The 144179-nt window shown below is 35.5% G+C and overlaps 2 protein-coding genes across 7 annotated transcripts; both read right to left on the reverse strand.

Annotated features, from left to right (window-relative positions):
- Positions 1 to 234: 234 nt before the first annotated feature.
- Positions 235 to 38813, reverse strand: LOC118277557 (uncharacterized). The gene is made up of 5 exons (XM_050698777.1): positions 35534 to 38813; positions 35180 to 35356; positions 3773 to 3847; positions 3318 to 3427; positions 235 to 520 (listed from the first exon to the last, which is right to left on the reverse strand). The coding sequence occupies exons 1-5, from the start codon at positions 38811 to 38813 to the stop codon at positions 281 to 283; spliced, it is 3882 nt and encodes a 1293-aa protein (XP_050554734.1). The 3' UTR covers positions 235 to 280.
- A 21927-nt stretch (positions 38814 to 60740) lies between these two features.
- LOC118275842 (uncharacterized) lies at positions 60741 to 118800 on the reverse strand. 6 transcript variants are annotated; one of them, XM_035593940.2, is made up of 20 exons: positions 100655 to 100803; positions 99691 to 99877; positions 99117 to 99491; positions 98866 to 99006; positions 93937 to 94274; positions 93576 to 93734; positions 91195 to 91378; positions 88766 to 88912; positions 87423 to 87538; positions 83648 to 83822; positions 74573 to 74701; positions 72054 to 72199; positions 71062 to 71284; positions 69767 to 70038; positions 68983 to 69164; positions 68033 to 68218; positions 66080 to 66239; positions 65476 to 65600; positions 64934 to 65106; positions 60741 to 63976 (listed from the first exon to the last, which is right to left on the reverse strand). In XM_035593940.2, exons 5-20 carry the CDS (start codon positions 94025 to 94027, stop codon positions 63796 to 63798), a joined length of 2649 nt encoding a protein of 882 aa, XP_035449833.1. In that variant the 5' UTR covers positions 94028 to 94274; positions 98866 to 99006; positions 99117 to 99491; positions 99691 to 99877; positions 100655 to 100803; the 3' UTR covers positions 60741 to 63795. The 6 variants fall into 6 exon arrangements, with proteins under 6 accessions (XP_035449833.1, XP_035449841.1, XP_035449850.1 ...); XM_035593948.2 differs by having other exon boundaries at positions 99092 to 99491; XM_035593957.2 differs by lacking the exon at positions 99691 to 99877 and having other exon boundaries at positions 100655 to 100806.
- Positions 118801 to 144179: the final 25379 nt, after the last annotated feature.

The raw sequence follows: 144179 nt of genomic DNA on the forward strand, positions 1-144179 counted from the left end.
AGGCTTTGGTTACAACGACTAATAAACTAGTTGGCTAGGACATAATTATATTTAATACGTATATAATATGAAGGTATGTATTGGGAAATTAAATTGATACACTGAGATTTAAAACATAATTTTAGAAAAAAATAAAATAATATTTAAATACAAAAGATAGCAGGACTGGGCGTTAATTAAATTAGAGAAAACAAATAAAAAAACAATTCATATTATATTACATATTCTCATTTATTTCTTCATTGTTCATCGTAAGTAGGTACATGAATTAATGTCTTTCTTATACTTTTGTTTTGTAGAAATATATAAACCAATCTATACCTTCTTGCATTTCCAGGGGCATGAACCATTCATAGTAATGATAGTAAAATACGGTACCCCTTATATAGAATGTTAGTCTACCATAGCATAATGTAAAGTGGTACGAGTTATACCTAACCAAATCGGCGTAAGGAGCCTTTGCTTTTATACGTATGCAGTCTGGTAGCTTGGGAGTCTTTTCGGTGTAATTCATAAACCCCTGAAATAAAGAGTCAAGGTAAGTAACCATTAGCCATTACACAGACTTTAAGTTTTTGGTATCGGTCGTTGAACCATTTAAGTGCAATTCAATTTAATCAAATGCCTATAAAAAAACCGACAGTGGATTTTCAGTGTAGTCCAGCGTAGAGCAGTCGGCTATTTAAAAAAAAAAACGTGATGCAGTCATAACCTTATAGGTGGAGAGATTGTGGAGTGATGATTCATAGTACACCGAGGCCAATAACAATGACCTGCCAGGCATCAACCCTGCACGTCATCAGCCCTTAAATGTTTTAATAACTATGTAAAATAAATAAGACAAAAAATCTTACTTCTGTAAGCTTAAAAATTTAATATAATTTAGTTTATAGGCAATTGACAGGCAATTTGAATAAGCAGAAGTATCTGCCAGGTGAATCGAAAGGTTCATAGTTTAGGAAGTCAAATAAACTTTCTCCTGTAAAGATGAAATTTAAGTACAAGTGTGTTTGAGTAAGTCATTTAGAAGAAATATATGCAATGACTCGGAACCGCCTGGGTTCTGAGTAGCATAAGACCTTGCCAGGCGAGGGGAAAGATGCTAAGAGCGTGCGATGCAAGAGGCGTAATGTTAATGCATATAGTGTGAGTAAGACGGTTTTGTAGTGCTACGAACTACTACGCTTCATATGTTTAATTAATTTGGGAGTTTGAAATGAAAATGGCTACAAGACTTCTTTTTATCGCGGTTGCATCACGTGACAAACGGGTCTACCTTTTACACCATAATAAAATTTTATTTTGCATAACGCATGGCATACACTTCATTTCGCAGAAAATCTTTTGGCATACACTCATTTATAATACATTAAAAACGGATAATTTTGTGAGTCAGAATCATCTTTAAGATGCTAAGATTGTGCGAAGCAAGAGGCGTAACGTCAATACATATTGTGTGAATGACATTAAATAAAAAAAAAAATTATAGATCTAATTTTTTTTATTAATTGTTATGTTTTTTAACGTTAATTCATCGTCATCCAAGTCTTCATAACTACTTTCATAATTATCCGACCCATTGATATCGTTTTCCTCCACTGAAAAGAAAACAATATTTTAATTAATTAATAATTTCATTGAGATTTAATATCGCGCTCATTTACGTAGGACTGTATATTAAATCTTATAAAAATCAAATAGCTGTGTGTCACCTGAAATATAATCTTCAGTTTCAGTTGACTGTGATTCGGCAGTATCAGCATTAGGGAACTAATGAAATGAAACGATTGAAACGAACGAAATGAACTACAATAAATAGGTTAATATTTGAAATTACAAATATTTCTAAGTTATTTTGTTATCTAATATTATATAAAATTCTCGTGTCACAGTTTTCGTTTCCATACTCGTCCGAAACGGGTTGACCGATTTTGATGAAATTTTTTGTGCTTAAATATCCGGTATCTATGAGAATCGGCCAACATCTATTTTTCATTCCCCTAAATGTTAGGGGTAATACAACCCTAATTTTTTTAATTTTCCGCGGACGAAGTCGCGGGCAGAAGCTAGTTGCATATTTCATAAAATCATGATTAAATACACATATTAATCGAGAAAAATATAAATAATATTAAATAATTAAAATTTATGTCGATAACCATAGATTATAAATAATTAACCTTTATTATTATATTATTTAAATAACTACCTTTTTTGTTTAGACCTATTATACGATTAAGATAAAAAGTGTTAAGATTGGCGGTAACAGTTTTATATTGTAGAATTGTAGAATAATAATGACAACTAAATTTATCCGTATTATCATGTGTTATGATGATACGGGATAAGTAAGTTTAAAAATAATAATTAGGTATGACTACGATATTGAGAACTCGAAGAGATGATTTTGTCTTAGAAATAATTTTCTAATTAGGTATCATTATCAATAAAATATACTGATACATATTAACAAGGTACATCATTTGAGTTATTAGTAGATTGATTTCCGTGTTTATGGTGATTCCTTCAGCATTCTACGTGTTTGCCACGGGATGTAACCGAGATAAAAAGAAGTCTTGTAGCCATTTTCATTTCAAACTCCCAAATTAATTAAATATATGAAGCATAGTAGTTCGTAGCACTACAAAACCGTCTTACTCACACTATATGCATTAACATTACGCCTCTTGCATCGCATGCTCTTAGCATCTTTCCCCTCGCCTGTCAAGGTCTTATGCTACTCAGAACCGCCTGTCATTGCACACATTTCTTCTAAATGACTTACTCAAACACATACCTAAATTTCAACTTTACAGGAGAAAGTTTATTTTACTCCTTAAACTATGCACCTTTCGATTCACCTGGCAGATTTTGCTTATTCAAATCGCCTGTCAATTTTTTTCCATAATTATCAATAAATAAACTAAATTACCTATATCAAATTTTTAAGCTTACAAAAGTAAGTTCTTTTTTCTTATTTATTTAACATTTTAAAACATTAAAGGGCTGATGACGAGCAGTGTTGATGCCTGCCAGGTCATTGTTATTGGCCTTGGTGTACTATGAATCATCACTTCACTTACAGGAAGACCGTTAGTCGGGGAGTTCAGTAGCTCTTGGACTATTAAGAATCTTTGGGTTCGGTTTCCACTTATTGAGTTTTTCGTTACATAATTATTTATGCAAGGAAATATTTCGGGATTTATACATTTCGGAAGCTATCTTTTAATGAGTATTGATGTATTGAAAATTAAAAAAAAAATTGAAATCCATCTTTCTTCTTTTAATTGTGATTTGACAACGAGTGTGATATATACCTGAACCATCATTTTTCCCTTAAGGTCTTTATATGTGAAATGATCTACCCATAGAACCTCTTTGTTCAATGGCGCACATTTTCCCAAAAAGTATTCGCTGTGTGTAGTCTCTGAAAATTGTATTAGGACAGCTTTAGATAATGGGGATAACGGATTTTTGTTTGAAACTGAAATACATATTGTATTTACAAGATTTCAAGATTTTATAAGTAAAATTTATTATTCGTTACTATCTCACAAGGTGGACCTAGTTAGTTGTGTGAACGCAAATATTTCGTCTCTTAGCCTTACTGTCCACATTGACGAATGCATGCAATCGTCAAATACGATAGGCGGATCTAATATTGCCCTTCATGCACAATTTTAATTGTTTCTAAGCAAGATGCAAATATTGTCATTTGAAGGCCGCCTATTGTTTGTGACGAATGCATGCATTCTTCACGGAGAAAAATTACCTTTCATGGAATTAAGCTTTGTAAACACGACGCTGTGGAGCGTTGAATATGATTTATAACTGGATATTTGTAGCACTGTAATAGAAAATGTAAATTAATTTTAATGCGTGAAAGACGTATGTAATTTTATTTAAGTCCTACGTTTCATCTAAATTATTAGAGCCAATTTCAATCAATATCTACATTATTATCTATTTAATAGAGTATAGATAAATAAAAAATAACCGTAAAAAATTTGATAAAGACCCAACTAAGAATAATGAAACCAATTTAAAGAAAAAGTTGTTATAAACGCCAAATATGTTAAATGGAAATACTAGGTACGTTAATCATTTGCTAGTAAATATAAAAATATAAATAAATACTTAACTAATAATGTTGTGAACACTAAAACAATAACAAACTTCATTTTAAAACACTGTTTTTCACTACTATTTGGCTAAAGAGGTGACAATTGACTCAAATTCAATGCAAGTGCCTCGCTTTATATATGTACTGATATTTGTTTACAAACAAAAATTTAGAATGAATAATATGGTATCACCAAACAACATATTTGTTTTTTCCTGAAGGTCGCTCATTTCAATAAACTGACATTTTTTATTGTTGTTAATGTTGTACTCTGTAAACAAATTATAGACTGGATTATTCATATTTAGAAGAAGTGCATTCCTAATATATGAAAAGACATAACACCCGTGGTTTGTGAGTTAAGGTACCGTTACACATGCTAATTTGAAGCACAAAATCACGCTTCAATTGAGCACTGGTCAAAATACTGTGCTCATTTTGGCTACGCTTGCGAATCGGCAGACGTTTTATTTTTCAAGATTTTTACGCCTTTTAGCATGCTAGTTTAGAGCATATGTAATAGTATCTTTAAGGCATCAGTAAGTTATATCAACTTTATTGATCTGTACTAAGTATTTTATCAAACCCGGAATCGATTGCTTTGTTTATAGGTAAGTTAAAGCGGCTAGAATACAGGAACCTTGTTAAGAACACATTGTCTAATGTAATCAACAATTTTAAGACTCAATGGATTGAAAAACGTCTTTCGTACTAAGAATAGAATTCCCATGTGCACGGGGAAATATCTGGTAACGAAGTTTCAGGGAAAGCATTTTTCCATTCCTTAGATAATCCCTTTACTTAGCCTTTATGATAGCTATTTGTGGAAATTATTGGAGTGTTATACTTATCCCGAGTTGAGACCACAGGGAATATAAATAAATCTGTAATTCCAATCTGATACGGTATGCCATAAATAATTTTGTATGAAGTTATTCTGTAGGTTTATTACAATAAAGGGAACATAAAACAGGCACTGATTGGTGGATTGCCCCCTGAGGGTTGTATTATATACCAATTGCTTTTCAGTATGAACACGTAGGTAAATGGTATCCTAAGGGATTGGTAAAGAAATATGTTTTTTAGTGATCGATGATAGTAATTTCTATGTATTTACTATGTTTTTTTAAATAAAATGTTGACTCGCATTAAGATTTTCAACTGTGTCGTGGGTGCTTTTACAAACATACAATTTCACAAACACATGACACCCAGACCCGAAGCCACAATCTGTGGATCACACACAGTTGTTCCGTGCGGGAATGGATCTCGCGACACGTTGCACAGCAGTCAGATGCCCAGCCACCGCGCCAACTGTGCAGTCACTATTGTGGAGAGGTATTTATTTATTTATGGAGAACTTACAGCTAATAAAAAACAGATGAAAATAGCAATGAACACAGGTAGGTATCATTCAGCCAAGCGAAAAATCTTTATTCACAATGTTTGATTCACACGTTAAGCTAAGTCGAACTGCCAAAAATATAATATTATATTTCCAGACTTTTGTTGCTAATGTTCCAGACTTAATTACGAAAATTATAATTATATCTAATCTAGAATCAAGAACAAGATTTCATGTCAAGTACCTAGTCATATAATACTTACTCAACCATTAAATTAATAACGCTTTCTTGCTGCCGTACATATTGTAATTGTTTGAAATCTAAATTTTTGCTGAATAACTTTTTTATGGAATAAGGGCAAATGAGCATACGGGTCACCTGATGGTAAGCGATCAGCGCCGCTCATAGACACCCGCAACACCAGAGGAGACACAGGTGCGTTGCCAGTAATACACTGTTTTCTTGAAGGTTTGAAAGTCGTATCGGTTCAAGAATTCTTCGCCATCAAACGTTACAGTTTGGCGAATCTAGATTTAAGGCCACAATTTTTGTAAAAACTTTGAATAAAATTATTAAAAAAAAAAAAGAATACCGCCGCACAGATCATTCTATAGTTAATGAGTCCCAAAAATTCTTACTGCATGCTCTATTACCTGTTCTACATCTCGTTAAAATAAAACATAATCATTTGCAATTTATTGATCGTATGTAATCCAGATTCATTCTCAAACCAGCGAACCATGCATCAGCGAGCTCTGCGGGCGACAGTTTCAAAATAACTTTTGTAGACAAACAATGTAATTCACTTTCAAAGAATTTATCGTTTAGCGTTGTGGAAAGCGGTTAATAAATAGTTTTAGGTACTATCTACCTATTGACTAAAGTACTAGATAGTGCTGCGTAAGAGACTGGTATTTACAATAGGAATTTTCGATTTCGAAGTTTTTGGTGTCAGTAATCGCACTCGGTATTTGGCGATAAATTCTAATACTATGTGGATTACAATATGAGTGGGGTATTTCTGAGTTATAACGTATGACTTTTTTAAGGGGGTTAAATCCAATGACTTCTCCGGCCTTGAGTGAGGTGAGAGGAAGTCTCTTACTGACTAAAAACCACCACGTTCCTACCCCTGTTCATCGAGCAGGAGCCCCGGTAAACCCGCTAGGTAGTCCGCAGCTTCGGATCAGGTATCAGCCCTAAAAGGCTCTATATGTGGTAGTCTAATGGCTCCTTGAGACGCGCATGGGACGCGACGCGGCGGTATGTTGAATACTACGTTAATAAATGCATTGAAAATATAACCAAGACGGACTTAAGATGTTAAAGCTTGCATTAAAAGTGTTACTAAAACTTTTTGAAAAACTCCAACAGTATCTGAAGACCTATCCCAAACAGTTATGAGTAGTACCATAACTCCCGTATAGTTCCACCTTTCTGATCGAATCCCCTGATTCATTCCTCCATGGTTCAAATCAAATCTTTAATCCGACGCAGCGCTGCAGTATCGTATTGCTTTGACTAGTGTCGATATACGACGATTTTTTACTTTTGTTAGTGTTCGTTCGTTTCGCTCAAAGTTCGGTGGACGAGGCGAACTAAATTGTCATTCTATCCCAATGGGTGTATCGTGTATAACAAAGGCGAGCTGCACACTCTTAAATGTGACCCAGTATTTCTAGTGAGGATTGCAGTCGGTTGAAAGGGATTGTAGATCTTATCTTTTTCACACCAAGTATATTTAATGTGATTCGTACAGATCAGTACGGTAATCTAAATGAAAGAACTGGATCATCTGTCTACATAATGCCATTCTATCACGTGAGTTTTGAATTTTGCACGCCAATATCAACCTTCGCAGCAATAACAAATATGTAACAATTTAAAGGACAAATTAGACAACAACTACACGACGACGAGGGGTTGAAATCCAATAAAGTAAGTAGTGTTATGTGGCAACGGTCGGAGTTAACAATTTTATTTTTATAGATGAACGACCCGGGATATTACAGACGCTTCTAATTTCCGCCGGGCCCCGCTCCACGGAGTTATTACCTGCGTACTCTGCACTGAATATTTTCCTCCGGCTTACCTTTAAGTCTTGTTATAAAAAACGGATATCATTTTACTACCTCTAGTATTAAGGACAACGACAGCAAGGGATTGAAAGTTTTCTTTTTTGTACATTGAAGAGGTCTAGATTAAGGTTGTGTGGATTGATGTTTGAGAAATATACTTTTGGTACCGAGTGGAAAGAATATTGAGAAACATAGTATGTAGGTATGAATATTTATAGGAAATGGCATGTAGACACTTTCCATCTTCCTGTGTTAAATATTAAAAGTTTGTTAATTAATTATATTATAGGCTGTAATATCCGCGTCATATTTTAATAAACGATATTGCTTAATATAAAACGCCGAAGTTCACGTTCATACACGCGTGAGGTAATTCGAAAACGACACGAACACGATCACGTGACGCGAGCGCTACGTTGTTGGGCGCTAAAAATTAAAAATTCACCATCTCCCCGAACCAAAATAAAAAACAATATGTTTCGGATAAATTAAATATGAATATTGCAAAAGTAAAAATAGCAAAAAATTGCGGCTTTCAGTTACTTCGTTACGCGATGGAAATATTCAATGGGACGGGACTTCGCTTCGTTCGGATTATGGAAGTGATTTAAAAAGAATCAATCAGGACTTTTTAAAATTGCTATGAATTCGCAATTAGCTTTGTTGAGCTGCATTTTAGAGTTTGTTACGCATTTTCACTTTGAGCGCGAAGCACTGTAAATTGTTGGGAAAGTTTCTCAATCGGTTTTTATCTGGTTCGATGTTGCTTCTTAGCTGTCCTAGAATATTGTACAAGAAGAACAAAACACTTTCTTTGTACTACACGTAATTTTTTATCTTTTTATCCTCTATATTATGGGTGTGTTTGCGAACACACACTACACACATCGCTCATAGACTAGTAGCAATGTTTTATCTGGATTATAAGTTCTAAACAGGTAGATTTTAGGCTTTGACATACCTATAAATTGAAAATTATTGTAAGGTAAATATAATTTTTGCTCGACTGACATCATAAACTGATTTTGATGGTGACTGGGCTACTGGCTGCGAGCAACGTATAACAGATTGGATTCCCGCTCGGAGCAACACTTTGTGTGATTCACAAATTGTTGTTTCAGGTCTGGATGTTGTGTATGTGAAATAGTATGTTTGTAAACATACCCACGACACAGGACAAATACGTCGTGTAACTTTTAAGAGGAAGATTCGCGAGCTTTTACTAAAGAGGTTGGCTGATTCATCACACTGACTATTCTCTGTATGTAGTATGTGTTATGTATGAGTATGTTTATGTATGTATCTATATATGTATGTGTTTATGTGTGCGTATCGTATTATATTATATCACTATTATAAATATATATTGGTGTATATATATATGGTGGTGTACTGGTATGTATTATTGTGTATATGTCCGAAATACATCTTATTTTTCCCATTTTAGATATCTATCATGTTCCTTGCACCCGCCTGGTATGTTCTCTTCACCACCCAAGGGTCAGACAGGTAGAAAATGCCAACGGCATTATGTCCACCCATGTACATGTGCATAAAGCTTTTTAAATAAATAAATAAATATAAATGCGTAAGTTGGTGAGTTTATGTGTTTGTGTATTTGTGTGTATGTTTGTTACTCAATTATGTCAAAACGGCTAAAGAGATCGCGATGAAATTTGGAACAGGGGTAGACTATAGTCTGGAATAACATATAGGTTACTTTTTATCCCACGACAATACGGGCGAAGCCGCTGGCAGAAGCTAGTAAATTACAATTATAAAACAAAAAGGTAAATTAATTTAAAACAGTTAGCGAGTATCACCTCTAGCTAAATTAATAAAACACTTTTCAAATTAAGCTACAAGCAACTTTGACATTTATCTAAATGAGTTCAAAAACGAATTAGCATTTCGATGGGTATCTAATCTTCGGAAAATTCGGCTAACTTTCCGTCTGTCAGTCTGCTTGACAGAGTCTATAAATACTGTAATTGAAATTAATGACTTTTATATTCGAATAAACTGGAAACAATATTAAAGGATGATCAAAATTTTAAGTGTTGAGTTATTTTAATACCTATTGGTAATGTTATCTTACTAGTATTATAAATGCGAAAGTTTGTATGTATGTTTGATACTAAAAGGCTGAAAGGATCTGGCATTAAATTTGGAATAAGGATTGATTCTGATATGGAATAACACATAGGCTACTTTTTATTCTAAAGAAAAATATAAGAATTTAAGACTGCGATATCAAAGTCACCAGACCAATTCAAATTTCTTTACGAGTATAAAATGACCCTCGAAATGTTCAGTAAGCTTTATTTTTCTGAATGATTGAATATATAGTGATTTCGTGCACGCATGCTGACCATTAGGGAGTGGCTGCGTTAGTCCTACCTCATTATAGTCAATTCAATTCATTTTGGAAAACGTCATTTCAGTAAGCTTTTCTATTATGTATTATGAGATTAGTTGTGGCTTCGTAATGGCGTCAATTTACATGACATTTGTGAAAGTTTTGGCGATTTGTTTGTTTTCAAGTTTTGCGACTAGTTATAAATCCGATGTGTCTACTGTCAAATCATCATGCCCATGGTCGTCTACTGTTGGGCATAGGCATCTACAATCGTGCCACAGAAGATCTCTATCTTCCGAATATCGTCACTTCATATACCGAGCACCATTTTTAAATTCATGTACTCTATAAACAACTCCGTAATCGAACATTAATAATTGCACTTGCAATAACTCAAGTATCAATCTTGCAGTAGTAATTATTAAACAAAATAATAATAACAGATTAAATAAATATTGCCAGGAATCGGATAGCTCGTTACATAATATTTATAATAATGAGACGCACGATGTAATTTTGACGGAATTTAATTAATCAGCTGAGATTAAGTCCTTGATTGCGGTTGTAATATTAATGAAAGTGGATGCAGTATGTGCTTGTTATATGTACATATGAATGTATATTATATTGCAAACTTAAAATGTTATATTACGTATTAATTACCTGATGCAACAAACATTTTTGTAAAATAATGTAATCGGCCTTATTGGTTGACTGATCTCAAGTGCAATTTTATTCAGCAAGGGGTAACGGTTCGATTTCTAAAAGGGTGTAAACAGTGTTGCCAACCATAGCATAGAGCTAACTAGATATACCAGACCAAAAAAAACTGAAAATATCAAACTGATAAACAATAAATAGCTTTATTTATTTACCTAGCTGTTTATTATTTTTAAGTATTTAAAATAAAATAATGTCGCGTAACCTACTCATTGATTTCTCGATTACTTTACGTGAGCAAACGGTGATTTTTAGTTAATTTAGTACGACTGATAATAGTTATTATTTAAAAAAATCTACTTGATTCATTACTCTATATTCTATACAACCACAGAACAGACAAATACCATAGAATGCGTATACCGCTTGTGTTAGTATCAGAACCATATAAAACCATCAAAAACAAGCAGAACCAAGGCCCAGCTGCTACCATAAACAAAGATTGAATTCTAATCTCCGCCGCGTAACGTAGCACAAATAATTAAATCTGTTTCTATTAACGATCTCAATTATCTTGCCCGGAGTAGCAATTATGAGTTAATGGATTCCGTAGGACTGTAATTTTCACTAACCTATGATTACGGTGGGATTTTCTTTGTGCCCTCTTTTTAATATGATATCCATGTTTAATTTGCGTTTCGATGTGTATTTTTTCTTTTTAAAATGGTGTACAATTCTTGTTTTCGTTTCTTTGATTTTTAATTATTTTGTATCAGATAACAAGTTTATCTGGTTAGTCTGTTTTTGTTTGAGTTTAAATGCCAATTAGGGACTTAATCTTGTAGATAAGAATATCCTATCAACTTTTACTTGTGGCATATATGTTTTGCATGATAAAATTATCATTGTGATAGTGATCAAAGATGGCATATTTAAATTAAAATAAAAATACAATACAAAACTGTTTTCTCCTTATGTACCTACCTACGTTTTTTGTAAGACAGCCATGAAACAACCATTTAGTAAGTCAAACGTTGAAACAAGCAAAATAATGTATTCTAAACATGCGTATGCACGAGCGCAGTGTCGCCACCTGTCACATGGGCCGCGAACTAGCGGCGGTGGCGCTGAGAGCTCTAGTTTCAAACATTCATCACGGTGATTGTTACATGAGTTGCGGTTACATTAGATGAATGGATGTGGTTTGACCTGCAAGTTTTGATGTTAATATACTAGTGTACTTCAATTTGGTGACGTTCGTATTGATTTTGGAAGAGTTATTTGACATAGAAATAAAGAATTGCAGCTAAAATACGACAGCTAAATAAACATAGGTAATTTCTAATTTCCTTTATTGTATCATAATAAAACATTAATTATTATGTTATCGGCTTACTAACTGTTTGACAAGGAACTCGACTAGTTTCTCTGTTGCGCGACAGTCGCCGCGTCGCGTGTCGCGGAATGCTGTTCATGAAAATGAGCATCTAGTATGGCTTAAAACTAGTCGAGGTCCTCGTTAATCAGTTATATATAATAATTAATTTAGTATGTCTCACGAAAGTTATAATAAAACAACTTCGGTAAATAAATAACTAGTATTAGACAGTCAGATTATTTTGTTTCTCTTATATTTTAGATAAAGTTACTATTTTTACCCCAAACAATAAACGTGGTTTACTATCAGACCAGTTGTTTGACACCTGTGGTAAAGAAACAGTCAATTTGCACAATGGTAGTGTTGGGGTTAACATTCGATTAAAAGAGTTACCCCACAAATCGTAGGGACGCAAAAAACAATAGGACTGTAATGACACCTCATTTGCCCTAATCGGGCGTTTACGTTCTCCGAATAAAGTTCAACGCACATTTACTACGAGAGTACATTGTTTTTTACAGTTTTATTTATTGTGTGTCTCTTTTTAATATTGTAAAAAACCTTTGGGTAATGAAGAGAGACTGAAAGATTTATTTATACGTATTTGTTTTGTTTTTATGTAGTTTTTTGTGCGATTAATCGGTGATGAGTATGATAAATCTTATTAATGTTTCTCCAATTTTGTGATATTTTTCAATTAGTTTGTAAACAAGTTTTAATAATTCTCTCTATGTGATGTTGTACTATTTTATCAAAAAGTCATTTCCACCACATACAATTGGAAGCAAAGAAACGGCTCCACTAGAGTTTTCTTTTTCATTATTTATTAATATTTAAGTAAGGCGTGACGTTAAAAAAAAACTAAACTTACAAATATTTTATTAAGTAGTAACGTATGCAGTATAAAAGGCAATTTAATTTAAAAAAAATTCTTGCCCCACTCTTAGTTCTCCTCCTGTGTCGTGGGTACGTTATCTACAATGGGTGTTATGCAAATTCACATATATGCATGACACCCAGACCCGAAACCACAATTTGTGGATCACACAAAGAGTTGTTCCGTGTGAGAATTAAACCCGCGATACGTTGTACGGCAGCCAGCCACCGCGCCAACTGTGTAGTCGTTAATTTTAATTCACAATTTACCTTTAAAATTAAGAAATCCTCTTTTGGTTCTTTAAAATGATAAAAAAGCTTAATGGCTCCGTTTTTTTACTCCCAAATGTAGATTAATTAGTATTAAGGTTATTTAATTTTGGCTTCAGTTATCAACTACTACCACTTGAACATTAACTAATAATTGTCACAAATTGATATCCAAACATTAAGTAAAAGTTTTAAAATCTCTTTAAAACAGAAGTTAGTGAAATGTGAGCTGAACTTATAAGCTAGTGCGATCGCTGAAACCCACACATTACAGTTCCATGTGGCTTTCAGTGGCGTTGCCCACAAACTGTGAACTACTAAGCGCGCTCATTAATTGGGTTTCCACATCCAAATGGAAATCTGGTACAACTGGCCCCAGTGTGTGTACCTAATCTGTTTTCAGTCCCTTTTTAAAGCTTTATTATGTTAGGTTAGATTTTATTTGCTTAATTTAGATTGTATGTTTTTGTTTTAAAGTGGTGTGCTGCTACTTACAAACTTCGAGTATATACCCTTCTGTTATGGGAAGGGTGTTTTAGACATGATAACCATATTGATATTTTCATATCGTAAGTAATTCCCGAATAAATCACTCTAGTAAAGTCTAGTCCATTTTATCCAAGAGTGGTGTACATAGCTGTTTTTATCGATAACGCCCACACTAACACATAAGCACGCAGTCACCCACACTTTATGAAAGTCCCATAAATTCTCAACGTTTGAATGCGTTTTCTTTTCCAACAAAATGTTAAAGGATTTCATGAAAACTAAATCTGGCGTTAGACCTTTATAAACCTAGACCGATAAGGAAGGCAACTTAACAAAAATTCCTGAAAGTGGCGACGCGGTCGTGGTGCGCACCGTTTACGTCATTTGCTTCCATTTAACTCACAGGTAAGCTGGAAAATTCAACGAAAGTGTTCCACGAATTTCTAGAAAGTTCCTGCTAATGTACGTAGCGCAAACGTAATAGATATTTATTTTGTAGTTTAGTTTTCGTAAAAACTTGTTATACTAATGTTGCCACGCTTCTATAGATGTTAGTAACAGCATTAAACTTACGACAAACTGTTACCAAAACCTGATTAGGATCGTTAGGCAATCCGACATTATTAGCCTAATAGTACTAATCGCTGAGATTCAAAGTCTTCTTTACTGCTTCACAGGGTTTAATTGCTGCCTAAACATCAAACGAAACCATCAACTGAACTAATTTCTCTTACCACATACGAACAGAAAAGTGAACCAATTTAATCATTAGTAGCCGTGGTTTGATTGGGTGGCCCTTCAACCGTCTACTGAAGGTCAAACTCTCCAAGATTTGTTGCAATGTCTGGTCGGGTGGTATTTGCTCAGGGCAAGTCAACAACGCGGCGACGAAGGTCCATAATTGAATTTGCAAGGGTCACGATAAGCGCCAAGTGGAGACAGTTAACATCATGAAGCACATCATGTACCCTCCAAGGACCTTAATCCGCAATTAAGGTAATTTGATCACGGAACCACGTAAATAATATTTAATGAGGTTTGCATAATAAAAATTATGTTTCTCTGATTATGCTATTTGTTTTGTGGGGGGGTTATGTGTTTGGTAGTAGTTGAATATATACATGTATATATTTTTACTTTTATATGCAACGTCACGCCACATTACGGCAATCTTGACTTCTATGATCAAATCAATAAAATATAAACAGAATTATAATACTTTGAATATTTTCAAGTCAATTTTCTGTCCAATTGACATCAATGTGATGTCATTTTCTTCAAGTTTTTTTTTCAAAGATCGAATATTAATGATGTATACTTATAAAGTACGTTCTTTCCTTACGTTTTCCACCACCATGAACAAGAAATGTCTTATTAAACTTCGCGTCTGCCGGAGATGAAGCGTATGAATTCGTAGGAATTCTCTCAATAATTAAATTTACATGCAAATGTTAAAAATTGGATTTCGTAACATGATTTTCTGTTGACTTTATGTTCATAAATTGTACATTTTCTTATAGCATGTTATTTTTATGAAGGAAGAAATTGATATTTCATTGATTGGACATTTTTAAGTCCGATACTCCGTTTCCATGATAGTTATAACAAAGTCCGTCCACCATAGCTTAGTTTTATTATCTCAGTTTTTAAGAAATACTGTTGTTTCGAGATAAAATAGAAAGTTAGAAAGAAAAGATTTCACTTTTAGCTGATTGTTGTTCCCACTCGTCTTTAGTTTCGTCTTGTCTTTCAACAAATCAAAACTTTTCTATTTAGAAAGAGCAAACTTCGACCAAAGTGTTTGTGTACCGTTCAATATTGAAAAGAAGAACATCGTAATCAAAATGTTTTAAACATTTATTTGCGGTCGAATTAAATGGCTAAAATAGTCTGTGTCACGTTTCACTTAATCGTGTAAATATTTATAGGAAATATTTCGGGTGATTTATTGCGTATTTCGATATCTTGCTTCTATACAAATCTTGTAAAAGTATTTGTCTAGTGATCCTACAAGATTATGCTATGGAAATACTTGCGCTTGCATAAATGTATTCGGAATTATTCATTCGGTCCAATTCGTTCACTTTGCGTGGAGTGGCTCGAGATTTATGTCGTTGGAGCTCCAACTTAGTAACGTACGGCCGCTGCGACCGACCGCTCGCTGCCTAAATAAATCAAACTTGACTGTCTATCTACATATTCTCACGTCTCTATCCAGAATAACTGTCGACATATCCACAAAAATCAATAACGAGAACGTAAATTATGTCACAAGTTGCGAAGGAACTTGAATTGTTGAGATATAAATCGTTTCCCTTAGTTAACCTCCACAATATTTAAAGCAATATCTCATCCGAAATTTTTAATTTTGCGGTCAAACGCCTAAAAGAAAGAAGTGTAATTCTAAAACAAAATTTAAAGTCAGCATTCTAAAAAAATCTTGTTTTGTATATAGAGCCGTATAAAAAGGCACATAGCGTACAATTTTACACGGAAATAATGAAGCTAATGAAGATTGGTAGCTAGGTAAAGGCCGTACTTTCCTGAGTCGTTATTTCTCGTGGAAATCGTAATTAAAATGAATCTCTTCAGGACAAAGCTTTTTGGACACGAAAAGTTAAAAAGGAGAGAGGTTTAAGATTTTTTTTTTGGCTCCACGTCTAATCAATTTATTCTGCAATGGAAGCAATTTCCGTCGTCGCTAACTGTACGTTACGTCTCCGTAAATTGTTTGTTTAAATAAAGTCTGTTCGAAGTTAATTGAACTCTATCTTAAACTGAAATGTTTACTGTTTTAAGTTTTAATGGCTTGTCGATGTAATGATAGTTAGCACTACTCTTAAGCAGAAGATATTGGATTCACTTTTCATATTCTATATACTATTTATTATATGAAGGTTGACATTTCAGCCCTGTGTTTGATAAATACTTTTTTATCCACTATAACAATGAAAAGTGGCATCATTACGCCTTACCTTTATGTGGAAAAAATTACTTATAGTCGTGTATTTACTATTCTATTCTTTCTGTGAACACAATAAGGAACAATTTCCTCAACTTCAAAACTTAATTTTATACTCGGAATGGCATTAGGTATGTGATTTTAGTGAGCGACCGCGTACAACGTACGAGGAAGGAACTGAATAATAAAACTTCAGTTGTTTCAAAGCGAATTACAACGTCGAAGCTACGTATAACATAGCACAAGGGTACAGGGTAGACAATATTATGTTAGGATACTGTGACAAAGAGAAGTATGCCATTTATAGGTTCGAGGGTAAAGGGTAAGTTTCGTTTCATTAGTGTGACGGTGCATCCATGAATAAATTAGTTATTTGTAGGAAATTGAGTTTCCTTTCTTCTTAATGTAGACCATTACATGCCAGCCAATATTTCAAATGAGATAATATTTAAAGAAAAGCATTACGAATTTTCTTATGAAACACTAAAAGCTGTTCATTACAAAAACCGTAACACCATTTAATATAAATCGTTCACGCAAACAAAACCAAACTCTACACTACACAAAATTAGAACCAAATTCACATAAACGGCCTAATTACTCTAGACGTTTACCCTGAATCTATCGCATGATTAAATACCCGTTATGTGCTACACATACATTACCTTTCATCTTGCAGGGAAACATTTTGATTTGTGTTTGAACACACGACACATCAAGCTCCACAAAACCAGTATAAACAGACCTTTGAATGTGAACAAAGACCAAACAAATCGAGACCAAGATAAACTGGTGTTGTATAACTTGATGAGTTTGCTACAGAGAATTTACAATTTGCGCTCCATTCACACGATTAATGGAAGCTAGTTAATACGATCATTAACTTTAATTACAAGGAGCTTGTACAAAACGTGTTAAATCGAAGATGTTGGTGTGTCTGTCTTTGTGTCCTGGGTTTTAGAGGTACAAAATGTGGTTTTATGATGTGAATGCTAGAAATGTAGTTAGATGCTTACTACTCTGACCACATTTACGTGCGATGGAAAAATTACATGATTGCAAGTTTATATCAAGTCTGTTCGTTTGCTCTATATCCTGTAAAATGTTTGCGACGGTACTTTGTCTCTTAAAGATCCTCGAAGGGGTAGGCAGAGATGCTCATAACGACACGTAATGCCACTTTTCACAATTTATGTTATAATTCCCATGTCATAGATTTCAGTTTGTTACATTGTAACTACTAATAGGATCGATATCCAAACTAAACCTACGTTAAATAATTTAACCAGAAAACCAGAAAAACCCAACAAATAAACTTATAATTGACAAATAAAACGAAACCAATTCCCATTTGAATAGGTATACGAAACAAGGACCACTACAGACAAATAATCATACGACTGATAATACACTTTTTTACGATAGTACCGAAGCGACCCAACCAAATGAATGTAACTATCCTATGTGCTTTCCAAGGTTCTAAACTATATCTTACCAAATTTCAACCAAATCCGTCAAATAGTTGCGGAGATTAATGGTATAAGCATAGAATAGTGTTCGACGTGATTCTTTAATTTGACATAACTTTTTTATTCTATGAACCGATTGACATGAAACAAACACTAAATGTAAATTGAAGCATACCACAATATATTCGTGAAAACCGCATCCAACTCGGATCAGCCGTTTCTGATATTAGCGCGCATAGACACACAGACAAACAGACAAACAGACAAACAGATAAACAGACAAACAGACAAACAGACAAAAAAAAAGTTAATTACATTTTTGGGTTCGACATCGACATAACAATAACCCCTGCTATTTTTTTTATTTGTATTTTCAATGTACAGACAGCACTTTTCTACGATTTTATTATATGTATAGATAGATAGATAGATATATATTATAATTCAAGACAATATCTAAATAAACACCTGTATTGAAACACAATGTTATATTTTCATTGAAAATGAAAGGAAAAGTAACTCGACTGCACTGTTGGCGCGGTGCTGGGCAACTGGCTGCCGTGCAACGTGTCGGATTCGATTCCCACGAGGAACAACTCTTTGTGTGATCCACAGATTGTTGTTCCTGGTTTGAGTGTCTTGTGTATGCGAAATTGTATGTTTGTAAACGCACCCACGACACACTAAAAAAAGAAAATCCAAATGTGTTAAAACGTTTAAAAATAAACTAATTCCGAAGTCATATGATATCTTCTCAACATTATAACATTATCCCAGTACAAACCTAGATTTTACACCCATTCTCATACCACCTCCCAGTGTAAGCGCGTTGGTGGCGACAATCGTAAAAACATTGAACGATGTACTCAACTGTACACACAAACACAGACACTCACACGAACAACACCTTTTGTTATTTCACAGACCTAGGTCCTTGTATACTGACACTGTTTATCTACAAACGTATAAAAATTTCTTTTATTCTGATTACTGAAGTATATTAGCTGTAAATCATGTGAGTTCAAGTTCTGATTTATCTTTGAATGAGTGACTGAGATTCTGGGCACCCATTATTGTGTTAAATTCGGTTTATGGGGTTAATATACCTCTAATCTTCATTAACGAGTTAATTATAATCATAAAGAGGTATGTTTTTTTTTATAAAAATGCAACGTCACGTCTTTTATCCCCAATGAAGTAGGTTAAGGTGCACATTACGGTACGTAATGCCACGATAAAATGTAAACCCACTTTTTACCATTTATGTATGCAATGTACATTCTATCAGGCAATTCTGATAACGTGGAGTTAAAATTTCGCTCCTTATTATGATTACCACCAAGAATTTTAAAAGCAGCTAATTAAGTTTCAATAAATATGGGTTAAAAGCACTAGAGAACAAGATAGGCACTTAACGTCCATTTATCGCACAGAAACAAACGAAGCTGCATTTGTAAATGAACCACAAAAATCTCAAATCTCACTACCATAATATCTCTATAGTTTTATGGTCGGCGTTGTTATTGCCAAAATCTATGTTCAAGGTAAATTGTGATCAGAAATCGATACGGGTTCTGCAATAACAGGCTGTGACGTCACACTAAATGAATGGAAAGATCCCGCGATTGATATTAATCTCACAGTCGGGTTAGCGTTCTACATAGTTTACGGGAATATTTTGGCGACATCTGATTTAAGGTAATTGGTTCGAGACTTTGTACATAAAAAACCTTATTTTTTCCTATGCAAAGTTTTCTTTATTGCTCTTCTAAACTCACCATGAAACCTACATAGTGTTTTTTTATGGAACACGCCGGTAATTGAGCAGACGTATCACCTGATGGTAAGCAATTGCCCATGGACACTTAAAACACCAGAGACAAGTGCGTTGCCGGCCTTTTGGGGGTTAGGAATTTAAGGGTTAAGTCGTTTGTCGTCGGTTTGCGGTGAGGCCGTGGTATCACTCAGTGTGATTCAGTTTTTGTCAAAAAGTTCTTGGCTGTATGTCGGCTGGATGTTAGCTCATTATAGAAAGTGTTTATTATATCGGTATCTATTATAGCGTATATCAGCGTTCGACTTGTGTAGAACATTTTAATGGTATTACATTATAATATGTGGTTATTTTATTTATTGTAATTATTGCGGAGAAGATTGTTTTTGCTTTGGATCGTCAAGATATTCTATATTGTTTGATAATAGTGATTTCCTATTCATATTTTTCCATGTCCTGCCTAATCTAGTATGAGATATAAAATTTTCAAAGTATATACGAAAAACAACATTCTGTTATAGTTTGAAGGCTACGTTTAACAGAAATGTTTGTTTCGAAACTCCATAAAAATATAAAACAAATACTGATAGGACCTATTAAAGAAATTTGTTGAACAATTGCACTGCAAAACTATAACTAGCAACCTCTATATTCTATAATTTATATGCATATCCATAGTCATCTATGGATATGCATATAAATTCAAATGAAAACTATTAGTATTCCGCGCACTCGCTTCACTTTTAAGTCTCACTCAAAGTTATCGACTAGACATTACACTAACCGGTATGGCAGAGTTCTTTGTATAATATGCACTAAAATCTGGTTCATAAAGGCCGTATTTCTCTTTAGATCACTAAACTTAGAACTATTTTAGAAGTGTTAAAAGATAGCTTGTTTGAATTTGAACACGTTTGAATCTATATTAGTTATACGATAAGTCGTATGTATAAACGTTCTAACTTATATTATAACTTAAGAACGACTGCGCCAACTTTTATATCTTTTTTCATTGTACTGATATGCGAAAAATAAATATTTAAATTTGTTGTTGTGATCGGAAGAAAATAATATGACATAGATAGTTAATAAGATCACTGCAGTGGGACGACCATGGCTGAATATAAATATGAGATAGTTAAGATAGTTTTCTCACACATTTTCTTCAGATCAATTTCCTATCATAGATTAAGTAGGCATGATACGACGTTCACTCATACAGCTACTATAGGTAATGATACACACTTAACCTACATCTAGTTCCAGGTCATTATCATTATCCTAAAGCCATTCCCGTAAGCACTACGCTGCCGGCGAACTAGCGAATGTTACGCGGAAAATGGTAATAAAATAAAGAGGACAGAGGACAGCTGCTAGTAGTTTTACGACTTGCAATCGCATTATTTTCCCCCACTCACGACTTTTTGAGGCTACCTAGCTTAAAACTCAGCTAAAACTCACCAACAGCACAGTTTTAATTTTAAAATATTACTTTTGCTGAGCGAGTAATCATGTTTTAAACTGGTGCTGGTGAAAATATTTTGGTAGTTAGAGATTATGATTTTTTTGACGGAGGAAAATCATCCAATGACTTCTCCCGCCTTTGGCAAAGCGAGTGTCACACTGTTACTAACTAAAAACCACCCGGTTCCTACTCCTGCTTTTCAACCCGGAGCCCCGGTAAACCCGCTAGGTAGTCCGCAGCTCCGGATCAGGCATCAGCCCTACGGGAATATTATTTCCTTAGAGAATTCTAAAGCTGTTAGTCCTAGTTGTCACATCTATGATGGTCATTGTGGTGAGTCTTTAGTTCGAAAATTCTGTCAACAGAATTCTAGACCAGGAATGTGGTATCACTTACTCTTAAATGAGATGGCAATCGCTGTATCAAAGTCCGAAACCAAAAGTCTCTTTTAAAGTATATTTATAACTGACTCTTAATTTATATTCTGGTTTTTATGAGTCCGTTTCATAATTAATATAGTTACCGACGTAATCACAGTAATTTGAGATATTTATTATATGTATTTCTGTTTTCCCACCCTCAGCCGTAACCGACTGACCCTCAACGAGGAAAAGGTCAAGAAAAATATTTATAACACAAGAAGAAGATATTGAATAATCATGAAGATGTAATTATCATCAGGAAACGTGGTTCCCTTGTAGCGAGTCCTCAACACGCGCGGGTGTAATGACCACCTCCTCCCGATTTATATGGAGGCCATAAAACCTACATTCTTATTCATGTTCATGTTTATGGTCATTGATATGGGCCCATATAAATGGAGATGGCTTTGAACAGGACATAAAATGTATAGGCAACTGGACACCAACACAGTTACCTAGCTCTGTTGAATTGGGCCCTAAAATTGTCTAGAATACTGTGAAGTAAATTGTATTGCGATCGTTTGTTACATCGTAGTAATAAAACAGCGATGGAATAAAAAAGGAACTCAAAATTACTAAGTACATTTAGTTATTTTCTATCTAAGTTAATAGTATTCTTCACAACTTATAGTAGCAACCAAGTGCAGCTCTGTATTAAGCTGCAGCATATTAGCATTAAATCTTCCTGGATGAAACACGTTATTAATCCTATTAAAATTCATAGAATATTTTCTTATTACGAGTACATAAACGGAATAATTTCTAGTATTCTACATAATCCACTTCCGTATCATTTCATAACAAAGCATAATGAAATCAGAAAAAAGCCTTAAACTATACAAGAATTTTATTCTTAGTACCGTTTGCGGTTCCAACAGAAACCGCGTATTTAAACTTCGTAGTATTCCAGCTATCCATTTAAAACGAAGTTCTTTCTTTTCAAAATACACGAGACTACATTTATCATTTGAATGTATTACAGGGGAAATACTTTAAAATTGTACAATACAGTGTGTACGGGAACTAAATGCAAATGTTTGTACGTATTTAATAAAAGATGACTCGTTTGCTGGATGAGCGCACCCGGCCGGCTACGCAGGCTGCGGGTAAACTAACAAATTGCTGTCACTGCCTCCGAAGCGCCTCGGTATTCTCAACTAAATGTCTTGAAAAGCAGCTTGAAAATATCCCCAACAGTCGTCAAACTTTCCTCACTATATTTATGGACGATTTTTCTCGTCGGGACCGTCAATTATCGTTGAGAAATGTTCATCTACTACTTTTGCGAATGAATGCAAAAATATTTTTCGTGCTCTCTTCAAGGTTTTTGCGTACCTTTTAATAAGTGATTTGAAGTTGGAGCTGGACGGGCGCTTATTAAAATGTTTCATTATGGACTGTGTACCTACACTTATTGTAATTAGTGTGGGCTGCATAAATAAATGCTTATATTAAAACGTGTGTTTAAATTAATTGTTTGTTGGGATATTGTTATTAACTCTGTGATATGTTTATGTATTCTTATTTGCTCTGAAAACAAGTATTTTAAGGTCACATTGAAACAATGACAAGCATTTCTAATGAAAGTAATATATATTACTGTATACCGTTTCATGTATGTGCTACAGAAGTTCTCGACAAATTAATAGAAATCTACCAATCTTGTGAGATTGCTCAGCGAAACAATCGCGAACTTCGATCGGAATGTTTGATAAATATAGATCTATTGTAAACAAATGGCTTTGAAATCAGTGCTGGAATCTGAGGAATACCTGGCACCCATTTACTTTTTCCCCGAATACCGTATAGGTACGCTCCGGTATGTGGCAGCCCTGCGTGAAATCGTCCCTCATTTGTACTGAAGCCCCTGATTACGTTTTCAGGTTATACTGTTGATATGTGCGTAGGGATGTCTCTACAATAAAAATATACATATTATGTATAAAAAAATATATCGTAACTATTTTCAAAATATAGGTACACCCACCGGTCTCTGAAATATAAACGTAACTCAATTTTACGGATAGTCACATCTAGTGATGTAGTACACTTTACTCACATGACGAAGTCTCATACTCACTGTGGTAAGATGTCGATGGTTCCTGGCTTTATATTTTTTTGTTTGCAAATCTAGCCACAAACTGTTAGGTACATTTTGTACTTGTACAACATTAAATCTATTTTTCATTATTTGTGTTATGAGTCCCATGTAACAGACAGTGATTCTTTTGCACAATTTTGAAGTTTTTGCTCGAATCCGACACTCACGACCACCTACCAACGACCATAACAGTAATTTTGATTAATAACCAATCATGTACTTACTTAGGTATCGTCCCCATATTGGTATATTACATCTATTCTCGTAGCTTTGTAACTATATCGAGTGTGTGGCTACACCGTAATACAATATTACTAAAACGTTCAGTCAAGATTGTTTCTAACTTGGCTACAAGTTGTTAATACCTCTATTGAGGTTTTGCTGAAATATATCTGTTATTAATCGTAGGTACCACGGTCTAGATACTATATTTCAATGACATGAAACTTGGATCTGCTTATGTTATAATTTATATCTGTTTTCAAGTGATACTTTAGAATGCCAGACGTAAAATGAAGATTCTTTTCGATACTTATTAGCAATCGATTTTATTTTGTAGATGGATAGATGTTTGTAAGTGTAGGTTGTTGTGTGATTTACCTTTTGAATTACTTATCTGTATTATTTTACAGATCTTTACTCTATTTTTTATAGCTATCGTAAGATTCGATTAGATTACATATTTCACACACCGGGTATCAACGCTCTCCGGTAGGTGCAAATGAACCTTTTAACATCTCCGACCCACCCTGTCAAACTCAAGATCATGGCAAACCTTTTAACATAAAAAATGGCTATTAGTTCAACACATTTTCATTTATATGATCTTATTATTAATGAAAACTGATAAAGGAAATAGACTTCAACTCATTATTTTATTACTGAAAAGTGATCTAGGAAATAGATTCAACTCATTTTTATAGCACAAAGACATTTGAAAACTAGATCACTAGAACTAGAAATTATAGATTGAACATTTGAAAAGTTCAACGTCCGTGTACAAGAAATCCTTCTGAATAGTTCATAAAGCATCAATGAATATGAAAGTGACCCACTTGGGCGTGCATCCAGGCCGGTAGCCGCCGCCATAATGTTATTGAGTTTGCCTATACAATCCAATTGTACACAGGCTCTTCACATTAACTTGTTCCCTCCAATTAAATTTAACAATATGCGTTGTACGGTTGTACGCATTGGGGAACGGTTGGAGAAAAATAAAACCTTTGTGCGTTGCATGGAAGGATATAATGGTGAACAAAATTAAATTAAAAACGTGGTCTCGTAATAAAATATTGTATTTCACGGATGGTATTTAATTTAATTATAAATGTAATTAAAAACATGTGTAATTTTAAAAATAACTTAGAAAATTGTATGTAATTATTTTTCGTGTCTGTTTTTGTTATAATTGCGCTTGTTTTAGGCCCGAGGTTGCGGTTGTGCTGTATGATGTTATATTTTTAAATGGTTTGTTTGTGGCCACCTGCGTGTCTGGATTGTACCCTGCGGCACCACGGTACAATAAAGACGTGTACATTTTGATAACGCAAGTTGTTTTCTTTGGCAACAACACTACTCAATAAACATTAAAAATGTTTACGCATTATATTTATAAGTGACTAGCTGGCCCGGCAAACTTCGTGCGACTTCGTACGACATTTGTTTTTCTCACCTTTTAAACCTTCCATGGACCTTCACAAATAATTCTAAACCGAAATTTGCCAAATAGGTCCAGTCGTTCTCGAAGTTAAGCGAGACTAACGAACAGCAATTGATTTTTATATACAGGGTGTAAGCGGAACGCTCCCTAACGTCGCAAACAGGTGATGGTAAAAAACGTGTATTATTTAAAAAAAATAAAGAATTCAATGTTTATTTTAAGTAATAATAGTTGTAATCTAATGCTGAATGTTACTATAGCATGAATAATACAAACACAAAAACGATTAAAATTATAAAAACATAAACAATTTGTGGCGTTTTTCGGGAGCGTTCCGCTTACACCCTGTATAGAGATATCGAAAAATGACGAACATTAAAACAGAAATTAATCATCTATTTCCTATTTTCTTTAGGTACCACCACTTACTTGTTACTATTCCATCATTAATAAAAACCCAAAACAAAATCGAATCACGTTCGCCCTAGCTATTTGTATACAACACATAAGTCAAGCACATAGCCTTATTAAGCCTAGTTCAGCCCCTAATAGCCACTATAAGACCATGAAGGAATTTATATAAGCGAGGTTATTTGAAGAATCTCTATTATGGAGCCCACAGCGGTCTATTTAATATCTACTTAAGATATTTGTTGACAAATGAAACTGCCAATTGCAGACACGACTATAGATTATATTCCCTGTGGAAGAGACTTCAATATCCTTTGGATTAATGTTGTTTTCTATTTATTTTTATTTGCTGTAGGGATATTAGTTTTTGTTGTTAGGTAGGATTTTATTTTTATAATAAGTATTGTGAGACACAATAAACTGAGTAAAAGTAACGGTTTAAATATATTGAGTAAAGCTCTAATAGTTTCGAGTCACAGAGGGACTTTTACTCATGAGCAGCGTGCGCGGACACGGTGACGTCGGTACAGCTTTTCTAAGTAAATGGTTATTTTTAATTTATTTCAGTAGGGTTAGTTTCTTTTTAGGTTAACTGCACGATAATTACAATTAGTAAGATTTTTAAAGCGGCGCAAATCAATAAAACATGGAGTACATCAAAAATGAAGTCTATTCTGGTTACATAGGATAATGTACTTAAGCACTTGCAATTGTTCTTTTCAATATCGGACGTAATTCAAAGCTCACATGCGGTAGCAGCCAACTTAATACAGACAACGGGTATCTTGCAAAATATTCTTATGAATAACAAAATGGAATATTTAAACGGAATATAAAAACAGAAACTGATAATTCATTTTATGAATATCGATGACGAAAATGTTTTTGATAAACATTATTTACTTGGATTAATCTCACCAAAATTAACCTTAAATTAAGAAACAAACCAACAAAATAATTTTCCATTTATTTATCCAAACAGTATTTTCATCGACATTCATTACACAAACGTCTATTAAAAACGCAAGGAAAAACAATTTACAGAGACGATTTAAAACAATTATTGGAAAAATTGAAAAGTGGTTTAACGGATCGCCGTCTGGCGTATTATTTGTTGTAACAGATCGACTCGGCCCGAGGGACCACCGAGTACCGAGTGGTTGGAGGACGCGAGGCGAGCGAGGCGACGGATTTCACGCCAACAACGTGCCGATCTTAGTATCTCCCAGCCTCCGCACCTCCGCTCACTGTCCGACACAAAACTCAATTGGATATCGATTCGATAAATAGTGTAGCTAATCTCGCTTGTTATTATATGAAGCACGAACCTCCACTGTGTAATTACTGTCTCAGAAACGACATACGCTCTTGGAATATCGATGAGAACTAATTAATATAGGTTTTTGGTCTTTACAAAAAGACCTCCATTCTGCTGTGAAATTCAGTGCTTTTACTTACCTTCTGAAATTCGAATAAAAATGCTGAGTCTGCTTTCTTTAGAGCTTAATCAAACACTCAGCTTCAACTACACAAAGCGTTTACCAAAGTATTGAAGGAACGAGTTTTAATTTAAAGAGTCAATGAAGAGGAAGAACATAGGTTCAATCAACTATTGTGAGCTTAAGGCCATGAAGTTGGCAGTTGTATGTCGATGGAGTTTATTCAACAATAGAAATATATTGGAGGAAAATGTACAAACACGGAAGGCTTTCATGGCTCTGTTCGATATTTCGTGAGCATTGTTCGAAACGAGGTTAGTTCAGTTAGTGGCACAGTTTAATAAAACTCTGTATCACAGTACAAAAGACTAAGCCACTAGCGTTTCACCATAATTTTTCTAACATCACTACGACCGCAGAGCATGCAATAAGAATTTTAAGTGCATACTGTATATGAAACCACTTAAAATATTTCCAACTTCATTTTAAACTATGATGCGGTTCAAAATAACTATTTTAAATTATTTTCTTCAAACAAAGCGTATAACTGTGGGCTTCCAAATGGTATATAGACACCGGATAATTATATTTTAGAAACGTTTTATATTTAATTTTTACCTGACAGTAATAATGTCTAATTTAAGGAAGGTTAGAAATGCCATGGTTTGTACTCAGCTCTATTATTAAACCAAAAATCGTCTGGAAGTCATTGGGGGGAGGCCTATGTTCAGCAGTGGACGTCTTGTCGCTGAGATGATGATGATAACCATCTTGAAATTAGACGTAATACAAATTGAGCCTATACCAAATTGAATAGCTTATCAAACAATTGATATGAATACTCAATTAATTTATTGATTCCCAGTATTCACTTGTATAACAAACTAACATGTGGATAAACTTCATGTTATTCAGCCAAAGATAGTCCTAAGTTATGTAATAGGAAGTCAGACCAATGTCGTAGACTAAGTACAAGTTAAGTTTCAGTTAACAATACTAAGCCTGACATAGAAATTGAACTCTGCATAACTTCTCACTTTGAGTTTAAGCATATGATTTTGTGATAGAAACGTAAATAGTTACTCAATTGTGGAGTTAAAATAGAATACCTACCGATATCTTATTTCTACGCAAATCTATGCCCATGGTTTGACAGAATCAAAATTGGACGATCCCATCCCAAAACATCGACGACACAGTTTGGCTTGCATCTCGACAAAATTACACATTGCAACAAAATTGCTAACACACATGAAGTATCCATTAGCGAAAAGGGGATGTCGTTACAAAATAAATAGAAGTACGTCTTTGTCATTAAAATAAAATGTACAGACATCAAAACGCTTGTGTAATGGCCATAAAGTTCGGTCTTAAACCAACGAAGCGCTCCCGTTCCCAATGAAAACTGTTCGTCTTACAAAACAAACTAAATACCAAGGATGTTTGCAGTCGACGTCAAACGTTGTTATACGTTGTTTGTTGCCCCTACAACAATACATTGAGATTCTATTCATGATAAATATTCCAAACTAGAACTCTACTAAGTATATTATTGTTTTGTTTGTCTTTTTCGTAATTATTGTTGTTTATTCTATTTACAGACTGCTTAAAATATATAATTAGGTATTGGGTTATTAGGCTTCGCAGGCAAATAAAAGTAGTTTATAACTGTCTCCAAAGTTGTCTCGAGGCCAAACAGCGGTCGTCGAGAACAAAGTAGTGATAAAACATTCTATATTAGCACAATGGTCAGATTCCTGAATGAAAAATTCAAGCTACAGATTAACCAATTACATACTACAAATCCCACAAATCAGGCAAAATAAATCAATCACCACATTGGTACGACAAGCAACAACCATTCAAATATATAAAACAAATCGACACCAGCAATTTATACTACGCTAACTCGAAATTTGGAAAAAACTTTTTTTATGCCAAGTTGCTTAAAATATGTGTTTACATACGTCATAAAAAAATTGAAAAGAAATGTGCAAAAATAAGAAAGTTACAAATCTTATAAAACGCTAAGTAAAGGTATTTTTTGAAATCACTCGATTTATATTACGCCAACTATTATTAGCGGAGTGTGCGCGCGGATCACTTTGGTCAAAATCCGTGCAACACTGCACTAACTCATAGTTAGCGTAGTTTAGTGCGTTCGTGTGTATAATTGTTCGTTTGTAAAATGAACGACTTAGCGACTTTTACATAGTAAATACTTATGTGTTAACGTATTAATTAATTTATTAATGGTACGTTGACTATTCTTTTTGTAAGTAAGTACATGTTCTTTATAAAATATTGAAATATGCATCAGATGATTGATCATGCACTACGACGTGTTTGTACTACACTACGCTAACATTAGTTAGACGTGTATAAGATGTAAAATTTTTTTGATGAATTACGTTTATATACGGCTAACTTGCGCTAAATCAAAAAATAGAAATAATTAAGGAAATATAAATATGAGATATTACAATGAATAAATTAAATATTAAGCATACCAAATTTCAAAAAAGTATCTTAATTAATGTACAAGTTATCACGTTTTTCCCTTTAAACGCCTCTACTGTAAAGTACGCTTTTTGAGTTAGCGCAGTATAAATTGCTGGTGTCGAAATCTGGAAACAGTAAACAAAAAGCCGACACTCCAATAAAAAGTCGATTCAAAGTTTTACAAACAAAAGTAAACGACGGCTATTGGCAGACACAGGCACAATAATTTAGTACGCACCATGTGCCGGTTACTAACGCGTTTTGTTTACACCCTACTGCTACACACACCATATATGTGAACTACAAGTATAAATGGTGAATCAGAAGTAGATTCTACAGTATTCCCGGCGAAAATTCCCAAAACGGGATCGGAATATCAATTGCTTTCCTGCCCAATTTCCCTGCAAATTGCCACAGAATATTGTGCCGCGAAATATCTAATATTTGCATAACACCACGTGCGTGTAAAAAAAAAAGTTAAGTGAAAGTGAACCTCGTAACAGGTGTCATTTATTTTGTTTGTCTAGTTGGGCCTGTGACTAGGTAATGGAGGGGTGCTTGGTTAAATTTATTGCCGGGCAATCTATTATTCGGTTCAAACATACAATGTTTGAAGCTGATCTCTGGTTGGATTTTTTATAAATATCTCTTACTCTAACTTAACTATCTTGACTCAAATGTGTACGGTACTAAAAGTGACAGACTGTCAGAAAATTACATAATACGGGCCCAAACCCTGTTACGGTTTATATGACAGATGGCAGTGGCTTTGCGTACAATGCCAATACATCTGAAAGGGTAAAGAAAAAGTTTTTAGTTTTGCAAATGTTTGACTATTTCTAGTTATTGGAAGCAATGTGGCATATTCTCAGAATTTGTTGTTGAATAAATAAATTTTTATCTCGTACGGATATAACGGATAGAACTGTTTGCAAATTTTGTACAATTGTTTTAAATTGCTATTATGAGGAATGATACTGTTTCTTTCTTGTTAGACGTATAGATCTCGTTTCAGACAGGTACTTACAGATATCAAATAAAAGCAACTTTGTATTCATGAGTATGAGCTATGAGTGTATCATAAGTCTTTTAAATTCTAAACTAAACCACAGCATTAATCTCAATTACCTATGTCTGACTATTTTTATCTAACAAAAACATAAGAAAATACCTACTACCCTGACCATTTTGGAAAGTGAGCCCAGGAAAATTATCCGTGATCCAACATAAGTAAACAATTTGGGTTCGATAAAATTTTCATCATCCGGTATTCATTAGTACGTCAGGCGTCAGCCGGTCATCATGACTCGCCTTTTTCCTTGAATTAAATTTGACCCCAGTCCCTCATCACACCTAAGTGGAATACGGCAACGTTCGCTACCTACAGAACCTGAGTACATGATACAATGAGGTCACCCTTCATTATTTTTAACTCATAATTATACTTTTTGTTTGTTAAAATGTTATAATCATTTTTGTGTGATGCTTGTTGTTATTTTACTCATTGTTTAGAATGGGTACATTTATGTGTATACTGGAATACAGTACCTTTAGTATGAGTTTGTTTTATGTTTAAAGTAATTGAAACGCGAGCTTGTTCGGTGCTTTGATTGGTTCGTTTATTGTAGCCGGCCAATCAGAACGCCGTAACTCGTATTAAAGGTACAGGTCTGTATTATCAGCTCACACATATCATACATATCTAGTTACTACACGAGATTTTCAAATTAACATTTGAATATTTAACAGTAGAATCAGAAAAACAAATTAACTTTATGTTAACACTAGTATTTATCAACAGACGCTTAACAAATTATGAATTCCCAGTATAGTATAAAAGCCAGATTGTACAGAATATGAGTTTGTCTAGACGCACCAACCTGTATAAATACATTTCAGTCCATTCCAGGAATGGACAGAGACTTGTTATTTTTATTTATATAAAATTGGTGCGAGGTGATTCCCAAATGAGTTCAGGTTTCATCCGTCCGTCTGCCCGTCACCATTGATTAAATTATTCAGTGTTCACTGTTCTGTTTTTAACATCTGACCGTTGGGACCTCGATCTTTATTTAGCCTACTAGAGAGCTCTGTGACTAATTTATGTTTGTTTGAATTAGACCTGTTATTTTTATATATTTTTTTTTGGTTGATGAAACTCTGATAGACTTATTATTGGTTGTTTATTATAAGGAGCACGGACTACGTCATGTTTCTAAAATGGGCAACCACCTATATTGGTAGCAAAGTCCTAAGGCAGCGTCACGCCTTTTTATCCCCGAAGGGATAGGCAGGGGTGCACATTAGCCACCTGCCAAGTGTAGGAATTAGGGCAACATCAATGTAGGATGCCATTATACAATGGTAGATTTCTTCTGGCTGATCGTGAGCATGGTGTTTAGTAGTAAAATCACTTTCAGAGTCTGGTGAAATATGAACATATAATACGCGTGATAATTATGTTATGTATAGAAATAAGAATTCGAGGAAACTGTACGTACATTCTGTAATTACTCGTAAATGTGGAAGCCTGATATGTACATGTATCATTTAATTAAGTTGGTACTTGTATCCGAGAAGAGTTCGTGTATTAATTAAAGTCACGTGGACTAATAACTGAAATAGGCAATGAGGCTCATATCAGGCACTGTTTATGAACCAATATACGTATTAGTAAACTTTGCTCTGTTAATTTCACCGATATAAATCAGATTGAACAGGCGTGGTTAATCAATTTCGCCTTTATGAAGAATTCTCGACATTGTTCCATAGATATTGAACATGTAGCTTTTAGAAATTCCAGGAATTAACCTAGTGCCAATGTGATTTCGGTCTATATTCCGAAACAAATATGGTAGGCTGGAGTTACGTAATTTAATAATTGGCTTGTCGACAGAAATAACAGTAACGTACGTTCAACGTAAAGCAAACTCGTACTAAGGGTGCAGATTCTCGCAATTCTTGGTTGTATTTTATGAAAATAAATGAATCCTAAATTTATGAATATCTATGTAATAATATAGGTATAATCGTAAGGGTTATTTGTGTAATTAAAGATAAATAAGGAAAATAAACAGGCATTTGAAGAGGTCAGTAAAAGGTTACAAACGAACGTGGTCGAGCCGATTGTCAAATACTAACATAGTTTTATCAAATGAAATACTACGGTACGTAAAAATGTTACCTTTTGTATAAAACTTACTACTATGTACATAGAAGTCGAAAAACCAGACAATTTTTTTCCAATAATTATAAGTTCAATATCTAGGAAAACAAGATCAAGTAATTTCTTCGAAACATTTTAAAAAATATTCCTACAATCTAAAAGTATGTATGTGTGCTAAAGGACAAAAGAAGTAGTCTAAGTACCTACTTAAGTACCGTAAACAAGAAAACGTACACAAAATATTAACATTAAGCACTAACTTATGTTATTTATAGTCATTTTTCGAGATTTTTCGACGTATTTCGCTTTCCCGCGGGAGTCGTAAATAAAGTCAAGTGGATGGGAAGCAAAATTTGAAAATTCTCATGTACATTATAATGTTAAGATCGTTCTGATACATGTATATGAATGCACTGGTAGGCACTCGTTCGGTACTTTGTAACTTTTATGCAGTGCTCAGAAGAGTTTAAATTATGTTTCAGTCTTGTTATTTCTCGTAACTTTTATTCGGTGACCGGCTGCTTTTAGTATTTTCTGCTTCTTTAGAATTTAATGGGATTTTTAGTGTAGTTAGTAGCGCTAGTGTCGTGTTATGTCTATATTTACTTCATTTTTTTAAATACGGTGATTAAGAATACGATTTGATAAATAGGATTATATCGTATACGTATACGTTTATAGATGATGTTTACATTTTTTCAATTCCTTGAGTAGCGTCTAAGTATGTTATTAAGACTTATTTTTCTTCGCTGTACAAAAATAGAACATTTTTGTTGAGTACAGCTCAAGTTCTAGTTATTTCGATGATTAAAACTCTAAGTATAAAATTAACACATTGAACGCCGTGGTGGTCACCGGTGATCGACGGTAGCGGAGGATTTGCCTTCAATAGTTTTCTATTGACAGTTAAAAACTTAACTACAGTTTTCATACCTTTTTAAACAACGATCATCATACCTATGTCACTCCAATTCAAATACAAACCAAAACCACTACACACTAACAAACGCAAACACAAATGAATGTAACAATAGTTAAAGAGAGGGAACTAGAGAGAGAATGTAAAGTAGGTGTATTATTAGTTGTAACGATAGTTTTCATAGTTTTCATACCTTTTTAAACAAATATACGATCATCATACCTATATCATTCCAATCCAAATACAAACCAAACCCACTACAGACTAATAAACTCAAACAGTAGTGTATAATTTACTGTCCAAAGCGATATTAACAATAGAGGAGTTGGCGACCCTCGACTGGCTGCGAGCGGAGCGGTTACGGGTTGACGTGTCGAGTGCATCCGAGTGTCCACTTCGTGAGCGATACAAGTCCGGACAACGACCACACTAGACCCCGAGTCTTGTTTGAAAAGGTGAATCCGTTTATGGAATAAAACCAGGTTTTGTTGTACTGCTTCAGTTAATTGAAGGGCCCTTTTTGTGATGGTTATACGAAATTAACGTGGTAAATGAAAAATATTGTGGATATTTCAGCAGATTTAATTGTTCTTCAACCGATTATAGAAACTTTCATACAAGAGATACGAGCATAGACTAAGGAAAAATACCGGCTGTCAAAAATGACAGTTAACCTTTTTTTTTTTTTTTTTTTTTATAGCGACCAGTTCTACTTTATAATAAATATAGGTTGTGTTTACAAACCAGAAAAACAATCTTTCCAACACTGGCCCTTAAACACAAGCTGAACTATATTTCACAATATAAAAGAAAAACAACAAAGGCATATTTCCTAACCATGGTTCACATCTCACCAATTAACATACATCTAACATCAGTATTACATATAAGTTACACAGTTAAGACTTGCATAAAACATAACACTCGGACTGAGATACATTCTCATATGTTACAGTTTTATCAATTAAAACAAACTCAAAAGAAAATATATTCAGTTATAAAACCAACAAAAGGAACTTAAATTACAGTTAGCATCTGGCTTACAAACTTGTTATGTTTCTCTTTACAAAGTGCTTTGGTTAGTACATCCGCTAACATAACTATAGTTGACAAGTATTTAATTTCAACAATACCTTTAGTTACAATCTCCTTAATAAAATGATGACGTATGTCAATGTGCTTTGTTCTAGAATGAAATATAAAGTTTTTACACAGTTTTATAGCTGATTGATTATCATTATAAATCGTGATTTTAGGCTTGGTACCAAATATTTCGAATATGAACTGTCTAATGAAAAGAGCTTCCTTACATGTGTCTGACAACGCCATGTACTCTGCCTCGGTACTAGATAGAGCAACAGTGCGTTGCTTACGACTCTCCCAAGCGACGACAGACTCACCAACAGTGAAAACAAAGCCTGTGTAGGACTTACGGTCTATGTTGTCTGACGCCCAGTCCGCATCAGCATAAGCTGAAATGTTCATGCCTGTTTTAGAAAAAACAAGATTAAAGTTAATTGTACCTTTCAAATATCGTAGGATTCTTTTGGCAGCCTTCCAGTGACTTTCGCCGAAGCAATCGTTGAATTGGCTGAGATAGCCGACTGCATGACTTATATCAGGCCTTGTGCAAACTGCCACATACATTAGCGAACCTATCAAACCTCTGTAGTCGTAGGTTCCTTCTTGTTTAGGTTCCTTGGCAAGTTTCAATCCTGTCTCCATGGGTGTCGCAATAGCGTTACAATCCTCCATTCGAAACTTCTTCAATATCTTCTGTATGTAGTTTGATTGATTGAGGTAAATTTTATCATCTTTCCTCATCAACTTCATTCCAATTATAAGCTTAGCTGGCCCAAGATCAGTGATGTCAAACTCATCCTGCAATTCTTTCTTTATATTATCTTTCCCTGGGAAATTCGGGGAGGAAAATATAATCAGATCGTCTACATACAATGCTATGATCATCATCAATCCATTTTCACTCTTAGAGTAAACACAGGGCTCAGAAGTCAAGCGTTTAAACTTCAACTTGTTACATAGAACCTTGGTAATCTTGTCATACCATGATTTGGATGCCTGTTTAAGGCCATAAACAGCCTTATTCAGCTTATATACCATTTCTTCACTCCCTTTGACCTTGAAACATTCTGGCTGCTCCATGTATACTGTTTCTTCCAGGTCTCCATTTAGGAAAGCTGTTTTTACATCCAGGTGTTCTATGTCTAAGTTATACTCTGCCGCCATTGCAAGCAGCATCCTGATTGTTGAGTATCGCACAACCGGTGAAAAGGTATCTTGGTAATCTATCCCATATTTCTGTGTATACCCTTTTGCAACCAAACGAGTTTTAAATTTCAATAGCTCACCATCAGCACCATACTTCTTTTTAAAAATCCATTTGCATTGAACGGGCTTATGGCTTGGGTCACGTTTTGTCAGAGTCCAACATTTATTTTTAATAAATGAGTCATACTCATCAGTCATTGCCCTGCGCCAGCTGTCTGAATCTGGTCCATTCAGCGCCTCGGTTGCAGTCTGAGGTTCATCAGGGTTACTGTCGACCGGTCCCACAAAATTAGCCTGCAGGGGAGACTCAGGAGCTGCTTCATAGGAGGTGTCTGACTGCTCCGCCTCAGCTATTGAGTCTTCACCTGGAATATAAGTTTCATCCGAACAATTCTCTGTTTCATCACTTAGGTCTTCGCTCTCAGAGTCATTTATTGTGTATGTGCTGACTCTTTGCTCATTCTGTGATAATCTCATGTCATCAGAAACATCAGAACTCACACTGGATGACTCTGATTGCTGAATTTCATCTGAATTCAGATTGTTGAAGTCAACAATTGTATGCTGATCAACATTTTCATCATGTGACATTTTTTTGTTACAGAATTTATTTTCTAAAAATACGACATTACGAGAATTGACACATTTTATGGGATTATCAGGATCAATTAATCGGTATCCCTTGGACTCTTCATTGTAACCCACAAATATGTATGGTTTACTTTTAGAATCAAGTTTTCTTCTATTCTTCACAATAGAATATGCAACACAACCAAAAATTCTTAAATGGTTTAGATTTACCTTTTTACTAGTCCATTTCTCTTCAGGGGTTACTCCAGCAACAGCTTTCGTAGGACTTCTGTTCTTTAGGTAAACTGCTGTGTTGACCGCCTCAGCCCAGAATTTCATTCCGAGTCCAGCATCTCGCAGAAGACATCTAGCCTTCTCCATAACGGTCCTGTTGGCGCGTTCTGCAACGCCATTCTGTTGTGGACAGTCTGGTATCGTTTTCTGATGCTTGATTCCACATGTCTTGACGTATTCCTGAAACTTAGAACTCATATATTCTCCGCCTCTATCACTTCTGAGTACTTTTAATTTCTTTCCTGTTTCATTTTCGACAAGGGCTTTAAATTGTTTGAAATATTCAAAAGTCTCATCTTTCGATTTCAAAAAATAAATAAACTGCTTCCTTGTGTAATCATCAATGAAACTGAGAAAATATTTAGCACCACCTAGAGATGACTGTTGCATGGGACCACAAAGGTCTGTATGAACCAAACCAAGTACCTCTGTAGCTCTACTACACGACCTTTTGGGAAAAGGAAGCTTACTCTGCTTCCCTTCTACACATGCAACACACTGCTGAAAATTAGAAGTGTTAAAAGAAATGCCATTTGCCATACCTTTTTGAAGTAGTTGCATATTTCTGGAATTCAGGTGGCCGAGACGTCTGTGCCACAACTCCTGGGATGATAAATCCACTGCTGCTGATGCCATCATAGAACACTCCTGTTCCACAGAACAGCCGCTGTCTGACACGGTATCAAGCTGATACATACCATTGACTTGCGTACCAGTAGCTAAAATTTCATCATTGTCGCAAATAGTACATGAATTACTATTAAAAGTGACAACATATCCCTTTTTGGTCATAGCACTGACAGACAACAGGTTAGTACTTAAATTAGGTACATAATAAGTATCACTTATTGTCCTTACGCAGTCTTTCAATTTAATCTGCACTTCCCCTAAGCCCGCTGTTGTTAACCTTTCACCGTTTGCTATGCTTACATCTACGGATTTACTACGGTTGCACTTCATCACTTTTTCACTATTACACATATGATTTGTCGCTCCAGAGTCTATGTACCACACATCACTATTCACTTTCACCGAGAGAGCCGTCAGAAGGGTCTTTTTGTTCCTCGCTGACTTCTTCACTGGATTTCTCTGGGTCGGTGGGTCATTCTCTTGGTTTTGTACTTTGGCTGGTCCTTTTTTCTTCGGACAGTTCCTTATCATATGTCCCTTGGCACCGCAACCGTAACACTTAGGTTGCTTCTGTGTGATGAGTGCTGTTTCTTCAGATTTTTCTTCCCGTCTTTGGGTTTCCTGAAGTAATTTTTGTGAGATGATTTCCGTAGATAGTTTGGAAGTTGAATGCTCAATCGCCATGATCAGTGGGTCGTAGTCATCTGTGAGCCCACTCAGCATGATGACTGCAACGAATTCGTCGTCCAGTGGCGATTCAATTTCATGGAGTTGATGTGAAATTTCTTTTATTTTGTTCAAGTAGACTTCCATTGAACTATTCTCCGACAGCTTAGTACTGAAGAGGCTACGCAGTAAACCTAGCCTTCTGCTCAGGCCACGTCCCTCGTAGGCTTTTTGCAGTATTTTCCACGCTTCATGTGCACTCTTCGCTGTACGAATATATGGAATTACAGCCGGTGTCACGGAAAGCGCAATGCGCGCCAACGCTTTGTCAACTTTTTTCTTGTCGCCATCTTCGCTGGGTTCTGCTTCCACGCAATTCCATAATTCCTCGTGGATAAGCAACATGCGCATTGTAAACTTCCACGTGGAATAGTTTTCTGCACCTTTCAGTTTCTCAATGCCGGTTTGCCCGAACGCAATCGCCGTTGAAGCCATCTTTTCTTGAATGCCGGGACACGTTGCGTTGTGCCGGTAATTATTCCAAGTATGATGAATCTTACCAAAATATGAGTATTTTTCACTTTTACCAACCACGCTCTGCTACCATGTTGGAAATTAACGTGGTAAATGAAAAATATTGTGGATATTTCAGCAGATTTAATTGTTCTTCAACCGATTATAGAAACTTTCATACAAGAGATACGAGCATAGACTAAGGAAAAATACCGGCTGTCAAAAATGACAGTTAACCCTTTTTTTTTTTTTTTTTTTATAGCGACCAGTTCTACTTTATAATAAATATAGGTTGTGTTTACAAACCAGAAAAACAATCTTTCCAACAGAGGTGGCGACCCTCGACTGGCTGCGAGCGGACCAGGCGGTTACGGGTTGACGTGTCGAGTGCATCCGAGTGTCCACTTCGTGAGCGATACAAGTCCGGACAACGACCACACTAGACCCCGAGTCTTGTTTGAAAAGGTGAATCCGTTTATGGAATAAAACCAGGTTTTGTTATACTGCTTCAGTTAATTGAAGGGCCCTTTTTGTTAAGGTACTATTAAGATACTGTTGTGTTTCGGATATAGGATTGGATTTGTGATTTTGTTAGTTAATTTTGATTGATTTTGTGTTAGTTTTAAGAAGGGATATTTATTTTCAATTTGTTAACTATATAAAACTAGCAAACCCGGCGAACTCCGTTTCGTCATCAGTGATATTCCCTGTTTTCCGGCTTACCTCTTGAATTTTCCCGAATTTTCTGCAATGTTAAATCGTGAAAATCGGATCGTGCGTTCTGGAGTTATAGCGTCAGGAAGGAAAATCCGAGTTATTTTTATATTATAGATTACGCTTGTTAAGTTTGATTGTTATTAGATATTTTTTTTTATGAAACAAGCCGGTAATCGAGCAGAAGTATTACCTGATGGTAAGCAATCGCCGCCGCCCATGGACACTTGAAACACCAGAGGCGTTACAAGTGCGTTGCCGGCTTTTTGGGTGTTAGGAATTTAAGGGTTGTTGTTCAGGAATCGGGGATGGGGAAGATTGGGAAGGGGGGAAATGGGCCTCCGGTAACCTCACTCACACAACGAAACACAACGCAAGCGTTGTTTCACGTCGGTTTTCTGTGAGGCCGTGGTATCACTCCGGTCGAGCCGGCCTATCCGTGCCGAAGCATGGCTCTCCCACACTTAAATACAAAACCATCCCGAATGTTAAGAAATTCTCAAAATAATAGCTGCTACAAAAGCTTTATTACTTACTAAGCTTTTTAAAATATTTAGGTAACATAATAACTTCACATTTTATACGCATAACAAATAACACATTATGTACTTAACATAATTATGCAATACAGCAGTAAGATAATGATAAAAATTAGCATAGCGTAGGTAATCACAGACAATTCCCTATTAATTTGCAGATTCATTGTCAAAGCGCCATTGCCAGGTATGTCGGGATTAAATATTAATGCGTAATTAAATCGCGATCCTAGCCTTTGGGCTACGTGCTGCATACTGCGATTTGATTACCTAATTTTGGGAGCTTTAGATTTATCATTTAAAATGTCACTTACAACATGTAGCTACTAAAATCTACGTTCAGGTTCTATTTAGTTGTTGCAACGTCACGCCTTTTATCCCGAAGGGGTAGGCAGAAGTGTACATTACGGCACGTAATGCCACTATACAATGTACCCCCACTTTTCACCATTTGACTTATAAGTCCCATGTAATAGGGAGTGAGCCTATTGCCATATACCGGGCACATTTCCAGACTCCGTGCTACTACTGAGAAATTCTGGAAAAGCCGAAAAAAGCACAGTACTACTTTGCCCGACCCGGGAATCGAACCCGAGACCCCTTGTCCAGCAGTCGCACTTGCGACCAATCGGCCAACGAGGCAGTTCTATTTCTATTTAGTATTCCACCTATTTATTTCCTTTGTGATTGAAATCAAATCATGGTAGATTGGAAAAATCAGTTTCCCACGGTTCTATCTAAGTTTCTATACTTTATAGACTTTCAGAAATAACGTAGAAAAGACGTAGAGTACATTTTTGTCACATATGCCACTAGTCTCTCGCACAATCATGATTGTGTGAGAGAAAATACATCGCTATTTTATCACATGGTACGTTTTATGAGCTCGCCTGTAGTACAAGAAGTGACGTGACTTTTCCTTTGATATTTAGTGTCTTATATTATGTACAACATGGATACAATATTTGGCTGTGTTATTTGTCTGGTTATAAGAGTGACAATTGAATGTAACAATAGTTATAAAGAGAGAGATAGAGAGATAGTGAAAGAGAGAGAGAATGTAAAGTAGGTATATTTAATAAAATAAAATAAAATAAAAAAATAAAAATAAAATATTACTAGGTCTTACGATACTTAATCATTATGCAGTGATAATATTACTAACAAGAGGTTTAGGCGATGTATATGTGCGCCTATTCTTTAAATTTTCCTTTAATTTTCGTTTAAGTCCTGAAAAAGCTAGCTTCAAGGTACCTATGTTAGTCGAATTTATGCCTTATTATACAATTGTAGCAGTCTAATTTTCTCGGATATGGCTTTTTAAAAGGAAGGAAGGTATAGATAATGGCTGACATTCTCGACGTCGGTCAAAAAAAGCGAAGTAATGATAAATGCCCGTAGTCACCCCGCTGAGTGCTGACTCAGCGAGTTCCTACGACATATTATGCTAAATTATATCTATCTTTTTTTTCATTCTTCATAGAAATATAATATCTAATATGATATTTTATTCGAGTTCAGTTTATTTCCAAGATTTTTTATGATAACTCCAACTGAAAATTTTCATTGTTTTTTTTTTTATACTCTACCTAAAAGTTTAACCAATAGTTCCTCGTAGACATTTAAAAATATAAAAGCCAGTATTTAAACAAAAAGTAAGTCAAAATGATACACAATAAACCTCTGAGCAACAGCAAATCCAGCTGATTACTCAATGAATATTATCTTAAAACAAACAGAACCCCTTCTCAATATTAGTATGAGGGCACACACACCTCGAGAGAAGGCTTAATAGAGTGTCAATGCGAGAGTATCCGTTTATCTGCGAGGTGACAGATGGCCGTATTTATCGCGCACCGCTCGCGGCGCTGCATGTCTAGAATTTATTATTGACTTATAACCTTTTTCTAGAATATTCTTTTGCAATTTTACAATTTTGCAATTTCATGCTGGATAAAAATGAGTTTAATCGCCTTTAAGAATTTTTAAAGTATTTTGCAGTCTTTTCGATACAGTTTTGCTAATCATCAATCGTTTATCGATCTAATAAATTTTACTGAATGAATGTTGTCTTAACTATGGTTAAACGTATTAAATTAAATTATTACTTCAGAGCTCGTTGGCTGGTTCGTTAAAGCTCGTGGTGCTGAAAACATTCCTGAAGTCCAAATTTTTACACAATCTGTGACAAGGCACAACATTATTCACAAAATGCCAACACTGACTAGCTGTTCCGAAAGTATATTTACATTTCGTACAACAGCACTGATTCTAGTTCCACATTATAAGAATGTGACGTCAAAGCAGATATTTATGAAGGTACACGAGTCGCGGGACTGCGATGCTTTACACTACATACTTTACAGTCGCGGCGTCTCTGCGTATGATTTAATAACATTGTTGAGACAAGTAACTGTCTGCCGTGTGCACAACTTTGCCATTATTTCATACTTAATGCCTTCAAAGAAACAAAAGAACTAGCAGCCATTATACTGCGTTTACAATGAGACAATTAGTTATTCCGCTGATAAGATTTACTTCAAAAATGATTAACTTGATTTATCTCAGCGGAGGACTCGTCTTTATGCGATAAAGGCCTTTTTATCCATCCGGGCTATTGTTCAACTCTGAGCAAAGAGTTGGCCCGAGAAGGAATTCATTTTGATGATGTTATTGGTTTCGTAATACAACAAAGAACGATGTTGAAATATTTATCTTTTATGGATCATTATAAGCTATACTGACGATGGCTATCGTGATTCGACAATAAAGGTCGATTTTATGAAGGGCTCTTGACGCAGCGTTTTACGTGGCGGGGTGTCCGACCACCGAAAATACTCATATATCACTTTGTAGCCGCGCCTGACATTTATTAAAAGTCTTTGGCGTTTTGATTACTGTTTTCAAATATTCGAAGCGTCGATAAATTTTCAATAAAGACGAAGACGTAAATATTTTTACGAAACCCTGCTCCGTAGCAGCGTTTACATTGATATTTATATTTTATAGGGTACTTTTAATATCCCTGTTTTGTGTAAGATTGGAAATAACACTTAAACGACAACGCTTTTTTCATTACTTCTTATTTCCATCCGAACCCGAAATAAAAAAGATAATATTTCTTTTCACAGATTGGTACCAACTCGTAGAATGAAAGATGTAGGGAAGTTGAAAGCTCTGTAAAATGAAGTTTATTTATAAATAAATAAGTAACATTTACTGGTACTACTAAGGTAACGACGAGATTTCCAAGAAACTTGCGAATTTTAAACTTTACCATCAGCGATACTTTTCGATACTACATTGCATCAAGGCCTTGAGATTCCATTACCTAACCAAATGCTGATCATGTACAATTGACTACAGGTACAACCACAGATTTGGTTCAAAATCGACACCGTTCGCACGTGCCTACATAAATTAACGTTATCTGCATAAATCTGTTCACACACCTATTTATAAGTACCTATGTATACCTGTGTCGTAATCAGATTAAAACGACACACAAATGAAGACCGAGCCGTTTCCTTGAAAATTTAATACAGATTCTGTACAAATTGTAAATATTTAACAAGCCATGGATGGCAATGTCTTGGGATTTAATCAGAAAGGCTCGCTATGTGAATACCATTTCTTATTTCCAGGAGTTCGTATTGACTGGTCCTTTTATATGTAGTGATATTATGTGTGTAAATGAATATCATATGCGAACGTTTTGTATTTGATATTAGAGAACGACATATATATAATATTTGCACAAGCAGTTTATCTATTCAAGATATACTTTTACGAGTTATTACTGCAGCATTAGCGCGGATCAAAGCAAAATGGATAGAATAAAATGTTTGCCAAGAAATAAGCAAATGGAATCGCTTCGCAATATTTGCAAGTTTTAAATCAGAGTCTTAATTACCAGAAAGGATTACAATATCACCGAACTTAGCACTTAATGGATATGTCCTGCGGCCGAGAGCCCGCGAATTTTACGAGTGCCCCATAAAATGGTACCGAGAAATTATCTGTTCAAATACAATTAATGCCGGTGCAATTAAACGGTGCTAGGTCTTCTTAAATTGCTGGAACTGCGTAATTGTATTTCCTCGTTAATAAGGAGCACCGTCCTACCTCGTAAATATAAAGCGCCTTAATCCTGTTTAATTTTCTTGTTTACAAAGTTGGGACTACTTTGCCTATTAACTTGGTTGTAGTTCACGAGATTTCAAGGTCAAAGGTTTGGTTTGGGGCGGGATGTTAGTGGGATTATCTATTCTGCATTTGAGAGCATTTTTTTAATCTTGTGGCTGTGACTGCTGTTTAAGAATATTTGTGCCTACCTCCTATTGCTTCTGCTGCGGTAATCTTGACGTGGTTTTTGTAGGTTCTAATGCAATCGCTGCTCTAGTGATCTGTGTGTTTTCTTTTCTTCCAAGTAACAGACCGTAATCTTCTTACGAGTAACTAATAAATTGATGAAAACTGAATTCATCCCATTTTCTCTTTAGAAAAATTTTTGTATTATGATAAAGTTAAGCCTACTTTTTCCAATTAACTCTAGTTTTGTGGTAACCAGAATAAGTTTGTATCGATTACGTTTAACAGTACCCCGAAGCGTATTGATATGAATATTCATCTTACCTTGTAAGTACTTAATTGAAATTTTAATGTAGACGGAAATTGTGATATTATTGCCTCGGGCGGGAGGTGTGGTTTTTGAATTAACTTGTGTATTTTACTGAAGAATTGTTAAACATTTTTGACGTCCGAATTATAAATGTTATTGTTATGGTAATTTATTATTTTATTGGGTGGAATTTAATATTATATATAATGGGTCTACGAATTGGAATGGTAAGTTTATAAAATATTATTTCTTTTTTATCTAAAAGTTGACATTCTTATAAAGTGATGACTATACTTTTTTACAATGAGCATTTAAATGATTTATAAAGAAGTAAATTAGATATATCTACTTATTTGTTTACCTAGAACCATTTTACCCCATCACAAGGGTAATGTAACCTGACCCCGACCTCTTTCTGCTAATAAATCCATAACGACTTACCCCCACTAATTAATCGCTCTGGGGTAAGTCCTTTCAGTTTATTAAAATATTTTAAACCAAAACAGTGTTATTATTAAGGTTCTATTTTGCATAATTTTGGTTAATTTATTAGCATCGTTTAAATATTTTATTATGATTAATTGTTTTAAAGAAATATTTTGACGACATGCTTCGTAATTACCTAGTAACCGCACGCTACTGTTGACTCTTGTTTAATTCATTTAAGTATTTTAAGTACATATTTATATGAAATTTTTTAGAAAGTTTTTTTTTTATAAAAAATAGTTTTCAGTTTCTCTGTTAGATGTGACCATTGATATATTAAAGGAACATGTTATCTTGATTATTAAAATTGTTTTTAATTTTTTCTGACACTGCACAAAGTGAGCTTGAAATCGTCTTTAGGAAACAAATTCGGAATCCATGTAACTACAACGAATTCCAAAGCCGAAACAACCAATTTCGTTCATAAAACGAACGAAGAACAAAAGAAAAACGCGTGTTAGAACCATGTCATCAATTAAGATCTCCGAAAAGCCTGTTATTTAGCACCGCAATATCCTCATGTAACATTCCATATGATGGGTGTGCGGAACCAACAATATAAGTTGTACAATCTGTCTGTGGTTGTCGCCTTGCGACAATTGGTACGGGGCTAACGGGGCGCGAACGACTCATAATATATCAAGGACCAGGATTGCTAAGGACTAAATGCTTAGGAAAATAAAGTATATTTCATATTTTATTACTTTTGTTTGAAAGGACTTTTTGATTAAAAGGGGAGTTTTAAGGTAGTCGAGTGAATGGATGTTCAATTCGCTTTTTGCTGTGAGGCAAGTTTTATGCTTAAGATATGATTCTTATAAATAATTGAAGATCTATCTCTTATTTTTCTTGCCCTAGATGTCAAAGATACTCGAAGTTTGAACCCATCTATGAAGTACAACATTCTTTGTGTGCTCCAAGTAGGTATTTTGTTTTTATGGATTTATAAATAGAAAAGACTGGTTCATTCATAAACAATGGTTCTAGAAACTACACATTTCTTATTACAATAATTTCGTATAATATCCATAAATCTTTTGTAATCATTGTTACAAATGAGAATGTAATAAGACACGCTTAATTCAAAAGTTTCATATAAAATAATAACAATACTTATAAAAGAGGTTGACGTAGTGATTTTGTACAAACGAAAGCCTTTATTCCGTTTCAAATGGAACCGTAATGAATTCTCTTATAGTAGTGTTCTAAAGTAAATTGAATTTAACAAATGCGGTTCTAATAATGAACGAATCGAGTTAGACGACCGTTCAACGAATAACCATCCAATCCGCTTAACCATAAAGTCCAATTTCGCATTAACTGTTCAGCTCTATTTACTCAAATGAAATAAAAATGTGCTTAACACAAATAACAAAAAAGATTTGCATTAGTAATTATGTTCTTTGCAAAGTGTATTTAAACGAAATTGTAACATTTTTATTTAATCGAATTTAAGTAAAAAAGTAGATAGGAAAATAATTTAGTTATTGTGTTTTTAATTCTTCATGTCAGTTGAGAAAGTATTATATGGACATGTCATTTTCAATTTATAATTTGACTTCATAGTAAATACCAACAAGCCTGAAGCTATTTTAGTACCAAACGAATAAGTAGGTACAAAGTGAAAGGTCATATTATTTGACTTATCGAACTGACATTTGATAGTAAGGTACTTTATAAAAAGGAGATGTCAGCATTGAAAGAAATTCTTTGAAATTCTGCGACACAAATAATAATTGTAAGTAAAAAAAAGAAATACTCTTCTTTCCGTTACAGTGAAGATCGAGATGAAGTCCGTGGCATATGGTTTGACAAAAACGGTGCGCCCTGTGTCTATAAGTCATGGTAAATGGCGAGATGTCACCCGACCACTTTAGCCGGAGCTGCTAAGGCCGTTAGATTTATTGATGCGACGTGGAGATATATTTAATAAATTTTCCGTCTGCTCGGCTCTCCGTAATTCCAGAACTAACTGGTACAAACGTTACATGTTAACGTTAAAGGAAATACTGTTCGCTCCGGTAAATTGTTAATTATTCTAATTGTATAGGGCAACGGCGGTCAAGGGCACTTTACCCGTACACACCCAAAAACCGAATGGATACATTACATAGGGTCGAACTTTGTCACCTTTCCCGGGATACGAGTTTACGGGTCAAGGGATAACGTATGATGGATTTGATCGGCAATCAACCGTTAAGGAACAGGATGAAGTAACATCCACCCACGACTATCTCCTACTCGCATTATAAATAGAGAAAACAACGGAGAGCCGAATCCAGAGCTTGGACTAGTAAACATTTTCTGTTTTATTTTCATAAAGCTGGTTTATCAAATAGAGAATTTGTTCCTCCAAGGATTAACCGTGAATACTGGATACATGTGTACATTGTAGAAACCAGATAAAATCAGAATGTTCGTAATTGCCCGTATTCTCTAGAGATTTAAAGCTTCGTTCCATATCCCGTCACAGTAATACGGGAGGAAACTGAGTGAACAATTTTTTGCTCATTCTGGGTGTCAGACAAAAGGGAAGAAGGATCAGAGTCCTTTGTCGTTTAGCGGGCTGATGAGACTGGTTCGACCCCAACTATGATCTTATCTCGTGAAATAAGCGCCTGGATTTATTCTACCATTTCCTTTAGTTTTCATTTTATATTAAAGCAATTATTTGAGGTGAAAATGTAGCACTTAAAATGATTTCAACAGACGCTTAGAAATTATATTAAAACTCAAGTGAGAGGTTGTGAAAAAAGTAAATGCCCTGTGTTTATTTATTCGCTCGGTTGGTATTTGAACCTTCCTGCTCCCTTGGCGTTGAGCGTACATTTAATTCATAGCGGGGCCCTCGATGTTATCTAAAATGCCGTGCGACGTGTGGTAGGGGAATTGAACTGGAGAAATTGCCAACAGTCTCGAAGCGCGTTTGTCCTTTACGTATCGATGCAATCATGTGTCTGGTCCTTTGCACTGGTAATTGGATTAGAGTATCTATCTATGCATTATATATCTACATGTTTTGCTACTCTTGTCTGTAGTAGATACCTAAATTAAAAAAAACTTTATATAAAAGTTTTTTTGTAATTTGGTATAGTAAAAATAAAGGTACTATCATAAAATAAATATACTTGGGTTTTTGTTGCAGAAATCACAGATCCGGAATTGAAATTGGATCCGATCAGGCTTGATAAGTTCGCCCCTATCACGTTAAAGCCCTTTTACCGCCATCGAAGCGATGTGGCCCATTGGATATAAATACACTACATTACTTTTAGTATTATGGTGCTCCGATATTAACATACAAATGTATTATTATGATAGCTTATTTCGTGTACTGAAACTTAGTAACTGACCGTTTCAAAGAGTTGTGAGTGGGTCTAAAAGAAAAAGGATTCTATTTTAGTAAATGTTTTCTAAGGTTATGTTTAACGGAGTGGTTGATTTTTACACGGAGAAAATGTTTCTTGAGATTCAAATTGGAAGCAGGTAAGTAGTTGGTTTTATAATTTGTGTCTTATGTTTGTATATCTGTACCAGTCTGTATAAAACAAACCTCACATCAACAATACAAGTTTATAAGTAGAATATACACAACCGAGATAGAATTTAAAATGGACGCGGCGTCAATCTAATCGAAGTAAACTAACAAAAATGGCAGGAAACTTAACCAGTTGGGATTATAGTGGTGGAGGAAAACCGAGGCCCACACTACTCTCCCATTAGATGGGCAATTTGTTTGGCTACAGGCGCGTAAGCCTTTAATCTCTCATAGCACTCGGTCCAAAGTGACTGGCAGGACAGAACTCGTTGCGCTCCGCGTATCCAACTATTATTTTTAAACTTTAAAATAGTGATTCGATTGAGTTCCGACGTGCCGGTTAAACGGTTACGAATTTAGATTTTGAAATCTGTTCCAACGTTTTAAATATAGAGGGGATTGGTTCGTTTTTTTAAGCTTCACGTTTATATATTGTTGGTGGCTTTGTTAAGTAGGAAATTTTACTTTTTACACTTAACTAGCTTCTGCGAGCGACGTCGTACGCATAAATAGATGTGGGATCGGGAATATCCCGATATTCCCGTTTCTGTTGACATTTAGGGAAACTCTCTTAGTTAAGGAACATTCCTGCCAAATTTTAGCCTTCTAGGTCCAGAAGTTTTCCGGTGCGTTGTCTGTCAATCAATCAATCACTCAGTAACAGAAAAGTTTTATCAGGTAGTCTGACCTAACTCTGATTATAGTGCGTTTGAAAATAATTATTTATATTTATAATAATTATTTTGCATTAATAATATATTAATTAAATAAATATTTTATATAATTGGATAAATTGTAAATAAATATAATGTAAAATGTAATTAAATAAATATTTAATGGATTTTCAATAGGCATGTATATTTTTTTTCAGTATCCAAAAAGAAATCTTTCACCGATATAGCTATTTTTATATATTATGAAAGTTCAGATTTAAATGTCAAGACGAGTGTTATTTTATCGTACGTGCAATAAGAATATGAAATTGGAGAGACAGAACAAATTTTCTCAAACTGTTGTTACGTGCTTGAAACAAGATTACCTACTAAAGTAAATTGTTCTGCCATAGGTAAATGTGATTGGTACACTTTTGATTGAACGGTAGGTACCTGAGATAAAAAAAATATTAAGGACTGATAATGATAAATTGATAACCGTGATGATCATCATGATTACTTAATAGTAACCTTAACCATATTTGCCTTCCAATTACAATCATGATAACAAATACTATAAAACTATTTTTTATGATATAAGCCGGTAAACGAGCTGACTGATCACCTGATGGTAAGCAATCGCCACCACCCATGGACATTCAAAACACCAGAAGCGTTACAAGTGCATCGCCGGCCTTTTGGGGGTTAGAAATTTAAGGGTTGATGAGGAATCCTGGATTGGAGGGGGGTAATTGGGCCTCCATTCTATGTCTAAGCCCGATTACTGAAATATCAAAAGAAAATTTTATTGATTCAATCTAAACAAAACTGAAATCGCCGATCGCAATATGCTAAAAGTATCGCGAATGCACAGCCCTAACAATATGTCAAATGTAACGTGAAACTTAGGCACGTCACAGACTTCGACACAAAAAGTGTGAACCTCGTGTCGCCGGCAGCCACATAAGTAACCACTACTGTCAGTGACACGTTCTCTAACAAATTGTTGACTATTCTTCTTTCATTGTATCTCATCAATAACTAACCTTTTTACGGTACAAGTTGTTTAATACCTTCGCACTTCGTAATACATGGGCTATACACCTCACAATCGATCAGACATGTCGGAAGGTGGATATCAAGAAAACTTATCACGCGAAGGAATGCCCATTTGGTTGGGAAGACACTTAAAAGCAAGGGGTCTTGGGGCCGACCCGAGGTCTTGAAAAATTGTATGTAGATGAAGTTCTGATGACACAGCATTTCTTTACAGATTCTATATATCTGTAATAGTAGGATTTTTAATATTAGGAATGTGACGTTATTGACGTGTCAATTATTTTTTTGCTGGCAACGTAGTAGAAAAACAAGAGTTGCATATAGAAAGAGAATGCGATATGAGTCTCCTTGTCATTTCGTGCATGACGTCATTGATGTGTCATTTGTTTCATGCGAAGTGACAACATTCCAATGATTTAAAATATACTTTATAAACTTAGAATAATGATTGTAAAACGATACTCAATTTAATATCACCTTATTTTGGATAGAATTACTAGTTTATTGGATTAAAAGTTTATTAAAGAATTTATTAAAATTTGATGAGACATAATGAATATGATAGACTTTTCTATTCTTATCTTGTAAATTAATTATCTGGCTACATTTGAAGTATATTAGATTTCATCGCAATTTTAAAATTAATAACTCTTCATACTATTGTTTTTGTTCTCAAATCTGTACTCACTCGAGTGAAAAAGCAATTATGTAAAATCTGGCTTAGATTAAAATCTAAACAATGTATAAAATTTACGTAGCGTCTAGAGATTGTAAAAGGAGAAAGTATTAGAAGAACTATAAAATATGAAATGATGTTTTATTAATTAGGTAATAAAACATATTTTATTATAATACAAAAGAAATGACCTATTGCCATATACTGGACAGAGCCAGACTCCTATTGAGAAAAACTCGGCAATACTTTGCCTGACCAAATCCAAGACCTCTTGCCCGATAGTCGCACCTGCGATCACTCTACCAATGAGGCAGTTAATGAGAACAATATCTAAAATTGAAACAATCCTCCATAATATTTCATAATCATCAAGACAAAACAATACAAGCCTAGCTTCAAAAATGACCAAAGCATAAAGTATTAAAAACAAAAAGTTATATATCTTTCACCTCAAACTTGGGGAAGTTTGAACAAAAAGCCAAATGATAAATCGGTGTATCTAAGTTGAGGGAATTAATTGCCCTCGTAAGAACAGAAGATTGGAATTGCTCTTGGCCGGGATACAAGTAAATTCTTTATTCCCCCGTGTGCCACCCATCACTTTCGCGAACTCGCGTTTACACTGAAATTTCTGCTTGTTTTTCTATTTCGTTGCCAGATAATGTTAAGTTTTATTTTACGTTGCGAGTATGATAGATGCTACTTCGCTTTTACACAAAGTTCTTGAGTGCTCACTGTATCTTCGTAAAGTCCATCTGAATGTACGTAGCATCAAGGCGGTTATTCCCTGAAGGGGCAAGCTGTGGCGAGTTTATTGTTTACTTAATTTCATTCGGCAGTACCCAAATCCTTCTGTAAAACGAGTTATTACCAAATATCATATTAATATTTAATATAGCACTATCAACCATATCCAATACCCATTCAATTCTTCACCCAAGGTAACCCATAACTAGAGATAATAAAAACAAAAAAAAAACAGGCAACCGCCTTCGATTTTCTTTACCACCTCTATTTTTCTCAGGTTATATCCGTAAAGCCTTCTCCTAAGTCTGATCCTGCTGAAAACTACATCAAAATCGATTCAGTCAAACTCGAGATAATCGCGGACAAACACACATACATACACGTTAAACAGAGAACCTCATTTTTTGAAGTCGTTTAAAAATTATCGAAATTCCTTAAATCTTTACGTATAAAAATTCCATCATCATTATCCAATGATACACATTAATTAAATTCGTAGATAAAACGAAACAATTTCACATGAGTAATACCTACAGAAAAATAGTGAATTCGTAACAACAACAAAATAAATGCGATAAAATTAATTAAACCTCCGAATCAGTCGTGTTAATTATTTCATGCGGGTTAATTTTGATTTCCAATTAATCTACTCGAAAGCAAAATACAGTATGCACTTATACTTTATTATTGTTAAAGGGTTGCATTTATTGTGGTATTGTAAATCAGTACTATGTATAACTATGATTAATACATAACTTCGTTGGTTGTTTGAACTCACTACCTACCATAAATCAGAGTCAAAATTAATTATTATGTTATTGGCTTACTCACGTAATATTTTGACGAGGAACTCGATTAGTTTCAAGCCATGCTAAAGGCTCATATTCATGAGCAGACATGAGTAAGCCGATAACATAATATTTAATTTAGTATGTCTCACGAAAGTTACAATAAAATCATAATCAGAGTCATTTACTGATTACCGATATCCAACAATAAACAGGGTAAAACTGTAGATAGGTTTTAACGTAAAGGAATCTGACTTCTGCGGCTCCTTGTTCCTTCCCATTAAGAAACACTGCCTCAATATCACCACCATCCAGTAACAGTCCACTTTTGGTTTACATTAGATAACGAAGTCTTTTTTTTTTAATAAAACGTTGCCCCACATTGTGATTTTCTACTGTGTCGTGGGTGCGTTTACAAACATACAATTTCACATACACATCACACCCAGACCCGAAACAACAAATTGTGGATCACACAAAGAATTGCTCCGTGCGGGAATCGAACCCGCTACACGTTACACGACAGACAGTTGCCCAGCCACCGCACCAACCGTGCAGTATGAAGGTACGCGACAGTGGTCACCGGTAACCGCATTATTGTCAGGCTATACCTTAGCAACGATTTTGTATTGAAAACTATTGCTAAAGACTGGACAAAGTAACCATTAAATGACTGAGTACGGCAATAAGACAGACTTAATTTCTGAAATTCGAATTACACTCACTCTCGTACATATTGTTTAATGCAATGGGTTCCCCATACTCATGTCACATTTCTCTATTGGACAAAATGTCTACTTTTCATTCCATTGATTACAATTAGTCTGGAATTAACACCAGCCATGTTGGATTTCCATAATTAACACTAGCCAGTTACCGTTCCGCATACCTACTGATTCAATCGCGTCACATCAAATTGATTTAAGTGCAGACTTGCAGAGCCACTGCCATGCTTCTCTAATAGGTATTGTGTACTGAGATTGTTGCAAATAGTAATTTTAAGTACGACGTCACCAGCCCACGATGTAGAACGCTGCTGGACTATGCTTTCTCTTAAGAAGGATTTGCGATAATCAACATTCTTGGACGGCGGGTTAACGCAGTTTAAGAGTAGTTTTAGTATATCAGAAAGCGCTCCGGCTCCTTCTCTGTCAAACGTGTAGTCATAGTTCTCTTATAAATGAATCTGTAATATTATTTGCCCCTCATACTTACCTATTTTAAATTAAATACATAATAAGTTACTTTAATAATTCTGATAATGTATAAACCACTGCGGTTTACAACAATGTTCGTTTTGATTAAAGAACATTCTACTTTAAACACATCCAGACGATCAAAAAAACACACGAGTAATTAAAAAGCTTATAAAATATACTGAAATGCGTTTCATTTCAAATAATTACAATGAATATTAATTACAGCTTCTCTTTTAAAGGTTTAATTATAATGCCTAATAAGCAATTTTGATTAAAACTGAAACGAGGGCTCATTGTTACTTGCGAGTTGACTGAACTGCAAAGCTCGATTTAAGTAACATATGTTTAAGAGCTCTTTAAAATTTAATATACAGCATACAGATGCTTGAAATGATATTATATAATATCTTGTAGGCGGCGTCCTCCATTTTATATTATAATATTATCAATATTGAAATTCCACGAATATCTCGACTGGCTCATAGGTGTAACGATCGCTAGCATGATTGTTGAGTAGGGAGATATTCGATCGTCGGGTAGCTTAGTATTATGAGGTTGTTGAATTTGTAACTAGCAGATACATACATAGGTTTTTTTTGAGGGGGAGGGAAATCATCCAATGATTATTCCTGCCCTGGGCAAGGCGAGAGGGAGTGTCAGACTCTTACTGACTAAAATCACCCCGTTCCTACTCCTGCCTGTCGAACCGGAGACCCGGTAAACCCGCTAGGTAGTCCGCAGCTCCGGATATACATACATAGGTATGTACATAAATGCTTGAAAGTTAGTCACTTGCCATAGCATCGTCAGATAAAGTACTCGTGTTAACGAATTATTCTTTACATCTTCTATAATATTACGAGTAGTTTGTCACTCAAAAGTATGTACCCATCTCTATAACCATAGTTACCCCTTCATCAACTCTACTGAAGAGGCGTGAGTATTACGAAGTTGTGAAATTCCACAACAACAAGAACATTCCGGAATGTTCCGTAATATCGGAAATGTTATTTTCCAAGTAACTAAGTTGTGGTGTCAACTGTATTTATTTATGTACAAGTATAATACGTATGTAATGATCGTGGGCAGGTGCGTCGCCCAAGGGTGGTTTCTCTCGGACCATTGCGCGCTGAAATTGCTTCGACACCAAAATAAACTAACCGTGTTTCAAACCAAACCGAAAAACATTTCGTTGCAATATATATATATTTTTTTGATAAATAAATTCAATTTTAACGTGACGTCATCCGAATAAAATGCGATGTATATTTTAAGTCTAATAAACAAAACGTTTATTTTATGATGTTGTTGTTACTTTAATCTAAAATAATTTTATATTATACTTTGCTAATCGATTAATTATAGTCATCTTCATCATCATCAGCAGGAAGACGTCCACTGTTAAACAAAGGCCTCCCCCTTAGTCCTCCACGTAGAACAACAAGCCACCATCTGATTTCGTGTTGTCCACGTTCATTTTAAGACCCAACTATTGAGAAACAGTATTGAGATCGCTGAGCATGGTGTTCAGGTCTTCCAGCGACTCAGCCATTACGACTATGTCATCGGCGAAACGGAGATGAGTGATGTATTCGCCATTAATATTGATGTTGAATCCGCTCTAGTCTAAGAGCTTAAAAACATGCTCCAGTGCGTTAGTGAACAGATTCGGAGATATCACGTCTCCCAGTCTCACATCTCTAATTATAGTATCATCTGCTTTATTTTTATATTTTTTTTTTTTATAAAATATTCAGTCAGATTAATGGTAATGATGTAATGAATAAATGAATGTAAATTACAACTAATTTCGTATCTTAATACTAAACAAAATCAACTATACCACAATACGACTAGAAATATCTTTCTAAATACAAAACAAACGCTACTGTCCACTCGATAGACACAAGTATTTATTTTCGTTATATGACAGGCGAAAACCGTGGGAAAGGGTTAAAAAAATATCAATAACCAATGGGATTGACCGACCTCGAAAAATAAAACAATGGTGGCAGATACACGCACACAATGCTCGAAAAATAAACACTGGACGTAACAAAGCACGTACATTTTTGTTTACTCGCTGAAATTGATGTGTGCAGTTCAAATGGGTCTATCGGAAATTAACTGTGTGTTTAGGAACGAACAAGACATGACGTAAACTTTATAACTGCTGATTGCAATTAATAACGTTTTGTAATTGTACCATTTTTTATTTAGAAGTATCAATTTGTTAAGTTTAAAGCATTAACCATTTGCAAAAGAATGAATCACTTAGCCAAAAATTGAACAAAGTACGATTGATTCGTATACTACGAAAAATAGTTAACGTTACGAAAAGCGTAGCAGCGGTCTCGTAGCTCGTAGCATTTCGTAGCAGATGGACATTTACAAAACTGATAGCGCGCGCCTCCGCTCTATTAGTTTTCACTTCACTCAAACTTATTGTTATCACTGTCTTTATGTTAATGAACAAATTAGATGAGCAACCACGAGTTTATAATTAAGTTTAAAACGCGAACTTTACAATTGATAACAAAAATAAACTATAGTAAGGGCTTGTTAGGAGTTACGCGGGCACATTGTTACCAAAACTCAGGTAAAATGACAAAGCCAGCTCTTTCGGTTCCCACGCAACTTGATGACTTCAGGGCACTAAAACGGGTTTTGTTATTCCAGTAGTTAGTAGTCCCCTAGTTTTAGGGGAGCCTGTTGTGATTTTAGTAAATAGGAAAACTGGAGTGCAGTCGACGTGGTTCGTCGAATTCCATTTTGTTCTGACAGTTTTGTGAGCTATGCCTACCATCTGTATTTTGGATTGCGAAGTGCTCCAAATACTACTTTTTTAGATTGCATTGCTTTGCTGCATCGATATATCGCTGTGAGATAAGTTATGAAACTACCGTAATATATTATTTCTACTTCATATATTCAGCGATACGAGCGTTTTATAGTATTCACAGTAGAGTGCCTTTTTCAACGTCTCAGACGTTTAAGTTTTAAACTAATTTTATTCTAGTGCTTATGAAAAACTAAAGGACTTTAAAAGAGTTCATAAAAGTTATTGCTGTATAAAATATGTATAACAGTTTTATACAAGTCTTGAGAATATAACATTATCAAAATATATAGATAGAATAGCGAACAATCTTTTATCATCCACGTTTAAATACTTATTTTGCTAATGACATTGCCATAACACAAAAATATAGTATCATACAGAATTTAGGTACACTTGACTCAAATATTGAGCAAAAAGTATATGAATAAAATAAATAAGAGGACTTGTAAGACCTTGTACTAAATCTTGCTGCTTAGTGACAGATATATAAAGAAATAATTAATGAGCTAATTAACTCGGCGACACACTTGTGAATTTCTTTGCTTCATTAGTAAAAGTTAAAGAAGACGGACTCTAATTCTAAGTCCAATTAACAAATGTGGAACTTTTGACTTATCACGGAAGGTCAATTAAGAATTTCAAGTCAGAAAAGTACAGCAATTATACCAATTAAACTTAGTTTCTCACATTAAAGAATGTTTAAATAGGCACTAATTATACGGGTCACTTACTAATGTCATTGGACTCACTCTGAAACTGTGATATTTAGAACGATTTAAAAAAATATGATTTTGACTAAAAATATTTAGGTATAAAACAACTTTTGCAGAAATATATCAGTCGTGTCTTTTACATATTTGTTGATAGAGAGTTCATTTATTTTATACACATCATTAAAACGAAGATGTTCACTAATAATTCGCAAACATATAAAGATTTCGTATAAGATTTCCTTTAATAATCTGTGTAAGAAACGTCTGAAATGAAAAATTAGTATTCCTATTTTGCTTATGATGACTGAGAGTAGGTCGTTTCACGTTTGAGTCTTCGGAATGAGTGTTCGTCGTATGACAGTATAATCTACCGGGGCTTGCTCCTATTACCAGAGATAAGCCTTTGAAGATGCTTCAACGAGCCTCTTATTACCAACAACTAAGTATTCTGTGACATTTTCTTGATAAACGAAGCTTGTAATTGATATTATAGCAGTTTTAGAAACGAAAGATGTTTTGAAAATGGCTTTGTAGACAACTAATAATAGCTGGTTGTGGGCCAAATATAGATGAAACCTTTTGCTTTGCTTTTGTTTGAGATATATTTAGGTAGTATTTCTTTTTTATGAAAATGTTTACAATTTGAGTTTATATTATCATTTTTAGCTATGAAATTTAATTATGAAATGACGGCCAGCAACGCACTTGTAACGCCTCTGGTGTTTCGTGTGTCTATGGGCGGCGGCGATTGTTTACCATCAGGTGATCCGTCTGCTCGTTTACCAGCTAGACGAGGTTTTTAGGAATTAGTAATCAAAATCAAAGTAGATATAAAATTAACACTTTCGTAAATCACGAATATTTTACGAAACGTATCTCGCTGTTAATTTATCTTTGTTTAAAACTTAATTATGGCAGCAATGAACGCCGGTGGACATGCCGTGGCGGCGGAGACAATGGCACTCATTGTTATTGTGTACAAAGGGGCCGCCGCCAACTTTTACTGCAACCCTAAGTGTTGTTTAGATGACATAAAGTAATTTGATAACCAAAATATACTAATTAGCGCGAACGTTTGTTAAAAGTTTTATATAGATTCTGGCCGTTTCGCTAATTGTCTCGCTGTATTAATAGAACTTTTATAAAGTTGGTAATTTGTTTTTTGTTTGTATAATATCAGAGTATCTTGCTTTCATTTTCTAGATTTTTCTGTTTTTTTTTTTGTGAAGTGAAAATCTATTATTTTATTTAGATTTAATGTGGCCTCATCTCTGTATAATTACTTTTTCTGTTTCACCCAATCTTTTAATTCAAAGTAATTGCAACCACTAGACTACACACACTCGGATTATACTTACATTTGCAATATATTATTATGTTTACCAACACATTTAACTGCACCGAATAACTAAGGTTTGCACTAGTCTCTGAGGATACCAACTCGTGGCGGGGAAACAACATGTCTGCTAATCCTTACCAGCGGGCGCCATTACAGCTCCTCCTATTTATACTCTCCGGACTCCAATTATATAGTTTTAACGAACTGCACCGTTCACTGCAACTTCAACTTAATTCCAATTTGTTTAATTGTTATTATAGTACGTCAGATGTGGGTCCCTGACATCCCACGCTCGGCAGCCTTAAATAAAACTTGCAAATTGTGTTCAGAAAGAGTTGGGGTTAAGGGAATGAATATCTGGTGTGCCCGCATGTAGTTTAAATTGCGTTTCCTTTGAGTGAAGCACAAAGACGGCTGGATGCGAGGAACTTCATCTTATGGAAGACTTTGCCAACGGCCTTTTTCAGGGTACACAACTTTACGATTGGCGCACTGCTAGCGAATCAAAAGCTGCTAAGTTAGCAACCGACTGTGAATCCATCTTTCTTCAACTCAACTGACTTCATATTAAACTTAGTTTAAGAACAAATCTTCGGCGAATAATCTTCGTGCAACAGATCTTTTATGTCTTCTATTATTAAAAGAAGTCTGCTTTTCTACAACTTGGGAATTTCAATTAGTTTACCATACTTTAGTTGAGGAAATTATGTTATCGTCGAGTTTTCTAGTGAACCAATAGATATAATTCGTACAGTATAATTGTATTCTCACGCTCTTTAGAACAGCCATTTATTTACATATATATTTTTGTAATCAAAACAGCCTTCTTAAAATCCCTTTATAATTGCTTCAACGTGTAAAAGAAAAACGAAACATTATTTTATAGCAACTAACGAGACATTGAATTCACATAAGCTCGACTGTAAAATCCTTCCACACAGCAAACACTAGTACCGTAATGGCGAGTAAAGAGAAAAATAAAAGTACTAGTTCGGAACCTATCTTAAAAAGAAGTTTCCGTCTTAGAAACCTCAAAGGCGAGAGGGGAAGTTTAAAGAAAGGCAGAGGCGAACATTTCAAATGGAAAGTTTAAACTGAGGCACGATCGAACTGATAAAGCCTTCCATGCTTCCTCCAATGTTTGCTCCTATAATTTTGTTAACTCTAGTGGCTCGGATCAAACGTAAAAGACGGCGTGTAATCAGTTCTTGGCACAGCTCTCCACTGCAGTTACCACTACGTATAAATATAACGCACCGCCACAGCTTTGCTTTTTAATTAAAACATCAATCGCACGGCATCGGTCTTCCAAGAAAGTGTTCAGCAATTTATTAGAAACTAAGTGTGTACTTAGAAATATTAATTAATATTTGATAGCATTCGATATTAATTTTTAAAGAAGTTTTCTGTTTCTTCTATGAATTTTCGTTGATTGGGTATTGCTTGTGGATTAAGTATTCGTTCTTGGATCCACTGATAACATTGCCATCAAGTTCAACAGGATGAGTTGTAATATTCTCTTAATTTTCGGTCCCTAAGTCACCGGCAAAGTGTGGCAAAAGCTCTAAAATATGGGAAGCATTTGTTTAACGGTAGCCAATGATAATGAAAGTAATTTTGGGATCATCATATTCTAGGTAGTCTAATTATACCTATAATAGTATATTGTATTATTCCCTTTCAAGACGTCCATATTATAGCCAACGGCCAAGCTATCTAGTTGTGAGAGCTCTTAAAGCCATCTATATTACGACGCTCGTTCATGACAGTTGCATGGCTCCGGCAGGTCCACTTTGTATGAGAGGGCTAGGAGAGGATGCATCAGGTTTTTGTCATCAGAAGTGACCGTAAGTGGTTTTAATGCGTTTGAAATGTAAGTGAAAATCTCCTGTATGTTTTTCATGTAAGTGACACATGAATTAGTCCATTTTTTATAGAAGTACCTATTACTTTCTGTGTTTGTAGGGTTGTGTTCAAGGATAAAAAATAATACACAAATTGCTTTCATTTTATCTATTTCAGTGTAACAAACATTATTCATTATTTTATACGTAGAATCATCTACCTACCTATTAAAGTTAGCTTTTTATTTAATCTAAAGAGGACAAAGTTTGGGTTATCCCCAGTTTTACGAAGAAGAGATAATGCCAACTTTGTCCGAACTATTTACATCTAATCTATTGTTATAATCTAGTTACATAATTGATAATTTTTAATATTACACAAAATTTGCTACAGATCAACGTGAACTTATTTAAACGTATTCATAAAGCTGTTACCGAACAATGGCTTGCGAAGTTTCTACAATTGATATGAAAATTAAACAACTACACTTCTATGAATAGAAATAGAGAAACAAATATTGTGAGACATGACATATCTGTACCACGGTTACATTTATAGCGTTTCCACGCGTTCCAATCTTTATGTATCAGAGAAATGAAATGAGATATTCGTGGTAAATATTCACATGAACACGAGTTCGACTACAACATTAGTCAGTGAAATAGTTCTCCGTGTTCTATCTACTGCGCAATAATACTTTTCTCATCTATCGCGATATCTAAAACAAATAACACATCGCGATCGTGCAAAAACATTTCCTATTCTGTTTCAATTGTGTTTCTATTCCAACAAACCTCTCAATTCCAACCGTGAGATTTGTGTTTGACGTACCATAATATTTTGCAAATTCAATTCCCGTGAAGTGCTAAAAATCCAGGAGTAGATGATTAATATTTATATTTTTGTTATCCGAATTGCGTGTGATAGTAATTAAAATATTTTTTCGTGCATTTATTATTTTATTCGAATTGATTTCAATCGATTCAATTGCTTTGCAGTGTTATTTCATTTTGCTCGGTGATTTTTATTTCATTGTTCAGTGAAAATCTATTTGCACATAAAATTGTGGAATACGGCTGAGTGTCCGCATAGAATAAATTTACGTTGAGACTTAAACAATAACAATTGTTCATACAAGCTAATAATATTTTTTGCGGAGAAGTAGTAAACAGCGAGATGCAGAAAAAACAATTTCAGATTTATTATTCTACGAATTTATAATTGACAGTACGACAGTTATTTTATTTAATCAGCCATTTATACATACTAAGTCTATATTATATAACAAAAATAAAATATAATTTACAAAAAACAGAACAGCGTCAAAAAAGCACAATTTATTGAAGCGACATTGTTTTTCCTACTTATCCAAAAAGTCTTCGGAGGTTTTTTATACTATTCTAAGGGATTCGTTTAAGCTTATACATTCAATATTTACATAATAGTTGATCGCACATTGTTTACATCACTAGCAGACTATCGATATCGATACAGCTTCGCTATCGATACGAATATCCTTTGGTATGATATTGGAGTGCTATTCATGACTTTGTTACAATTCTATTGTTTCGCCAGAATCAAGATTTCGATGAAAAACTCGAGATGGTATCGAAAAACATTTTATCGATGTTAGGCTCGTTAAACAGCCCAGATTTTATAGATACATTTCGTAAGATTTTCTTTTCTTTTAACAAGATTTTTTCAAACAACAACAAAATAGTTGATTTCCTAGAAAAAGATAAATATTTATAGATCGAAAAGCTAACAATTTTTGAAATATACTGACAGTGGTGGCTAAAAATGGTGAAATATTAAACAACTATTGCCAACACTGGATTGGTTAAACCGTTAGAATATTTTCGACACAGCGTTTGATTCATGTGCTTGTTTTCATGTACCAGACCGCTACTCCCTGCAGCTAGATTTATAACTAAAGATAAATCAACAAAATTGAAAACACACTCGTTTGCTCACTCTACTGTTCTTATTTATAACAATTTAATTTGCTAATGACTGATTTCCTTTATACTTTCATTCATTACATAAGACCTTTTTAAATTAGGTACCTAAAATATCTAAACAAAAGTAGATTATAACCTTGAAATATTTTGTTTGTTATATCGTCTTGTCGTATTACAAAAAATATAAATTGAAATATTAAAATGTGGAGTTTTGTTACATATACCAACTATGTAGACATTTGATGAAATTCGTTTGAGCTAGGTATTTCTAGATCTCATAGTCCAAGGTTAGATAAACTATTTTACAATAAACATTATTCTGCCTTTGGCTAAAAGACGAATCGTAGTTACAAAAAATATATAAACCTATCTTTTAGAATGTCAAATAACTTTTTGTATTCTGTATTAGATCTGCGATTCAGTGATTCAAAATACATATTACAATCAAATGCAGGGCTACTTACGTTCCAGATTACAAAACATACCAATCTTGAACATTAGGTATTTGATAATAAACTTCTATAAGTCAGTATAATCAAAGTTAGATTCCAGTCCTCAGATATTTTCGTATTACATACTTGAAGATGGATCTATTATAGTAAAAGTATCAGAAGGCAATCAAGACGTAATAATCGTACGTATTAGAGAGTTACAAATCAAGTTAGTCGTTCAAAAGTAACAATTAAAAACTTAAATACAACTTAAAATTACAAATTAATGTTACATTGTTAAAAAATACTTAAATAAAACAAAAACGTGGATTTTAATCTTCCATCCGCACAGGGCCCACAGCTATGTTAAAGGGTTTTCTTACAATAAAAACAATATCTTGGTTAGTATGTCAATAGAATTGTGTCGAAATTACGTCTAATATTAAACTTAGAACTGTTAATACATACAAGAATTACAATGAAAGACCTCTGTTTTAAAAACACTCCTGTAATTAAAAAAAAATTTAAATTTTGTTTTCACCTACAATTTAACCACCAGTAAAACAAAGACCTTTAACGATGATATTCAGTTTATTCGCTGTCTCGAGTCCAAAATTAGCGTATTCAATCACTGGAATTTAACGCACATAGTCACAAAATCTTTGATCTAGCACAGCACGTATGTATAAAAACATCCATTATGTACTCACTTGCTTGATTTACACACTCCACCTTCTAAAGCACTGGTTTCAAGTCACAATTTTTAATACTTGAAAGTTTTTAATACTGAATTGAACCACATAGTTCTGTATAGTTTCAAAGTCTTAGTAGTGGTAAGCAAAGCAGGTATAAAAGGAGTCTAGTGATAATGAGGGTGTTGGCTGCGGCTGACGCAGCTGGAGCTGGTGTGGGCGGCCCCAGGCGCGTGTTGGCACGCACCACTTGCGATCGCCATCTTATCGTGTACAGCGGCTGCTGACGAGACAATGCTACTAACCTATGGAGTGAGGATAGTAGGTTAGAATATTTTTCTAGGAGTAATTTTGATGAATGAGTATTTAACCAATAGTCCACTATTTGGTTTACGTACTGGATGTGTATTTTTGTGTAATGTTAAATGTTGACTGGTTTTTGTTTTTGCTTTGATTGTAGGTACAAAATATAAAATCTAAAATGTCATAAAGCTTGTCGGATTTTCCACAAATTTCATTTTAAATACATTTTCTAAAAATACTTTTAACTCTCGCATAAGCCTGCGGCCATCCTGCGGCTATCCACGAGCGTATAACTAATAGGCAATACAATACGACCCGCTTTTTAGTTTGCTATAGCTCGGTTTTTGTATTGGCTATTATCAAAAGCCCGAAGTGCACAGATCCTGGAAAAAGTGTGGTCAAAAACCAAACCGTTCACACGAAAGGCTGCGAAAAGCGCTTAAAAACTTTATTTACAATCCCACCTGCGTCCACCGAAAAGAACGTTTTGCGTCGACCTGTCGATTCATCGACAAAGGTATGTTTTCACACATCGTTATTCAGGATTTACGAGTGGAAATGTCATTTCGGAAGCACGCCACGTACCCTCTTACGGCTTCCTCTAATATGCACAAAGAAAAAAGATCTTTGTACCGAGAAAGTAGCTAAATAAAAGCATGCGCTCTTACGTATTTGGCACGTTGGTTGGTGTATTAAAGCCGACGGCCATTCATAAATAATTTATCGTGGCGTTTTCTTTCTTTTGGAAATTGTTTAGATCGCGCTAAAAGCTCGGCGGAAGATTTCTTTTGACTTCTAAGCGAACTAACAACGCGGGCCGTACACGCTTACCGAATATGAATCGGGTAAGAAATACAGTAATCCTCATCGATTTGTAAGAATTGTTCGAGTTTCGTTTTGTATCGTGAAAGGTATCAACGATTCTCACATCGTAACGTGTGTGTGAAAGAAATACATACCTAATGACGACAGTGTTGAGCCGCCAGGGTAGGGTGTACGTGTGATTCTTGTGCCTGGCACAGAACGTGTACAAGAGGTCCCCAGCGGCAGCGGCCAGCCCCGAGTCCTGGGTCCCGCCGCCCGGCCCCGACCACTCGTGCAACGTGATGTTCCACGACCCACACGACTTGTCCTACCACAACATTGTTGTATCACACATCGCTCAAATCACAGCAGGTACTTACTTGATCCAATTTATTATTTTGTTCACTATTTTGGGATAACATTATCGTGATATCAAATACGTATTGTACGAGACGGATACATATTGGACGAGATAATTTTGGACAGCAACAGACACTTAATCTTACTGTATTGTATGTCAGACCATTTATCAGTCTTCACAGAAATGTACAAAAGCATTCCTGTTATACGTATATAAAATAATATTATCTGCAAAATGAATTGAGTTTGCGTCACTATAAAATCTACAAGAATGAATTGAAGTCGAGAAGATAAGTAAAAGAGAAATAAAACACAACAGCTTTTTATCGTGGCTTACCTGCTCAGACGTGATGTCAATGAACAACTGCCGCTCAACGTTGGAGTCTAATACCCAAGTGCATTGTTGATAGAAAAACTCGTTCAGACTACCCGTAACGGACACGTTCCTGGACGATATTTCACCTACAGAGGGAAAAATTAAGTCCTTCAGAAGAAAATAATAAATTGAAAAAGAGACAGTGAAACATCTACCTACGTGGGCAATAATGCGACGTTAAGGCAGCACGACGAGTCGCCGCAATAGCGACGTTGTAATTGGAACTTTACGATCTTGTTCAAGGTTTTTTCCGATTCAGTGTTACCCTAGGCGGCGTGAAACTGGGTCGTGGCACGTAATTTTCTCGGACGCGCCCCGCCGCGCCACCGAGAACAATATCCGACGCGTTTTTCCAAACGTCTGAGACGCGCTTCGAATGTCAAATAGAACTGTTTGTTTTCGCTTTATGTGATTGGGGGTCTATGGAGTTCATTGGGGATAAATTGCCGATTATTTGCCCCTTGGTTGTGATATCTCTATCGAGTTATACCAAAGTCATTTTTCTTAATGTCCCTAATAGCCGTATTGTTTCCAGGATAGAGGAAGGTGATGACACAGCGCTTACCGGAGTGAGTGGTGTACGTGCGTTGACCGCACATGGCATCATCGTTGAAACTATATGCGGCCGCGTAATCAAAACCGCGGCTCGCATATGTGTAATGTGCCACGGAATACTCCAACCGAACACTCGTCCAACTCCGCACCACGACCGGCAACCACGCCGCCTGTGACAAACAACAATTACCTCCATAAATTAAAATGTATGTTAACCGCTAAAGCTGTAATGAGGAAAACAACAAACACATACAAAATAAAAAATAAATAATTCAGCATTACTTTTTGTTTTAAACACTTGCATAATATTCACTGGTACTCGTAACCCTTCAGAGAGCAATTTTTATTTTTTTATCGGCGACAAGAACGTAAAAGCGGTTTTCGAATCCGATACTCTCGGTCTCGGTCATCATAACCGTACGTACGTGTACAGCATATTGACAAATTGAGCGTGCAGCGATGTACGCCAACCCTACGCAATGCCATACGTAGGCCGCTACTAAGTAATTGAATTTTCAGGGGCGAGTCTCTGAGCTGTCGCCCCGAGCCGCGTCGTCGGCTGGCCACTAATAACAGGGGCGGACGGATGACATGCCGCCAGTTAGCCCATGTTTTATGAGTACCGGGACATGGACGGCCGCGCCACCACCCGGTTAGATACGGCCCAGAGTCCATTTTGAAACAATGTGAGGTCGTAACAATTTGGCGCGGATGGCGTCAAGCCACGACAGGGGTAAAGCACTGTTAATAATTAAATTAACCGCACGATTCGTGATGTAAAGTAACAAAGCATCAGATTATATCTCTTCGTTTTGTTACCCGCTCCCTCCAATGTAAACACATCAATATAAATTGAACATAAATACTCCGGAAACAAACCACCTTACTTCGTTAAATAACAATACGCGATACCATCTAAATAATTTCCATTCGCATATTGCTAAAACAATCTGTTTTGAATAAATATTACTTGACACAATATTTGATTGCTTCGATTCTGTTTACGCAACATTCATTTTTGCTTATTGACAAATAAAACGGCTTGTATTTATTGTTCACGATTTGTTTTAATCTTAATTTCGATGAATAGGTAGAACTTGAACAAAAATTTGAGGTCATCAAGGTAGTCAAAGAAGGCTTGTTTATCTGTGATGAAAGAGTTGTAAACATGGCAACTAAATTATTGAACGACATATTTGCTGTGTATCCCACACGCTCGGGTGGTCGTTCTACGCTTTATTGCTGTTACATACTTAATAGTAACCCTCTTACTTAATTATGCGGCTCGCACCACGGGCGGGCGCGGGCGCGGGCGCGGGAGCGGGAGCGCGGCGTCGCGGCGGAAGGGTTGCTCGTCCTCGCCCGTGTTAGCATAAGGCTCCACTAACACGATTAATTTATTTGTTGTCGTATATTCAGAGCTCGCAATAATTAGATCATGCATTTCGGCTCCTGTTTGCCTGAGATCCCATGTTTGTTCTACTTAAAATTGAAATATGAAAAGTATTCACAAAACAAAATGCCACGTTTGTTGGGTAACAAGACAACATTGCTCTGTATTACGTATCGGTCCCTTGATTTTCGTTGTCGATTACCCCCAATGTTTCCTTTAATATTTCAAGCAATTAACGTCAATTTTCTTGTCGATGGTTCCGAATATTTCATTCGCTCAGATAACTGTAATGAACGTCAATTCCAATGGCTGTCACGTCGAGCACTGTTATTTTTTGAATTGCAAATAAGGGGCGCTACGTCATAAAGTTATAGGTTCTTGTTTTAAATCACCTCATCTTGTATTCCAAGTGGAACAGGTATTGAGTTGAGTATTTCAAGTATTTTTAGTATTCTTCATCTGGAAAATTGGAATACTTATGGGTGAACCGTGACCGATTACAACGTTTTATGTATTTTAAGTAGTGGCCACGAGATTTTTATTTCGATTTAATATAAAAATTAATGTTACCTGAAAGTCTCCACAGAGGCAGGACAGGTGTGTGCCGTCGCCAGCTACCAGGGCGACATGGTCGTGGTAGTAGAGCGGTGTGTTGGAGCGACACTCGCAGCCCGCGTCACCGCACGCCGTGCGACACCCCCCCGCACCTACCGTGCCCGTCGGCTCTGCACTCCACATACGCTCCAGACGTTGGATCTAAGACAAACACATCTATATTAAAACACTAATTCCAGTAGGTAAATGTTCAAAGCTATACTTTTGAAGAATTGTCTGAAACACTCTTCCTAACTAAATACGCAGTTTCTACTTTTCTTGGAAAGTTCGCTAAGTGTAAAATGAAATAAACAAACAAATTTAACTTAGTGGTATTAAACTAAAAAATATAGGTAATCGTGAAGACCGTCAACTACACTGAAAATAGCAAAGTATTTGTCAAAGTAAAACATTCCCTCATTTTTTATAAAATAACTACCAAAGATATTGTTTTAGTGAATTGCCTTTTTATTTTTGCGACACTGGCAATGTTAAGAGAGACCAATTTGTTTTAATAGAATGGGACAAATGGAACAATAACGTTTGCATTTAAAAGGAAATGTCAAAACCACAAAGCAAGGACTGAAAAGAAAACATCGCTCGCTACAAAAGTCACGTCTCATTGCAGAAAACAAATTAGCAGCGAACGCAACAAAAGCTTTGTTAAAACTATTTTGAAAATAGTTTGCAAAATGCAAATGTCTAGAATGCCTAAAGCTATAGGTACATATGCCATGTAGAGAGCGTTATCGTTCACAAATAAGTGTTGCAACTCTTTTATAAGAGAGGAATTTTGGGTAATTTTTTCACACAGAAAATTACAAATTTTTTTACGTAAAAAATTTACGGACCTTACTCGTTTTATAGCAAATCACATTATCACCATATTTTCCATTAACCCAACTAAACACAAAATATCTGCTTACCTCAATAGTAACGCTCTGATTGGCAGCTGGTATGAACCTATGCGTACAGAGGAGTCGTTCCTCAATGTTCCAGAAAATGTGATGATGTGAAGGTGCGGAAACTCCGCCATGAGCTGGTGACGAGAGCCCATAATGTGTGGCTGCACATGTCGCATCTGGTGATGCAGTTCCTTCGTGTTGCTCTGTACCAAAAAATTAAAGAAAATATTGTGTGAAGCAGTTTGTACTTACATTTTAACAGGTTTCACTTATAATGACTAATACGTATAAATAAATGTGCTAGTTCATTTTACAAATAAGGATTGATGTATCTTTATCTTGTAAGTGAAACTCGGATAGTACTAGCTCTACAAAAAATACCGAAGATCCTGTGTCGATCCTAACCCAGTTGGTAAATCGCCAAGAAAAACACAATAAAACCAAATAACATTTTGAGTAAACGCAACAAATCGGTTGCAATTACATAATTCTATTCATGTACGCGTGAATAGTGAGTGATATATTTGTCATACATCATGTATTTCTGCTCTCACCACTCATGTGAACGTCACGCATACATAACACTGAAGACACTTCACATAAACAGTCACATTACCCTTAGTAAGCACCAGTAGGATTTAGCCTTTGAATATTATTTTGCCTGCTCCCTTTTCTTTTTCACTTTCCATAAGTCATCAAATATCATTGTTTATGTCTTGTTGTGAAAGCGAAAATAAATATTTTTCCTTTCATATTTTCCTTCTGATGATGTAGTTATATGTATGTGGTTACATTGTTTACTCACCATCATGGAACGCAAAGGCCCCATCAACAAATTCTTCTTCATCCTGAGACTGTGAAGTCGCTCTCCGCACCAGTATTGTTAAGTTAGCACCTTTAGACGTCACTGCCTGACGTATTAGGAACCGGCCGGCAGGATCCCTGGCCTCCCTCACGACTGGTCCACATACCCTGAGAAGAGCTCGATCCCCACGCTCGGATCTATCTCTTTCCCCTCTTCCACCAAATTCGTGAAGACCCTCTAAAATCTCAATATGAGATCGACAGCTTTGTAACCTGATACAACAAAATTATTTACCTTAGAATTCTAAAAGCGGCCATAATATACATAATATATTACTGTAGAACAACATAAGTATCTACGCCAGAGGATGTAATTATCTTCTGTCAAGCAAACAAGAGAAAAAGCAATCCTCATTAGAAGCGTTTACGTAAGAAACACAGACAAGGAAAAGCCTCAACAAAAACATTTATTGAACATCCGAAATTAAATTCTCGAATAATAAATTTATGATTTCTAAAGACGGGTCTATCAATCAATTGCACCCCGGGGAGTAGGCGGGGAAACAGTCAGTTACAACAGAGCCGGGGCTCAAGATGTCGTCGCGGCGTTCGCTTGTTTTGAAGAAACATCTATTCTGGGATCTTTATAAACAAATACCAAAATCATTCCAAGTATGTCACAATCAGAAATTAGATAATATTCTACTGAAGTTATGAATATTGAAAATTGTTATATGTAGTTGGCTCTTTTATTATAGCGTTGTAAACTCGCTCCTGGCTAGAATCCGGTTAGGTAACTACAACGAAAATACGGTCTAAATCGGTGAACCGTTAAACATGAATAAGTTCGGAACTAAATATACCTTTGTTTAACATTTTAACAAGTCACTGCTTCGTTCTTGTAACGTATAAGGTTTTAATTTAATTAAGGTGGCATGTGAATACGCGCATGAAATTCCGGTATTTCGAGTCCCTTAACGAGTGCCCTGTCACTATGAGGGAAGGTCGCAATACATTTACAAAATATATGGATTCTAATCTCAACTCATAGAAATTCCTTCCGCTCTATTAAATTTATAGGAGGAAGGTACCGAGATCATTGAAACGCGTTAACATGTAACGGGGTGTTCTACATAAGCAACAAATATGAAATAATGTTAAAGTACACACGAAAACCATGTTTTCGTGTGTAACATAAACTTGATCCTTATTATGATTATCAGTCTGTTTTCATAAGTAGACTTTTCCAATAGCTTGCTATCGAAATGATATCTGGTTCTAATTTCGTATACTCACCTTAAATTATAATTAAATAGTGATACTTGGACGACGTCGGTGGGCGCTCCAACTAAGTGTATCACACACTGGGAGCGCCACGGTCCGGCCCGGGAGTCGAAGTGGCCGGACCTGGCGCCGCCCGGCCCGTAGCCCCGGATCGTGGCGCCGCATCCCACCCTCGCGTTGCTTCCCCCACTCACTTCATTTGTCATTCCACTACTATCTACTGGTATTCTATCCGCTAGGGGGAATAAAAATTAAAGATATAATAAACCCGCATTTCTATTGTGTCATTCTTTCAAACATATTAAACGTGAAATAGACCCTATTTAAAAATGTTTAATTCTACTATGAGTGCAGTAATAGGATTAAAATAAAAATGCGACTGCTCATTTGAAATTAACAAGCTAGCAAAACACTGTTAGGACCCGCGAATGGAAAGAGCTTATTGCGGCTTTACAATGAACCACAAATGCATTTTTTTAAATTCACTCTTACAGTCCAGTTTATTATTAATAGCTCTTTATTTCAGACGGAATTTACGGACCGGAGATGCAATATATTATTCATGTTATTTCACAGAGAGCTTATTATTATAAAACTTCTACAATTTTTAAATGGATTAGTTTTTTTAAGTGTTACCGTCGGTTTTCCGACTGTGATGCCCTGAGGGACTTTTCCTATTTATTATAAAAATGTAGTGGAAAAAGGTTAGTTATTACTACGGTAGGTAAAATTGACAAGGTTTTTCTTTATAATGTTTAGCAAATTTCATTATTGTTTGGCAAATTTCATTATTATGTTTGGCAAATTTCATTATTATGTTTGGCAAATTTTACTAAGTGCACATTAACATTTTGCGCAACTTATTGGCACACATTTAAACCAAACATGATTGATATATTTGTGATCATAGCGAACATTACATTAACCTTATAATTTCTACATTAATCACTTCAAAATTACAATGAAGTACATAATGAAACTAACGAATAATACTTATAACTTACCGTGCTGTATGTGATGAGTAAGCGCAGCTAAGGGCGGCGAGGCCGGCAGCACGGTGGGCAGGGCCCCACTGCTGTCGATCCTCTCTATAAACTCCAGCTTGGCTATAAATCCATTGTAGTCGTACGGCGGTACTAATGGCCCGGAACTGAACACAGGTATCGTCATGTTAGAGAACCGCTTTCGTATGTATAATGAATTTCTTGTGTACATTTACGTATATAGGATTGAAATGTTTTACGGTTGAGTGGTTGGTAAAGACTTTGTTTTTAGTTTTTGTTGTTTGTTCGTAGCTAATGGACTATAAGTGTAGAAAAAACAACTAAAGCTTTTATAACTAAACGTTAAAGTTAATATGATGCACGATAAAATTCGACTATAATAAAAGAATGAAAACCCATAACCATATTATAAACTAGAATTAGTGTCGAATAGTAACGTAGCAACCAAATACCATAACATGACAATTAAATACATAATTATGTACTAAATAATTCTAACTGGAAATGGACAGTCTCATCGGTCAATAGTTTGTACTATGATTGCTAAGAACGAAATCCGGAGTCTACAATGCAAAAAATACAGTGTACTACACACCTCTCTCCAGAGAAAAACCACTAATGATATTACCTTACGTTCATTCAATATCTACAAACAGTAAACAGAAATACGACATTGAGCTCAATTTCTATAGCACTTCAATTTACTTTAGAACAAGCTCATACAAAGTGGTGCTTGCTCTTAAGATTTATGTGTTCCAATGCCTTTCAATAACTCAGTGTCGCGTGTTTCGCCACTTACATACGGTTTAATTCAATCGTTGCTGTCGAAGCTCTCTAACGAGAAACGAATTAGGACTTTGGTCCCTCTTTGAGTTATAAATAAAACACCTTTTGATAATTGTAGCAATAAAATTTTGTTTGAAGTGAAAATAGATTATGATATAAAGAAGATACTGATCCTTGTATTATAAATTCTATGTAATTTTGTTTTCGTGGTTGATAAAATATTATTTTCTAATGGTGGCCACAAAATACGGTATTATGCAAGTATACCTGACGTCTCTAGGTAACGGTATGGACAAGGGTGAAGTAACGACTAATGTTTGCTAGTCACATTAGCAATCTTGTGTAATAAGTAGCATGTTTACTGAGGACTAGCAGAAAAAAAAAACAATAATACGTTAATAGACTTGAATCATACTTTAATGGATCTGGGGGCACGGCAGTGCCCCCGCCAAGTCGAGCAAAAAAAAAAGCGGCACGGCCGTACCATCCTTTTCTCGAAGCAATTCGGGCCTTTTTCGACCCCCTATAATTCGGTTGTGGATAAAGCAAGAAACCTGAATCTTCAGTAACTAATCCGGCATTGTATAAAACGGAATATTTAAAATTTCAGTCAATTTGAACCAGTAGTTTAAGAATGACAACTTGTTAAAGTTTCTAAATTTTGTCACTCACTGACTCACCGATCATCAAAAGTCCAAGGCACTTCTAGCAGACTTAGAAGCTTCATATTTGAATATATAGAGTTTAGTGTCTTATCATGGGAAAACTTAAATATTTTGTAATTTCGGTCCAGTTTTCCAAATACACCAACTGCATCAATAACTTTGTAATCCCATATAAATATATGGGATTACAAAGTTATTTATGCAGTTGGTGGTTGGTGGTGGTTATAAATTTAATAGGTGTAGATAGGTACCTACCATATGAGGCAAGGGAGGGGGTATAGGGTGGGTAAGGGTGTGTTTAGCCCATGAAACTGAACAACATTATAAGAAAGGCTCTACAAAAAGAAGTGAGTCCCATCAAAAAATCCTGTAAAAAACCCAAGTCTCGCAGCTCAGTCTTTCTACCGTCAAAATTCCATGTAATACCAAGTTTAATCTATTTAGTGTCTACTTGAAGGACCTTCTGTCTTAAGTTACTACATAAGTTATTATCATGCCAATATTAAAAATATTTAACGTTTTAAACAAATAGATCGACTTGGACATCATGAAAACAAAATGAATATTACTACAATATTATATTAGACTTTAGTCTCTCGCGCCTCACGCGATTGAAACTCTCGTTCGTGTTGGTCGCTGGCCCGTCGTGCTGTGTAGTGTGATACATACTAATAACAAATCAAGCGATGTCCAAGTCGACTTAAAACGTTAAATATTTTTAATATTGCATGATAATAACTTATGTAATAACTTAAGACAAAGGTCCTTCAAGTAACACTAAATAGATTAACCGACTTGGTATTACATGGATCTCACAACTTTTGACGGTAGAAAGACTGAGCTGCGAGACTTGGGTTTTTTAAGGATGTTTTTGATGGGATCAATATTTCAGGCACAAACTTAGCATTCATACTATCAAACACTAGACCACAACAAAATTCACTTCAAATATTTGGAACAACAAAAAATAGAAAACTTTCTACACCACAACAAAAATGGCATATTCACCAACCAACCAAACCATAAAACTACTTCATATGCTAAAAGACTTTGTTAAAGCAATCTTACTTGAATTCCAGCAGGAGATTTGGTCCAGGATGCTCGAGTGTAGCTGTACGCTCGGCGCAGAGAGTGCCAAGGAGGGAAGCAGAGGGCGAGCTACCCGCCCGCAGAGTCAGATAATCCGTCGTGCAGTGACTGTGGAAACAATACTGTATGAATATATAGCAATATTAATCTTATTGTATAACAATATTATTCAACTGTATAAAAATATTATTTTCCTGTATAACTATGTATACTGTTTTACTATACATTGTATAGCTTCTGAATGGATTATACGGGCTCACTTACGAAGATTTTGTATACGGATTTCGGACTTATTCCCGCGTATTTTCAGTAGAATGTGCGGTTTCTGTAATACTGGCTTTGTTTTTATATAAAATGGGAGCTGTATAGTGTATAGTTTATTTTTATAGGTCATTTTTCCTTGGAATGAGGTTAAACTGAGAGATCATGGGCTTTATGATGTCTTTTGAATATGAAGTAGGTACCTATTAAGAAGCCAAGATGTAACTGGTACCTTAGCAATATGCTATCAGCGTACATTTCATTTATTATAACAAATATCATAACGTAGAATAAAGTTAACCATAAAATATACTTTATGCGACAACCAATGGTTGCAAGAGAAGAGCTTTGAAGCGAATCACCATACAAACGAAGTAATGAAGAAATTTTTGTAAAATAACCACAATTTTGCAAAACGTATTAGCTACTATTAGCCACGACAATGTGTCGAGAAAATAGTGCAACGTACTAGCGTAACATACGCTTAAGGAGCGTGGCTCTGCAGACGCTGATACGAAATGATAAGAGCTGCTCACAGAACTAATAGGATTGCTAGATGTGACTTACAAACGGGTAAATCTACTTAGTAAGATTTTATTGCACTTGTTAAAGAACAGACGCGTCTTACGGCGCGTTCCAATAAACTACCGATCGGTAAATTTGCTTACGAGCCGTAGAATTTTGACACATTTTGTATGGAGCTTATGTCAAAATTCTACGGCTCGTAAGCAAATTTACCGATCGGTAGTTTATTGGAACGCGCCGTTAATGTTGTTTATTACTTAGATTCAGATGAGTAAAATTTTTAGATGACAAAAATTTTATCTAACTGATTATGTCATGACTTTTTTCTTGTATGTCACACACATCACCAGCCTGTAAGTGGCCACGGCTGACCAAGGGTTAGACAAGTGCACTAATATTATCCCAAACCTACTCTAGCTTTATTCAATCGTGGACCGATAATGGACATTCTCCGAACTTCTCCATAAATTACTTTAATCACTACAAACACTCTAAAGTATCGTTACAGCAAACTCATACACATAGGTAGCTGTACCATGCATGGAGATAGCCTCACGCGCGTGGTAATGAGCACCATTTCCTACATCGGTTATAATGCTCGCCTCACTTAAGTAACCCGATATCCTCCAAAGTGGGCAAGAAAAATGCTATAAGGAAAACTGTTTTCCCATCCGACCTTTGTGCCAGAACTAGAAATCGTATTTGTAAGGACCGAGGTTTATTTACTTTACCTTCCCTTTCGAATCCATATTAAGGTACAGACTCATTTTTGTATTTTGGGTTTCTAATTTAACAGTAAAATAACATAGTTCAAAGTTGTTCAAATGTATTGGAGATATTGTAAACATGTATTTTTTAAAAGAGTATGGAGTTTCTTGCTCGTTCTTTTCCATTCAAAGCTACAGTTTGGAACGAACACCTAGCTTCACTGACGGACAGACTGACAGATTACTCTTTCTTTATTTGTTGTCATTTCAAAAGTACTAATGATTTGACTTTGACTTTTGAGTTGATTGAAACATTTGACAACTTAATGTAGGTATAAGTTAGCATACTGATGTTTGAGCCTCCAATGTAGATGTGTATCAAAAACAAAATACAGATTCGTCATTCGCTTTGCATCGGATATCACACCCCCATTCATACCACATAATAACAATTCCATACAACGCGTAAGATAGGAATCTTAAAAAGAATTTTGCACACGAGAAAAATTCGTTCAAGCATATTTGACGGCATCTTTCTCGCGTTCTTCATAATCGGTAAAAATATTTGATTCTTACAGTCACAGATAGGTAAGTTGAAAGAAAATAATATTTTGATAATATCTTTACGTTAGCAGAACAAATAATGTATCGTTTATTACATTTTTTTGTCGAGAGATACTTGGGTTTTTTACAGGATGTGTAGATGTAGGTACTTAGCTAGCAATTTTCCGTTCACTATATAACTCTTTTTTTTATTTAAACCAAGTACAAACTCAATAGTGTTTCTTTTACGCTCCCATTAATACGTAGTAGGTACCTACTGGGAATTACTAGCATTTTATGGGTTATCGGGCTATCTTGCAGCTGGATCGCCTGATTGGAAGCAATTAGCAATTAGCAATCATTACGACTAGTAAGACAGATATCAATCAGGGCACAAATCGAATAATAAAATTAACTTAAAATCAGTTCAATATCACATTACGCAATATTAAATAGCAGCAATCCCTTGGTGTATCATAACAAATAGATTTGAAAGACATCATAAAGTGCAGCTTTTCCTTGCTAACTTTACAGTGAGTGTTTGCGTTAAATCTGGCGGCTAAAGTGCTACGCTTCGTGTGAACATAGTACATAGTATGTTGGAAAACGTATTGCACAAAGATAGTACTTTTATTTCTCTAGCGCACTCTAGCTCGATTTATAGAACTTGGGGTTACTGGAACTAAAATATGTGAACCTAAGCCCATATCAATCTTAGGAAAGTGTTGTTGAATTGGTAAATTACTGTTATGTGCAAATGTACTTCTGATATTACTACGTCTTATTCTTCTAGCTATGTTTAGATGTCAGAATATCTTCTATTTTTACAGTTTTTCCGAAGAATAAACCTTTTTCTCTTAAAAACATTATTGTCTGGGTAATAAGTTATTACTAGAACAGCTTTTCAATTTACGTATAATTTTGTACTAAAATATTTTCGTTAAATCAATCAAACGATATCGCTTAAAAGAATTGATATAAAGTTCAACAATTAAAATCTATCGAAAACCCATCTATACTTCTCGGAATCAAATTGAAACATTTAAAAAAAAGTACCGAGAATTTCTAAATACAAACTTCTGCGAGCAATATCGTCGATTGTAACGTTCAGAATTTGAAGTAAACTCTTCCAGTAAAATTCCGATCTATTTGAGTAGAAAATATTTATATATCAATAACAGAGAGGAAGCACGAAGGGAGTATTTTAATATGGGTTAAATGCTTTGCAAATAATTGTGTGTGAAAGTAAGTAATGACAAACATATTATGTAAGTGCGCGAAGTGTTATTACGGAGATAGTCAAGTGGGCGAGATTAAAGACGGCTGAGATCGCATTACACGGCGCAAGGATATAGCAATTACCCCTAAGCCGAGTACGCTACGCATGCTAATCAAGTTTATGTTTTGTACTGAAACTCCTAATTTAATGCCGTTTTAATACAAGTAGCGGACCCTTAAATAAAGCTATAATATTTACATAATTATGCATATGTCGCCGTTAAATTAGGCCCAGCAAGCAAGTGTTATAAACAACGAACATTAATGTTATTACTCCACTAAACTAAATTGAAATTAACGTTTCTAAAACCAAAACAGTGTAACCTTTTTCTGGAAACTTCGACCAATTAAGATCGTAAAGATTAAACATTAAAAAGGCTTTTATCTTGATAATTGGAATGCCTACATAAAATTGTATAAAGTAGATTATAAATTGTTCATTCCCAAAGTAACAGCAAAATAAATTATTAAATGTTTACTCCAGATTTTAGGATGAAATTAAATTTCTCTATAGGCAAATACCGTTTTTTTGCTAGAGAAAGGTGAAATGATAGACTATTTTATAAAGTGGAACTTTGAATTATTTTGCTAACAGACAACAGACAGTATGAACAGCTGGGGCTAAAACTACATTACATTATGTAATAAAAATAAAGTTTAAAATATAAGGTTTCTCTGAAAGGATAGGTAATATACATTTTTGTGACCTCTTCTGTCTAATACTATTGCTACTTCTATTGTTGTCTGGACTCCTGTAAAATAGCTCAAAACACCTGATTACACTCCCATGGTTATTAAAATTAAACACAGGTGCTTCACAAAATTCATCACAAACACTGAATTCAATGAAAAACCTAAAAATAAATAAAATGAGAACAATTGATACGTACGTAATTGGATTATTTATTTAAATTCAGATTGGATCATTGAAAATTCGTTTCACACATACAGAAAAACATTTAGTGAAAATCGTCGGCAAACTCACACGGGTGGAATGGAGATATGGAAGGGTGATGGCGATCCTTTTATTTACTGGAACGATTGTTCGCTGGCTTTCAAAAACGTGTGGATTTCATACGGGCTGATAAAAATACTGGAGAACACTAGGTACATAGCCTTTGTCGGCAGTTCGACGGAAACCACATCATCAGTCGTATAGACTGTAATGGCGTGGTTTGAGGAGTCGATAAAATTGACAATTTATTTTGGGAACAAATCTAGACATTAGTAAAATAGATTTGTTTAGAAATACCCGAAATCAATAAACCGATTTTAATGAATGTGGGTATACAAATGGATGGGATACGTGTTTGTGACTTTGTAACGTGATTAATATGCAATACTGAACTAAAAAGTTAGTATATTACATGAGTTTAGTCTTACTTTTATTTCGGTCACAAATTAAATTACGACATAGTTAATCAGAAAGGATCTACTCATTTGGTGTTAGTGCGGGTTGGATCCTTTCTGCTTAACTTCGTCCTCTAGACTACTAAACTTAAATGAAATAAAATTCTACGTAGTAAACTTTACAAGTTACTACAATTAAACCAATTTCGTAGTCTCAACTATGAATAGAGCAAAGTGGCAATTAAGGAATCATTAGAACAGAAATTAATATGGCGGCAGAGCGCGAAATCACACTCGCTGTAAACATGTAATAAACATTAACATTATAATGTGTCTACATCATTACATGGAACTTAACACAATAAGTTTTACTAATTACGTTTTGAGTGAAATGCCTTTGTCACGACCGCTTTCTGACAAAGGGACATTTAACAGACTAGAGAACGAATAGCAATACTTTTTTTATGGTATATACCAGTATACAAGCTGACGGATCACTTAATGGTAAGCAATCGCTGCTGCCAATGGAAACCTGAAACACCAGAGACGTTAGAAGTGCGTTGCCTATTAGGGGTTAGAAATTTTATTTTACGTCTTTTATATTTTATTTTACGTCGGTTTTCTGTGAAACCTCCAGTCGAGTTGGCTCTATCACTTGGGTATTGATTAACTTGATTTTTTTAACTGAGTTCGCCAATGTGTCTATTGTGGAAATGATGACATACCCATAGAGGAGGTTTATAATCCAATGGACTGTCACTAGTTGTCGATGATGATGAAAGAAGAAAGGAAAGCTAAGTTCAAATGATGAAGAAACTGATAATAAACTTACGTGTAGTTATCATAAGGTCTACCTTCACTTAAAGAATGGTCTGCAAAAATGACTATTGATCCGGTAATGGTACTGGCCTACTTGATGTGTAATTTGCTCCAGTTTTTACAGCAGTAATAATTTATAGGCTAATAACCCCAGGCGCCTATGACGTATTCGTAATGTCTGTTTTTAAGTCTTGTCATAATATGTTTGTATTTAGTTAGTTTTTTTCAAAAGTCATAATTATTTAGTTGGGTTTTGTGAGGAATAAATAAACTTTAAAAATCATTTTTTTTAGCTATTGATATAGGTATGTGCACAGACTTTTAGCGCTTGTATTAGATTTTATACTTCTTACTAACTTATGATTAAAGTATTTCAAGACCTTTATTTAAAACTTTCCAGCCCAAAAATCATACTCAATTTCTCGAGTTTGACATTGCAAGTACTAAAGTAATTTTAGAGTTAAAAGGCCAATCACAGAGACATTGTGTTCGTAATTTAAACTAACACTAGAGACGAGAAAGTGCCACTAAAGAGCACTAATTACATTCAAATACAGGTCTAATCACAGAGTAACGACCTCTCCTCTTTTTATAGACACTTCCAACTTTTTTCACAAAATACAGATAACATTTAAACTTCTTGACGACCCAAAAGATCTTTACAATAACGGTCTAATTGAGATAATTGCTTTGACTTGACTTTGACGCAGCTCGGCTATATCTCTGACAAAGGTTGCTAAGTCCTATATTACCTTTTGAATAATCTTGGTGAAGCGCTGCCCTAATTATGTGAAGCTTCAATACGGACTGAGCTACAATAGCTACTGGGTACCGACAGTAAACGAGGTCACTACTGTTAGTTCTTCAACTTTTAGGTCGCAGCTCTATTAGATAAGTAAGTTTTCATAGCGACTGTTTGTTTTAGCACGCCAACATTGGCTGTCTAGTTTGCTTCATTAATTAACCAGTGCAGCCAGCCAGCAAATCTAGCTACTAGAAACTGTTATTTATCGGTTTTAAGATATTCGATTTTGTTAAAAAATCACAAAACATTAAAACTTTTCTAATATTTCTTGTAATTTAACTTTACTTATAGTAATTTTATTCGAACTTGACTGCCTCGTTGGTTGGGTGGTCGCAAGTGCGACTTCCGGACAAGGGGTCTCGGGTTCGATTCCTGGTTTGCACAAAGTACTGCTGGGCTTTTTTTCGGTTTTCCGTAAATTCCTCAATAGTAGCACGGAGGACATTTTCCTTTCAATCTTATTGCATATATACTACGAAACATGACATGACAAAATACTCTTTGCATACCCATTAAACATCTCAATACCAAATAATACGATTCTCCTTTTATTGCTGACTGTGAAAGCATTAACTGTATAATTATCGGAAATGGTCCCCACTACTGCGTACTATCCAAACAGGCTGTGCTCGTCGCCATGTTGACTGATTTACAATGAGGTGCTCATTTCCAATATCACTTGATGATGCTCCATGGTACTGATGACACAAGTGATAAGTGAACAGCCGTAATACATGTATTACGGTGCTTTTCCACAAGAGATGTGCTATGCTATGTTGCTGCGGATACGTTTGGCATTCACCAATCATATCCATTGCTTAGCACTGGTGCTTTACACATACGTGGAAATTGACACAGTTAAGCTATGTTTTATATTGAAAGATGCATACTATGGATGCGAGCAATGGATGGCTTCCGTACTATCGATACATTGTTTACTTGAGCTGCGCATCTTCCTTGCACAGCTACAAAGCTTAGTATCAGTGGAAATAGACACATAGTTTTACAGCTTAGCTATTACATCTCTGTAGCATAGCTACATAGCATAATGTCTCTGATGGAAAAGCACCCATATAGTTAGAAGTTTTGTTGTAAACTGATCTAAATAGACATATTTATGGCAATGGTTTTAAGGCGTTCGCGTTTAATTAAGTTACCTTCTATTGTGGTTAAGTTCATCCATACACTTTTATCGCCGTACTCAAAGTCATTTAATGGTTACTCAACCCAGTCCTTAGCATTTATTTTTCGAACAAAAACGTTACTAAGAAATAGTTTACGTGATCATTAAATAACTCTGAGCACGACAGTTAATCCTAAATATTTTATGGAACATTACACTATTATGTATCTAAAAATGTCTCATAACAAATGCTTTTAAAATAAATGATATTATAGGATACACTTTATCAAATTCTTACTATCTTATTAACGTAAAGTGGAAGTTGCAATTTATATTTATAACACAGACATGTAATGGAAATATAGATTTTTTGTATGGGTGATTCATATGACGTAAAAAATAGTATGTGACATTTGATGGAGGAAAAATAGTAAAAGAAGTTTAATAGGTAAGAAAATGACATATTGCCGACCCCAAGAAACATTGAATAAAAACGAACAAAATGCTTGAACTACAGAAATGTAAACTTCCTTATTTACGTAAAAGCATTTTAAAAGAAAACAACGCTTGATTCCTTATAAATAGCGTATAAAAGGAAAAAAGTCGTTTACGTTCGTCACTCAATTACCAACAGAATAAGATAACGTAAATAAGACTTCTGACTGACATGCCCATTAAACTTAATGTTCACTTAAAACACATTAATTGTGCTAATATTTTCTTCCTTTAAATTACTTATTTATAATTCTCTTCCATGTTAAATGTTGTGCTACATTTTCCCTAAAGGAATATTAGAATACGGAATTTCAATATTGATACACCCACATCATTACTCCTCTAATGAAAATGTCAATAACATTATTCGCGACTTTGATAAAAAGATCCAAATATTCCTCACAATATTGAATACCATCTCAAAGATAACATAATAGACTGGGCCTCTCTTTAAAATAACGAGTGAAATCCTTTGAAAACTTCCAAACATGTTAACGTACATTTATCATTATGAAAAATATAATATATGTAATATTATTTTGTAGAATATGTGATCCATCTACCCTCATGGGTATCCCTGACTTATCAACAGCTCTTTTCAATTTAGGCAAGGCGGTATCCCTTCGAAACCCTTTTCAAGGGAACCTCAATATGGCGCCTTCTTTGTGAACCATCCGCATTTGTTATACCTCATAAATTTAAATAAGTACTTCTGGAAAAGTTTCTAGTTCAATCGTGAGGCGGAAACGTCGCATGATTGGTATTGCGGTAAGGTAAGTTCGTTGTCAAGTTTCCTGAACTTTGGTGACTTGACCTCGAGATGTATTAGCGGTTGGTCCACGTAACCGCCACTTTAGCTAAGTATGTTGACCGAGGACAGGCATAATGGCTTTTATTATATAAATCAAGTTTATGTACATCCTCTCGTGTGAGTAAAACACGCTTACATACAGATTTGCGCCGCAGCCAACTTCGTATGGGATTCTTGCTTTCATATTCATTTGCATGTTTACATAATAATGTGGGCCGTTTGCCTATGTAAATAGAGTCGATAGTTTAAAGCTGAGCTTTGTTCCTTGTTTCTTAAACTATTCAACTTATTCTGTATATCAATGACACAATTGAATTTATAAATAAATCTGACTTACTTTCTTGGTAGCAAAATAGAAGTGAAAATGATCTTGACGCGTGTGTGTACAGAGTTTGTGGCGAAGAGATAGCGACATCTTCGGTGCGGTGGGTAGAGGCCTGGATACCCTGGACTGGCCAGGACACAGGTCCCAGAACCCCGACACGATACGTCCTGGTATAACCAGTCGCAATCTGGGAGAAAAAAATATATTATTAAGCACAAATTATACAAACGATGTCCGGTCCGGTATAGTTTTAAAATATGGTTTTGAATTCAACTAACAAACACACATTTCAAACATTGAAATCTGAAACAATAATTTGTGGATCATTCAATTAGTTGATCCGTGAAGGGAGAGCACCTGACACAATGCGCTTGGACCAACAAATCACATCGAGAGAAAATAAAAATATCTAAATTGTATTATTGAATAACATGGCCTTACTAAACCGTAAAGTTCCGAGTCTAACGAAGTTGCTACAAAGATTGCATTAAAATACGGAATAAAACATTTACTAAATATTTTTCTAGTAATATTATTGTAACGTTCAAAGTAAGAGGAAAGTCCCTTCTTGGTTTACCTGTCTCTCAAAAGAATTCAATAAATAGAGATATAACAAACAGGGGAAAGCTACCTACTCAATAGGGCGTGCATCTGACGTCTAACAAGTAACTGATATATAAAGATATGACGTAATATTATGGGTTTGTATACCAACATAATTATAAGGCAACTTCTGACGAGGGTCTCAAACGCCACGCTACTTCCGAAAATATCTTGACAAGACACTTATCCTATAGTTGATGCCATCTTCTTGACATAACGCTAACATTGGGACACCCTTGGCTTTACTTACTAACTATATCAATATGGACAATTGACATTATTGTAGCAATTTCAGTTTAACTAAAAGATTTACTTTTATAAGTAAAAGGGAGGGATTTTCGCTTCCTGGAACAGGCTTAAAAGGAGACCCCTGTATAACTATGTATAATCGTGTAGTAAAGAAATAAAACCTTTTTTTTATTTAGATTTTTTTGATAAGTCAGTGCTCAAATCTATGAATGGGTTATTCATTATATAAAACATTAAAAGGCTTTTCAGTGAAAATATAATAGTCTATTGAACTCAGTCCCACCCAAAACACATTAAACTGCAAGACACCATCCATTTTACCACTTAAAAAGTTTTTATTTCATTAGAATCCCTTTTTAAGTGTGTTTGAACAACGAAATGGGATAACCAGACGAATGAGATTAATTTTATAATGAAAGGATCCTTTAACAGGTTTAGTTTTATGAAAGTATATACTTATACAGGGTGTCCCTGAAATCGACGTCCAACGGGCACTAGATGATCAGCAAGGTTCCAACTGTTATCAGAAAAATATAAAAAAATTCTAAGTCCTACAGTTTTTAAATTACAGTGACTTATGTGTTACCCACGAAAAAGTACACCCTGTGCCAGTCTTTTGACTCTTGTTGCTACAAATCTTTATTTTTTCGTCTGCAGTCTTCCTTACATTATCCTGAATAGTGCTCCAGTAATATGGAATCATAAATTCTTAGCCAACTGCTTTAGATTGGAAAACATTGTTAGTTTTAGAGGAACCAAATACTCTGAATAAAATTTTCACCTTACTTTAAGTGACTGTACTGAATAAATTATGTATGGCGCTAGTAGTGGCAAATTTCACCAAAGTTGGCGCATTTAATAAGGATTATAAAATGGTATAGCACTTTGCAAATTATTTCTTAAATTCGACACAAAAAAAGATTTTTCAACGAAACTCCGTTTCGATGAATTTATTTGAACTTACTAAATATTCTTCTAGTGTACTCAAATCATACGTTATAACCTCGTATGCACTAGACAGCACTTTGTACGCTATTTGTTATCATCATGTTGAAAATCAGCGACGATCTCTTGTCAAACAATATTGTCTGTTTACCCGTGATTTCGCTTGCTGTGTAGGAGCTTGTGAGCTGTCGTCGGCAATATTACTAGACTTACTAGAAGAACCGATGTTGTGCATCATGTCTCACTAAATAATATTGAATGATTGCAATATGATGTTCAAAGTGCAACAAAGACATCATCAAATGTGCAGTAAAATCAAAAGGAACGGTCGCAGCACCGTCATGTACACAGCATATCGACGCGGTAGTGGTGTGGTGTACATGAGCCCTTACGCACAAATACTCGTCATATCACCATCAAAAAAAAAAAAAATAGAAATGGGTGAATCCTCCGATTAAGTTACGTGTTCATGCCTTGTGATCAAATGCGGGATGAAGCATCAAATATTCTTTAGTTTGTCGAGAAAGAGTTATTTGCACCGTTACAAGGAATTGCAGGTAAAGCAAAAAATAATTTAAAAAATAAATAATCAACACGGCTAAAATGCCGAAGCCCGAGTACGATGGCTCGAGATACATAACACCAGTTCGTCTAGCGATAATATTGCCGACGAATGCTGCAAGCGAAATCACGGGTAAACAGACAATATTGTCTGACAAGAGATCGTCGCTGATTTTCAACATGATGATAACAAATAGCGTACAAAGTGCTGTCTAGTGCATACGAGGTTATAACGTATGATTTGAGTACACTAGAAGAATTTTTAGTAAGTTCAAATAAATTCATCGAAACGGAGTTTCGTTGAAAAATCTTTTTGTGTTGAATTTAAGAAATGATTTGCAAAATGCTATACCATTTTATAATCCTTATTAAATGCGCCAACTTTGGTAAAATTTGCCACTACTAGCGCCATACATAATTTATTCAGTACAGTCACTTAAAGTAAGGTGAAAATTTTATTCAGAGTATTTGGTTCCTCTAAAACTAACAATGTTTTCCAATCTAAAGCAGTTGGCTAAGAATTTATGATTCCATATTACTGGAGCACTATTCAGGATAATGTAAGGAAGACTGCAGACGAAAAAATAAAGATTTGTAGCAACAAGAGTCAAAAGACTGGCACAGGGTGTACTTTTTCGTGGATAACACATAAGTCACTCTAATTTAAAAACTGTAGGACTTAGAATTTTTTTTATATTTTTCTGATAACATTTGGAACCTTGCCGATCATCTGGTGCCCGTTGGACGTCGACTTCAGGGACACCCTGTATGTAGTTAGTTACTCGGTAGCAGTTGTCCTACTGAACATTGAAGATATTATTATTTCTTGTATCACAATGGAACAAGGATGAAAACCCGGAAACCACTATTATACCTTCACAATATAGAGGAAATGGTCATCTGCTTGTTAGGAAAGCTCCTATCCTCCTTTAAGGGGTCTTGAGAAACGGGTAATGGTACAAGGCTAGAAAAGAATAGGCAATCATGTCCCGTCCTTTATTTGACCTTTCTAATTAGCAATAATTCAACTGTAAGACAAAAGAACCCTAACACTGAAACAAAAACTGACGGCCATATTGTGAAGGTGAATTATTTAGCGAGCCGCCATTATTTTTCTTGAAGACCAATTTTCTGTATACATTCTCGTAAAACTTCTTTCCCAGAAATAAATTGTAATACAAAATCTACAAAGACGCTTTTTTAAGTAAAAACGTCTTTTGAAACGCCAAGCTTCAGCGTAAATATTAGGTGTAAAGTTTCTGAATTTTCTAGATTGAAAACCAATTAAAATTAATTAGGTACCTATTTGAAATAATAGGTTTGTTTGCGAATAAGAATTATTCCAGAAACAATTTCGAGGGGCGAATTCTCCCCGACTGCTGTTTACAAAGAAAACAGTACATTTTTAATGTTTCTAGGTTATATTTACCTGTGTGGGGTATCCGCGAGCCGCCCCTCGGGTGAAACCCAACGCCTTGGGTATTACTTAGCGATGTGAAACTGAAGAACGCGAGGAACTGTGACCTCACAGTCTTTTCTGTTATCCTGGTAACAAAGGGCTGTATTACAGGCGCTTATAAATTGTTGATATGTGAGAAGGGTTCACAAATAATAAAAAGATACTAACGATAAATAAAATGTTAGATTTTTACGTGTTTATTTTTGTTTTAGTAGGCAAGATTAGTAATTTAACATATGATAACTGAATAAAAATATCAATTTAATCTCTCGTCTTCTAGTAATTACGATTTGTTAAATGTGGGTACGTATGTCCAACAGTCTTTTGAATTATTGATTCAACTGAAAGCACTGCAGTCACTGCACAATATATTAAAGGACATAAAATCTGCACCACAGTGGCGCTCTAAGCTCCAAGCGAGCGAGCGTAGCGCTAGTACGCAGGTTCATAAAATCAAGCAATTCAACGTCGTCAGCTGACAAGAGCATTTGCAGCACTCCCTGACAACCGGCCACAATTCCGAATCGAGCATTACCGGTTCCGCTGTGACGACCTTTTGTTCCGATTCCGACTGCCGCTCACTACCGGAATTCGCGTTTCCGAACCGAACTGCAAATGGAGATAAATTCTGAAATGCTCCACGCGGCCGCATCGCTTCACTATCCGGAAATAATGCTCATTTGAGTGCCTGCCGTTCCCATTAGCGGATGAAAATGTAATTAATTATTGTTCATTTTGGTTGGATTCATTACCACCGCGCGAGTACACCGGATTGCTTAACGAGTTTCGTTTAATGATCGATGAATCTACACGTTTACCTTTTAAACAGCTAACTATGTGGATAAGGGAGGATAGCGCTGTGTTCATACTGGCATCCGTAGCGCAGCGGTTTACCGCAAATAATGAGTTTATTCTGATACCGTTACGTATCGAGGTCTGCGAAATACACCTACGTAGCAAAATTACGTCGGCTAAGTAAAGGTTGCTTGTGATCAAAATGAGTGCTTTAGGCTTATCGAGAACCTAAATATACAAATTAAGGAACAATTAAGCTAAAAATAGAATTTTAGCAGCTGCCCGTTTAAACTTAGTTTACCTTACGGTGCCAACCGAGCAAGCATTTTGAGAAGGTAATGACCCTTTTATTTGTAATTTAAGATAGTCGACTTGTTGTATTTTGTAGCGAGAGTTTCACCACGTCTTTTGTTATAAGTTACGTAGCGTGGATAAAAATGTTTTAAGCAAGGATTAAGTTTAAAGCTAGATGTCTAAGAAGCTAGTGCTAGAAAATTCTAGTGTGTTCAAGTACTTACCTAAATTCTAAAGTAGAAGCGCCGTGGTCGGCGAACAGCACGACGGGTGGCGTGTACCGTTCGTTGGCACCACACAGTCGTGTCTCCGCCGCGCCACTCGCTGGCACTGCGCTTGCGCTGCCCAACTGCAACCAGCCGCCAACGCAACTACGACGAAATAAGTGAATGAAGACATTTTTTACAGCACATACACTTCGTTCGATTTGATTAAAAAAATTACAAAGCTGAATGGGACACTCAGAAAAGTTTTCTTACAAAATCTTCGAAAAATTAAAAAAAATCTATACCCTATATTATTGTAGTTTGAACGAAGCTAACCAACGCTAGTAGTGAATATGTTTGGTTACTTTAACGTTTTATATTACAAACTAGTTACAAATGTCATCTAAGTTTCAAAAATGAATATAACATAAAAGATCTTAGGAAAGCTACTCACATTCCTCCCATACTTTTAGTTTTATTTTAACGTCTGCATAACAGTAACAATAAAATGTTATAGACGCTAACGATAGAGATGACCTAAAACGCTGTGTACTTAAATGCTGAACGAAACGAACGTAAATATAAGTTACCGTCAGCAGATACATACGGAATGTGCACAACATAATCCAGACATATTTGTCTTGGATCCGACTACTGCGGCACTCGCGCTCTGGGCAAGCTGCCCGCTGCCAACAACGCTATAAGTATATGCTTAACTCCCATAAAAATGTACCAAGCATTGTACTATCTCACAAATACTACACTTAACATTATTCTCATGTACTTTGAACTGTATTACTATACCTACTCCCGTATTCATAGTCTACGTTAACGTATAACCGCGGGCATTTGTGAGGTTCCGGCTATCGCCGACCGATAATGAAGCCTTAGTACTGCCATGTTACATCGCCTCGAAGCTTTGTCCAGACTATAGCTCGTGATTACAATCTTAGTTGTATGCTCATATATGATCGACATCCAATCACCGGACATGTACAGCGTGACTGAGACACAAATGAGACACGTGATGACGTCACATTGCATGCTCATTTGGAGTTAAGAGGCAAATAGCATTTACACATCAATTAGTACCTACAGTGAATAACCCACAGGGCATATGTTTTAAGTATTAAAAATGGCTGTAAGCTAAAACTATCTAATATCTTGCAAGATGTAGACAATGTAGTTGATTGCATTACAGTTTCAAATCTTTCTTTTTTCGTGGCTCATATTACATGATGACATATCCTTTCAATTTCAAAATATGCCTCACTTGTCAATATCACACATACATATATGTACACAAGTATGTATCGAACGTAAAATTAATGTGGACGATATCTATCCCAGACGATCTCCTGCAAATATTCAATTTGACGGGACATTGATCATAGCAATGTGCGGAAACCTCGAGACCCGTCGTACCCGATTCTTTTCCACCAATCACGTCCCGCTTCATATAACTCTCATACATGTTCAGCGAAACTATGATTCCGATCGACGGATATGATTTTTATGGATTGCCTTTTATGATTCTGCATGTGACAAGGATTTTGACTTGTCCATCTGTCCGTGTGCCACTAAAATTACTTCCAATCCATTGCATTTCAACGTTTCATGAAAATTTATGAGAAAATTATGTAGCTAGTTATGATAAATCCCTTCGATGGATAATATAAAACATTTAAATAAGTTATTTATATAGAACAGCGTATAGTTAAAATTTATAAATCAATCTAGTAAAATTTGTGGTCACAACAGCTTGACAACAGAAGCATAAATGGTACCGATTAATGGCTTTGTCCTTAGATTTAGCCGTAGAAATGCATAATTATGTTTGGTTACTCGGCGAACCGGACGGCCAATGCGAACGCATGAAACCGAACAATTTCATAAATACCATTAATACTACAACAACAAAACAATTAATGTAATTAATAACCATTTTAATATCAATATTTACCGGATAATAGACTGCATAAAGGACATAATTATCATAGCAAATTAAAGCAGAATTCAATACAACACACAATTAATGATCAAAACGCAAAATGAATAACCCGCTTATTCACGGATAAGATAAATCAGTAAATTGGTATGGTTAAATCGGACTTAGTTCCTGATTGCATAGATAATTTTGGCTGGGGTTCATATGCATTTCAATTAAGCTAAATATGTCAGTCAACCGCAAGAGGCATCAAAGCTAATATTTTAAATCACGATTAAATGGAGTTCGTATTAATATTCCATTTGGGCTAATCACGTTGTTAGTATTCGCAAATGATTAATGTATTCTATTTTCAATGTTATGTAGTTGACATAAGATGCTTTATTCTATTGTAAAACTGATTGACACATTTTCTAGGAAAGTAATAATTGTTCATTTTTAATTGTACAAGCTAATTTGATCTTTATAATCGCTTTGATAAAGGTCTTCTAGAACTTACCTAGAGCCATTAAATTTTCCGACGGAGACGAGTCGGTACAACTGTATTTCGACTCTTTGACCAGCGTCTGGCTGCAAGAAGTAGGAACAGGCGCCAGGACCCTCGATGGAAGGTGACTTGATCTGGCCAAATGTCTTGCCAGATTTGCTTTTGAGTACCCGTGAGTCGATCGTGATGTTACACACTGAAAGAAAATAAGGTTTTAGAAATTGTCTCGTACAAGTATCTATAATCTTTTAGATAATACTATTAGTAATTGTAGTATCTATAATGCACTTCTAACTCCTCTAGTGTTACTTATTATTATCGGACGACCCACCTACTCATTTTCCTCCCTGTCCTATTTCTGTCATAACACATTCTTTCGGAATAACTTATTTTCTTGCAACTAACCAGATCCACAAATTGCGATGACAGTATAGAAATGATTGACAAGGGTCCAATAAACACGTGACACCGCCGAGAAGCCAGTAAGTCGACTTCATCAGATCAATTGCTTCGGTCATCAAACTATGTTTATCGATGTATGTTTATACATAGCCACTAATTTAGATAAAGGGAACTGCACACTGTATAATAGCAACGGTCATTAAATTGACAGATTCAACAATAGAGCACTTTGCTAAACAAACGGATATAATTGCAGTCTATTCCAATATGAAGGCCGTTGTAAATTGAACGAAGCGTTTAACTAAACGCTGTATTGAAACGTAATGTGCTTAGTGACATTTGATGTGTTATAATAATACAGAATATAATGACGAGAACCTCGTTAAAGCTGACAAAGATAAACAAATAAAATAATTTGACTTGGTTCACGAGGTTGTCGACATGTGGAATGTGGATTCGGTTATCATTGTGTCGATAGTCGTGTCGGCCAATGGGTTGATCCCTAAAAGCCTCGACATCCATCTTAGGAGGCTGGCGTTAGGCGGGTGGATCAAGGGCCTGATACAAAAAGTAGTTCTTCTGGAAATGGCACGCATTGTGAAGAGGTTTCTGTCTCTGGAGCCCTAACCATCGATAGCTTGGACCATGCTCCCACTACTGGTCCGCTCCTATTTTTAAATACTGTTGTATTTTGTTTCTTTAACTAGTATTTGAAAATAAGAGGAGTTTACTCCTTTTAGTATGGCAAAAGGTAAACCTTTTGCCATTCTTATGCTTCCATACTTCTCGGCAATAATGTGTTGTCTGGGCTTGTCTAGGCTCATGCAGAAATTAAACAAACAATGAGTTGCGATCTAAAGACATATTGACTGCACTCAATAATATGAAGTTTAATTACCGGATAACTTAACAAAAGAGCATTTTTTCAGAGAACTCGTTCTACAATAACACGAAATCTGGATTTGTCGCCGGTGTTTGGCAAAAGGTACACCTCCTGTTACGTGGGACTAAAATAGCTCAAACGTGGGTGTTCTATAATATATTGCAGAGAAAAGAGAGCGTGATGTTGCTCTTTTTAGATGAGGACGAACTATTTATATAATTTTATATGTCCTTGCTTCAAGCGCCACCGCCACAAAACGCTTTAATAAATGATCTTTATTTTGTTCACGGGATAACAAGATAAATATTATTACGAGAAATATACGTGTAGTAAATTAGTAAACAGTTTTACTTAATCTTTCTTAATCTGGCTGCCTCATTGGATGAGTGGTAGCAAGCACGACTGCCGGGCTAGGGGTCTCGGGTTAGATTCCCGGGTCGGACGAAGTATTGCTGGGTTTTTTTCGGTTTTTCGAAAATTTCTCAGTAGTACCATGGAGTCTGGAAATGTACCGATATGGCAATAGACTCACCACCTATTACATGGGTCTTACAACAAAAAATGGATGTATAAAGTATCAACCGACCAAATAATAGATGGAAACTATAAACCAGATATAAAAATGTTTACTAGCACATGATAACCCCAAATCTTCGACATAGAGACCAACATTTGTTATTACGATCCTGTGTATCGTACCATAAAATTAAAAATATTAATTTTGTATAAGAAAAGGAAATATATCAATGATAACTTGGCTCTCTGCCAGCCGCATAGATAATAATTGAATTTCTTGTAACAAAGATACATCGCTGTAGAGAACGGTAATTTTGTACGGAATAAGGAATGAAACTCGAACAAAAATAAAAGCTAAGTGGATACAGCGTGGAACCCATTAAGACTTTCATATACAACGGTCAATTAACTGAATTTTAACAGCTGTTTTTGGTTCTGCAGAAGTTTCTTAAGAAATGTGCAAATAAGTCTTTATAAAATTATTATTACCTACATACTAACACCAAAGACTATAAAAGAAAATTCGGTTGATAATCAGTCCACAGTTTCGCCTGATTGGCATTTACTTTTTTTTTTAAATAATTTTACTTACTGTTCGCGCAGTACTGTTCCAGCCCGCACTGCGCACAACGCGTCGGCGCGACATCGCCGCAGGGACACGCCCCGTCGCGCACGCAACACGCGCAGTCGTCGCCATCACCGCCGGGGCATGCGCACCCCGACGATGATTGCGTCCACAAGTCCACTTGGCCTATGAACAGAGAATTTTGATCTTCCGATCTTGCCCTGATAGAGCGAAATCGATATAAAGGCGTAGAGAAATAGAGAAAATATCCTGTAACATAGTAACCACTTTACATGTCAATCTACATTACTGTTGATCTTCCATAAGTTTTCGATGTTGCATATTGAGTTTTTCAAAAAAGTGTACATATTTATCTACTAATACTCACTGCTACCGTCAAGGAAAATCGGCGTCCACGCAATCTGCGCGGTGCAAGCGGCGCACGCGGCGAGCAGCAGCAGCGGCAGCGGCGGTCGCATGGTGCAGCGGGCAGTCACCGCACACCTCGCCCCGCCCCCTTCCCGCGCCGCCTTCGCATTGGCCCCCCTCAGACACCGGCACAACACACAAACACTAACGCACTGTCCACACAACACACTATACGCATTTTGCTCACACACTTGTACTGAATTCTTGCTCTCACTACTCTATTCAGGTTTCAATACAAATCTCCGGGATCTTCTCTTTTCCGATTGATTGCCAGGCGGATTGTGGCCGACGTGTTGTCTGCAACAAAATATTATCTTTGTTACGCCTTATTACGCACTGATAGCTGAGAATCAAAGTAATAACGCCAAATTGATCGTTCGTCTTTATGTCTCGTACAGATTTCGTTCATTTGTTACGAGAAACGGAACACGCCTAAAAAGTTATTGGAAGTAATAAGACTAAAGAATGAATAAGTACGTAAGTGGATTGTTTTGTCGGTTGTAACTCAGAGGTTTACGTTCATGTGTGTAATAAAATATAATTACTTCGGCACTTGAACCTTCCAGGGAAGTTTGGGGCGTCAACGCTGTCGTAACGCTTTCATCATGTTGTATGTACTTGGACATTAATTTTGGTATTAGCATATGTAATAACGTTTCGTAGCGTACATACAACTTTCTGTTTGTTTCCCCGAAGCTAAGGTCAGGCGACATGTACTTCACATTTCACAATGAGTGGTACCAATATTCTTGCTCACTAGGGGGTGCTGATGTAGTATGAAGTCCTATTTATCCTAGTTATAGTACTTGTCAAAAAATAACTAGATCCAGTGGTCCATGGTCTAGTGATTTTAGATTAAACACTATCAAACTTTTTATTGGCCAACAGAGCACTTTCTTACAATGTTCGCAATAGCGCTCTGACTCAGGGTCTTCTACTTTTTATCTGGCAGATGATATTAAATACATAAATACGTACCCATCAGTATCAGTATTTCGTCATTTCACTCTCATATTTTTATAATTATAAGGTAATTGGACATAGGGCAATAACAAAATAATGGATAAGTTGTACTGCAGAATAATATAGCAAATACGTTGGCGTACCTACTCGTAATAATATTCTTCTTGTTCGCATACGACAGCTACTGTTTTCTACTATTTTCCGGATATTAGAACCAGATCCCAGATCTCGTGATCTCTTAGTTTCTTATGCATTATTTAGGTAAACATATTGATCTAATCTTTGTACGTTACCATACCATTGAGTATTTTTGATTACTATCCCAATAACACTTTTTCAAAGTTGTCCATTAACGAGTCCAGTATAATCAAAAATAATAACAAGCATCTCCATGTTCATGTTTAATATGTTAATCTATACATATAATAAAATCGTAGAAAAGTGCTGTCTGTACATTGAAAATAAAAATAAAAAAAATAGCAGGGGTTATTGTTATGTCGATGTCGAACCCAAAAATGTAATTAACTTTTTTTTTGTCTGTTTGTCTGTTTGTCTGTTTGTCTGTTTGTCTGTTTGTCTGTTCGTCTGTGCGCGCTAATCTCAGAAACGGCTGATCCGAGTTGGATGCGGTTTTCACGAATATATTGTGGGATGCTTAAATTTACATTTAGTGTTTGTTTTATGTCAATCGGTTCATAAATAAAAAAGTTATGTCAAATTAAAGAATCACGTCGAACATTCTATGCTTATACCATTAATCTCCGAAACTATTTGACGGATTTGGTTGAAATTTGGTACAGATATAGTTTAGAACCTTAGAAAGGACATAGATATATTTTTATTTCAAAAATCAAAAAATAAAAATAAGAAATAAATTATTTATAAATAATTCTATGTCGATCGTTACACGACTTCGGTTCATGTTATTGTTTTAATTTATCGAAAAAAGTAAATAAATAGTAAAAAGGTATGAAAAAGATAATATCAATATAATAAAACATTTAGTACAAAGAAAATGCTCTAACGGAGTATAGATAATTCTATGTCGATCGTTACACGACTTCGGTTCATGTTATTGTTTTAATTCATCGAAAAAAAGTAAATAAATAGTAAAAAGGTATGAAAAAAATAATATCAATATAATTAAACTTTTAGTACAAAGAAAATGCCCGAACGGAGTATAGATCAATAATCCGAGTTGTCTTTGGCGTTGGGATCGAAATAGATCGCGCTATGGTTTCGTTACACTCATTTGGTTGGGTATGGGCCGAGCGCTTCGGTACTGTCGTGGAAAATCAAAAATATTATAATAAAATCTGTAGAAGGTTCAATTCTGTACATTGAAAATATTGAAAGAATAAATAGCAAGGGGTGTTACTGGATCGATACCAAACCTAAATATGTGATTAAATTTTTTTTGTCTGTCTGTCTGTCTGTATGTTCAGGCATCACATGAAAACTAACGGTTCGATTTCGATGAAACTTGGTATAATTATATCTTACTATCCTGAGCATAAAATGGGATACTCTTTATCCTGGAAAAATACGTAGAAAAAAATCCTTATTTTTCAGTTTTATTCTACAGAACGCGAGCTCAACAGCAGTAGCTCAATAGAGGGATCTCCTTAATTATTATAGGCCTCGCCGTATTTGGGTCCAACAGATATTTATAAGATGTCATTGTCAGAGTTACTCAAAATGGAGAAATAAAACTTCCACGCGAAGACCGACATCCGCGCGGACGGAGTCGCGGGCGGAAGCTAGTACTGTATAAAACTGGAGGGTGATTCGTGAAAAATAATTGGTGACTCGTTTGTAATATTACGAAGAACTTCTCAGTAACGTTTTCATGAAATAAAACAATAATTTAACATAAAAACTTTACTAACAAATATAGCCGCCAAATTGTTTGGGCATAATGTAACAACCGAACACCAATAATTTACAAACAGTAACAAATATAATTGTTTTATTGGAAACTCATGTGCAATAGTAACAGCAGGTAGGTGAGTCGACAGCCCGAGCGAACACACAGTCTGTGTAACATGTCTGGCAAGGCCCAAAAGCTGTGCAACCAGAACCAGGTGATTCCTTTGGAGGTTTCTTCCTCTCGAAGTGGTAGCAACAGTTCCCCTGTTTAAAAAAATAAAAATAAACTTAAAATAACAAAACAATAAACAAAATGGAACGCCAATATCAAGAATTCATCCCGAATTAACAAATAAAATTCAAATTTAATTTAAAAATCCCTACGAAGGACGGCAATCTTCTTATTTGCATAAGCAGATAAGTTTGTGAACTGGAATCCCGTAAATTAATTAACTTTGCAGGTAAAAAAGCACGAATTGTAAGTCCAAATTCCTATCCAGAAAGTTTCCGTGTTTCGGATAATAACTACGCTTTCTGTTAATTACTGGGCTTAGACGAGGACTGCTAAAAGTTTAAATTCAGTTAGAGATCTGTTAACTTTCTTTCGTGTTAAAGGATGCCAAATGGCCCAGGTGATGGTGTGTACAATTCGTTGAATATTCAATTGTGAGAGCGTAGTCAAATTTGCGGATCGCTGCGGACCGCTGCGGACCGCTGCGGATTAGTGAACCATCACGTTAAGAGATTAAACTTTAATTAAACTGTCAAGTATGTCAAACAATAAAATGTTTAACTAGACAGGACCGAGTCAGCGGTTGTTTCGCGTAGCGAGCCGCCGGCCTAATTCTGCGAGCCTTCGGATTACAGGTCCAATCACGAAGAGTCGTATCTTGAGCCCCAGTCGAAAATAAATCCCCATCTGAACCCATGTCGCGTTCACCGAATAAACATTGTGGTCCACGAGAAGGCACGATCGATGTCAAAAACACACCAAACAGTCGTAGCTCCAAATAACGTCTAATCTCACGTAAATTGCTCGTAAATAGTGGAGCAATTTGATTAAAATTCCAATTCTAAGGATAATTTGATTCTTACACTCATTTTGAAGTTGACAAATTCAGTAATTTGGTTAAGAGACAACTGACTAAACTGGGACCTAAGAATTTCCTTCAACTTTGTTGTTTCGGTTGTAAGTATATTCGAAACGTAGGTAGCCGCAATGTCTATCTAAACCATGTCTATCTACGTTACGTTTACGTTTGATGTTTGACGTCACCCGTTTCGGTATAATCGAGGTCATTGTTTATTGCACGTAGGTAGTTGGGGCACATGAGATCGTAATAATTATGTGATATACATACGTTGTCGGACTCTTTTAAATAGCATTTACATTCTTTTTTTACGTAGATAAAAAAAGTATTTGGGCCCTCAATATAAGAGCAAGTTACTTATAAATAGTTTGGGAATTTCAAACAAATGTTACGTACATTTGTAACATTGGCACCGAAGATGATAGGTAAACTTCTCCAGTTTTTAAAACGAATACCTATCAAGGTAGTTTCGTAAAAGCAATTCATAATACATTTAGCTTAGTGCAGCGTAATTATCACACTGGGACAAATTAATTCATCAGACACTTTTCCGATGTCGTATTAAAAGTATTCTAATCTCATTTTACGGTTGTGGTCTACGTCGGATTCATTTTTCTAGCACTGACTGGGTTTGTAATGAAATTGAATTTCTCCTCGGCGTCACCGACGGCGTTTATTCGGCTTTTTGCTTTGGCTTCAGCTTCTAAAAGGATATTGCGTGGGAATCAATTCAGGTGGCGGTTTTCCATCCTCCTACTGAATATTAATTTTTCATAAAATATCGCCAAGTTCAATTGGAATCAACCAAAGTTATTTGTTGGGAAAGTTTTTATAAACCCAAGATTTAATATTCTCCCACAGAATAATTTAAGCACTTATGCATAACCGATAAGCCAAAGATCGGATAGCTTATTTGCAAATATTTAAGTGATACCTAAGTATAAGTTCATTGAATATTAATATACCCGTTCATCTTCAGAATGGAACCGTCGTATTTCGTTGTAAGGGTCCGCTGCATAGGAAGAAACCACAAACGGTTTCCGTCTTGGGCGCGCCCCGCAGGCTACTTCACACGCACGTCGCATCAGCAACGTAGGTTGATTCGTCTGAAACAATGCAAAAAAAACATTAATAAATTAACTGGTTATTTATAAAATTCATAAAAAGAAATCTCCAACAACATGACCGCACCAAGAATACGAAGAAAGCCGCTTACGTGAGATAGTGCCATTTATTATTCTGTTCTTATGTAATGTCTACAATTTGTCATAGAACTCAGTTCTGCATTCCTTGGTTTTTATAGTGTCGGTTAAGCTTCAAACATGGCGGCAAAATAATGTTATTCGTCTAATATATCTTCAAGAGAAACTTCTATAGGAGCCTTCTTCAGGTAAACACAGCCGAGCGGGCTTTTTGAACAAGTTGGTACTTTGACGGGATCGGCCACTTTGACGGGGTCCACGCGCACGTCACAAACGACGGACACGTCCCGGGGACACCGTACAAGGAAATTCGCAGTGCCAAGCATTTTCGAGTGCTCTTGGTCTTGCATTCCATTGCGCTTGAATGCAGATACGGGTAGCCTTCTCACCTGCAACGGACCAGACAGACGCAAGTTAGTTGCGCCCTATTCAGGCATTGCGAATTTCCCTGTAGGTTCGCAAAAGTATAGAAACATGGTTAAAACTGGTGATACCAACAAAGCGTTAAATGAGCCTACTTTAAGTCTAAATATTTATTACGTTAACAGCAAACAAATACGGGGCTACACTATTAATTACTTTACGCACCCGAGAAGAGTCTTTATTACTTAACGGCGGCACATTTCTTCGCTCGTCTAACAGGAATGGCGATAGGGTAGTCACTGCAAATCGCATTATGCCAACACTTGCGAATGTATGAAACACTGCCGCATTCATTGTATTTGTGATCTTGAATTCCGTTCCGTTTTAGTGCAGATGAAGGTAGAGGACACACCTGCCAGGGGCGTTTTGTTTTTTCTTATTTGGTTTTTCTTTTGGAAAGGTTTATTTTTGATATTTTATATACTACAAAATTTAATGGACGACCATATAGGGCGGCTTTCGTTAAGTATTTTTTTACTTATTCGTAGAGTATTTTTCACTTTTTTTCCTTCCTCTTTTTAACAGGAAACACTTCCTGAGTGACTTTCGGGAACACTTTAGTCATTGGCTCCACGGAGGTGTGGACGCAACACACTCCGTGAGGTCCTTCTGCTGTACATAAGTAGCGGATTGCACCGCGGTACCCATGGATTTGGTCCTGGATTCCGTTTCGACGGTATGCTGACATGGGGAGTCTACCATAACGTGTCGGAACATACCGTTCCTGAAACTAACAACAAAACAATGGAACCACGAAAACATTTACAAAGACACGCCCGCCACGGCAATGTGATAAGTCCACTGAATTGTTCAAGCAGGTGGCTTAAGACAAATAATTGTATTACTTTTATGCCCAAACTTTGATTGTAGAAAGTATGATAGTATACCTAATTGGGTACCATTTTCTATATTATCGTCCATTCTTAATCTAGTTATATAGGTATATAAGATTTTATTGTGAAGTTTGAGATGAGTACTAATTTATTGTACATTATCTACCAATGGGATGTTTATAATGATACTTTAAATTAATATAAATAAAGTATTAAATAAAATGAAATAAAGGTACTACTAAAAACATAGTTAACAAACAAACGTACTAAATGAAGAGCAAAGTTAAAAAACTTACAATTCTTCCGTCTTCATATCTGTAGCAAGGCATAATGTACTTGGTTTTAACTGGTTTGGGAGGCGGTGGTCGGGCACAGCAAGAACTACAAACTTGTTGTTGTGGTGGCGGTGGAGCACCACCATGGCTACAAGAGTCGTGGCGCGGAGGTGTGGATCGTGGACGGCAGCAAACTGTCTGCGGAGGGCAACAAACTGTCTGCGGGGGGAGTGGGCAACAATCTCTCTTGGGAACCTCCTTCGCCGCACAGCAGTAGTATTCTCTCTTCGGCGGCGGCGGCTCCTTTGTACAGCAGTAGTAAACTGGCTTCTGGCATCGCGGCAGACATGGCACGCATGCTGGTTCCTCATGACAATATTTCGTGGTACAGGGTGGAGCTACCAGCATCGGAGTTACAGCGTACTCTTCACAATTAGGCTGGTAACAACACTCCATGTTTTTTATATTTTCTATTTCGTATATTCTGTTTTCTTCTTGTTAATTTAGTTTTGTCTAATTTTATTATATTTTACTGAAATTTAAATTATGCCCAAAACTGGTGAAGTAAGTTGGTATTTTTTCACTGTCAAATTTTAAATGAATTCTTTTTTATTTTTCATAGTGTACAGTAGCTGCCACTTACAAGTCTTTAAATCAAACTTGATTTAAACCTTTTTGTTTATAAATTATTGCGAGTCAAAGGACGTTGCGAGTTGTTTAGAAAAAGATAGAAAATTACTTGGTATAGATTGGGTAGATCTCATCAATTGGGCTGGCGAAAAATACTTGCAGTTTGCAGACAGACGTTTCTGTCTCGTTTATTCGAGTTAGGAACGTAAACATTGGCACCAGAACGATTCCATAAAATAATCAGCCCAAACACAATGTGATTTGCCACAAAGTCCACAAGTGTCTCCGGTTTACGTCATTTGCTTGGCACGGCGTCCTATTGCTAGTGGCAACGCTGGGGGCAAAACTCTAAGCAAAGCTTTTGCAACACATTTGCAAACATTCAGGCGCCGCCTCCTTGTCGCCGTCGATTCGAAAATGCAATTTTCCCAATGCAAATCGAAAGCTCCAGACAGATTTAATGCCTTTTACTTGCCGATTCCGCACATCATTTCCGAAGAGAATTTCTGATGGGCAAGTCTACATCCGTCAATATTGGAATAGCCCAATAAAGCCTTCTCTCTCTAAGAAAATGTTTACTAACTGCGAATTTATAAAATGTGCCATTTGAATCAATGGACTGAAATTGATTTACCGTTTCAATAGATTTCCCTTTGGTTTTTCAATCTCTATGTTCATCTTTGGTTTCAGTGCGAACGCAAAACGCAGTTTAGAAGATTAACAGCACTGAGTTAAGTTTATTAAAGCGTTCGAGGAGCATTTCGAGAGAATTGGATGAAGCGTAAAGTGTTCAGCGATATTTGTTGACTTTTTAAACTGCTCCAGAGTAGAATGTGTTTACACGTTACATTTATGAAAATGCATTCGCGATGCGTTTTGTGTGTATTGCTGGAGTCTGGCTTGCAAACATTTTACTTGGCGGCATACGACGGTGAACTCTCGACGAGCTCGGAATACACTTTTCCAACACTTAAAGTATCCAATAGGATATGTGTTTACATTTTCAAAAACCAATTTTATTATTCTCCTTGGTATTCTTCTATTTAAGGGAATGATTTTACCGATTAAAAGATTTGTTTGTGTTTAAGACGTTCATATTATTATAGTTGAGCATGATCTTGTGACCTTATCAGCGCCATATATCAATTACTCGTACAGGTATATCACATTCGGTTTTTCTTACATATGTAATTACATGCGTAAGTATATACGTTCATATATGAACATGTTTTCTACTATACACATAACGATGAGAGGGTGGACCTTTCACCACATACAGTTGATATATAACAACCACTTCAATGCCAACTTCACTAGATAAGATCATGACACGTCTACTAGTCACGATTCCTTCCTGAAAATGAAGATTATTTCCAATCGACTTGTTCCTTTCACTCTGTCCTTTGAAGTGAACTCGATAGCGATTCCCGCGTACGTACCTATTGTATGATATTTCCACTTTATAACCTCCCGATAGCCCACATTCGTGAGCGTCGTAAATGTGAGCACTAGTGACGCTTTGCTTGAAACCAAAACAAAAGCTTTATACATCCTGTTACTCTAGTATTTATTATTTTATTTTACATGCTACAAAGGGAAGAAGGCTCAGTAAAACCGAAAGTATATCACAAATCACAATAAAGGGACACCTTTGACAAATGCGAAATATGTTTGTATAAACGCCTATTTACCATTATTTGCACAAAGGGAACATCACTTGAAAGAGTTCGGTACGAGTGGCGGGTGCCGTGTAAGAATGTATTTATTTATTTATTTATGATGCTACTTTTGTCAATGGAGGCTCGGGTTCATTTGGGTGATTTATGACCCTTCCAACAAAGAGGGTTTATACCATACTTATTTATCGAAACGTAATAAATTCCTTCTTCTGTATGGGATATAAAAGTATTGAAAGTGAGGATTTATGTCTCGATATAAAGTATATGAATAATACCAAGTATTTGTATGTGTGTGTGTGACGTTAGATGTGGGTGCTTGAGCATTGAAATTGATACAGACAGAGAAGAATCACCTGCTTATTGATTACTAAGAGTTATTTATAGAACATGACGTGTCAGTACATTATAGCCGTTGGTGATAACATGAAAGTATTTTGGCAAATTAATGATTTGGAGCAACATAATTTTGTGATAATTTTAATTCTACATAGAGAAAATTTTCACTACAATATTATGTTGTTTCCATTAAACTTTACATTTTACTCTTTTAATTTGTAATTGTATTAATTACAAGCATTATTTGTTCCGCCCAAACGTTTGGCATTCCTAACACGTAGCGGAATCCTCCCTGAATATAAACCAAACTATTTACGCTTTTATGTTTACAAATTCGTTGAGACAAGTACAATATTTACTCTGTATATTTGTACTGGAAATAATAACGTTAAAGAAATAATAGGCTATCGTGTTGTTATCTTTTTAATTTGTGTTTGGACTAATTAAGGCATCATCATCTTATAGTTAAGAAAAAACCTATTAGTCATTAAAGAAGTGCTCTTACTGAATTTTCTTATTCCTTAAGTTACATATCTTACTTTTTCGTATCCCTTTATAAGATCCCCTTTTCTTTCATAACATCCCCTGCCGTAATTGATTCATCTTTTCTGTGGTTGTCATATTCCCCTCCATCCATACGCTCTGAATTCATCACTCTTGTCCTTTCCATGTATTATTTTTTATGCGGTTTTAGTAAGGATTAGGCCTAATACGAAACACAGAGCACTATCCCAGAGACCAAACCATTTCAGAGAAATTTCCAATCCGTAAACTCAATAAATACTTTATGTAAGCACTCCATTATAATAAACAACACATTTCCAAGAATTTTGCGGAACAAAACTGGCTTGGATACATCCCTCGCTAGAATACACAACAGTAAATACTCGTTGTTTTTGCTTATTCTGTTTACAATAATAATATCAACCAGTATCCCGCTTACAACGTTTTCACATGAATATTTCTGTCAGAGACACAAAGTTGGCGAAGGCACACAGCCACAAAAACATCGCAATAAAGGGAGACTAGTAAACGAACGTCGATGTAACGGCCGTATTTATAGACGCAAATACTATGTACACATCAAAGGAGAATTCAATCCTTACGCTCAATAGGAAGGAAGCTGTACTAGTTTACGATCATGCGACATCAAAAACATGGAAGGAATCACGGAATGGTATGGGCTGGAAAACGATACAGTATTGTAACTACGTCATTTGTCTATACAGCCGAGATTTAGTGTTCGCGTCCATTTTGTTACACGTCCGTTCCACAATGACGCGGAAGGATCGCGGTCGACTCGTAATAACCTGAGACTTTTATACACGGCTTCGTTCACCGCGCAGATATAACGAACTATTCAAAAGGAAATGACACCTCGGATTTTATGAAAGCGCTATATTTCTCTGCTGAGTTGATGCGACGCGGTCTAACCCTACACTTTAAGCACAATCTTCATATTGAAAAGGAAAATATTATACTTTCTGAAACAAGTTGAAATGTCGAGATCCCCATCACGTAATAATTGGTTTGCCCTAATACGAGATTGGGGTCGAATAAAAAATCTAATATAGGTAAATGTAAAGGATATTTTCATTACGATTCCGCCGACCGAAACAGCTAAAATGGACCGCATTTAAATTTTGATAGGGTCCCCCGTATCTGTGCATCAATAGGGAGGGCTGACAGAGAGCGCCCTCGGTTACATTAAGAGCCTTTTGTCATTGTTATACGACATTTAATCGAGTGACTTTTATCCCTCTTAATTACAGTTTTATTAATTTTAAAGAACATTTCATTGTTTTGAAATTGAAATAAATGTATTTTATTAAATTGCAAAGTACTTTAATAGCGTCTCATCAAAAATGGATTTAGAACAACAAATTAGTTTCATACAAATATCGTACAAGTATTAATTCCATTTTATACCTATATAGAAATACTTATTTCGTGGAAAGTTCTAAAGAGTCTAAAATTAAATTCTTATCCATTCAGATAAAATTAGGATATCAAGAAAGAGAATTCAAGAAAATGAAAATCCGGTGAAGAAATCAGATTTAGATTATGGAATCCTTCCATTCCGACAAGACTTTGAGGTTTTCTTATTAGGTAATTACTAAAATCTTATCTATAAGATTTAATCGGTTACGAGTAGCACGAGATCTTAATCTTAGGTTCTTTTAGAGTTAGGGAAATTTCATCTCGGGAAAAGTATTTGTAATATTTTTTTATTTAAGTATAATTTTTAGAACAGACTTTTCCAGCGACTTTTCCATCACTAACCATGCATAAATCTATAAATATACCAAACTATATAAATATAGTAGAAAAATATTGCTACAAGAATTGTTTTATCGTGTAAACAACGGTCGCCGTCGGCTAAGACAAATACCAAAACAAAGTATTGTAAGCAATCAGTTTACCCGACACTGGCCCGATGTTGCTTGCTTGTTGTTCTAACCTCACGTAACAATTAACTGCCAATTCATGTTAAACAACTATTGTTTGTCTTAAACACTGATTAGTTAAATATCTAACTAATCAATATTTTCCAAATAAATAAACTTTTGTTTTGAGGTATCGTAGAATAGGTACTGGCACTGTAGCCTTAGTACGAGTTTGCTTGACGTTGAACGAAAATGGAAAATGCCGGTGCGAAAAATCCAACCAATCAGAGCGCCGAACGCGCTCTCGTTTCGTTTTCGTTCAACATAAAGCAAACTCATACTAAGGATACTTATATAGATATATAGATAGTTAATAAAATAAATAATGCAAATACTCTAAAAGTTTGATTAATTTTCCGAACGCTAGATGGCTATACTAAACTTTTTGTTATGTTTGTGCTACATTATTAGTACCGTACCGAAACTTGTATCACATTGACTCTTCATTATAATCATTATCTATTAATCCTATACCGATTTATTTCCCCATAAAACAGGTAAACAAACTTGGTATTAAAAACACTCCTATACTCAAAATATCTATGAAACTGACATTTGGAGCTCCTGCAAAATGTCATAGTAGAGGTCGGAAGCGAACACAACAATATAGTAGTCAGGTCAGAATAACATTCACATCGGAATGCCAAAGGGTGGTGTCAATAGAATCAACTATACACGTCTATGGAAGGAGCGAGGTATTGAGAAGTGTAGCTTCCCTGTCCATTGTTAGAGGCATGTGTACAAGTGATTTAATTGGTTTGCAAGGATTTGTACACGTTGAATGTTTGCCCTATTGACTCTGACTGGCTGAGGATTGCTCAGCCCCACTGCAAATTTAATACTAAATATAATAGCTTCCGGAGCTGCGGACTACCTAGCGGGTTTACCGGGGCTCCGGCTCGAAAATTAGGAGTAGGAACGGGGTGGTTTTTAGTCAGTAAGAGTCTAACACTCCCTCTCGCCTCGTCTAAGGCGGGAGAAGTCATCGGATGATTTCCCATAGACATAGACATGATCTGACACAACATTGCAGTCATATAAACTGTAACACCCTTTTCCGTATGTATCCTTTGTGATAAGGGACAAATTCGTCTTTAACTTTATTTAATTTTGTTACTATATTAAATGACCGTATTCTGAAAATGATAAAATGGACAGAACCCTTAAACAGAAGGGCGGACGGAAAGGATACAGTTGGGCCTTAGTGACAAACTTCCGACTCCAAAGAGAGGCACCTTTTGTATATGAAACGTACGCCATAGATACACGACTATATCATAGTAACTTTTTAACATTTTTGAAATGTGTCTATGAAATTAAAGTAAATGCATACTTTCAATATTTATTAGGAATTCTTAGCCTGTGTTATGTGAGTGGACTGTTTGCGCACGTAAATGAGGAGCACAGAGTCATATTTTGATGTCCAAGTCGATCAGTGTGTCGGATAATGATATCATCATCATCAGGAATAACATTCCTTTTAGATGAAATTGGTTAGTGTAAAATGCGCACCATATATTGTGGAACATTACATATTATACTACTTACTGGACACTATACTTATACATACAATACTCACTGACTTAGTAATGGCTTAGTCTTCAACCCCAAACTAAATGAACCTTAAATAAATAGAAATAAGTCTAATCGTCTTCATAGAATTAACAAAAACAATGTTTTTATTTATGTGCCAGCTAACCCTCGAATGCCAGAAGAACCCGAACGAGGAAGATTTATGCTTTCCACAGAAAAAGGGTTTCTTTTCATGGTGATTGTTTTTTTTTTTTTACTGCCCGCGTTCCCGCTAATTGCGATTCGGTTTTGTTCTAAAGTTGTGCGCGAAAATAGTTGCGGAAATAGCGGATGGATATAAATAAATGTCTTTTTTTTCGTAAACGTTTTGCGGTTTAAGTAGCGTCTGTTAGAGTTTTAATGCTTGTTTAAAAGAATTAAAGATGTGATTAAAACTAAACTAGGTATACGTCGAGGCGTTTTACTTTGTTTAATATTTTTGTGTTTTGTGATTTGTTGATTTAGTCTAATTGCTATAATCCGGCAATATTTACAAATAACTAGATATGAGTCACTAACAATCTTGATGACTGTGGTGTTACTTAATTCACTATACCTACGTGACACCGACATCATCATCATCACCATCATCATCTTCATCAGCCGAAAGACGTCTACATTACACCGACGTAAATCTTAAAATTATAAAATAAAACTATTTAAGCCCGTGCACTAACTCAAGAGCTCACAAAACATTTTGACGCGACATCCAAACGTCGTCGCCGTGAGCAAGGCGCCCCGAACTCTCTGAAACTTCGCGAACGTAAATCTACAAGAAGTTTGTGAAGTTTTATGAAAGTACCGCCCTCGTAATTGTTACTAGGACTGCATTGCCGTGTACATCAAATTGCCATATAATTTTATAGTCGTTTACGGCAATGTGTGTGCCAACTTCGTTATTTCATAATGGATAAGGACGCGGCGCTTCTCTAGTTTTATCAATTTGTTTCATGGCTGTATTACTGAAGGATTTGAAAATAAACACGAATTTCACTATTTTATCGTCTTATGCATCAACTGTGTCGTGGTACAATGGATATGAATATAGACAGATATCTTCATTTTAGGACTAAAGTAAGATTAAGCTACTACTTCATTTTAGAACTCAAATAACGTTTCAGCTTCTCCGTATTTTCATCCAACCATAGTTATGGTTAGGAATAGTCCTACAAATTATTAATCAGTCATAAATACCTATATTACATAGAGAGATACATCGATTTGCCTACAAATAGACCGCTCTATTACTTTGTATAGGTAGCCATTGTGCGAGGCGACTAAAGGATTAATCAATCAAGGGCCGGCATCGGCCTATGTCCTACATAATTATATTATGGTCACCAACCCGAGTAACGTGCGAGCTGAATTTCTTGTTCACAGTGGCCATGTTATAAGTATTTGTTTTGTTTTCATTCATACAATAATATCTAAATGTTTTGTAATAAAATAATAATATACCTGCTTAATTACAATGCAACCTAAAATATATCACACAACTAATGTAGTAATGGTAAGTTGGTAAACGAGCAGACGGATCACCTAATGGTAAGCAATCGCCACCGCCCATGGACACCTGAAACACCAGAAGCGTTACAAGTGCATTGCCGGCCTTTTGGGGGTTAGGAATTTAAGGGTCGTTGGAGAATCGGGGATTGGGAAGGGGAGTAATTGGAAATTGGGAGTAAATGCGAAATATATATTATTTTGGTGAAATAAAGTTTCTGAAATGTAAATATTAATTAAGTTTTCGACTTTCCCGAGGCGAATTTTCACGTGAGCAAAATAGTGAAAATCAGCTGGTAGGTGTTGGGTATTGTATTATAATATAATATGTAAAGTAAACAACTATTGTATGTAGAAAACATTAATATGGACGCAAATAATAGTAACGTATAGTAATAGTTCTCTCATTCTGTTTATTTTAATAATATTTTGGTATATAAACTTCAACGAATGCATGCATTCGTCAAAAACAATAGGCGGATTTAATGTTGCCGCTTCGTAGACAGTTTTCATTGTATCTAAATATGGGAGGGCCATGCTTCGGCACAAATGGGTCGGCTCGACCGGAGTGATACCACGGCCTCACAGAAAACTGACGTGAAACAACGCTTGCGTTGTGTTTCATTGTGTGAGTGAGGTTACCGAAGGTTTAATAATCCCCGATCCCCGATCCCCCAACAACCCTTAACCTCGTTTACTGGCTTATATCATAAAAAAGCAAATGTTTTCATTTCTATAGTCTAGGCCTATCCATAGTCTTTGACGAATGCTGAGAATCGTGAAATGCCGCACCGTGGTAAGCAGGTTCATGTTCTTGTAAAATTAATACACGAACAACGTATATGGACATGTTATAAAGATAAGTAAAGTGGATCTACTAAGTAGGTACTAACTGCTTAAAACTTAGTTTTCATTAACTAAGTACGACTTCTCCTTACAAAGTAACGCAACGCTAAAGCGAATCCAGTTTAATGCCAACTTTTATAACTTTCAGATTTTAGTTTAAATACAAAGTAATTTAGTTTTCTAGCATTTATGTAGAAGTACCACTTACTTTTATTTATTTTTTTATTGACTACCTCAAAGGGCAAATCCACTTTGAGCTTTGACCAACGTTAATCATAAAGCGGTCGTGAGTTTATTCAGATTAAAAAGTTTTAAATTATTATTTTATTAGTAATCATGACTCTGAAATTTTATTACAGATTTATTTCCTGCCTAATTGATGCATATTGAAAGTTCATTTCTAAAAATATACATAATCTTTTCGCCAGATCCATAAATAAATTACAGGACAAAATGTCCCTCCGGATAGCATTAAGCAAACATTGTCCATAAATGATCTTAACCTATATCAAAAAAATCCCTTACACGAGCCAATCTTCGGATCCGACAATTCCACTTAGATAAACACGTGTACATTACGCTATACATTCATTTACATTTCTATTAATTTTTATTCAACAATCATCAAATCTATTCATGTAAACACAGAAACAATTATATTTACATATCTGTTAATTAAACGAAACCATTCAAACTGTCAAACATTGGTAATTAAAAATAATAGAGATAGCAGTACAACGCAACGTGATTCTGTGGCAAAAAACTAACCAATTCAATTAAATCCGCGAGTGTAACTTCAAATTGGTCGCGTGTTTTCAGTTTCAATGGCTGTACAAATTTTATTAGAGAAATAATTGTGCACGGGATTGCACCTGCGACGTGCGAGCGGCGTGTGTTACGAGTATGCGATTCGTTCCAGCGAAACGTGACTAAGCATACTTTCAACTTTATATAAATAAAAATTTATATTAGTTTTGTACAATTTAAAATGCGTACGAAATTGGAAAAACATTTTTTTAGAGCCGACATATTTTTATGACTAACCATTATAACAAAAAATGGAAACCAATTTCCCATAAACCAACATTACACGTTAAAACGTGTCCGATCTGAGCATACCAATTGTATTAACGACCACACACAGGTGCGGTAAAGCAGTTATTTGATTCCGAATATGATTGGATTTCAAATGAGCCTCATGTTGCATCGGCTCCCGAAGAGCACACCTATTTAGATATTAATTAAAATACAATGTATTAACGAGATTGCGAACGCAAATGAAGCAATTACCTTCATTTGCAAATACGAGCTGGTTTGTTGATATAATTTATTTTGTTTCACGTTTGATATAAGCCGCGGTGTGGTTTTACAATAGCCACACAGCCTATTGTGTTTGCGAAGACTAATTGTGTACACATGCATGATAGTAATTTAACAGTTAGCACTCCATTGTGTGATTTCATTCTTTGTTTGGATTACATAACATAGCACTAGGCTATTTATTGATTAAAGCACGGTGAAAAGCATTAGAAATCTTACAATTTGTCGCTAATATGCAAATAATACTAGTAGCTCTACACGTACGGCTTTGCACACGTCTCGGGGATGGATGAAAAGGGTTTTGTGTATTAATCCAGGTCTATCCTATCTCACCGTGTAACTTTATGTAAATCATATCCAATAGTTTTTGCGTGATTCACTTAAAAGGATTCGTTGGCTTAGTTTCCTTATCATCATTGCCGTTATTTGGTAGAATATCATTCTATATGTAGATATAAAATTTAATGGATTATACATCAATAGGTTAGGAAAGGTAGTTATTGCATACATAAACTCACGCCTGTCTTTCACGGAGTAAGCAGAGACAATGGAAGGCCAATTGCTACGAATTTGATATACTTTTTTCGCTTCATCAACAGTCATGAGTCTTTTCGTGCATGCTTGTTATTTACAACTATATAGTAGTTATTTATTAACTATATATACATAGTTATAACTAGTGTATAGCTAAGCTACCTACTCAATATCTTTATTGAATAGAGCGATTGATCTCAAGACCCCTTCCCTGTTTCCATTTATGACCATTCGTCCAAGAATTTCATTTCAGAGAATGAATATTTTAAGAGACATCCTTACTATTAAATTTCTTTAAAATAGGTCAGTATCGATTTCGGTAGTAAAGTATCCCAGCTAATGTAAGTTAGAATATTATGGGTTATAGCTGGATTTAGTAGCCGTAACTTGCATACTAATAGCTCCTTTGCTGCACGTTATAAACTTAGTAAGTAGTCAGGTGTAATATACTTACTTCTACGTATTATACAGGACTAGGTTTCGGCTACGATTTTCACATATAAATTAGCTTCTGCGCGATTGTCTTTCTCTTTTTACATAGTCAAAGTCAACGTCAAAGCATTTATTTTAATTAAACCTTAATATGACACTATAATGGGCTATAATTAGGCACTTTTGAAACGTCAATTTTAATTGTCCGTCAATTCTAGGTATCTGTCAGTGAAGCTAGGTGCTTGTTCCAAAGTGTAGCTTCGAATGGAGAAGAACGAGCATAGTAACGAACTGGCTTTTGCATATATAATATCAGTGTTATGTTAAATAACCTCAATCAAACATATTTCGTAGTATTTTCCGTAACAATAAGTAAAATTTATCTAAGGTTACGCATAGCGTGGGCCGCCCTAATTACAGTAACATCAATTCGAGTACAAAGTTACATTTCAATTGAAATGTAGGCGTGTATCTAGTTACAGACAAAATGTTTCTATGCGTACAAAAGTAACAATATTCGAAATGTTAGATTCGTAGAATCATCGTTTGGAGACTTTCAATATTTACTTCATGGATTCTTGGAAACTTTTTGACTTGTATGTATAGGCACTTGTGTTAATATTTTATAGAAATGTCAGAACGTATGTTGTAAAGTAAATACGTATGATTTTTGTTTATAAGCACCACTGTTAATTTTTATAATCCGATTTTTATAAGATAAAATATTTCGTAGGTAGAAAGTACCGTAATAGATCTGAATTTGTCTACGCAGATTACATTTTGTTTACTCTCGTATTCTCTAAAGGTTACTACAGTGAAATTGTAAAATTATGAAGCGGAATTTATAGTTAAGCACCGAGGCTTAAGTATAAATTCGTTTCTTGACCATAGGACCAATAATACATAATTATAATTATCACGTCAGATGAGAAGTAGTCACAGTCAGGGCATCATACATACATACACACATCATCAGCCGGAAGACGACCACTGTTGAAAAAAGTCCTCCCTCTTAGTCCTCCACGTAGAACGACAAGCCATCAGGGCATAAACAACATCAACATTCCAAAAATACATAATCAACCAATCACATAAATTCAACTCAAAACCTGCTATAAAGTCCAAACCTCATTACTAGCACACCAATAAAACACTGAATTCTTTACAAAACACTAGCAATAACACAACATGGCCACATAAAACTATCAGTAGTCGTACACAGATCGTTAACAACGTTCTTCTCATTAATGTTTTAATACTTGGACTGGACCCGCAATAATTTATTTACAAATTAATTACGGTGAAGGTCTTCCAGAAAGCTTTAGTTGCTGGTCATAATTAAATATGAGCGCCAACCTAGATATTGAAAACGAACACAGACTGGGAGTGGAAAGTTGTTTTTAATTTATTTATGTAGGTTCCTGAATTATAATGGGTGAGTATAGTGTATAAATAACTATAAAAATATTGGCTAAAGTCTTATTATTAATAGGTGTTTAGAACACTCATAGTCAATAATTTATATTTACTATTGTGATCTTAGAACCCAACACTGCCTTCAATCAAAGCCGTGACAGATATTTTTAAAACACCTTGTATAATAGCCTAAAATCGTGTCTAGTGTTTAGCAGTATGCTAGGTTAGGCTCTACAATAGATCTGCTTCCAGTCAAGCAAAAAATACGAATGTACAGGAATGTTTGTATTTCAACGAAATAAGAAGTCAATTAATTTAAGTAATAAACATAAAAACATACCTTCCGAAACAGATAGAATATTTATTTTATTTACCGCAGATAAAGCGAAAATAATCGTGAATTCGGAGCTGTATCCATTTAATTTCAATACATCTGCAAAATACATATCGATGTCGGACAAAAACTTTAATTCTGCCATTCTTATATTTATTTTATGAAAACCTCGACTTCGTAGTGAATAAATATAAATTATTTAACAATAATACAGAGTACTGAGTGAAACATACTTACATAAAATTTTAATTTATTCAGCAGACAACATTTTCCTGTTCATAAAAGAGCACTAAAACATTAAAATTGAAGCGTTCAAGTTTTGAATAACAAAACGGGGGGATTATCGGAGCTAAAAAATCCAATAAGACTGCAATGTGGTGAATAAAGTAACCGAATTTGAATTGGCAAGTCATTCCCATACATATTCAGCTGAGGAGGGAGACGCAGTGCGCAAAACTTTTGGCATTCTCACTTGCATACAAAAAATGAAAGTGCCGCGAACGAGAAATGGTGCATTAGCTGTGTCGTCTGACCTATTTAGCAGCCATCACCTCTCATGTTTAACATAACAACATGTTACTCTTATTTTTCTATGAAGCAATAAGGACAAGTTCCCGCTTCTGAACAGTTTTCAAGATAGATATAGGAAGGTAGTTGGTTATATGTATAAAGTACATCAAGTATAGATTCCTGTCTATAAACTATTTATTTATGTAGCTCCATTGTGGAAAATGCACATTTAATATTTGCAAGTAAGCAAAAGTATACCATCATCATCATCATCAGTCTGTTCTCGTCCACTGTCGGACATAGACCTCTCCAGGTACACCATGCCAGAGAGAAATATGTTATTATTACAATTTTCCAGAAGCAAAGCCATGTATATAGCTAGTACTTAATACGTAAAGAAGCTCGTATTTATAACTTTTGCTTTGTACGCGTAAGATACGGTTTGAGTTATACCACCGACAACCAGCCCACGGATAACGATGCGATAACTTTATCAAGGTCTTAAGATAACGCTACACTTTTCCTAGAAACTGATTAATGTTTTAATATTTTAATTAAAAGTTATACACCAATTACTTTCTTCTAAAAAACTTGTTAACCTACATTAACAAATTACCTAACATGTCTAAGAAAATATAAAAAGAGATTACACAAGAACATTATAACTTATGTATTTCATAAACCTAGGTAATTTGTAGGTACACACTTTGTGTTCACAATTTTAATCATATAATCATTGAAACCACGAAATTCTACTTTAAGTAGATAATAAAGTAGGAAAAAAATTAAGGTTTTTTTATGATCCTTAAACAGTAGCAATTACTTTTATTGTATGCACAGTTTTATCTCGACTGACTGGGATTAGTGTGTCTATGCAAAGACACTTCTGTCCAATCTTAAACACATGTTTAGCGTAATATAATCGGAGCTGCGGACTGGCCAGAGGAGGAACTCTATGGTTTTTAGCCAGTAAGAAACTGACACACCCTCTCGCATTGCTCAAGGCGGAAGAAGTCATTGAATCATTTAACCCCCTCAAAAAAGCCTTATATAATGCTACATGTTACGATGTCGATTATTATAACCACAAAGTACAAAGTACATACACGACTAAAATAACTTCAGCTTAGATGTTTAGGAAGTGTAATTAAAAATCGCGTTCGTTTTTTGCTAGACTGTACTGTGTTCACATAAAGCCCTAAAGAGATCTTTGGAAGCTTCTATGCTCATTATATATTAATGGAAAATATCTGATAACTTTTCAAGGAAGCATTTTCATGTTTCAACGGTTTAATAAATAATTTTGCTTTTCACGTTTATTTAAAGGTAAGAAAAAGTGAATTGATTTTAGATTAAAAATTACTAAGAAATTAAAAAAATCCCAAATTCTGTCAAAGATCAATACTCCACAGAGATAACTAGGTCGCGGGTAATATATTATTATAAAAAGCGACAAGTCAAAATACTAGCTACTTTTTAAGGCCCGTATTACATATAATACTACGAAAATATTCAAAATATTTTTTTGTGATCCGGGACCAAATTGTAACTTCAGTAAGCTCAGCAATGACAACATTAACTTAATCAGGGAAGTAGCTTAAATGTACAAGCAAGTGAAATCTTCAAAGACCACTATACATATATCTTTTCCACCATTACATAAGGCGGTTAATAATACAAGTTAAAACCATTTAAGCTAATAGCACATGAAAGGAGGGCTACTAACTGGTTATTATGTAATTAACTATTGATTTACCTCAGAGTTTGTTTCGGCATTTTTCTTCAGAATAGTCCGTTAGGAAATACCGACCTCATATAGATTTTTCTTTATATTTTAACGTCTGAAAGTGCTCTTTTGTGGCCATTGGACTTGTCGTTACAAAATAATTTCATTTCAAATTTCATTTCAGATGTTCTAATAGACACCACCAATTACAAAAAATTATACAACATTTTAGTCCAATTATTGCTATACCGCACAGTAATCGGACACCATCAATTACAATTGGCCTCACCATTTGTTTAAAGAAATAATATGAATTTTCAATTTGAATAAGTCGTAGTGGCCCGGAGGTTTAAGCCCCTTTCTCATGCATGAGTATGCAGCTTCAAAACCTACCAACGTCAAAGTATCAATATGACTTTTTCCGAGTTATAATACCTTCTAAGATTATTTAGACACCACTGACAAACGGTGAAGGATAACATCTTGAGGCAATCTGGGCGTATAATTTCTGGTGATAAGTTTGAAATCGGTAACCAGTATTGAGCAAGCGTGGTGATTAATGCTCAAACCTTCTCCGTGTGAGAATAGGCCTTTGGTCAGTAGTGGCCACTTTCAGACTGTTGATGATGATGATGATGAATTTGGAGATCGAAAAATATTCAGTATGTTGTGGCTAACACACTTTATTTTTCCTGTATTGTAGTTACTCAAATTATATAGAAGAAATTATAGACTTTAAGTATTATAGTAATTCAAATAATGTAGGAATAGAACCGGTGACACGTTGCTCCACAGCTGATCGTCAAAACAATCCACCAATGAAGAAACCTTAATTAGATATTAACTATACTCATAACCCACACGGGAGTCTTAAGTAGGTTTAAAAATTCTCCTGAAGATACCATGTATACCATGTATAAGCTGCAGTTAAGAGCCCGACCGGAAATCGATTCCCTTACCCTGCAATCGCCCAACGGTACCAGTCTCCAAATTCCTTTTTTGTCTTCCCCAAAGTAGTACTTTTACCATAACTTATTACTAGAGATATTTAGGTAATAATACGGATACATTCAATGAGCAGAATGCATTAACTTCTATTTCAGATTCTAATCCAAAGCATAATTTCGGCCTCTAAAGTCCTTACAATTCCCCAATCCACTGATAGACTCAAGGACTTAATGCTAAATTCTCCTATTTGCGTCTGTACCAATGAAACAGAGATGAATAGACATTGTAAATACAGAATTCAACATCTATTGTTATACTAAGGGTCGGCGCAAACGGGCAACAGACCACAACTACTGGTGGCTAGCGACAGCCACTTAACACATTTTTTCATTTTGTATAGACGTTCCGTCCACGTGTAACCAGTAGCGGCCACTCGCCATAGAAGTGTCCGCGACTCGCCATTTGTGGTCGCTACGGGCCACACAATGTGTATGTTATATTTTACTGTAGGACCAATTAACATTAGATATACTCAATGTAGTCGGCGGCGGTGTCGTCTACGTCGTCTGCGTATTAAGAATGATACTAACAAACTTTCCGTGTCCATGAGTCCATCGTAAGACTGCACAGCAGAGATTATAATATGTAGTGGTTTCCGAACATCAGTGGCTATCGCTCGCTTCTTGCACTGTTACAAAAGTGGCCGAAGCACGCGACAGCCACCGGTCAGTGGCCCGTTTGCGCCAATTCTAAAGATAAGAAAACATTTACGACAATCTCCCTATCAATTTTGACTTAATATAAACAGATTGTCCACGACAGATTGAGAGCCACTTGACTCCGTTCTTAGAATAAAGACGCTCTTAAAAGCCCATCTTATCTTACACATTGTTTCATAATAGATATTAGAATTTATAGCTGATAAATTGTTTAAGGACACCGTTTTATGAATTAATCTACGAGTTTCGTTCAGGAATTTCAATGAGGATCATCTTCTAAGTTTGACGTTGAAGGAAATATGAGTCTATGTTTTGTTTGTAAACTTGTGTTTGATACTTTCATGTTTTTAACAGAAAACACAACTGTTGACATGCATATATTCTTAAACAACTGTAGCGAAAAATAATACCAAACTTTCTATGAAGAAGAAAGTGCTGAAAATATATTCAAATATTCGAAGATTTTCGTGAGAAAATATCTCGTACTATAAAGAACACACGCCACTCACAGTTCAGTGAGAGACAGTTCAAATAACAGCTCCGTTTCAGATCAAAACTGGAAGAGGAGCACCGGAGCCGAATTCAATAAGTACGAAGACAGGAATAAATTAGACCGAAACCCAAATATAGAACGTAGATTTATCTTGATTATTTTACACCCCGGTTTTTATATTTTTCCCCATATCAAATAATACCTCCATTTTAATATTTTAAATTTTATAAAAGCTCGTTATACTCAACAAACTTTTATCTACCTATTCCTTATTAATAAGTTACAAACCAATCGAGAGAAACTGTTACGAAGGAAATTACCAGTTATTTATTATATACACGTCCTCGGAATTATTTATTTAGCGAATGAATGGAAAAGTACAATAATCCCACTTCCAGCTACTAGATACATACAAGATTCCCTTAACACCAAATGTGTACTCACCAAACATCACGTTCTTACATACAAACATCTATACTGTCCGTATTGGCACACAAAATGTCAAACAAACACAATCATATGTTCACTCACTTTCCACTTAAATGTGTTTATAAAAAATAGTTGGACTTTTAAAACCACATGCGAGCTCACTGACAGTTCGGAGTGAAGTTTATTATTTTTTTATTTTCACGTGACTTACGTAAGTATGCACGCGGTGAGAGCGGCGGGCGGCTGGAGTCGCGCGCGTGCCTCGCCTCGCGCCGAATGCCACTGAGCCAGGCTCGACTGCTAGCCACGCACCGCGCATGCCTCCATCACAATAAGCCCGAGCTCACACGAACATCTAAAGAGCTTGCACATCCCGTGAAACTGATTTTTATTTAAACAACAACTCTATCGGCGACTGAATCCGCAATGTTTTATGTAGCAGTTAGCTTTGCTGAATTTGGAATATTGAGTTTTCCGCGAGACGCGTAGTCGTGGTTTGGTATTTACTTTTCTGTATCATGTGGACATTTCCTTAGAGATTCACATTTTAACTATTCATGAACGGTGGTCCTATCTTTGCCGCGCCGATAACCAGTCGAGTGATAGCTTCCTTATCGTATTTTTAGGGCGGTCATCGGTCCTTCAGTTAAACATTAACCAACACCTTTATACTTTATTAGGTCACTACTTCATGCTCAGATGGTTGAATCAATTATGAATGGAAAGGTGTTACAAGCTTTTTTATTGAGGGTTGAAAATGCTTAATTTGTTAAGTCTCAGGGTACCTCAGTAATAAGATGAGCTCGTCTCTATTCTGAGACCCGATAACACAATATGCTAGAAATTGGAGCATCCCTGCATTATAAAGAGAGCTCTTAAGGACCCAATTTAACATGTAAAATGCTTTTTATTTAAGTAGCTATCGTATATTTTAATAAGATTTGTTGCCTATTTAACGTCGGCACTTACATACGTTAAAGAGGCACTTGAACTCTTAGAATTTATCTACGCCTAAATAAAAATATCTTTTTGTCGAGTGTTAAAATAAGTCGGAATTCTTTGCTAAAACTCCCATGTCTTTTTGTCATTATTATTTTTACAGTTTACAGGCTGTTATATATTACAATGTAACTCAATAAACCCAGAACATTGGTTGAATGATGAGCGTGTAAACAATATTGTCACCGTGTAGTTGATGTGTACATATGTGTTTACAAGCTCATTGCGACCGACACACGTGATCCGAATTAAGTGAGAGCCGACCCGTTTTTACACGGAACCACGTCGACCCAACTACATGTCTAAACAACGAACAAATTATTTTTAATATCATTTTAGTAGAAAACAGTAAATATGTCATGTTTGTGTTACTGGGAACTTTTTTATGTATATAAAATACAAATTATAGTTTGTGCTTCTAGGTTAGATACCTTTTCGAGCCGATAATGAATATACAGGCAATATAAATAATGAAATCTATGGATACAAAAATGCAGATAATCAAACTTATCCGTTAAGTAAGTACATATTAAATATTTTCCTTTAAAAAAAAGATATGATATTCTTACGCGATTTTCTGCCAATCAAATCAGTTAAAACATTTCGCATGACATGACAAATCTTCCAAATTACCAAAAGTGATATCAAAGTGATATGTACTACATTCATAAAAAAAATATATGAACGTATTTTCTACTTACATTCAGTAAAGCAAGTTTAATTAAAACTTCGTAATATTTCATTCTAAACGTTTTTAAAAGCAATTTGCTCTTAATATCACGTACTGCGAAGCGACGTGCTAACCATAATCAGAGTGACGCATCTGAAACCAAAACCCACTCCCTTACTATAGAAACTCGCTAAATACTAAATTGTGATTTAGAATTAGAACTAATTTCAAGATATTTCATTGAAAATCAGTTACTAATTGAACAGACGTAGTTGATTGACATGTAAAAACCTTGATAAGGTTCAATCAGGACATTTTCAGTAGTTAGTAAATGTTCTAAGCATTAATTTTTAATATAAAATCTGCACTATTTGTGGAATCCAAACATGCAACCAAATAGCTTCTATTCTGTATTTGGATATAATAAGTTAATAGTAAATATATCTCGGTAAAGTCTCTCTTCCCAAATTATTACAAAATTTAACAGAAAATGATTTCAGAATACCCTTTCATATTTCTTAGCATTAATTTATATATCTAAACATTCAATGGATTCATATTGCAAGAGTATGGAATTACAGTTCCATTTTCCGTCTAGATTTCTAGACCTTAAACTATTTGGATTTAACAGTAACTGAAATTCATGGCACTAGCTACATTAAGCATTTCATGAATCAATGAACACAATACGATACTATGAAAGTGTTCAATCTGAGTATTCTGATTCTGAATAAGAGCTTTGTTGTATAGTAAATATCTTAATTACTATACTGCTCTATAAAACTTAAGTACCTTTATGATTTGAATAGAAACTTTTATATGATTTTAATATAAATTCCTATTGTTTTCATACCAGTAAATTATGGGTAATCATCAATCTTCATCAAACTGATATCATGATTTTGTGGTACACGATGGGTTCATGTGCATAAATTACTTGAAATAATTGATGGATAAAAGCTACATTAAAATATACGAGCGTAGCACCATGCTACGAAGTTGCTACGGCGTAGCACATTCTACAGTGATTGTAAAAATTTGAATCAAAATGTTGATTTTATTTACTCCATTTTCTCAAGCTTTAAGATATTTTTAGTCTTAAAAACCTACGGTATTTGTCAATCATTTGTGTTTATTGAAAAAAAGAATTATAATATCAGAAAATAAAGTAATAAGTAATCGAAATGTTCTGAGTTGAAGAAACATTAGATGATTGACCATTTTAATTATAAGGGATTAAGAAAAGAACAAAAAATATACTACTAGACGACCCTAGCCGAAATTACTTCGATCCTATTAGTGACATATCAAAAAAGGGTCTAATTAAAAGTACCCACAATTGGCGAACATGCATGAAGAGATTGATTAATGTAGAAGAAGCGAAAGAAATATGTCAGGGGACGTTTGGGGTTCCATTGTCCTTATTCTATAGGAGACAGATGTTATATGTGTGTATTGTGGAAGATTGAGGTACTTTATACTCATGCATAAAATTAAATTCCCTTTTTAATCCTTTCCCTCCTACTTAATACGTACAACATGAAATCTATAAAACTGGAAATCTAATTCATGTCGAGTATCGTCAAGTGTTTCATATAAATGTAATTTTAATTACTAACACCTAATTAGGTATACCAGATTCAGTATCATAAAATCAAGTGTTGAATGTGGGTTGTCTGGAAAGCAACAAAGTGGTTGATATAATTTTAGGGCTGGGCAACGATGCGGCGGCGGCACCGATGCTGAAAATAGCCGCAATCAATAGAAACAGCGCGCATTATTTAGTATCTGACGCCCTGGCCGTATCTAAGCGAATAATACGGTAAACTTCGGTCCATTATAAACACCACCGGTTTTTATCTTATTTGCTTTCCATTTCGCAGAATAATGTTGTATAAATACGTTTTTATTATGAGTAATGTTATAATTTTTCGTTGCTCAGATTTTTGAGTGCCTTTTATAGATGCTTTTTTATTTATGTTGATATGTATACTTATCAGAGATGTACGTCATAATCAATTAACCATTTCTATTTCTACTTCAGTTGATACATGTCCCAGATTCGTAGAAAGAACCAAATCGATTGTAGAAAAGAAGTCTAAATACATAAATACATAATGCAGATAAAATTTCTGAAGAAACAAACAGTAGCACATAGCGTTCATACAAAACGTGCAACAAACAACATTTTGAGTCGATACACAAATTTTAAATTCAGTGTAAAATATTCGGTGCACTCAACGACATTGTTAGAATTTATTGGCAGAGCGAGCGGAGGAAGACGCCAGCGCATAGTTATGGACCGCGGTCTTCTCCACAACGTTACTTTCCGCGGACTCGCTGCATTTCAATGACTCCAGCGTTGTCATGGAAATATAGCGAATATCTCATACAAAAGACGAAACTTCGATGTCCTACTATATGCAGTGCAATCTTACCTATACAAGTTGGTCTCTTCAAAACCTACTAAACAGAGTTCGAGTCAGACGTCGGCATGCAAGAGCTGAAATTAGGTCAAAAGTAAGCTCATATTCTAGAATGAGCCACGTTCTAATTATGAATTCCCGACTTTGCTGTAAATGTGTGGTTTTTAGACGATCTCATCATTTTTGCAAACGTTCCGAAACCCTTTTTGCTCGTTCTTTCAATTTAATTGTTTGGTTACTAGATAAAATTGATCATGCGCTTAAAGTTTTCCTAACGATGTCTGCTATAATTAGCATTAATTTGATGTAGATTCTTGTATTGAATTCACAACTATTCTATTTAGACTTCTAAAGCAGATAGACTTCTTGATATTTGTATAAAAACAAAAGCAGCCCCCTTTTTTGTGTGCACTAATGCTTTTATACTTAACCCAAGTTTAAGAGCGACACACTGATGGTTCGATAGCAGATTGTCGTAGAAGGCTGATTGCATTTGATTGGCAGCGCCTAACAAGAAAAGGATCGATGGGCTCTCGCGGACCGTATGGGCACGGAAAAGGTTTTATGTGTGGCTTAATCTGTCCCAGGGGGCAGTCGCCATTAATTAGGTCGGTCAAGCGCTGCCTCAGCGGTTTTTGCGGTGACAATTGACGTATGTCTTTCTACGACGTCGCGTGGATATTACCGCCTGGAATTATAGGTACCACTGCGGTTATTAGCCACAAATACCGCCGACGCGCTAGTTGATTTAGCGTGAACCAATTTGATGATGGACATTGCGTACTTTGTAGATACTGCCATATGGAAGTAAATTATATCTGTTTATAATTTTATTAACACAAGTTGTTTACTAAAACTCGTATGTATATCATTTGTGGTTTGTTAGTATCTTTTATACATATTATTTAATTAACCACTTGTATGTCGGTATATAAGACACAATAGAAAACACATTGTGTCTCGCGTAGATCTGCGTTCCGACAGACAACGGGTTAAAACCCAATTACCCATATGTCAGGCAATTAATTGACTGATAGTCCATTGGTAAATGACTGTTCTTATTTAAATGATTTTCTGTGTGTCATTAAAATAATAACTAAATTGCTATGGTATACATGGCACATTACAATTTCAAATTGTAGTGACGGCAATATTGAATGCATATTTGCCTCGGCAAAGCGATCAGGGTAATAGCTAGTTGACTACGTAGCTTAGCAGGAAAAACTTTATGAATATTCAAATTAGTAGAGTTACCAGATTATTGGTCGCAGCTATAATACTGGCAATAAACATTCGAGGGTTTAATAGGTCAAGGAATTTTCCTTACAAAAATGTACGAACGAATTGTAAAAAAAAATATTAAAAGAAATGGCTGCTAGTGGTGTAGTGTCACGAACTGCGAACATAAAAAAGTCCTCGGCAGATACTAAGCTCAATACCGTACATTTCAGTAAATATTTACTTTTCTATGAATAAAATTCAAACAACCATAATCGCATCTGATCAAACCTGTCACAGCACTCCAAATCACAGCAATGCAATCAAATCAATACTTATCTCCCTTTAGACAATTTTAATTATACAAATATTTGGGTTTGCCGCCGACAACCCTCAAATTAGCATACTAAAGTATGGGAGACGTTTCGAAAATGTCGGTTGCGCGGAATGTAAATAGTAATTATATATTTATACGGATTCGGAGCAGGGACAGCTATTACGTTGTTTCCAGGGGTGATTGATTCTATTTTTGCCTACAAAAGGATCAAAGGATGCGGGTAACTCCGTAATGTGTTGGTTGGGACGATTTCAAGAGGTAATGGAAAATACTAAATAGGCAACCTCTGTTCCACCATCACAGTGATTGTTGAGATTTCGTAAACAAGGACGTCATGGAAAGATTTTATATACAACGGTAATACTAAATTGTAAATTAATATTTTTTTGTAACCTGTTTATTTCTGAACAATAGAATAAGTTTAGTCTGAATGTATTGGGTCTATTTTATGTTATTGTTTTGATAAAAGCATTGTATGAATGAGAATATTAGTAAACAGCGATTTAGTTAGGAATCCCTGTTTACTAATATTCTGTTTATTAATATAATTTACTAATGAGAATCTAGAATGTAAAGATATCGTTATTGAATACACGTTACAAAACGTTACATTTGCGTTCATTTTAATCGCTATGCATAGTATTTGTTTATATGTAGTTATTGAAATTCGTAATCTTCAAAATGAAATAAGTTCATATAAAATTACTGCAAAAAGTAGCATATAATTTTTTTTTTTTTTTTTGTAATCGTGCGTAATTTAAAGCACATTTATCAAACCAATAAAACATTGATTATGATGTATTATAATGAATACGAACAACAGTAGTACCTATTCAACCTAACTATATATAATTACATAATCTCAAACACGTCAGCTCCCGTTTAAGTTTGCCGAAGATAGAGGGCGCCCGATGCCAACAAACTCCCCACTGGGCGAGCTCCTTATTATTCATTGCAACACCGGCTAACTGATAATAAAACTTGTGAACGGTTAAATTAAACTGCCGACGCTTAATCCACGGGAATGTGTTGGTTAACAGACACCATTATCGATTGGTAAACTTCTTTAGTGCATCTGTGATGAGGCTTTATACTAGTCCTTTATCATTTCAGTCGGTAATGGTTCCAATGTTATACGTCCCGCAGTTTGCCTTCTAATGTTATGAGTTCTAAAAATTAAGGCCTAGTAACATTAAAATATGCCACCATATGCCTAGATTATATGTGATAATGACGTCAAATCACAGTATAGCTTAATCAGTTGTACTGTAAATTAGTATTATCGACCAACTCAGAATTTCAAAATGGTTGCTTTATATTAAGTCACAATAGTTTTAAGTAATTTCAACATAGACTATCTCGGTATCATTTCAAAAACTACTTAATAAAGGACCCTTGTAACCGAATCGCTCCATCCAATTCCTATTGAGTCATTATTTTGGTAATAAAATTTTAGATGAACTCCCTAAGGTACACCACAAACTAGTGAGTCGTAACAGTAACTGACAGCAGTAGACAGTAATAATGTAAAGTGATATGATGACGTGGCACGGAAGCGAAGCAGTGACGGATGGACAGGAGGCGACGCCATGTCGACAACCCGACATGACTGTTGAATAGTTAACTCTCTTTGATGCAGTGAGCTTTAGATGATGTTTCGTGTGTAGGCACGACAAGTCACTCGAGATTTGTTCAAGATATAAATAAGAAAACGGCATAAACAATCATCCGAAGGACAACTATCGTAAGAAATTAACCACAATTAACTAAAAATCACGGTTTATTCACGTACATTAATAGAGCAAAGCTCTACTATTTTCGAGTCACAAAGGGACTTTACATCATGAGCAGCGTGCGTAGACGCGGTGACGTCGAGTAGCCTACCCAGTAGGCTGCAGTAGGCATGATAAAGAGCCACTCTGTGAATTTTAAACCAATTTTAAAACAAGTTAAAAACTAATGACTTGTAAGAAAAAAATTAGGAAAGTAGCACAATGAAAGAAGACATTGCGGCTCCTTCAGGTCTGGTATACAAATATATCAGTGAAATATATCCCAATAACACATTAGACCACCCACACAAGGTATAAGATAACATAAAAGCAAAGTTTTAAAGTGCTGCAGAAGCGCACTACGCGTCCAAATGGCGCATGTACCCTTGGAATAAGTGCAGTTTTTGTGTTTACTTGGCAACTCAAAGCGGTTCGTATTTATTTGGCACGAGCTTGGGAATCCCACAGTAACCTTGACCTTGAAATGGAGGTCCGGCACTGCGCCTTTTACAATGAAAAAGCTTTGTGTTCCAGCACTAAATCGTTCGAGACCCTGGCAACTTGTTAGCTCTCTGAGAGAATTTTAGAGAATAACCTTGGCAAACTGTCGCTGCAAATATAATAAGGTTACAGATTATAAATTCATTTGGGCGTCACAGTCTTTTCAATCTCGTATTTTAATTTTTACTGTTTTAATGTTACAATGATTTGACATTATGTAACAAATTGAATGAACTATAGCTACTTTAATTATTATATTACTTACGTAACTCGACTGTTTCATGAATATGAGCCCCGGCATGGCTTGAAACTAGTCGAGTTCCCCGCCCAACAGTTACGTGTGTAAACCGGTAACATAATGATAAATTTAGTATGTCTCACGAAAGCTATAATAGAACTGCCTACTTTTCAAAGTCTAATTTGTATTTAAATCAATCAACTTGTCATCTTTATTTGTATTCGCTGCATAAAAATGTGTTGGACAATACATAATAAATGATATCATTCACAATGAAATAAAAAGGGATCTAATTTGTACGGCATCGTTTAAGTAGGTAATATTTAAAAGACATTATTGTAGATCATTATAGCGCACTATTAACTTTTTTCTCCACCCAGTAATGATAATATCTACGTAAATCCCACAGATCTAGGAAAGCACTTGAGAAATTCCTTCTCAAGCTTAATAATGAGCTATTAGAGAATTCATCGAATAAAAAGGGGAAGAAATGGTTTTACGTAAAGAAAATAATCGCAGTACTTATAAATGTTTTTGTTCATTTCTTTAAGTTGTAAAGTGTAATAATAAAATATGAATATCACGTTTCATATTTTCAGTGGAGCATACAGTAAGTATACTATAGTATAATATATAACACTCGGATTTCTAAATAAACAATTATGTATTTTGAAAGTCAAAAACCACTTACTACGTGTATATAATAATCCATGTTTAGATTCCTGGTTACGTAATCATCAGCTAAAACATTTCAACTTTACTTCTTGTAGAAATATTTCACATTCTAAATAGCTAAACTGCTTGTTTCCCGTACAAGCCTCAACAGAGAAAAACTTTACACGAGAAAACTTCGCGAAATTGTTTTAAATAGTTACACTTCTGGCCGAAGAAAGTTATCGACGCGCGGCCTGATAATTCTCTGTTAATAATACTTATGGCCGCACTTCCCAGCACATGGCGCCACCATTTTGAGTAGATAATAGGATTTTAATTGAGATGAAGCTTTACAGAATAGAAGGCTATTTCGAAGCCTATAAATTTTTATTCATAACCATTATCGCCAGTGCTTCGGGCGCCGATATTGTACGCCGATATCCATGGTTAAATATCTATTTTAGGTCATTCGGTCGTGTTCACTGCATTTAGTAGACCGTAAAATATCTTATCGTCAGTCGGTATTAGAGTAAATGAATCGAGTGCACTTCATTACTGCACTAACACTGTATTAAATCCGCCAAAATGTTTTGCTCTCAGCAATTATTTGTACTTGTCCGACCAAAAAGGTTCGCAAAATTCCCCAGAGTAGTCTAAAAGCGGAATACGCAGAAAACGCTGACGTCGAGGATTAATGCCTAAACAAAGACTTCACAAGCAACTGGATTAGATAAAAGATAATAAGAAAAACGGGCCTAACTTTCAGAAAACATTACTACAAGAGGCTTTGTCTTTAAATAGAGTACCCGAACTCTTCATAATCCGGACCCGGGCACATGCCTCGTTGGTCCAATATACATGGTGACGATATCTCATTCTGTCGCGCTGTGTACGTTAAACAACGCGCGGTACGTAAACTTCGTGCACACTCCAGGAGCTCGGCACCAAAATTTTACGTCTCCCATCACTAGTGATAAAATTGGAAGATCATAAAATGAAAACGTGCGATATTTTAACGGGAGCTATTAACATGACACATTTACCGGCTTCGTGACCGCCCTCGGAATTAACGGAGCCTGCATTGGACTGTGCCAACTGGCCAGTTAACGACTATTTGCCTTTCAACCATTAAATATATTCATCCGTAGTGTAAAATAGTATTAAACCGGTGTTTGCCCTGTATAATTTACTGACTCCCAATATTGAGTCCAGTAAAATCTAGGAAAACGCTCCAAATGCCAACCAGAACTCATTTTCTTTAAAATAACTGATGCTTTTACAAAGTAGAACTAAGCAATGGTTTGAACATACAACTCAACCATTTACTGATTGGTAAACAAACGCCGATTTCCACAATATTACAGTTTCTAGAATTCGGTCAGACAACTGATAACTGTAACAAAGTTTAGTTACTTGTTCACTGGCGAGATAAACTTAGTGCTTAATCGGAATGCTGGAATAACTACAAGTTACTACAGGAATTTCAAGCGAAACGATTGTCCTCGTTTGATTTATGTTAACGAAATTTTCACAAGTCTTGTTAGTTGTTTTAGAGAAATTCGTTCTAAGTATTAAAAAAAAGCTTGTAAGAATACCATACGTACCTATTTTATGTGCCATTTCACCAAAATAAGGAAAAGATTAGTAGGTACATGTATGATATTTACTCTAAACCTATACTTTAGAAATTATAACACTGCTAGATCAGGAGTATTACCAGTTCCATACGAGATTTGACAATTAATAGAATTTATACCTTCTCAATTGTCCTCAAGAGCTATACACGTAGCACCTCTTCTATTCATACATAAGACATAAATATTTGATCCATTTAGCAGCAGGTTAGTCCATATATTCCTTATTCAATCCAAAACATTCATATTTATCGGATTCAAAGATTCAGAAAATGGATTCAGATTGGATTTTGGCAGTTCATTGTGTTATGCATTATTCATTCAGTTAGTCCGTTAAATCAGCCGCTTGCGAGACAATAGAGAAACAATAAACTGACGTGATTGAAAATACTTCCCCAGCCAGCTGAATTTTAATAAATATCTTTGGCATTCAGACCTTTTGAATTTCTTAACTTTAGAATTTCTTACCTTCATTAAAGAGAGTGTTTTCCTAATGCTTTTTACATTTTGTTTAGGTAGCTTGTATTCTGTTTTATGGCGTGCCGCGTAGGTAGCAGCGTCGTAATCGTTTAAAAACCAATAACGTATCATGCTCAAGGTCTGTTATACCACACGAGGCTCACAAAAGGAAAAGGGCCTTCATTTTCCTGTTTACCTCAAACAGAGTAATGAAAAACTATTTTAAAAGCTTGAAACATTTTTCTACAAAACGGACAATAAATTTCTCGGAGCGACGCTTTCGATACAAAACAACTTCAAGTAGCATTTATTTTAATTGTGAAAAATAAAGAGCAACTGTCGCAGATAGCCGCGCTACTATCATTAAACTTTTTACCGCGCAGACCGCTAAAAAGTGCCGTACTTATTCTGGCGGCGCCGCAGATAAATTCCACGATCGTATCTCGGAAGGCAATTAAGATAAGCGAACATTGTGCTGTCACTGTTGCTCAGTGTACGTTTAGCGGACGCACGCTCGATTTATGCCCTCCTGCCAGGATAACTGGGTACACATACGCTGCACTACCGAGGTAACTAACGCGACGTCTGCTGCGCTGATAAACACATCACTGTGAGAGATGACGAACTGTTGCTGGACCCCGTAAATCTCTTGCCTCGTAACTCTTATTTTATGCACTTACGAACACTTCCTTCCTGTACGTGGAACAAGTTGAAAGTTTTAATTTTGTTTCCATAAAGGCTGGAGGCAAGGTATTCCAGACTTGCACGTGGAAAGCATTATTATGCTTAAAACTTCTATTCGCTGTAAACATCGAGGAGGGAACACCATTATTATTATTTTTGGTATAAAACTGAAGAGTTTAGGGGGCTATTTGTTTTAATAAGAAGTTTATGCAGTGTAGTGATAATAATTAAGGGTACTACGTCCGAACGGCCCAAATCGAATGGCCCATGGGCCATTCGGACGTAAACAGAAATCAGCTACGTCCGAATGACCCACTAAAGGAAAAAAAAAGGAAAACAAATGAGGAACTACATAATGTACATTCGGGTGCAATGTATATTTGGGTACGGTCGGTGTATTTTGGTAGTATTTTGGTAGTAATAATCAGTCTTATTTTAAAGAGTAAAACAACAAAATATTAAAATAACAATATAATATAATAACAATTATAACTATACAATTAACTTAAATTAAAAAAAAAGTTACAAAATCGGTAAAATTATTGAAAAGGTTGAAAGAAAAAAAAAGTTTTTTTCAACATCGACAGGCACTAAATTAAGTATATAGTAATTATATATTTTATGTCGTAAATATTAATAATATAATTAAAAAATATATATACATAAATATATATCAATATATAAAAAACATTAATAATATTTTTTTTTTTTGTTAATATAATGTTTGCGAATGTACTTTCTAATAATTTTTCATTTACTTTAACTACTCCTTTGTTTTCCTTTTTTTTTCCTTTAGTGGGTCATTCGGACGTAGCTGATTTCTGTTTACGTCCGAATGGCCCATGGGCCATTCGATTTGGGCCGTTCGGACGTAGTACCCATAATTAACACCATTTGCATTGATTTAAACATTAACAAGGTAAGTTGAATATTGATATGTAACTGAAAGACACAACTCGGCCTAACCCGCAAGAGTTGAGGGAGAGCTGTTGTTACACAAACAAAGCTAAGTGATATAATATTTGTTCCGCGTACTATTTAGTTTACAATGTAAAAGTTTACACAATGGCTGCCGCCACAACATTCGAAATCTAAACTATGTTCCTGCTCCCTGAAATCGGCGTTAATATTGTTATACTTTAGAGAGCGGCCCTTAGAGGTGAAGGGAAAGTAATAAATTTATGAAGTAAGGCTTTCTGCCCTTTTGTTAACAAATTATATATAGGACGGAGTCTTTGTTGGTTATACAGCCCTTTTAACCTCGACACTCGCTCCAGCGTAGAAGTCAGTATGATAATGATGAATGAATGCCGCCCTTTCTTATGATAATATGAGAATGATAGATAACACATCCCTCACTGTACCTACTCGTTTTTTGTTCTTGATATCGATCCTGTTTTAATGCATCAATGAATGTGAAAACTATTAAGGGCGTAAATTATCTGAAAGTAATGTGATGGCCGCTGTAGAAACTTTCCGCTTTTAATCTCTTGAAGGCCAATAACTTTCTTTAACATTACATGGCTGTTTAACATATTTTTTTATTGTTTTTCTGTTGTGACGCTCATTTCTGAGTTATACCAAATAATATTTTCTCTCTATTGTTTCTAATTAAACAATCGTTTAATGAAAATAGAATGGATAAGCGAATTCATTATACAAACCGCTTGTTATGGGGAACGCAATCAATTTCTGTAATTGAATAACTCAGCCCAATCTAATTAAGCTTAAGTAAACCTATCGTGGAAATATGAAATCGCTAAAGATGAGGAAAATTATGAAGTTGTAGTACAGGCACCGTATAAAATGTAAGTAAAAGTCTATCTAGTATCTATACCTTTTTTTTTTTTTTTTTTGAGGTGGGAAAATCATCCAATGACTTCTCCCGCCTTGGGTGAGGCGGGAGGGAGTGTCAGACTCTTACTGACTAAAAACCACCCCGTTCCTTCTCCTGCTTTGAGCCGGAGCCCCGGTAACCTTTTACGTTGTCCGCAGCTCCGGATCAGGCATCAGCCCTACTGGGCCCCATCTGTGGTGGTCTGGCTCTTTGAGACGCGCGCGGAACGCGACGCGCCGTACGCACGGGTCTGGTTCTGGTCGGGCGGCGAGCTACCCTTGCTCGCCGTAAGGTGGCCGGAGATCGTCACGCGATCCCCGACGCCCGGAGTGTCTTCTGCGGCGGCTGGGGCGTGAGGAGGATCGACGCGCTCCGCCTCCTCCTTAGCTAGCATGACTGCTTCGCAGAAGGAGGAGACGGCGTCCCATTCCCTCTCGCTCCGCATCATGGCCTGAACCAAAGCCGGACGCGAGAGGTCACCGTCATCTAGTATCTATACCTACATTGCAATTTGCAACTTTTTAGATTTAAGTATAAGGTTTAAAATTGGATGTCATTTTTACATTTAATAATGGAAATTATCGTAGTATGAGACGTAGCATGTTAATGTATAGTGTACACGCAAACCGCGGGTGTTTGGCCGCTGAAAATGTTGAAAAAAAAGAAATCTAATTAAAAATGTAACCACGTTTGCTACGGGGGTACACATTTAAACAAAAAGTGAGGTTTGTTCCATGAATGAAACTGAATTGTAATCGAGCATTTTAAATTCATGTCTTGAACAAGGGAATCGGTTCAATCTGCTCTCGAAATGAACGAGTTATCTCTCAAGGGCATCGCGTCAGGCTTCCGACACGAAATCACTTACAACAACGCTTTGTTGGGACCGCAGCTGAGCGCCGAGCGCCGCACAACACTGCGCCTGTCAAACAATGATACGCCAAGCACCAAGGCGCCACAGTTTACATGCTAATAAATTCACATTACATCCATTCCCGGTTACGAGCTAATATACTGCTGAAGAGCTCGTAGCTCATGAGGCAAGTAGATCAAACGCTCTTTGAGTTAACTAATGCTGCAATAATTGATCTGATACGCACACGTCTATAGACACAAGACCACCTATTAGATCATTTGAAAAAATATGTCTATAACAGACTAGCTACCGATTTCAATAACCGATCTAAGTCCAAAATCTTTGGGTCGATCTTCATGTTTGACAGAAACTCTATAGAACTAATGTTGAAAATCGATATCGATTTAAAGATCGAAAGAACTCTCAGTCTTGGCTCATTTAATTCCAAATCAGACATAACCCAAGCTGTTACCAACCATTTACAATTCTTGAGACTTGAGACCTGATAATATTTAATTTAAATACACATTCAAAGTAAATTGAGAAAGAAAAGCAGCAACGTGTGTGCGATAACCGATTATTAGATTTTGCATTCCATGAATACAAAACAGAATATTTAAGTAAATGAATATATTCAAAAGACGGTTGAAACGTGTCACGTATGGCGCAACCTTTACACCAATAAAATAATCGATGTCTACTTGCTATGCTACTCGACAGCGATCCGAACAGAGTGTTAGAAAGCGAGAAGTTGGTCTAAACCGAACTCGTTCGTGCCCTCGGCTCCAATCATCGAGTCCCAAGTCGGGGAAACAACAACTAGGAACGAGCTCACTTCATTCGTGCCTTCACAAGTTGGGGAATAACTTAGAAATTCAATTTGCAGACGGTGAGCGTTGCAGCGGCCTGTACTCTGCCGCCTATGCAATGCGAACTTAGACATTGCTAACGTCACCAAACTTGCTGAATTCCAACACCGTATGAAATTCACACAACATCAAGAAAAACTTAAACAACTGAAGGACCACGATATAGTGCAACACTTCCAACCCAAAGGAAATGAACGTAAACATAAACTTGTTTGAACCTTCTTTACGGCGACATTTTTAGTTTTCCCATTAGCACGAAAATCTTTTCGAATTTTCGTGAAGGTCTTTGCTTTTATCCATTTTCTTTTTTCTCGATGGCTTTATAAAATATTTAATAAGGAAATACATGAAACAATAATTGTTTTGGTACAAGAGCTGTAACATAAATCGAGAAACCAAGACCTCATTAACGAGCATTTTAATTAAACAATACAATGAAATTTATAAAACAAACAAAAGAAAGCGGGAAATAGCCGGCTAATGAAGTGGCGGAAATTAATTAATAAAAAAACTCAAATGAAAATCTGAGTAAACAAGAACAATTTGTTTATTTTAACAGGAATATAAATGAAGTCGCCGTGTTAAGGATGGGGACAAATGTCGACAATTAATAATAATCACTTCATTACTGGCGTTATCCTGAGTACAGGGATCTACGGCAAAGGTCCTATTTAATTGTGTCATTAATCTTATGATTTCATATTTTAAAACTACAATACAGAAAAGGTTAGAGGGTACGTCTATTAATAACATATTAAAAGCAGTTACTCAGTATAAACTACATTAAGTGGGTATGGCTTAAGACTTATCGGTAAAAAATTGTATACTTTCTCCATAAATTAATTAAAATAAACTGCTTGAATTTTGAGGCTGGAGTAAAAAATGTCGCCGGGCGCGAACCTGTCACGGAAGCTACCCCGCGGCCATCACTCTTGTTTGATGCACCAATGTTTGTACCACACCTAGAATATTTGTGTTGCAAACGTTGGTCATAGATGTACCAATATTTGTCACTCCATCAAAGTTTAATAAATTCAATAGCTGTGAATGGACGCCATTGTTTGATAGTTTTCAATTGCGGTGTTTTCAATCAAAAATAGTTTTTTGAATATTTCGTACTACAGAAAAAACATGAGTGCTGATCTCACTCTAGTTGGGAAAAAGCCAGGAAACAGATGAGTAACAAAACCAAAATCATAATCACAACAGTGGTAGGTATCTATTTATCTTACTGCCAACCCTAATGGTGCCAAACCAGCACACATGACAAACAAAAACTGCTCACACATTCAGACAAAACAATACCAATTCATATTCAAATAGACTGCGCAAATCCACTGTTTGCGGGAGAAAAATGTTGATAAATAATAGAGCTAATAGGCGTTTATCGTTGAGGAGCGGCGGGCATTATTTCAGTCGATCGATGAGATCCATATTAATCACTAGGGAGTTCGTAAATCGTTCAATGTCGTCTGCAGGCGTATTGAGTGCGAATCGCGCGACACTGTCATGACTATTTTGTATCGCTTTATAAATTAAACTCGAAAAATAAACTGTTCAATACACCATTTAAGTTAATGCCGAAAACGTTTTAATACTTTGATGTAGGTACTTACTTCGTTAAATCATGTACGCTGATTTCACAACTAGTAGCTAGGCAACTGCCTGCTAGCATATTGTGTTTTGTCCACAAATTGATGTTCTAGATCTGAGAGCAAAAAGTATGTTAATTTGTCCGTTTTAAAAATATATCATTCTGAGCCATGCTTCGGCACGAATGGACCGGCTTGAACGAAGTGATACCGAGGCTTCATAGCAAAACAGACATACAATAACGCTTACGTTGTGTTTCGTTGTGTGAGTGGGGTTACCGGGAGCCCAATTACCAGCCGTGCCAATCTTACAATCTCCGTTCTCAAACAACACCTAAATTCTTAACTCCCAAAAGCTCGGTAACGCACTTTTAACGCCTCTTGTGTTTTGGGTGTCCATGGGCAGCGGCGATACCAATCAATCAGGTGATCCATCTCCTCGTTTACCGGCTTACACCATAAAAAATACCAGTCTGGCCTGGGGTCTGGTTTCATGGTGAAAATTAAAAAGAAAATAAAAATAATCCAATCATGTTATTGGTGGTATAGTTCAATATCTCCAGAATACTACGGATCAAGCATTGCAATGAAAATAACAAACCGAACTACACTATCGAACCAGCATTTGAGATAGTGTTTCAATTCGTAGGCAGACCAAAGTGCAATTGGATTTTTCGATTTGGAAAAATCTTAATTACAGCTAACAGTTTGGAATCGCGTTCGGTAAATGTTGAATGCAGCCTACGCCTCGCTCCTTGCAGGAATGTGAGTTCAATATGTCTGATATTGTATTCTTTGTTTTTCTGCTCCGTTTATTAAAAACCTGTTGCAGTTTACATAGGACAGTTTACAATAGGCAAACTCAGCACTAACAAAGCAGTTATTAGTTCAGTTTTTTCAGCGTCAAAATAATCTCATATCTCGTACTCTTTATTTTTCTTATCTAGTTTGTAACTAATAATTCTTAGATCAAATGTTAGCTTTAAGAAAATGTTTCCTAAATACATTTTTTAAGATTAAAATGCAGAAAATGTAGTCTTTTCTAAATCTTTATTACATCAAATCAATAGATCATCAAAAACAGACGAACCAACTTTTACAATATTATTGGACAATGGACGAGCGCCGTAAAATTTCATTCTTAAATAAATTCTTCAACACAATAAAGAGTTAATTCCTTGGCAAGAGGTATTCGTCCCTATTCTCAGGAAGGGGGAAATTTATTACTTCGCAATATAGTTATCTGGAACTGGGCTGCCGATCGGCCCCGCCACTTGACAGCAATCCGACTTACCACTCTTTTTAACCTACTATTATATGTTTAGTAAAATGTTCAAGTTATTTATTCCAAACTCGTAGGTTGCATAGTGACAAGTACGATTGACCAACAGGAAGATCTGGGTTTATTTGTTGTGTCGACTAAACGAAATTCTAATATCTTTTACTAATTTTGTATTTGCATATGACGTAACATGTGTAAAGCACAGCGGATTTATTAATACATGATAAGTAAGTGTATATAATTTAAGGTATCGAATCATGCTTTAAGCCTCGTGCTTCAATAGGCAAGAGAACAGTCAAGTAACTTTAGTTTTCTTCAGTACAAGTATTACAGTTTATAGATTTTTTAAAAACTTGCAGCATAAAAATTCTTCTTCGAATCTCGCAATTAGTGTGATGAGGGAGGGAGGCAGAGTACTATAGACTCTTTTACTTTATACAGATGAGTTTCTTTGCCTCATCAAGTCGTAAAAATTGTTGCTTAGCACTCAATGAAAAGCTGAATTATTCAGACTGACGCCATTGATCACAATAAAGCAGACACCAGCACATTAAACCACCCCTTAGAGTCCTATTTCTTCAATCGATTTTCTACTATATTTTTAAATTGATAAAGTTGAAAATTGTTTCAAGACGTTTCGTAGTCTGGTGTACTTTGATGTGCTGGTTGTATACATTGAAAGAGTTCGTATTCAGCAATCGATACGTCGGTGGGTCGTGTAAGGTGCCGCATTACTACCCACTGGAGACCAATAGGTATTTTATTGAGCCATGAGCATCAAACGTACTAGTGTCGTGTAATGAAGGCCTTAGAAATGTTTGTGTTTTATGTACACTTACCGAGTCCTGTGTCTGTGTGTGTGAGCAGCTATAAAATATCAGGAACCATCAAATGTAGACTGCCACTTAAACAGTAACGCAGAGCCTAGATTTATATTCTCATTGAATGAGAGTAGATGTTCATTTTCTCCACAAGACTATGATATATATTTCAATTCTACTGAATTAAAAAGAAAAATAAACTTTACTTTATTATCTTTCAAATATTTGTCTTGTAAATGGAAACGTGATTTAAAATGGATTGAAATGTTATCAAACAAATTAAAACTTAGTCAAAGTTGCAAATGGTTTTGTTCATTGATTTAGTTATTCGTGAAATACCATGAACCTAAATGGTATGTAATACTAAATAAAATATTACAATACAGTAATAATGATCTGCATATACTATAAAAAAGTGATGCCTTCCCCTACGAGGAATTATAACCGTTACGTCGTACATTCAGTCGACAATCGGAAAATGTCCACGGTCAACGGTCAACATAATAAAAAGAACAACATATTCGATTTCGCAGTTATTACTACAAAAGAGAACTATTTGTTTTTGTTTCTGTCAGTTAATAAATTATTTTTCCTTGCAATAAATATGGAATATTGAATTCTCGGATTCTGTTGTCGAAACATTCGTGTTTTCCACATATTCCTGAGATCAAGGTCACCGTCCGTGTAACTTTTCCATCGAATTTTCTCAGCGAAAATGTGTTTCCTTGTTGTTAGTTGAAAAACTGAAACAAACAAGGGAATAATGTAAAAACTTGACTGGGAAAGTGCCATAAATATTATTTCTCCGGCAATCGATACTGTCAGCTATTTGCTACGTAACTACCCTGATGGATGATATGCCGACGTTGAAAACACCGGACTCTTTTGTCTTTTTTATTTTTATTAGCTGTGTATACGAACAGCCTATAAATGGCCGCTTTACATCCTTTATACAAACATTATTAAGCTCTGAAAACTATTTGATGTTTGTACAATCGATTTCCATTAAGAAAATAAAGAAATGTAAACAGCTGTACGTAGGCAATTATTTACTCCCATTCAAAGACGTAGCTATTGATTTGAATGCGAAGCAATTGAGTAGAGCCGTGGGATCTTAATTGCGAAAATAGTTTGGTATTTACTTACATAGTTTAAATAAGCAACTGTAACTATTTACTTCAACTATCTGTGTTCGTATTTTATGTAACAGCTAAGTTCACGAACACAACAATAATGTTTCATTACCAAAACGTTCATAACCAGTAACAACGACAAGTTAAAACCTCTTTATTTTCCATTTATGCCCATGATCCGGAAATTTGAATAACAGACGCTTTGCATAATCCAATATTTTTTACGTAACACGCATTTTCATTCCCTTGATATATGTAGATATGTCTAAATAAACTGTCTTAATTTCCCCCGAGCCGGGCCGGGCGGGTACTGAGCCAGCAATCTGCCGGGCCGTCTCATTATGAAGCTCGTTGTCTTGAGACACTGTTCCGGGCCGGATCCGACGCCTGGCGCCACATCAAATGCATAATACTGCACCAATGAGCCAGGAAGAATTTACTCATATTGTTCACGTCCTTCCTACGGAGAGTATTACCCCTGAGTTTATTACTAATGTAGATACGTGAGTACAAGTTTTCCCGTTCACATTATCAGGCGAAAGTATCGACTTTACAATTAAATTCTATGGAACACGTGCAATCGGCATTTATAACATTACTTAAACTGCGCACAGAGCGTATAAGGGTAAATGCGGCACTTAACTATTGAGCTTCTACGAGCAATACCTGCATTAGCATTAGTACAAGCAAATTCCCAAACGTGTAGCGCTGGCTTAATTCACACAAGAAATCTTCACTCGAACCGTTCCCTTGAGTGCTCTCTAAAGACTTGCTACGAAAAACTCCCAACCGCTTCGCCACTTGCACAATTTATGACGGTAGTTAGGCCAACGCAGCGCCTCTGTTACCGCAAACAGGTAGGAGCCATTGTAGCGACGGACACCCCTCCCCCCGCACAGTTCAACCAACATGGCCACCAAGGGGTCGCACAAAGGAAATAATGAGGGTCTATATTAAGTAGTAGGTTTGCAGCCAAAGCAATATACAAGCGAGTTGAAGACGCGACGCGAATGCCTGATGAACTTTAATTACAGCGGCGGAACCACCGTGGAAGCAATTGCCTGCCTGGTGTATTAGCATAATCATTTTGTAGCCCTGCCGTGGCTAATTGATGTGAAATTGCTGATTTAGGGTGCCAATTTTAGCAGTGCAGTACATACTTTAATCTCAGTCATAATCATTTCAATATTACAGGGGTCGTTTGGCAATACGATCTCTCGGCTCTTTGGTTTTATTCATCTATGTTAAAATATTGATTTCGATAAAATGGGTCAGATGAACCTTATTTTTATACGTCGTTACAGACCTTTGGATGCTTTAAAGTATAAAACCGGAATGGTTTTTCCGGAGTTATGAGAAAATTATGTGTGTTCAGTGTCGGGGCCAAAGACATAAATAAAAACGTTAACTGCAAGATAGTTTTCTTCCGCAGCCCTAAATTTGCGAGATTTATAGGCGATTATCACAACGAGTATCGGGCGAATAAATGCCTTTTATTTTATAAGGGAAACAATAAATATTGTAATGCCAATTGAGGATTCTTTTATTTAGCAATTCCATGTTAGTAATGAGCAAGAGAACGTATTTATTATTTTTGGCGAAATTTTCCGTATCCATGCATATTTATATAGAAGTTAAATAAAGCGAACCGCAACACTTCGATGGCTTTATGATGGATAGATGCAAATTCCGAGGCCGCGGGAGAAAAATGATGAGCGTCTTATTGTTCCCTGAGAGTATTTTAAATTCAAATCAGACAGGGAAGAGTTTTTGGACGCCACCTTGGAAAATAATACAAGAATGCTGGAGGCACGGGAGGTGAATGTATAAAATGTGACACTTTCTTTTACAAAGAAAATTGAAGAAGTACAACTTTATTAAAGAGTGGTAAGAATGATACCTTAATGTTATTTAATCAAAGGTCAATTCTAAGTAACAACCTTTATAAGCCGACCTTGTTAATTGAGTCCAGGAAGGATAACTTAACCAAAAAACTGTTGTTAAGGCCCACGCAAATCGGGTCGGCATGGCAAGGGATTAAAATTTTTGCTAATGGACATTCAAATATTCCTGTGTTTTATAAATGATGCCATGGCATCGAAAGGGATGACCTTACATGGCATTGAAAGACGCGCCATGGGCTCTCGCAGCGGGAAACCGCGGTAGGCAACGTCTTGCCAAGAATTTCGGCACTCGTTGTTACATACCGCGGAGTAAGGTAGTGGGGATAGAGAAGCGCGAATAATAGACATGGGTTCCCGAAAGTGTATCGTGCTTTGGCAACCTAGGGCATGCCGTGGCTAGGCGCTGGAATGTCACGGAATCTAATTGGCTAATGTGCACGACCTGACGGCAAAATCTCTTGCCTTGCCGTCCCGGTCTGCGTAGGCCTTAATTACGTATGTACGATCAATATCTAAATTGTCCTTAATAGAATAAAATAAATAAATAACGCAACTATGACTCCTGTGGTGTTACGGGTGTCCATTGGCGGCGCTGATCACTTACATCACAACCACAGTCTGCTCGTTTCCCCCTCTATTCCATAAAAAGAATAATTGATGCAGATATACAATTATACATGTATGTAAGTATATACAAAACTATATATAAACACTCCGCAATAAAGACACGTGTACCTCCAAATAACGTTCTACCATTTATTTCGTCTCTAAACAAACAATTTGTTTACCCTTACTCCGTTTATTGGAATAAAAATAACTTAAGTAAACAGATATTATTTGATGGGAAAATGTTCTTTATATTGAATAGGTATACCTCGACAAATAATAGAAAATGTTGTTAAATACAGAACGAGTACAGATGTAAAAATCGGATTGTAATTATATAAACACCAACCTTGCTTTTATGCGGGAACAATCTAGATTTTAGGGGAAAATACTACTTTTCGCATTTATATTATTTGTTACTAAATAATAATAATACTGTATTTTTATCTCAAAATGAATGTCTTCTTATATTCAAATATTTCTTTCATTTCATCGTGGTCTTTTATTCATGCGACGCAGAAAATACGTCTTGACACCCAAACCCATTGGTAAAATAGCGGCTTGTAAAACAAATTGCTCAAATGTACGGCACTTGAACTTTGTGAACTGTGAACACCGGCAAGGTATGGGGTTATTTTTCACCTATATGTAAAAGAGATTCGGTTTGAGACAGATATGTTTTATTTGTTCCTTAAATTGGGTGGTATTTCACGAGGAAGGATTAATTAATCGCATTAAATTGAGGAATTTAAGGGTAAATTAATTACATATAAGTACCCAAACGGTTAACCGACTACCATTATTTTATCATTCCATTTATCTTTATGTCAACGTTCATCAAAATTAGTTCAGCAGTTTAGACATAAAACATTTTAGAATTCCATCATATATACCTACATAGATGTAATCACAATTAATCCTCATGAAATATCGTTTCAAATACATTAATACAGCAACCAGAACGACTTTAATTTTTCAGCATTAAACCCAGCTGAAGTTATGAGAAATTGTCTTCAGTAAAATTCATATATTTTATCCTTTATTTTGCATAGCAAAAAACATAATTTAGCAGAAAATCTGAAACTATCACGAAACAGCACTAATATTGGAAGAGATTTATGTTACACTTTTGAAAAATGATTGTTTTAAACATTTGTTTGAATGTAACTGCAATTTTTCATGAGTTTTATTTAAATGGAGGCGAAAGTGACCTTTATTGTAATGGGTTAGAGTTAGATTAATAACAACAGACAAGATTGGTGCATGACACGCACATTCATTGCAATTGAATTAAATTCAAATAAAATCTACTAATTTGTAGGAACAGTATGTACATAGAACATACATAGTATCTTACTAATATTATAATGCGTTTGTATGTTTGTTTATTTGTTTGTTATTCCTTCACGTTAAAACGGCTGAAGTGATCAAGATGAAATTTGAAACAGGGGTAGATTATAGTCTGGAATAACACAAAGGCTCCTTTTTAAACCACAGGAACGCGGGTGAAGTCGCTGGTAAGAAATACAAAAATATTTATTCTAATAAATATCTTGAAACATACTAAATTATTATTCGTGAGACATAATAAAAAAAAATTGTTCACTTACGTAAATATTATAAGAAGAGCTCAACTAGTTTCGAGTCACACAGGGACTCTTCACCGTGAGCAAAATACGCAGACGCGGCGTCGTAACACAGTCTGCTAGTAGAACCGTTCTCAAAACATTTACGTGAGTAAACCTTTATTTTTAGTTAATTTACAAAGCCATTGTTAATTTTGTATCTAAAGAGTTGAGTATTTGTGAGACAGGTCTATTTATTCCCCGTATAGTTCCCTTCAGTTTCCTTTTAGGCAATTTTTCAAGCAAGCCGTACTTGTTTTCTTTGGTAATTTATGTTCAACGAATTAGTGTTCGCCCTATAAAGCTTAAGTTGGGAAACTTTAGTCTCACATTGTAATAGAACCTAGCATAACATCAAGCTCATTATACTAAATGGACTGGCAGTATACGCCAACTTTTAGGCAATTGTGACAGGCGATGCGAGTAAAATAGTTTGTAATAATACTTTAGCTAAATCAAAAAGATTTTATCGAGTCTACTAAGCATTTTATGTATAAGTAGATACAATGTATATGTAAATATCAACTTTATTTATATATTCTATTCATTAGAATAATGTTTCCATAGCTCGTGGCCCCTTCTCATCATATTATCAAAAATACACTGCTACAACTACGCAAAACTACAATATTCGCGTTTACGCACTTTCACATTCCGCGGTTCATAAAACTATTCGTATCATAGTCAATCCCAGAGATGGGAAAACGTAATTGAAAAAAGTTTTGAACATGATTTAGCAACAGTTGTAATCACTTTTTATTTGGCAATAAAAAGTTATTATTACGTACCAAAAAAAAAGAACTGAAAAACAAAGTCATCAAAATAATGACGAAATAATGCGTAAATTTATTGAACGAATTTAATTTCCGGCCAGTGTCAGAGCAGTCATTATTCCGCCAAAGTAATTTATAACGTGGCTAACCTAAAAATAAGGAGGTGTAACAAGAACGGGGTGTTGTTTATCATTGTACCTACCGGTGAACTACAGGGTGTAATTAAAGCTGTAGGATGCGTACTGAAGAGATAAAATGAAGCTTAGCTGTAGACAGGGTTAGTGTAAATATAGGCTCTTTGCTTCTAAAATCGAGAATATAGTCTAAGTAGTCGATTACTTAATGTAAAACTAGTATTGATATGTACGACCTGCATAAGAATCTCATTATCCAGTGAGAAGTAAGCAGGGAACTGCTTCTCGTTATCTATTTTATCTAAACTAGCACAAAACTACTCTCACATACTTCTAGAAAATAATATTAGTCTTAATAAGACTATGGGGCCTTTATTTATAACCGTTTCATACGACGCAAAGCAATTAGGCGCCGAGCAGCGAGGCGACGGCGAACAATTGTCACCTGGCCCAGACTACTCGCAGATATTAGCTAGCGCTGCTTCTTTATGGATCTCACCGACCGACGTCGAAGCAATCCACCGCGTATTTTACCGAAGCTCCAACGCTTTTGTCTCTAAACTTTTATATACACAATCTCCAACTAAAAGCGGTTCCCTCACCTGTATAGTAGTTTTTCCAACATAAATTCCTGAGCTGGCGAAGCGC

Source organism: Spodoptera frugiperda, chromosome 15 (genome assembly GCF_023101765.2).
Source record: "Spodoptera frugiperda isolate SF20-4 chromosome 15, AGI-APGP_CSIRO_Sfru_2.0, whole genome shotgun sequence".
Classification (NCBI taxonomy): Eukaryota; Metazoa; Arthropoda; class Insecta; order Lepidoptera; family Noctuidae; genus Spodoptera; species Spodoptera frugiperda.

What these genes read in the sequence shown, in the direction of transcription:
- LOC118275842 (XM_035593985.2), bottom strand. Translation starts at nt 94,027, where the DNA reads ATGCGACCGCCGCTGCCGCTGCTGCTGCTCGCCGCGTGCGCCGCTTGC. An exon ending in GGAAAATTTAATGGCTCTAG is followed by an intron (nt 88,913 to 91,194) that starts GTAAGTTCTAGA and finishes ATTTCGTCGTAG; the next exon opens with TTGCGTTGGCGGCTGGTTGC. An exon ending in GCCTCTGTGGAGACTTTCAG is followed by an intron (nt 66,240 to 68,032) that starts GTAACATTAATT and finishes TGTTTGTCACAG; the next exon opens with GCGGCGTGGTTGCCGGTCGT.
- LOC118277557 (XM_050698777.1), bottom strand. Translation starts at nt 38,813, where the DNA reads ATGGCTTCAACGGCGATTGCGTTCGGGCAAACCGGCATTGAGAAACTG. An exon ending in AAAGCTTAATTCCATGAAAG is followed by an intron (nt 3,428 to 3,772) that starts GTAATTTTTCTC and finishes TACAATTTTCAG; the next exon opens with AGACTACACACAGCGAATAC. An exon ending in AGGGAAAAATGATGGTTCAG is followed by an intron (nt 521 to 3,317) that starts GTATATATCACA and finishes TCTTTATTTCAG; the next exon opens with GGGTTTATGAATTACACCGA.